General features: G+C 47.0%; 3 protein-coding genes across 3 annotated transcripts in view; all 3 read right to left on the minus strand.

Annotated features, from left to right (window-relative positions):
* Positions 1 to 486: 486 nt before the first annotated feature.
* LOC149328930 (uncharacterized) lies at positions 487 to 52,731 on the minus strand. Its single transcript, XM_089559939.1, has 3 exons — positions 52,090 to 52,731; positions 7,749 to 8,016; positions 487 to 5,666 (listed from the first exon to the last, which is right to left on the minus strand). Exons 2-3 carry the CDS (start codon positions 8,005 to 8,007, stop codon positions 4,525 to 4,527), a joined length of 1,401 nt encoding a protein of 466 aa, XP_089416065.1. The 5' UTR covers positions 8,008 to 8,016; positions 52,090 to 52,731; the 3' UTR covers positions 487 to 4,524.
* On the minus strand, positions 49,252 to 79,558 carry LOC149328931 (uncharacterized). The gene is made up of 5 exons (XM_089559144.1): positions 79,474 to 79,558; positions 75,413 to 75,451; positions 72,112 to 72,285; positions 67,964 to 68,075; positions 49,252 to 49,333 (listed from the first exon to the last, which is right to left on the minus strand). The coding sequence occupies exons 1-5, from the start codon at positions 79,556 to 79,558 to the stop codon at positions 49,252 to 49,254; spliced, it is 492 nt and encodes a 163-aa protein (XP_089415270.1).
* A 23,866-nt stretch (positions 79,559 to 103,424) lies between these two features.
* Positions 103,425 to 144,179, minus strand: part of LOC149328932 (uncharacterized) — a 57,218-nt gene continuing 16,463 nt past the window's right edge. Inside the window, exons 2-7 of the mRNA XM_089562033.1 lie at positions 141,455 to 141,484; positions 138,283 to 138,414; positions 112,204 to 112,347; positions 109,230 to 109,390; positions 106,101 to 106,116; positions 103,425 to 103,585 (exon numbers count right to left, since the gene is read on the minus strand). Coding sequence (XP_089418159.1) covers positions 103,425 to 103,585; positions 106,101 to 106,116; positions 109,230 to 109,390; positions 112,204 to 112,347; positions 138,283 to 138,414; positions 141,455 to 141,484 — 644 coding nt within the window. The remainder of the gene's footprint in view (positions 103,586 to 106,100; positions 106,117 to 109,229; positions 109,391 to 112,203; positions 112,348 to 138,282; positions 138,415 to 141,454; positions 141,485 to 144,179) is intronic.

Consider the following 144,179-nt stretch of genomic DNA (forward strand, 5'->3'; position numbering starts at 1 on the left):
TTCATAACAGCGGGATAATATTACTATTCGGATTTCACCAGTATTTCTGCACTGGGGCGAAAGGATAACTCCATTGTGATAAGCTACAGACTGTTCTTTTTCATGTCTAAATTGCAGAAAATGCAAATTGTTAGGCTTTGCGAATATTTTTCATCTTTTTTGTACAGCTGCCATTCTAGCTAGTACTTTATAGTATAAATGGTAATTTATTTATCGTTAGGCAGCCGTAGGGCACGGCATGGCCCGACGTCGGCCAGCGGTGATCGGCCCGTGCAAGGCCAATGTCAATCCCCAACCACGGCCCGCGCTGGTTTGCCGAGCTCGAGCCGGGGACGGCCCATCGACGGGCCATGCAAGCTTTTTCCATTGGGTTGACACCAACCCGATAAGGGCTCCACTGCGTTGCTTATCTAAGCAGTGAAGACTGGCTGTTCAGAGTTCGTTACATGGCGTCAGGTACATAAAATAAGCCGACAAGTTTGTAGGTAGATTTTCATTTTACTTTATCAACACTTCGCGTCAAAGTCACATCACAGCAAATTCCTAAGTAGACAGGAACACTGTTTTCCATCACTCCATACAACCGGCAACCAAAACACTTCTCGGTTGACGTTCAAGAAGATGGAAGGGGCGTCATTGTGAGACATTAATAAAAAAAATATTCGGGAACAACAATGACTTTGCTTTCATCGTTCAAGTTGAAAAGGGAGAAGGAAGATGGAAGAGTTGAAGTAGAGTTAGCGTTTAAATCAAACCACCAAAAATTGTGACCACGATGCTGTGTGTTTAAGACAACGCACCTGACGTTGCATAGTACCGTATGAAATCAGAAAACACACGGATAAGAGTGCCGAAATGCAGCCAGCACACAGTAGGGGCACGGATGAAGACAACTCAAAGAAGGAATTGGTACAACACAAGCACTCTGTACACAAAGGAAGTTTAAGTGTAATTCTAAGCGATAAAACTGCAAAAAAGTCTCTCCTAGCTCCCCATGATACTTATTACTAAGCGTTACCAGGAAAAAATGAACACGTACAGTTGGCTGCAAAAGTTAACGCAACACCGTATATGAAAATTTTCTTCGAGGTCTAGACGCGCACTTTGGAATCGACAAAGTTCGCAGCACAGAAAAGTGCTGACTGGGCCATTCAGCTTTAGGTGACGTGCCTAGGCTGGAAGGCAAATCCCTTCTTCTGGCTCCAGCATTACGCCAGCTCCTGCAGCCGACTGTACGTCACCTTTCTTTCAAATTCTTCCAGGCTAATTGAGAAGGAGTACTCCGTGCACTGCAGACGCACGAATGTGGACGTATGACAAACTGTATGACCTCATGAAAGGACATCAGTTATCTAGAGGCGAAAAGAAGTGCTAAAATACACGGTGCCCCTTCTTTAACCCTTAACGTTGATAAACGTCTGCCCTAAACCTTGTCTCATTGAATATTTACGCAAACCCTGTCGTTAAGTATTGCGACCCCTGCCACAACCATAAAAAAATTAAGTAGAACATGTGAACGACACTGCAGCACTGGCTGTTTTTTTTTTTTCTGTACCGTCAAGAAACATGAAAGCCAGCCCTTGGGGGATTGAAAATAACCACCACATCAGCAAACCACCGAATGAAAAACTGTCCGTCAATGGCCACATACAAGTCCTTCCCAGTCATGACATATTGGTCTAAGCTGGCTAATGATGGTGAAACGTTTCGTACCATGGTTCCCACAATTCCGCATGTCATCCGTAAAGCTCGGAAACTATATGAGACATGTGAGTTTATACAGACAATATGGATTACACATATACAACAGTCAAATAAAATACGGATTCCGCATCGTGTCCGCATATAATAACCATATTCCTATTCTTTCATTTGCGCGCCTCATACTGGAGGTTTCAGAACGGTAGAAGCCGCTCAGAGCACACCCACACACAGGCCCGACAACAGCCAGACAAGTAAGATATGCACGTGTGAGGTCGCGAGAGCTCAGCACGTAGGTGTATATTATAGAGTCGAACAGTTGGCGCATACATAAAAGACGGGGGTAACAGACTTGAGAACCAAACTGAGAGCTACGAAAAATATATTGGACCCCATTAAAAACCATTTTTTTTACCTTTGTATCCTCGGGTGACAATAACAGGAAGACTGACGACCTAACCTACGTCCTCTAAATTATGCTTGCGTTTGACAATGAAGCAAAAAGGTGATGTCGGACTTTCGCTCAAAAGGCACTTCTGTTCCGCTGTTGATTCGTGCAGTCGTAGAACTTTAACAAACGAGGAATCATTCACACTGATTTACGAACAGACAGGCATTTTAAAAAAGGAAGCCTGGAATATTGCACATAACACAGAATCTATTATAGCTGCACAATGAATAGGGAAAGAGTCATGGCGTAGTGTGTTGCACAGACTAAAGTAAAGTAGTAACTTCCTAGTCAACGGAAACGAGGAATGACTTGCTAATGGGACACAAAGCACTGCGCATACATCATTTCAAGTATAATCAAAATCACAGAAAACAAAGAAAAGGGGGGAAAAGTTTTATCAAGAGATGCGCTAATTTATTATGCAAGTAGCAGCGTATTCATAAGGTTCGTGCTAACGTTTCGATAAAAAGGATGAGCGTGATGAACGGCTGTGATGTGATACTCTGATTATGCTGGTTCCATTCAAAACAAATAAAAAACAGTACCGATGTCGTTGATATTGTGGTTTGAACACACTATCACACATTGCTGTGTCTGCTCGTTCACGTCCAGTTGTTGAGCGATAAATTCGGAGGTGTACGTAAATTGCGTAGATGAATTTCAATTAATCTAAACACCCGCGTTTCGCATCAGCACTCAAGTTTATTAACGCTGAAAATTTTGCCCTTTTAGTATAAGTAGCTGGCTCTGACCGCAGCCTTGATTAAAGCAAAAATGTTCTTCAAACTTTCTTTGCTGCTGCAGTCTACAAGCATGTCGCCTCACATGCCCCCTCTACATATGAGGGCAACTTTGAGCGTGAAGCACTGCTTTACCAGCCGCGAGCGTGAAGCGCTGTCAAGAACTCTACAAAAGAGATAAGAATTGATGTTTTTATCTAACGTATATCACTGCTATATACCAACAGTCCGCTGATTTCGCGAAAATACTATGACTCCCAAACTAGCCAAAAATTTGCAGATACATCAACGTCAGCTATACCGCAATGTGATGCAGAAATATCTACGAGCGGCACGTTGCGGTCAAGAAACCTATCACGGCGACCGGTATATGACAGCTCGCAAAGTGCGTTGCCAGTTAATGAAATGACGTTGTTTCACTTCTGAAGTATGTGCAAGTGAGGTGTATTCGCGGACACACAAACCTTAAGGATCGCCCATTCCCGATACATTTAAGACGAAGCTCTTACAGTTCCGATGTGACCAGCAAACCGTCCCCTGTTCACGTTTACCCTGACAGTATCAGTTCCTGTTTGTGACCGCTGAGACATTAAAAGCCTGCTTCGCATAAACAGTTTTTCCGTATGGTTCAGGAGCTCGACTGCACCCGACTGAGCAATATACTTCAAAACTGGCTGAGCCTTAACTATGCCAGGATATGCTATTCAAACTATCTTTTCTCTCCGTTTTTCATCGCAGTCACCGAACCTATCACCACATATAGAGCTAGTCCACCAAGCTGACTATCTGCAGCCATCGAGCCATCACACAACCAACCAAAAATGGCAAGTTATGGACTTCATACTGCATACTTTGATAGGTTGTGCTGAGTAGTAATCAAGTTACTTAACTCTGCAGCATTTTCGAACGACTGCAACTAACTTTGCCTTGAATAATAAAGATGAAAAGAACGTGCGCCCATTAGGGTCACCTGTCCGCTGATGTAGACTCATCGTGCGCATGCGCAAGAGGTCTGGTCGGTAAAGAGGAGTTACGGAAACAACATGCAAGACATCGGTCCGTTCACTGACACACACACACGCACGCCATTTCACAAGCACCTGGTACCCGACAGTTCGTTTCTGTACAAAATTTGATCTCAAGCCTAGCTGACGTTCGCCACACGTCTTGAAGCCACAAAATTTCCCTCAGAACGTTACGAGGTCCTCAGAAACGCCTAATGCTATTGCTTCATTGAAACCACTGTAAAGGAATATAAACAGTCATAGCAGAGGAAGCCTCCGTACATTGAAAAGTACAATAAAAAATTAAATTTTGTAACGCGATCAACGTTCATATACACATCTACTTATACATGCATGAAAACTACAAAAAAAAAATAAGCACAGTGGGTGACAATCAGAATCCCACGTTAACAACATGTTTGCACTTTATCGTTGTGCTAAAAACGGGTACGCGTTTTGTGCATCCTCTCAGTCAACAAATAGTTGTGAGGATTTCGTAACTGTTCCCAACGTCACTTTACATTCCATCAGTTTCTGGACTTCAAATGCGGTGGCAACCATCAGCTAGCGCCTGCGTTAAAACACCGTAACTTGTTGTGACGAGGGAATAGGGCTACTCGTCCATGGCTCACGTCACGTGGTACATGCCATCGACGAGGAAGTCCATCTTGGAATAGTGCCTCCTCTGCCATACATCGAGGATTCTTCGGCCAATGAGACCCATGACGACGAATATCAGGAGCAGACCTAGGCAAAGGCCTATCACCAAGCTTATAGAAGGTGACGCTTTGGGTACTAGGTCCACGTTCAACGTCGTCGGGGCGAAGATCTGTATTGGCCTTCGGAGGTCGTTGCTTTTGTCTATATCGGTTGTCTTTTCTGTCGTGTTCGGGCGCTTGGTGACGCTAGTCGCATTCGTCGCCGGGTTGGAAGCTTTTAGTGGAACTGACATGCGCGACCACCATGCCTCGCCATCGAAACCATTCGTGGGAACGATCTTCTTCATAGAAGCCTCCAGAGCAGGCGACACCGTCGTAGATGTGGGCGTCGTGGTTTGCGTTGATGAAGACTGTTCCGGGATATCGGAAAACGCTGGGGGAGAAATATCAACGTCTGCCGTGGTAGAAGACGCGTTCAATGAATGAGCAGCCTCTGTCGTTGATGGAGTACTTGACATCGCCTGTGAAGTCCTGGACACGTGATCGTAACTTTCTGTGGATGAAGAAGCTTCCTCCTGGAGTGATGAGCGCGTCCGGGACTCCGCGACATGGTTCAAAAGGTCCAGTATTCCGCTGAGCCCCAGCGGTGGACGTGTTGTAGACGTAGTGGTCGAAGCGTCCAAAACGCTCGCCTTAGTTACGTCACCCGATGTTGCGACTGGGCTGTTTGCGTCACTGTCTTCTGTGCTTGTCCTGGGAGCAGACGTGGTAGACGTAGTTACCTTCTCTACGGCACCAGCCGTGGAACTAGCAACGGAGCCAGCAGTCGTCGCTTCCGCTATGAATGGTAGAGTGGTGTCGGCGGTAGGTGAAGCCGACGATGACGTTGACGTGACTTCAGCTGAAGACAGGTTTCCCGTGTGCACGTCAACGTTGCTGTACTTCGGCCAGCCAGCGACGACCCTTCTCAGAAAGGCGGTCGCTGTTCTGTCCAGGCTTAGAAGCCTGGCTGACTTTTTGAAGATGCACTTTTCGGGCGGGTCGCAGTTGAACAGGGCACAAAGAACAGTTCCTTTGTCCTGCACTTTGACCGTGGCCACGCTGCAGTCATCTGCGAAGCGTAAGAAAAATAAATAAACACAAAAATAAAAAGAAAGCTAACTAACGTACTCCATGGGCTCAAGAGTTGTCTTTATGAAGATTTAAAAAAAAAACGAACGACGAATAAACATACCCAACAATTCTGGACAAACGCGTTTTTGAACGGAAGGAGTTTATAATTTTTTTACATATATTTTTATATACTGAAAGATTTGACTGTAACAATCAATATATCTGCAGATCTCCCGTCGACAGGCTTGCATTTTTTTTGCTCTTAATGTTTTCGCCATCGTCAAAAGCATTCCCCATTGGTTCTCTATGGCGGTCTTGACTGCTCGATGTGAACGATGGACAAAATTTAAAAGAAAGATTTTGCTACACATAGGAAGAATGGGCCAATGTACCTTCAATGTTTCCATACCTTACAATTTTCCAATATTCAAAATTTTTGTACAAGAATGTTGGACATGAACAAACGCGGGCCAGTTTATGCAGCCTGGTTGGCTAACCATCGCCATCAAACTAATTATTTTGGATCAGTTATGGACTATTTAGCTTGTACAGTTAGCGCGAATCTTTATAACAAGACGTTAAACAACCGCACTCGGTCTGAATTAATCCTGGGCCTTGCGCTACATAAGGCGCCTGGCACAGCTCCAATGTACAGCTTCCAGACGTTATATTTCAATTATAATAAAAATTTAGAGGTGGTTCTATTCCAAGACTACTTCATTTCGTAGAATTGTTGTAGCACGAACGTGTAAAGAAGTATGCGCTAAGAAAGTTTCAAGTCAGTCCGAGTAATTACGCATGCAAGACCGTGAAGATCGCGCAAAGCTCTTCCGGTGTGAGACGCAGCTGTTCCACATCGCGTTTATTCACTTCGCTAGGGGAAGGTGAAAGTGGAACAGCTATTAGTTTCGCCTGCTGCTGTGCCCCATTGTCAGACGGAACTCCACAAGCAAGAGCAGCGCCACACACGGAAGATATCTTGCGCCGATCCACGCAGTCTCGCATGCGTAATTTGACAGAGAAATGCGGCAGTCTACGAAACTAATAAGCGGATACCCCGTGCTCTGAAGTATGAAAAGTGCAAAAGGACGAAAGGCTCCTACAGACGGCGAAAACAAAACAAAAAAATTTCCGCCTAAATAGTGTACCAGACCTAAAGACAGGCAGTTTGTTAGTTTTCTAGCGTAAGATATCGGTCCATTTTTTTAATGCAGAAGCAGTAATCCGGAGGTACAGAGACTAGCAAAATCATATAGCGTTTGTACGTCCGAGAGCAACCTGGATCGCACAAATTTCACCGGTGGCTGCACCTTCCATCGCATTGCAGTGGGGCACCGCTTGACCGCTGCACCACTGCGCCAGGAGTGGTATGAGGACTCCCAGGGATCTATGGATGCTAACTATCTCAATGAATATCGGCTATTTGGACTAGTTACGTGCACTGGAGAGGTTGCTTTGCCCGCAAGCTTCTCGAAAGCGCATGCATTTTGGCGCGATGTCGAAAATTCGTTGGGCCACAGTGCCGAGGGTAAGCTTGTTTTGGATATTCTAAGAACCGACGTGGATATTAATTACGGTAGACTACTCGCTTCTCAATAATTATGGCGCATAACAGTAATAGTTAAAAAGTTCACTACAGGCTAGGAGGGACGCACCGTAGCGAAGGGCTCCGGAAATTTCGACCACCTGGGGTTCTTTAACGTGCACTGACATCGCACAGCACACGGGCCTCTAGAATTTCGCCTTCAACGAAATTCAGCCGCCGTGGCCGGGATCGAGCCCGCGTCTTTCGGGCCAGCAGCCGAGCGCCGTAACCACTGAGCCACCGCGGCGGGGCTTATTCAATATTAGTTAACCAGACTGCTAGTTAGCCCGTCTTAGCTGTATTCTGACGCACTACACCGCTGACGATGCTATGGTGAAAAATGGGCTCATCCAACCAAAAAAACCTACTTTTAAAAACCGTGTACAGTACAAGGTGAAACACCACGCATACTCGATGCGAAGTTTTCATGGGGAGCGCTGACATCAACAACTTAGTGCATTACATGCTTAATACACGGTCTCAGCGTGCCGTTACCTCGCTTGCAGCATCGCTCGACGCACTCCTGTAGCTTCCCGGACCTCGTCGGCTCGATGAGGCTGACGTTGGCGCCGGAAGCCTTGGAGGCGGTCTCGTCCAGGGCCTGACCCGTCTGCCACACGCCCGGGGGGTCGCACTGGCTCTCGGGGCTCAGAGCCGTCACCGCGGGGGACCACGCCAGGAGCAACAGCACGACGACTGCAGTCGTCGTGGCGAGACGCAGGATCCGGCTCGATGACCTCCCGCCGTTCCCCATGTTCGGCAACTGAGAGAGAGAGGGAAAGAGAAATGATTTACGTGGCATATTTGACCTAAGAAAATTCACGGCACCAACAATATATACAGTCGGACACAACTCAAGAATGAAGCTGCTTTTCCCCGCCGTAGAACCCCCCTTCCAGCCAGTGGCGTCGGCTGATTCTTATGATCTTGCTGGCGTCACAATGCAGAGAGTGGCAGGTGAAAGGGGATAGTCCCTTTTCTCCATAGTCAGGGATAGTCCCCTCTCTGCATCGTCGACCCATGGGTATCCGCCAACAGGCAGTTGCCGCGCTTTTAATTCCTTCATAATCACCTGCTCCTTTTTTTTTACTACTTCTTTCCATGTCCGGTAAAAGAAGAACAGATGATGAGGCAGCGATAAAATATAGAGCGTTAACGCACCTAACAGAGGTTGCCAGTTCGAATCCCTGCCGCGAGCTAGACTAACTAGTAAGTTCGTGCTGGGCGAAACGCGAAATCGTATGCCACCACCCCGAACACTCCGCGACAAACGGTTGAGCCACAATGTTCGTGTGAAGATTCGTGAAGACGTGTAATTGGGGGTACATAGGTCGCCGGTTAGAGTCCCTGCCGCGGGCTAGGCTATACCTTAACTAGGAAGTTTATGCGGTAAAAAATAAAACGCTGTATTGTATTACACCATCCGGAACATTATACGGCATGCGGCTGGTCTACAAATTTTACACGAATGTCAGCACTAGGTGGCCCGACCTTGTCGCCCGCCAGACTCATCATCATCATTTATTGTACCCTTAAAGATCCCGCCTGGGACCTTACATAAGGCGGGGGGGGGGGGGGGGGTGGAAGACAGTGATGAGAAGCGGTCATACAAAAGCATGTGAAAGCATGTGAAAGGATGTGAAAGCACGTGACCAGGATACAAGGATCGACACAGTATAGACTAGGGTCGACATAGTATAGTTTCGATTTCTGGTGCTCCGGCGTCACTTTGCCGCCTGTTATTGTTGCATTCCGTTATGTAATCACCTCGGTTACCATGGCAACCAGTGGGTTACGATTTGCGTTATAACGCTGAGAACCGAAACGCGAGAAGTAGAGCTTAGCGCTCTAAAAAACCAACTGCAGGTAACTCACACAGGCGCCCTCAGCTTGCGCACGTCGGAGCACGTTCTAGTACTTACTTCCTAAGCACTTTCTGACGTCAAAAGTTTATAACTGCCGTAGGTGAAAACGCTTAGTTTGCCGGGTCTACTCGCTCCAGGAGTGCGCCGCTGAATAAAGAAAAAAAATCAACCACCTCGCATAATGATGACGGGTGCGGAGCACCGTTATTGCCCCATCAACCACGAGCGATTCCATCAGCTCGGTGTTCATCGGGGCCAAGCGAAGTGCCGCGGCATTAAAAGACCCTAACCGGAAACGGACCGCCCGAAATGAACTGAACGTGAGGGAAAGGAGCCGTACAGATATAAATAAATAAAGTAAGGCGCCATTAGCGACTAATGACAAAAAAAAAAGAGAAAGAGAGAGCAATAGGCTGAGGCAGCGTATGAGTGTCGAGCGTTAGCAATATCGAACGAATATTGCGTCATTAGCCATCTTCGCTATATCCAGTACAATATTTTGTTATATCCTTATATCTACATTTTTTATTCCAACGTATACAGCGCAAAAAGACAAATCGTGTGACACCACTTCAAATGCCATAAGGGAGTAATTACTCATTGACATACACCCGAGCGCAGCCATACGGCTACAGAGGAAATTTATACAGCTTTCTCAGAAACTTCGTAGTTAAAGACAAATTCGTCCTGGTCCGGGGTTCGAACCCGGGACCACAGCTTCACCGGAGCAGCCGCTCTACCAATTGAGCTAACCGGGACTTTTTTTTTTTTCTTTCATGGTATTTATTTACATGGTTTTGTATAGAAAGCACATACATACATATGTGTGTGTATACACACACACACACACACACACACACACACACACACACACACACACACACACGAACAACTATTTACAGAACACCTTGGTAGGCGCAACGGGGCAGAAACATAACAGTAACATCTTATAACTAAAAGGCCGGCAAGGGGGACGGCAAGCTCATGGTAGGGCGAGAGCGAATTGATCAATAACTCGAAGTGGGAACTGTGTTGGTCAATCAATCTACTCCACCTTGGGAGATTCCCCTAAATATTTCACCACCACTTCGAATGCCCTACGTCAAATAGTTTGGCCGTAATAAACGTGTAAACTTTCAAGAAGTCACAGCTTGGGGAACGAAAGGTCGTCGGTGCGAATCGGTATGGTACGCTACCCTTTCATTCGACTGGTAATCTTATGCTACGTAACGCTCTGAATCGTGTGGTACCACTCCGAACATTCTACGCCGATTAGGTGGTCCACAATCTCTGTACCAATGGTCCCACTTGAATGACCTTCTGTTTCGTACTAACGCGACCTTGAGTAATGCGAGTATTAGTAATAGGAAAAGAAAATGCTTGCGGACCAGCCTAACGCACGTGAGTTACTAGTCCAGTAAACGCAGACGCTTTGAAGGACTTCGTTATCTATGTCCACGCGCCCAAAATCGATCTATCGAGCAATCCACATTACAAGTTTAGTAACGTATGATTTTACACGTGCGCATGATATAGGCTTATTTGAATACCGTCAGCAATCTCAGTGCATTCTTGTAGAATTTGCGGTTTTCGAGACGACTCAAGAAAGTAAAATATAGGTGTACAGTTTTTTTTCCTGCGATGAATAAGGCTTAAGCAACATAGATGTTCAGAATAACATAAAACATGCCAAGGGGGCCGCCCAGAGAATAAATTTGATAACAAAAAAAAATACCAGTAACGCTATACATAGAAGCTCTCGCATTTGCCGCTGGGTGTAAGGCGTATTATTCTTTCTTTGTGTTCTGTTTTATCTTGCTCCTCTCGCTTTATTCTCCACGTTCTTCTTTTATTCTCCTTCATCTTTTATTCTCTTTATCTCTTCTTTCCTCTTCCTTCGCTCGATTTCCACCCATGGGACCCGCATACGCCCATTCATACACGGCAGGGCGCGACCACACTACGCCCTTTCGTAGCTCTGTCCTCTTTCCGCACTTCAAGATTTCCCTCCCAGTCGCCTCCTTTTCGTGCTCTTGTGTGCCACGCGTCTTCACGTAAAGAGTAAAACTCTAGAAAAACGTGAAAAAGAAAATTGAGGGCCACGGGGTCGCCGCTGTGCGCACACTGGTCACGATAAGGCAATAAAATGAACCCGGACCGCGGCCTCGCAAGAGGGCAGGTGATTTCACTCCTCCCCCCCCCCCCCCCCTTCCCCCGCCCTCGAAGCCTTTGCGAATCAGGGCAGAGGATTCCCCGCCCTGCATAGGCCGTCGAAAGGGCGGACGACATCGAAGGGTCGAGCAGCCGTAACGGTGCAAACGCAGTACCGGGGGACGGTATATTATATGTACTTGCATAACCTGACTATCTACCTAACTAGTGGTTTTCATGGATCGTTATGTAACTACCGGTGGCCCCTATCTGTTGGGTATTTTCTTTTGCGGAGCTTCGTCGTTTACTATGTCGGCCGGGTTCGATTTTACGAGCGCAGCAGACGGATGGAGGGAGCTATTAATGTGCAAGTTCGCTTCGTGATTGCGAAGCAAAAAGACAGCACGAATTTGCACTGGCCGATCGCGAACTGACGAACGAAGCGGTCATGCCTACGACACGTGGTCCCTAAAACAGGAAACTGTATGGTGGTTTAAATAGTATAGGACTATAATGCTTTCGCATTAATAAAAGTTATCTCCATTCAAGGTACAGTTCTGTGTCCTAAACGTATTAGGAATCCCTTAAGCTTTCAGTAACTTCAGTCGTTCGTTAGGAAGAAACTAGCGTGTAATACCTGACTTCCGGTTGCCTATTGGCCATAACGCCACACATCTAGGCCAGCACAGTGACAACACTTGAGTCTTATACTCCGTTTCATACATAGCAGTCAACGCAGCCAAGGCTGCGGCGCCTGTTCGCGCTCCTCGTCCGCATCGTAATGTAGTGCGTCGAAAGTGAAAAGAGTAATGAACTTAAAAATAAAGTAAATGTTGGTCGATATTGTAGTATAATAATAAGTGTTTTATTTAGCAAAAAGATTGCTTTTTCTTTTATGTTCTTCAAAACTGAATGCCTTAGTTTCCTGGGTTTTTTCCGGCTCCTCCTGTATCAGGTTTTCGCAGCTAGGCCGGCCGGTGATGTCGTCTGCTTTCGTCTTTCGGTCTGAGTCTGCGAAAATGGCACCGCAATCTCCTACTCGCTTGTTTTCTTCGCCCACTGCGGCTTCAAAAACATCTCCTACTCGCCTGTTCTCCAAGCTGAAGTCTCCGAAAATTTCGAAAGACTGCAAGCAGGAGATTGTCAACGTTTACTCTAGCGTAAGGAAGCGCTTCCCGGAGAAGACTGTGCGTGAGGTTCTCGAAACTGTGGGCGAGATGACCGGGGTGAGCCCTCGGACAGTTGCGAGGTTCAAGAAAGAAGGTCTCTCTACTGGAATAAGATCACCGCAAAAACGACCTAACAAGGTGACAATATTTAGCTCTCGCAGTGTTAAATATGACAGCTTTGCACTCAACGCCATCCGACTCAAGTTATATCGCATGTATGCCTGCCTTTTCCCTTGGAAACAAGTAAACAGCGCTGTGTTTTTCAAAGTAGGTATTAGAGTTTGACAGTTTCGAGTTTCTATCTAATGAATATTTTAAGAAAAATAAAAAATAAATAAATAAAAAAGACCAGCCGAGCCGGGAGTCGAACCTTGGCCCCTTATAAAATGAACATACAGGCTTGCGCTTCGTACCACATAGCCACGACGCGAGGCGGAAGGATATTTTTTCTTTATTGCATGGAAGAACTTCCGTAGAAAGGAGGAAAACTTCAATCAGACTGGCGGAAGGATACATATCGCTTGTTTTTTGCAGCGGACTACTTTCGTACCTTTGGCAGCGTTTACTGCTATGTATGAAACCGAGCATAGACAGCCAAGAGTGGCTGCGCCCATACGGGCACAATACAATGCTCTTCAGTTTGCCACGCGATGTTTGACATTAGCACGCACACGTAGGCAGCTAAACGCAACTGCTTCTGTACAGACTGCTTTGATTCGTGAAAATAGCTGCGCTTTTTTTATAACGTTCCATATCAGATCTCGTGACGGTGTCTGAACTCGAATCCAATCGAACCCCGTTTTGTACACCCTAAGCGCGAATAAGCCTATGCGGGAATAACAAGGGAGTAAGTGGTCTTCTAGCTTACACCCTATATACTCCTTTATGTTTAGAGTGCAAAGGGACATGCTGGGTTTGATTCCGGAAACAAGTGCCACACTTAGCTGTCCATACGTACAAAGACTAGAGTTTTAAACAAAAACACAAAAAAACCAGCGCAGTCGTTGCTGGTCTTTTCGGCAAGACTTTCGCTTGCGGGAAATGTATTCTGCAATCTCGCTAATTTGTCGCTGGTTATCAAAATATAAGCCAAAGATATAACGAAGCAAAAAAAAAACACATCGGAACATACCCGGTTAAAACATGAAAGATGCTTTCAACCTGAGAACGGTGGGTAGGGACGCTGGAGCAGTCTATGATAGATCGCGGGCAGTCTCAGCCTGACAGCTACAAAACGTTGGGAAAAGTATAGCACACGCGGGAAGACGCTTCAGTGAACCATTGATTTCCACGTAACGCACCTAGCTTGACTACCATCGTCCGTCGTACCACGTGATTCCACTGGCGTTTCTATTTGTTGGAAGTGGCGGTTAGGAACGATCTTTTTTTTTGGCCTCACGAACAACAAAGATAAATCATATCTCCAAACCAATTAGTATTAGGCTTAATACTTCCACTGTGCGTGTACTGAATTTGTATTCAGCGGCTGTAGACTCGACGGCCTCCGACGTGTGAGTTAACCCGTCGGCAAGCAATCTACGATGGGTGTAAACGGTTGGGTGTCACGTCACAACACGCACTTTCCATCACCGGTGAGGTTGCGAAACAGGCGTCAAAAAAATCGCGTGCCGGAATCGTACGCCCGAAAGCAAAGAGAAGAACAAAGTACATGAATCGCACGGTGCGACCGGCGACGTACAACGATCGCACAGAGGAACAGAATATTGAAAAAAAAAAGACCCGCTAATATGTAGTTGACATGCGTAAGAAAGAACAAAAGCAAGAAAAATAAACCTGGCACACCGCCCTTGTGATTGGTCCGTAAGGGATGTTGACGGGCTAGTTGATTTTTCATCTTGAAACTTGGGAAAAAAACCACCTAGGCGCAAATGATTTCACGACACAAAAAGAGACGAGGAGACAACGGACAGGCGCCAACTTCCAACTATTTATTGCTCGAAAAAACACGAAAAAAAGAGAAAAAGGCAGCCTTGTGCGTTAGTGACACTTCAGTTAGGTTGTATGCGGCGGAATACGATTTTCTGAGCAATAATGTTCGTGCTAGGTGATAAGTCAGGGCTGCGATAAGACACGTGGTGTGTAAATGTGGGCGTTGCCTGAGACTATAAATGTATGTGTTTTTTCGAGCAATAAATAGTTGGAAGTTGGCGCCTGTCCGTTGTCTCCTCGTCTCTTTTTGTGTCGTGAAATCATTTGCGCCTAGGTGGGTTTTTCCCAAGTTTCAAGATGTGATTGGTCGTTTCCTTCCAGGCCCCCTGGTTCTTTCGTCACGATTTACGTCACGATGGAAAGAAACGGAAAACGAATCTTTACAAAACAATGTCCCCGGGAGAAGGCAAGAAGTCTGGGTATTTCTTAATATTGTTTCGCTCACGTGTTTATACCGCCCACGAGCTCCTCTGAGAAGGGAAGGTGCTGGGAAATGAGATGCAAAAAAAAAACGTTAAATAAAAGGGGCTGAAATAAAAGAAAAATCTGGAGAGCGCCTTAACGGTGCACTGAAGAGGAATGTGAACTCGTCTTTTTGCGGCGGTAACTCGATCGACACGTTCCGAGCATTCTTAGAAACTTCGAATTATTGCCCTGTGCGACCGATTTCCTTAATTTAAATCGGATTAACGTCCGGCTCCCGCCTTTCTTTAAATTCCCCCCAGAGGGTGGAAGGAGTCAGCCAACGCATGGAGTGCCTTTCAGGCAGTCGCGTGGTAGCCTTGCTTTTGCTTTTATTTAGCTTTCCGTGAATACATAGATCTAATCAGAGACTACATAGCAGCAAATTAGGCCTATGGAAATAAAAATTCGCGTGGACTCTGCTTTAGCCCATCACTACGTATTCCTCCACCGATGGCAGAGCGGCAAGCCGCTACGGGACTGTTGAAAGGTTGGTTTACTCCTCCCATCGTCTGCAGGGAATTAAAAAAAAAAGGCGGGAGCCGGGATGTTTAATGAGATTTAAATTAGGGAAATCTCCCGCACAGGGCAATAATTCCAAGTTTCTAGGAACGCTCGGAACGTGTAGATCGAGTTCCAGGGGTAAAAAGACGAGTTCAGATTCCTCTTCAGTGCACCTTTAACGGTATGACGAGATAGCGCAATGGGCTAATTCCCATATATGCAGAAGGTCATTCTTTATTTTAGACTGATGGATCCCTGGGAGTCCTCATACTGCTCCTGGCGCAGTGGTGCAGCGGTTAAGCGATGCGCCACTGCCCTTCTATGGCAGGTGCTGCCACGGGTGGGACTTGTTCCACCCGGGTTGCTCTTCCCGAGCGACCAAACATTAATTTAACTGTCACCTGTCACGTTGGGCGCTTTGATCACTATCCGGTGGGCAGATTTTGATGACGTCACAAGGTCACGTGACCTAAGTGGCCCACATGCCTCCTATGTTGCTCTCTGGGGACCACCTGCCAGAGTTCTCGCTCACAAGACCGATGCCTACAAAGCCGACACCGGATTCAATGGGGAACGGGGCCTTTAACTCTCTCCGGTTAAAACACTGCGACCGTAAAATTCGTGCGCAGACGCTTCGAGACATGATACAAAATGACTAACGGTTGTCAAGGGCGCCAAATTCTTGCAGACACGCAGTAAAATTTTCAGTGTAGCACTGCACGAGGACCCAGAGCATCCCGCTCAGTTATTCGCAGCCCAAGGCTAAGTTTTATTTCATTTTAAAGACCTCTTAGGCTCATAATTACACCTGTGCTTCCAAGAAAGGCAATTGGGCGCTCACAAGAAACGTTAAAGATGCACTGAAGAGGAATGTGAACTCGCATTTTTACAGCTGGAATTCGATCGACACGTTCCGAGCGTTCTTAGAATGCTAGAATTATTGCCCTGGGCGGCCAGTTTCCCTAATTTAAATCCGATTAAACGTCCCGGCGCACGTCTTTTTTTTTTTTAATTCCTCACAGACGGTGGGAGGAGTCGACCTACCTTTCAACCAGTCCCTTAGCGGCTTGCCGCTCTGCCATCGGCGGAGGGATACGTAGTGCTCGGCGAAAACGAAGCGTCAACGCGTATTTTTATTTCCGTGGGCCTAATTTGCAGCCACGTAGTGACTGATTAGATCTATTTATCCATGGAAACCTAAAAAAAAACATAAAAGCGAAAGCAAAGCCGCCACGCGACTGCCTGAAAGGCACTCCATGTGTTGGTCGACTTCTCCCACAGTCTGCGAGGAATGAAAAAAAAAACTAAAAAACAGGCGGGAGCTGGGACGTTTAATCGGATTTAAATTAGGAAAATCGGCCGCACAGGGCAATAATTCGAACTTTCCAAGAGCGCTCGGAACGTGTAGATCGAGTTCCCGCGGCAAAAAGAAGAGTTCAGATTCCTCTTCAGTGCACCTTTAAAGCCTTCTTTCAAAGTTCCACGTGCAACTTGAGAACCAACAAGCGAAACAGTATGGGAAGGAACACGTTATAGAATTAAAATATCGCTTGTGAAAAAAAGCTTGTGAAAGAGCGACGCAAAAAATGGCCTTGCTTAGCTTATGGTTAAGCCTAGGATGCGAAGCATACCGCCGGTGGAGGCTGCGCGTCCGCAAGCGAGCGCACGAGTTGAGCCCCAGCTTTCACAGCTGTTGTGACGTCAGCGCCCCTAGCGGAAGGAGCGGGAGTTAGGCCGCCGGTGGAGGCTGCGCGTCCGCAAGCGAGCGCACGAGTTGAGCCCCAGCTTTCACAGCTGTTGTGACGTCAGCGCCCCTAGCGGAAGGAGCGGGAGTTAGGCCGCCGGTGGAGGCTGCGCGTCCGCAAGCGAGCGCACGAGTTGAGCCCCAGCTTTCACAGCTGTTGTGACGTCACATCACGTGGTGCGCCGATGTAGGTCAAGTGGTAGCTACGCGGCCGCGCGCGGCGTAGCAAGGAAGAGCTCGGTTGTGCGGCTAGTATGCTTCGCATAAAAGATGCATCACTCTCAACGAAGCATCCGCTCCGTTGAGCTCCCGACACCCCCGGGAGAAATAAACTCGAGCTCAGGGTCGGCGAGGCAATGAGTATAAGACGGGCCGGAAACTGGGAGCCCCAACGAAGTTAAGAGATGAGGGCCCTGAAATACGGGGAGATGATGACTGCAGCGTGAGAGGAATGCCATAACCTAGTAAGCAGAAAACTCAGACGCGAGCACTACAAAACGAAGAAAAAAAAAATCTGTAATTTAAAAGAAGTGGAGCGCGTCTTTTTCTGTACACAAAAAAAAGTAAAGAAGTTAGACGACCAGGAAGTAGTCGAAACTCTTCAAAACTCTGTAATGTCAGGCGAGACTGCGATAAGTTTGGTTGAGAGGCTTACGATGGAGGGCGCGTTCGCCATCGTCAGATGGAGTGAAATATGGCGCGTGAAAAACGTGTGCCGACTACGAGCGCTGGCCGGCTTCCGAAATTGAGACGGCTTTAAGCCCATTTCTAATTTTCTAGGCGCTGTATGAAACCTCCCACCGATCACGCACTAATGGGATGCCCCGGTTTCGAGGCTGAGTAACTTTCTTGCCCTGAATTTAAACTCTATAGGCAAGACGCAGATTTAAAACTGCATGCGCATTTTGCGCGCCATACCAGCCGCAACAGCTACTTCCGGTATGTGAAGCTACTTCCGGTATGTATGTATGTTCGATAAAGAGCATCCGCGGTGGCTGAGTGGTTATGGCGCTCGGTTTTGACCCGAAAGATAGGAGTTCGATCCCGGCCGTGGCGATCGCATTTCGATGGAGGCGAAATGCTAGACACCCGTGTACTGTGCGATTTCATTGCACATTTATGAACCCCAGGTGGTCGAAGTTGCCCGCAGCCCTCCACTACGGCGTCCCTCATAGCCTGAATTGCTTTCACTCAGCCAGTTTTTATTTGCAGGATATTTGCATCTTCCTGCGGGTGGCAGAGACTGAAGGCATTATTGCCTGATGAGGTCTCAGCCCCCGTTGGGACGTTGAACCCCACAACCCTAAACCCAACCCTTTGATCAAGAGAAATTATCGGAATTCGCTTTCTTTGAAATATTCGGCCAAATAAAAAGCGAGTGCACAGACATCTTATTCTTTAAAGACATCTTTTAAAGACCCTTAAAAGACATCTTATGTTGAGGACGTGAGGAAAGCGAAGACAAACGTTATATGTCTACACTAACTTTGACTATTAGACGAGCAATTGTCGGCTGGTAATGGTGTGCAGTACTCTAAAGAAAAACAAGCAAAATGTCAGCGCGCTCCTTGGTTGAGCTGAATGTGCTGAATTACATAATAATAATAACCATCGGAAGCAGCCTAACCACGCCCACCGAAAGAGAAATACCACTTAGACTGACCGCAAAATAACCCCGTCCTGTGGCAGCTGCAGCCACCATATCCCCTCAAGCTTCAAATCTCAGCTGCCCACTTACTCGCTGCTACGCTTGCTTTCGCTCGGAAAACACTCCTTTACCATCCGGGACCTAACGGGCTTTCGGTTTTCATTGCATGCACTGCACATTGCCATTCTTCTTGATTTCGGCTAGGATATTATTAATTCGCTTTTCTTCCCCAAGCTGCTCCGGTCTCTTCCTGCCTTTTGACGTCACCCTTATCATTCTCCGTTCCACAGCTTGGTGCGTTCATTGCATATTAATTTTATGCCTTCTTCTTAACCTTCGAGGTTTCTGCCCAAAAGGTAGGCGTTAGCTAGATACACCCCCTTTATAACTTCCTCCTGAAAGATACTGGTAAGCTGCTAGCTGTTCATGACCCGAAACAGCCTACCGAATTCACCCCACCCCATTCTTTCCCAAGTGTCGCTAGGTACCTACCGGTAATAAATGGGAAAAAGCTTCCCCCTGGCCTCTTGTTCCGCTTATCTGGGGTGATTTGCTTCGCAAATGGGTCTTTGACCCTGCATGGTACAGAAGTAGAATACCTCGTGCCTTCATGCTTTTCGACAAATCTGTCCATGCGCCATTAAAATTCACAATCATCATCACTCCACTCCGTTACTAATCTCTCAGTTATTTAACTCCATCGATTTAGAATCACGTTGCATCGGCGATTACTCTCCCTGTGAAGTCGAAGCCGAAACGTTCGCTTGCGAGTTGAGCAACGGCACGGTCTGTCACCACTGCTGCAAATGTCAGATGCCGAAGCGGGTAGCAAGAGCTGTGCTACGAACCCCCCCCCCCCCCCCCCTTACCAAAAACGAAAGAAAGAAGGAACAAAGAAAACGCAAAGAGAAAGGAAGCCCCCAGAGCGGCCCACATTTTTCTTTCCGCTCGTTGTCTCTCTTTCGTTCCGCGACGTGTGCATTTGTCTCTCTCTCTTTCTCTGCTTTTCATTTCCGTCGCCACCGAAACGGCCGACACCGTTTTTCGCTGCTCATCCGCACCGCACTCGCTGTTTCTCATTCGTTCAACCCGCCCAGTCGGCCGAGGCCATTCCCGGCGAGGTAGTTGCGTGCAGCGAGCAAATGTAGGCGTGGAGCGGCTGCCCGTTGAAACGGATTGCGTTTGGTGAGCCATTTCGGCGTTCAGAGTAGCCGTGTGTGTCCGGTTTGCGTATTGCGCTGTGAAGATAAGGAGGTGCAACCTATCTCGGCTGCTCCGTACCTGCCAGCAAGTGTCAGCTCTATTGAAAATAAGAAAACAAATAATGAGATGACAGGTAAAGAAATGAACTGGTTTATTCCATTTTATAAGTATGTATTCAAACTTGTAATATATATGATATTATGTACTATATACAGGGTGTTTCCCGTAAGACTTTAAACAATTTTTTTTAAAAATAGGCTTTTTCAGTTATAAGCGCGCTTTTTTGCGCAACAAACTTTCGCTATATCACTCCAAAATGGTTTGGTTTATTGGGGTTTAACGTCCCAAAGTGACTCAGGCTATGAGGGACGCCGTAGTGGAGGACTCCGGAAATTTCGACCACCTGGGGTTCTTTAACGTGCACTGACATTGCACAGCACACGGGCCTCTAGAATTTCGCCTTCACCGAAATTCGACCGCCGCGGCCGGGATAGAACCCGCGTCTTTCGGGTCAGCAGCCGAGCGCCGTAACCACTGAGCCACCGCGGCGGGGCTATTGCAAATAAGAAAAAAAGATGAGAAGACAGGTAAAGAAATGAATTGGTTTATTCCCTTTTATAAGTATGTATTCAAACTCGTAATATCAAACTTGTAATATATATGATATTATGGACTGTATACGGGGTGTTTTAAAGAAGACTTTACAAAATTTTTAAAAATAGGCTTTTTCAGTTATAAGCGCGCTTTTTTTGCGCAGTAGACTTTGGCTATATCATTCCAAAATGCACGAGCTTTCGAGAAGCTTGCAGGCAAAGCAACACCTACAGTTCACGCAACTCATCGAAATAGCCAATATTTGTTAGGCCACAGCGCCGAGGGTAACCACGCTTTAAAAATTCTAAAAGCTGATTTGGATATTGCTTACCGTGCGCTACACGCCTCTCAATAATTAAGGAGCCTAAGAGTAATAGTTAAAAGTTTACCTTTTCAGTATTACTTAGTAAGCCAGCTAGTTAGTATGTATCGGCTGTATTCTGATGTACTACGCCGCTGACAATGAAATGCAAAAAAAAAGCACTCTTCTAACTGAAAAAGCAGTTTTAAAAATTGTGCAATGTGTTAGGTGAAACACAGTGTAACACGGAATTACCGGAATCACCTGCTCGGAACTAGGCTGTAAGCTTCTCAGCGCGGTTATGGCACCAACACCAGCGATCATCATCATCATCATCAGCCTGACTACGCCCACTGCAGGGCAAAGGCCTCTGCCATGTCTCTCCAATTAACCCTGTCCTTTGCCAGCAGCGGCCACCGTATACTCGCAAACTTCTTAATCTCATCCGCCCACCTAACTTTCTGCCGCCCCAATCGACTCAGGCTATGATAGACGCCGTAGTGGAGGGCTCCGGAAATTTCGACCACCTGGGGTTCTTTAACGTGCACTGACATCGCACAGTACACAGGCCTCTAGAATTTCGCCTTCATTGAAATTCGGCCGCCACGGCCGGGATCGAAACCCGTCTTTCGGGTCAGCAGCCGAACGCCGTAACCACTGAGCCACCGCGGCTGGGCGAAAATTGGAATCTGTATTGTTAGAAGCTTTTTTTTGTCCAATTTTTATCCTCGAACTTTACGAAAGTCTTTCTCTCGTATGATAAGTTGATTTGCAAGTGTTGCGTCGTCTTTTACCCAAATTTTTGGACATCGTGAATCTTGTTTGTTTATGACCATTACCTCACTACTATGTAAGAGTTTGAGAAATGCTCACAGTAAAGTAAAATAAACAAAAAAATTAAGGTTAGGAATATATAACCGCGGTTATGTACAACAAAATAAAACAGATAAGAGAGAAGAGGCATGAGGTGAAAGGACGAAGAGCACCAGAAAAAAACACGAGATGAGGAAAACGCTCTCAATGGCGGTGCTTTCGAACCCGAAGGCACGCGTAAAGTGGATGCACTACGTGCGTGGAATTACGGGTCCTCCGTATGGCGTTATGGGAGCAATCTGTCACCGACACGTGCCACTGCATCGCGCTTATTTTTAAACGCGTCTGCAGCGCTCCATCTCATCACGCTGGGGCCGACCAAACTAAACTTACCCTGAAAGCACCGTTCGGGGAATGCGAAATGCTTGCAGTTGATAAACTTTGTGGCACAATGCGCGCACCATATATCAGGCTGAGCTGACGTGTTGTGTTTCCTTTGCAGTGTCATGCTCGTCATCTCTAAGACTCAATCTTTCAGGCTCTAGTGGGTTCAAGAAAGCACTAGGATAGAAATAAAAATTGCGAGGACACTTTTGCAACTAAAGTGGTGAGAGGCGAAAGCCGAGGACGCTATGCTGTGACGACTTCCGGTGGATGTGACGCCACACCGTTCCCGTGCCTATATCGATACCCAAATTATACATCTTTCGGGGATCTTAAGTGTTAATCACGCTTAATTACACAGTTTTTTTATCTAATTTGACACAAACCCGACGTTTTCCCGACCATTCTGTGGCAATTTTCACTATTCCGTGTCGACTTCCGGTGGATGTGACGTCACATCGTTCCCGTGGCTATATCGACGTCCGCGCTTTTTCGACGCAATTTCGATATGCTTGACTGTAATTAATTAACTAATTACTCTACAGTCATCAAACGTGGCTTCTAGGTTCATTTTTTCCTCCTCTATCTGAAGCAACCATGGGTTTTCTCTTATCTTTTTTAGTTCCCGAGTTAACACGCTGCCAAATGTGTGACGCCCTCTGCTAACGGACGACAGTATGTGCCGTTAAAGGATTTCGCCTTAAAAGAAAGATCCATGTATTGCGCTCATTTTGTTTATTTTCAAGGGGATGTAGGGGGGGGGGGGGGGGGGCGAGGCCGGCAGTGTGGTAGCTTGTTTTGTTGTGCGAGTGCTAGATTTCAGCTTTTAGTTTTTATTTTTGCAAGTCGTGGAGCGCAGACCGTTATCGTAGACTGATGGAAGGTTGCCCTTTGAGGTATTTACGCTGTTTGGGGTGTTCTGTACGCACCACGACTCAAGCAGGGGCCTCATTGGATGGTTCGTGGTTACTCTCCTATTTCAGCATGATGCATTTACAGCCCAACCGCAGTAAATTAAGAACAAGGCAGTCAATAAGTGCGCACACATATGTACTCGCCCGAACGACAGGCGAATGTTCTATCGCGAACGAGTCTAGAGGACACGCCAAAGCGATCAAGGCGCATAAAACCTGCGTTCCCCGACGATCATCTCGTTCGACTACGCCATGCATGTTACAACACGTAAGATTTCCACCTCCACAAGTGTTTATTTATTTATTTATTTATTTATTTATTTATTTATTTATTTATTTATTTATTTTTGAGTGCCCGAGGGCATTACGGACGGGAATGGGTACAATAGACAAAATGAGTAAAGAACAGCAGTCACTAGTTACAACAAATGTGAACAAAAATATGACTCGCGCAAATTAGTAGGTTACAGCAAATACAATCAAACAAATTAACAGTCATTAACACAAAATTATGAGCGGAGAATAAAAGTAAAGCATACCACGGAAAAAAACAAACACAAGGAGCAAGTTGTTGAAAATGGCAGGAAAACACTGGTGCACACATTACGTCATGCCCTTAAACAGCAGAATTTCAGAAGGAAAAAAAATTGTTCTTTCCCAGTCACAGGATAATAAAACAGCAACCGACTTCGGTTGCCGATCAAGGCATTTTGGAAACTTCTGTCCCAATAGTGAGTCAAGTTCACCGCACAATGCATCCGATCGCATGTTCACAGCATTTCAGGAAACAAAATGATGAAAGGTAGATAACTATGCAGAGCCCCAGTGCCGACTTTCCCACAACCAACACATACGTTCCTTCTCAAGACCATTTTGAATGCTAAACTCGATCACCATCGCGAAAAATGAAACGACAACACCTGCGCAATCAGTAGAGGTGTACATAATTCGCGTAAAACTAGACGCGAGTAGCTCGAACTCATTCCATAGGCAGAGCAAGTCTGAAGACGCTGTTCAATTACCTTTAGTTCCGTCAATGCAAACGATGACAGGCGAACCTAGTGACAGCGACAACACACACATTACAGCAAAGACGCCAAGGCAGAAAACACCATTGACAACCGGGCTGGCGCCTTAATCTGACGGGCGCCCGCTTGACGAGGTGCCTAGTTTTCTCCATTACTGCGCTACCAATACTAAGATGAGGAATGCCCAAGGAGAAATAGCACCCGTAGCTTTCGGTTCAGCGTGGCCCGTTACCAGCGTCAGTTATTAGGACAGGCATGCCGACCCATTCAGGCAATCAAGAACGTACAAAAGTGCAATACGTCTTGCTGGAATGCCATCGTACTGGGACGCCATCCATGGGAACCGAGACGGCGTGTCGGAATGCAGATGCCAGGAGCTAAGTGCATTGAGGGGCGCATTACAGTGTAACGCGTGGCGGGCTGAGACGTGGCTACTCACACGTATACGTATGGGATGGGACAGCGGTGACAGAGATGAGAGATAACAGCCTCTCCGTCCTGTATTCGCTACTACCCTGTTTTTTTGTTGTTTTTTTTGCAAGCACATCTGCTTCTTGCACTCGCCGCGGTGGCTAAGTGTTTATGGCGCTCGGCTGCTGACCCAAAAGACGCGGGTTCGATCCCGGCCGCGGCGGTCGAATTTCGATGGAGGCGAAATTCTAGAGGCCTGTGTGCTGTGCGATGTCAATGCACGTTAAAGAACCCAGTGCACGTTAAAGAAAGGTGGTCAAAATTTCCGGAGCCTTCCACTACGGCGTCCCTCATAGTCTTAGTCGCTTGGGACGTTAAACCCCATAAACCAAACCAAACCAAACATCTGCTTCTTGCGTCTAACCGACCTCGCGGGATAGGCCTTGACAACGCATCCAGATTGTACCCGTCTATTCGGCGATTTTTATTCGTTCCTCAATTAATATCCTTGTCAGTTTTACTCGGTGCATTTTATCGCTTCCTTAGAGGCTGCCAAATTTCGTGTTGACAGAGTTTGGCGCCTCGGATGTCAGCGAACATACTTGCTACCCAAAGCGCAACTCACGTCTTTGACTGTATGTTTGCTTTCAATGAAGGAACCAAGACCGTTACTGCTTCCATCAACAAGTACAGGCCTTACCCTCGCTTCTCACATTTGCTCGTTTAACAACAAGAAATATTTTCAGGACTATGAATATACATTTCTTGATTAAAATATCAAAAGATCTACTCAAGTATTATACTATCTCATGGCGTTGGTAACTGCGAAAGCGACTCTCCTGCGAGTTTGCAGCATAGAGTATCAGAAAAAAAAAAAAACATTCCAGCGCATAACAAATAACGACTAAGATCTATCTGCTCCAGGCAGTCTCCCTTTCTTCTCTCTCGATTCCACTTTCTGCGCGTGTGACCTCGTGCGTATGACTTTCACGCGAATTTTTCAGCGCCAAAACACATCTCTCCCCATCGCGCGAGGTCATCACCCAAGTGCACATTAATGCAGCCGTTTTCCTACTGGGTTAGAGCAGAAGCATTCACGCCGATCGCCCAATGCCTCGAAAGCTCGAAATCGATTAGGATATGCACTCGCATTTTAAAGCCTCTGTTTTCAAGCGACCTCTTAGATACACTGGGTCTCGCGAAGCTCCAACATTGGTACTACAGTTTCTCCCGCGCGACACAGCGGACGGGCGTTCTTTCGCATAAACTTCCGGAATAAACAGACATAACTAAAAAAAGCAGCGTAGTAGTGCTACGCCCTTCAATCCGAAACATTAAGAAATCGCTTGAAAAGTTTATTTGGCGTCTTCACCCTGTTTCTTTTACGTCCTTGAGGTCGTAAGCGTTCTTGACGTCTAAAAATCGTTAAGAAACCTGTTAAAGCGCTTTTTCCCAAAAATGTTTTTAGACACTTTACAGACTGTCCATACACATTTGTCTATAAAGTCCACAAACTTTCTACTGACAAATCCCATAGACAGTGTGTAGACAATCTATATATTCATGGTCGCATGCTATTAGTAGATTTTATCAATATAAAGTATATAGACTATGAATAGACAAAAGCAAATATATAGGAAGGCAATAGAGTTCATTAGAAATCTACAGAAAGTCTATTGAGCATTTTTATAAGGGTTGCCACTTATTTAGCTCTCCCTAAGGTGTTCTTATAGTTTTAACGCTTCTTACGGTATTAAACTATTCTTTAAACGTTAAGAAAGGTTTCACTGGTTTCCTTACCAGCTACTGACCTTTCTTAAACGCGCACAAATATGCGGATTATTTACGCTATAACGTGCAGCAGTCTAGCTACACTGAACCGTTTTTACACTTCACCCGAATAAAAATACTGGACACGGCGATAAGGTACTGAACGTGAAACACAGTAGTCGCTACCAGAACATCATTAAGCGCTGTTATAGCCACCTCGGCGGGTGGCTACAACAACGCTTAATGCGCTGAACGCGGATTTGCGCTCAACGAGGGTTTGACAAAGGAAAAAAGATCAGCCCACATTTTTCGCCCTCATCAGGGAGAATAAGTTACCGCGATAGTTACTGGTGATAGTTACCGTTAATTGCATTTAATCTTTTATAGTTACTGATCAAATTCCGAAACAATAAGTTAAAAAATAAATTGAAAGTTAAAGCAATCCCTGCGCCTAACGGAAGGTCTCGGAGTTCTCGTTCACTGCGTCCTGAGGGTAGCTACGCCGTTAATAAAGAAGAAAACATAATAAATCTGTCTATGCAAAACAAAGGGCAGATAAATAATTAAACCAAGGCACGTATAGTTGTCGTTAAATATACTATCACTGTCACTTAGGAGAAAAGTTAAAGCGCAAATCGAGCTCGATGAGATTACGTGACCTGTGATGATGCTCGACGAGGCAGTTTCTTACAAAAAATTTCTTCAGACAACCGACAAGAAAGGCTGGAGAAATTGTGTAGACTGTCTATTTACACACAAAACAGAAAGGGGAAAAAAGGGAGAAAGTTGTCCTTAACGCGTCCCTTCTTAAGCTGCAAGATTTATTTTCCGCCGCTACGACTTTCATTTTTCACCCTCATCTGCGATGTCTTCCCTAAACTTAAGCCCGCTCGCATCCCGCCGAAAAACTGAGTCCTTAAAACTTCTTCAATCCATAGTCCATTCTGCTAATTTCCTTTCAGAGGGTAAGCATATCTCGTTTTCAAAACCATCTGCAACCAGGAGCCATCACGATCTTAATATCCAGCCTTTTTTTGCCCGCACTAACGTTTTCAAATACACCTTTTTTTTTCGCGCACTGTGGAGAGCTGGAATTCTTTGCATGGCAACATTCGTGCATTATCAATTTCTCATTTTGCGTCGGCAATTGAGTCGCAGCATTGTGTGGTGTTGTTTTCAGCGTTTATATTTGTAATGCTTGTTATGTACCCTTGTGTGCGTGGAATTGTTCTACATTTTATGTACCAGCCGCCGCGGTGGCTCAGTGGTTATGGTGCTCGGCTGCTGACCCAAAAGACGCGGGTTCGATCCCGGCTGCAGCGGCTAGAATTTCTTTGGAGGAGAAATTCTAGAGGCCCGTGTCCTGTGCGATGTCAGTGCACGTTAAAGAACCCCAGGTGGTCCAAATTTCCGGAGCCCTTCACTATGGCGTCTCTCATAGCCTGGGTCGCTTTGGGGCGTTAAACCCCATAAACCAAACCAAACATTTTATGTACCCACTACTGCTATAGCCCTTAGAATGGGGCTGCAGTATTTTCAAACAAACAAAAAAATAAATAAATAAATAAATAAATAAATAAATAAATAAAAACATAAATAAATAAATAAATAAATAAATGAAAGGAAGGGCGCTAGAGAACAGAATACTCCCTTTTCACTCCCATACAGGCGTACTCGTGTTTACCGAAAGGGAGGGCCTTAATTGCTTCGCGGAGAAGCCAACTTTAGCCCCGCTTCACCTCGCCCGACAATGCCGTGGCGGGGCTCCGTCACACAAGCGGCCAGCTGTGACTCGCTGCACCATATTATCGGGAGCGAACGTATTAGGCGAGCAGCGGTGAAGAGGGCTTGCATTTTTAAAGCGCGACAATGAACGTACGACGTGACAGGCATCTGGCTTCAAGGGCCGCGGACAGCGAAGGACAGCCAAGGAGAGACGAAGTGATAAAAAAAAAAGAAAAAAAATGTGGGGAAGCGAAAAAGCGAAAAGGGGAAAAAAAGCAGGGAACGTAGCGCGGCGTTGGGGAAAAGGGTAAAAGGTTACGGGCACTGGAGTGGCTTATAACCTAATTTCTATCCAGCCGTGTTACGCGACGGCGCCGGACTTTTTCGCGCCGATCGATATTTTGCAGGGAAGAGGCGAAAAAAAAAGTAATGACAAAACAAAGGTCGTCGGCAGGTGGGCACATACGCTGACCCTGCGAGCGGCCGCGCCTATAGAGCGTCGCCAAGCGGCGGACCACGGCCGAGAATGTGTACGCGGGGCACTGAAAAGCCCGCGGATTTCAACACCGGAAAACTAAGAAATAAAGGATAGGAAGCCGGTTAATTCGAACTTTCGCTTTATTCGAACTGAAGCTTCCGTTCAATCAACGTCACATGCACTAAGGAGGCTACCCCGAAGCTTTATATAAGTGAAAACCGTGGAATCGATTAAGTTCAACACGCTTAATTCGAACTTCCGGTTCATTAGAACTAAGGCTGCTGTGCTGTCAACACCGAATGAATTATAAGTGTGTGTGTGTGTGTGTGTGTGTGTGTGTGTGTGTGTGTGTGTGTGTGTGTGTGTGTGTGTGTGTGTGTGTGTGTGTGTGTGTGTGTGTGTGTGTGTGTGTGTGTGTGTGTGTGTGTGTGTGTGTGTGTGTGTGTGTGTGTGTGTGTGTGTGTGTGTGTGTGTGTGTGTGTGTGTGTGTGTGTGTGTGTGTGTGTGTGTGTGTGTGTGTGTGTGTGTGTGTGTGTGTGTGTGTGTGTGTGTGTGTGTGTGTGTGTGTGTGTGTGTGTGTGTGTGTGTGTGTGTGTGTGTGTGTGTGTGTGTGTGTGTGTGTGTGTGTGTGTGTGTGTGTGTGTGTGTGTGTGTGTGTGTGTGTGTGTGTGTGTGTGTGTGTGTGTGTGTGTGTGTGTGTGTGTGTGTGTGTGTGTGTGTGTGTGTGTGTGTGTGTGTGTGTGTGTGTGTGTGTGTGTGTGTGTGTGTGTGTGTGTGTGTGTGTGTGTGTGTGTGTGTGTGTGTGTGTGTGTGTGTGTGTGTGTGTGTGTGTGTGTGTGTGTGTGTGTGTGTGTGTGTGTGTGTGTGTGTGTGTGTGTGTGTGTGTGTGTGTGTGTGTGTGTGTGTGTGTGTGTGTGTGTGTGTGTGTGTGTGTGTGTGTGTGTGTGTGTGTGTGTGTGTGTGTGTGTGTGTGTGTGTGTGTGTGTGTGTGTGTGTGTGTGTGTGTGTGTGTGTGTGTGTGTGTGTGTGTGTGTGTGTGTGTGTGTGTGTGTGATTGCGCACGCGCGTGCGTGCGTGCGTGCACGAGTTCTAGTTATCGTGATTTGGCTGCAATAGTACAGAAGGAGTAGTTAGGGCTACACCGTTCCCCCTGCGTCCATGGAAGTCAACTAGGAATACGTTCCGAGTTTGAGCATAGTGTTTAAACGTCGTTAAGCTTCCGAGTACTATTCGTTCATCTCGCTTTTCAAAAAGATGTGACCTAAAACTACCAGTTGCTCGCTTGCACTTCCGTGAACCAGGAAACAGATAAGCCAGCAGATTCTTGTGCACTCAGAAGCTAGCGGGAAACCGGCACACGTTTTCGTTGCAATTTCGCCCACGGAAATGCCACTGTACTCATATCGCTAGGACATAATAGACAACAACGTGGGCTTCTTTACGGCCGTCTAACACGCATTTGCAGATTGCGCGAAGCCATATCGTCAGAGAAGTAATTTGCTGAAGAAGAGAACAACCAGAAGGCTCACAAAACAAACGAAATAAAAATAACAACAATAATAATAATAAAAACAAAAGGCAGGGCGCTTTCGCTCTATGACGCGGTCAGACAACAGTCTGCGTGTCCGGAAGCAATTTGGACATCCGTTACGAGCACCGCTAGACGCTCACGCGTCTGCATTAAGATGTAAAACACTTCCTTACACAGCTTGCTTCGCGTGTCGACAACAGCGGCGTCGGGAACACTTGCACACAATCGTCGTCCGCAGAAGCGACCTTTTGCGGCTCTCGCAGTTCCTCCAGGTCATGTGTTGTGCGTGGTCAAGAGTCGTCTGCGCGCAGACGCAGACGGGGCGAAAGAAATAAAAAAATAAAAAAGCAAAGTAGACAGCTGCCTCGCACGGCAAAGAACTCGGGCGCAGTCGATAAGATACGAGCTGGCTTCAACTTTCTCCGAGACCAAAAGTGGAACGGCGATGGGGTGAGGAAGTAACAGAGGTAGGTATGGTGCGCCCCCTACCTCGAAAAGCGTCACTTAAATGACCGCAGAGGGTACGTACGTTGTCGAAACTCCGCCTTAGTGAGGATGTGAACGCGGCAGAATTCGATAACAATCACCGCGACGTTGGCGATGGTATAACTACCTCGAAAAAAGCGCAATATACAGCTATCGAGGAAAAAAAATAATAATAAAGGTAGTGCGAAGCGTCCTGGAGTTGGTGTTCTGCGCGTCATTTTCGAAAAGCATTGTACATCATTTCTCCATCAAACAGCTTTGACGATCATCACCTCTTTTCATCATTCTGGACACAACCTTTTTTCGCGGTACAAAAAGACGCGACGATTCCGCTGTGGGGGAAAAAAAAGAAACAAACGGAGAGATACATGCCTGATTCGCGACAGCTGCTCAGTTCAGTGTAGACGATAGGCCGTTGTCGATGGCGGTATTTTTGAGCAGGTGCCGCCCTGCTCCCCAGACGTGTCATGAAAGGCGCAATTGTTTGTTTCCCATTGTGCTGTTACCCCATTTTCCCCAAACTGGGGAAACAGCAGTTGTTTTCCTCAATTTAGTCAAGCAGCATTTATCATTTCTGCGAAAGAAGATATTAACGTGCCCCTCTTAAGCCGTTCTACGATCGCCCTAGCAGGGCTACATTGCAATTTCTTTGATTCACTGGTTGATTCAGTGATTCTCTGGATTGTCTGAACTAATAAGTGTGAATCACTCAACTGCAGAGATCAATTCATGGACTGATGAATCAACCAATCAGTCACTGAATTCAGTGATTGGCAGGCAACTCGCCAAACGGGCTAGCAAAGCAACGTCGAGTCCAGCAGAGTCCTGAAATCCGGTCCAAAGTTCACGGACTGAACAAATAAAAGATAAGAGAAAGCTGCACGCAAATAACAATTAATTTGAGTTGTAAACCACGTGAACGCCACAAGCGCGAAGACAATGGGAGCAGAAACAATGAGGACGCTACACACTGACAACTCGACAGTCATAATTTGCAGGATGAGCGATTGTCCTCAACACTTGCGCTTTCATTTTGTTCACGGCGCTGATACAAATATGAAAGATTGTCTATGGGGCCGCTACAACGTGATTCATTTCTGGAAGCGAACAAAGGCAGTGCTTTTGCCAGCTATCCTGTAGGAAATAAACAACGAAGCCAATTATTCCGGGCAAAAAAATAAAGATCGCGCTCCAGTTACGTTTTTCTACAGCCCTCCACTAAAAGCCCAAGTCACGAACAGCCACCCAAAATTCTAAAAAAGAAAAAAGAAAAATCGAGTCATTAGAAGTTTTCCCGCGATTGAGAGCAAGGCCTTGAAAACTAACAGTAATTCCAAACAGCTTTCAGTTCCAAACTACAAAAATGCCATGCTCGCCGAATCAAAAAAAAAAGAGAAAGAGAATCAAGTCTGCCTTCGCTTTGCCAGTTTTCGGCCCCATTAACAAGCCGAAAACTAGCGCACAACTCTTTTCCACGCTAGAGACAACCACATAGAATAACCACAACTGTTGCCAGGACAGGCAACGTGACGTGACTGGAACACTTCTCCAATTTTACAACAGCCCCGCTACACGGAAATCCTTCAGGTTCATTCTTGTCTCGCCACTCCGAGTCTTTCGAGTTGAGAGCTCTTCGAAAGGACTCCACTTGAACAAAAAAGGAAGCGCCGAGAACCGGCAAAGCGAGCAGGGTCGTCTTCGTCACCAGCTCCAACGGGGACACCAACGAGGACAGAAGAGCACTTGGAAGGGTTCTTTCTACTTCTCCCTTTCCTCCCTTCCCCTCACCCTCTTTCCTCTCCTCCTTACCCGCGACGCAATCTGATTAGGGCCTGTTTGCACGAAGCCGGTGGAGTCGCTGTTGCTATCATCTCGTCATTTCGTTGCTGCGATTCGCACGAAGCAGCTATAGGCAGTCTAGGCCTTGAGAGAAGAAGCAGTGCACGAAGTCTCCTGCTGCTTCCACCAGGCACGGCAGCGGGGGGTCCCGACAATCGCGCAATCTATTACGTTTAGAACGCCGCGCGGGAGTCTGAGTGGACGCCGCAGTCAATACGCTCTCACGGCCTGGTATGTAGCGTGTACACGACGCCCCAGTCTTCTTCTTCCTTCTCGTTCATTTGATTCGTTCGCTGAGTGGTAAGATCGGAGTAGATGAAGAGACGCGCCTAATGGAACGTTTTTTTTTAATACTCCGCTTTTCATTTGTATAATAAAGGTTTGATGACATGCGCATTAACTATTGGATTCTGAAATCCCATCTTCAATCGCTTCTTGGGTTTACGGAGTTTGGTTTGGTTTAAAGAAGTGCGCTTAGTCGGGCTGGTTGAAACCTGCTGAACAACGCTAACAGACAGGACGGAAGACAAGAACACAGACACAAGGTAGAAGCAAGGTGCACGCAAATAACAATTAATTTGTGCTGTAAACCGCGCTAACGCCACGAGCACCACAACTCCATAGTCAGTGTGGTTCACGGGGTTTCGTTTATTGGGGTTTAACGTCCCGAAGATGATGATGATGAATTCATATGGCGCAAGGGCATCTGCGGCCAAAGAGTGCCGTCTACTCAGTGAGGTCAAGACCCATTTCCCAAGCATTTCACCTTAACTAAAGAAGCCAAGCACCAGACTAGGGGAAAGCTCGTACCCACTGCATCACAGGTGGGTACCCGGCGGCACTGGGGATCGAACCCCCCCTCCCGCATGCGAGGCGGATGCTCAGACCACTCGACCACCGCTGCGGTGGCTAACGTCCCATCGCGACTCAGGCTATGAGGGACGCCGTAGTGGAGGGCTCTTGGTAGTTTTGACCACCTGGGGTTCTTTAACGTGCACTGACGTCGCACTGCTGGCAGATGAACAAGAATACGGAGGAGACACGACGGCTTTAACTACTAACAACCTAATTATCGGAAACGATTATCCTAATTATAGAATTCTTTAATTTTTAGCAATTTATTTAGAATGTCCGGGACTCTTTCCCGATTTTAGCGCCACGCATATAGCCGTGTTCATCGTTGGCACTCATGGGCTTTGGCTACGTCATCCACCCTCTTTCGTGTAATTTATATTTTATAATAAGGGAGTAATTACTCATTGGCGTCCATCCAAGCGCAGCCATACGGCTACAAAGGAAAGCTATACAGCTTTCTCGGAAACTTCGTAGTTAAAGAAAAATTCGTCCTGGTCCTAGTCCCCTAAACATTTGACCAATTTATATTTTATTTTCTTGTTTTTCCTCTGGGCGTGTCAGTCAAGTATTGCCACCTTCAACGGTTGTTCCGTCTTAGCTATTCTAGATGTACACCTCGGCCGTGCAAGTTACAAGCCTGTGTATCACGAGCCACTTGTTTCTTTTGAAAACTTTGTGTCCCACAAGAAAAGGTGCTGACCGATAGCCTTGGGAAAAGGAAGTTGCTATAGATACAAGTCAAGAACAAAGCGGCTTTTCCCCATCAAAGGATTCCCATTCCAGCTAATGGCGTCGGCCGCTTCTCATGAATATGCAAGCGTGCAAGGAAGCGGCAATCAATGCAGGGAAGGAATTATCCGCGACCATGGAAGGAGGGTACTATCCCCTTTCACCTGCTACTCCCTGCACTGTCACGCTAGCACGCTTATGGGAACCAGCCGTCGCCATTGGCTGGAAGGAGGTCCTTTGACGGGGAAAACCCGATTCGTTCTTGAGTTGCATCAGACTAGTAAGCGCAGTTGTGTCGCCTGCTTGCTCTTGTCCGTCGTCTCCCAATGCTACACACCGTAAAACGAGTGAAGTAATTCCCAGGGACAACTAATTACCCTATGTGTCAGCAACGCGATAGCATTAGAAGCTGTTGACGCCTTTACCGGAAGTGACGTCGCTTACGGTCTGGTAGCGCCACTTCCCTCCATTCAATGGCAACTATCCAGTCTGGTAACGTCACATCCGTCCAGACAATAGGCGAATTTGCTGACCGACGACGAACTTTGGTCTGTCAGCAACGCGACAGCATTAGAAGCTGTTGACGCATTTGCCGGAAGTGACGTCGCTTACGGTCTGGTAGCGCCACTTCCCTCCATTCAATGGGAACTATCCAGTCTTGTGACGTCACATCCGTCCAGACAATAGGCGAATTTTCTGACGGACAACGAACATTGTTCTGTCAGCAACGCGATAGCATTAGAAGCTCTTGACTCCTTTACCGGAAGTGACGTCGCTTGAGGCCTGGTAGCGCCACTTCCCTCCAGCCAATGGGAACTATCCAGCGTTGTGACGTCACATCCGTCCAGCCAATAGGCTAATTTTCTCACCGACGACGAACTATGGTCTGTCAGCAACGCGATAGCATTAGAAGCTGTTGACGCCTTTACCAGAAGTGACGTCGCTTGCGGCCTGGTAGCGCCACTTCCCTCCAGCCAATGGGAACTATCTAGTACAATGACGTCACTTCCGTCCAGCCAATATGCGAATTTTCAGAGCGACGACAAACTTTGGCCTAATGGGGCTGTTAATGATATCGCACGAAAACCGACTAGCCCTGCAATATACTTTAGTCATGACTTGCGTTAGTATTTCATTGAACCCGTTCAAGTTTCTGCGTATTCTCCAGAAAAAAAAAACTTCAAGATTTATGAGTAGTGCATGCAGACGCTTGGAAGATTACCTCAGGTATGCCAGATGCTTACATCGTGGCCAGAACAAATATCACAGGGACACCTGATTAATTAAACTACGTGTTGGCAATCTTGCTGATGCCTTTACACCGAGGTTTGTGTCATTATTTCAAGATTGTGTTTACGGGCCTCTACACGTCTGTCTGCACATAACCAGACATCTCTTCGGGTCATCTAGCTGGTGATTAGATTGTTAAAATTTATGAGCACTGCACACAGGCGTTCGGAAGGTTACCTCAATTTCGCTGGAAGAATATGAACAGATCATGAACAAAACTACGTGAAGACAGTGATTACATACAATGAGCGTGTACCCTAATGGCGCGAGACGCAAGTATCAGGTAGCTGTCGTCTCAACAGCACGAGACAAAATACGGCCCATGGCGATATAGCAGAAGAAATATGAAGGAAAAAAATCTACACAAAACTCGTGCTCTGATCATTACATATTTCCGCTCCCGCCCGTACTGGTTGGAAGTACTTTCATTGCATTATGAAGAAGGCTGACAGAAACACAGACAAGCCAGGGATAACATATCGACTAGAAAAAGAGTGTTCACGACCTAAAGCTGGTTTTCTGCTCCCTAGCTGTAACCTACAATAATCTGGCATTCAGAGCGATACTGCGCGGCTTCAATTTTAAATGCGCTAAGGCCTTTATGTATTCTAGTCACGCGAGAGCTCTCCCGACTATATATTATTAACGTGAGGCACGCAACGATGTACTCGAGCTTTTCTAAGGCCAAACCATAAAAGACTATAACTATTGGGTGCAACTATACGGCCAACTCTCGCGAAAGAGATGGCCGCGGAATTCATTACCACTGAGACTAATCCTGTTTCGCTCATAAAACCCCGCACCATGCCGGTTACCGGTAATACAATGTCTCGCAATCGCGCAAGTACTCGTAACAGAAGAGAGCCTCTTTAGAGGCCTCCTATCCTGCTGTAACCTCCTTTGGCCCGTAGGCCTGTATAAAACCAGTATCCTGCTCCTTTTTTTAGTTTTTAATTCGTCGTAAATCTCATTTGCTGGGAAGCAAGTGCTTACTATCGTCACAGGCCACGCGACTCCGTAGGGCCCGGATGTGCGAAATCTGGCAGCGACCCCTCGCGGCGCGTCCTCGAAGCTCAGGGCCGGGAAGCGCTTACTGATCGAACTATAGCGCCGTCACGCCGTAAATTATACTTAGGGGGCTCGGGAGACAGATCGCTGTTGGTGAAAGTCAATATCCTCCGCAGGAACGCTTAGGCTGGCTACTGTGTAATGCCTCTTCCTGCCACTAGGTTTTTTTATATATTATTTTCCTTCATTAAACAGTCGCCATGTGAACGACCACGCTATCCAAACATTGTACAAACAATCGGGTATAATATATCAGCTAAGCCAGGCTACACACGGTTCAGCGACCGCTGCGGTTCGATTCGACCCTTACCAGGAAAATCGATGCTGAGTTATAATAGTGTATAGAACCTGACTGACGGTCCGTGGTTACGGCTATTCTATACGGGCTGGGCGCTGCATGCAATGCGCATGAGCCGACGGCAGGGGAAAGGCGTGTGCGCATGCGCACTGGGTGGCGACGCCTTACTACGAACCGCGTAAGGCGGATCTAGTTCTTGCAACTAATTCCGCACTATGCACCAGGTAGGGTTCACAGAATTCTTGTAAATATGGTTACAAAAATTTTCCGCGCTTTGGAACAGGTAGGGTTTAGAGATTTGCTGTAAATACGCTCAGAAACATCTGATTAGCTAATTACAATGCTGTGCTTAATTACCTCACTTCATTAACCACAGCGCATAAACGGGAACCTACACTGACTAAGTGCAACTGTAGGCTAAGAAATTACAACGCAGACGATGAAAGAGCGTTCGATAGCCACGCAAAAGGAACGTCGTTTAATTAAATAGGCACAGTTAGGTGCTGGAAAAAAGCATATCTCTAATTAAAAGTACTGACAGCAGATAACCCTTACAAAATCTTCTTTAGACAGTCTACAGACTCTCCATACTCTTCTGTCTATAAAATGACTTTCTATACACAAATCTTATAGACTACTGTGTAGGCAACCCTTATCCTATAGACAGTCCATAGACAATCTATAGACATACACTTTTAGTAGACTTTTTTTATAAATAGTCTATAGACTATGAATTGACAAAAGTAAATATCTACAGGAAGGCAACAGACTGTATAAGAAGGCTATAGACAGTATATATAGACTTTTCCTAAGCTTTAATTAGTGAATGTCACCATTCTAGGAAAACGTGACGGCCTTGTGAAGAATGAACATATGTTCCGGGGCAGCAGCCTTAGAGCCTAGTTCCGGGCATTCTTTGCAGGATAGAAAAGGAACAGAACCCATATTTTTTGCCACTTCGCCCTGTGGTGAGTGGAAAATCCTGTCTGCTTTCATTTCCATCTTTCTCATTTTGTCTTTCGTATTTTTGGGTAGCAACCCTGGTCCCGCTCTAGCAATCCCATTCGACCAGGAATAGATAGATGCAAGAACACGCTGTGCTTGTCCACTTACTAGTTAGCTACTTTTCAGTAAATAAACACCTGGGCCACTCGAAGTTGTTCCAGAGACTGTAGGTGCCAAACAATGTCTATTTAGTTACTCCGTCTTGCATTTCCACAGCAAAAGAAAAAAAGTGCTGGGAAAGGGGGGGGGGGGGGGGGGGTGAGATTCACTAAAGTCTTAACTCGCCGTGGTGGCTAAATGCTTATGACGTTCAGCGGTCAATCACGAGACTGTAGGTCGGATATCTGACATTTTACCGGCGACCTCTACGCGGAGGCGGGGTATACAGATATTTCGAGGTACATTATAGAACCTAATGTGGTCGCAATTAGCCTGAAGCTTTAGTCTACGGCGTGCCTCGCAGCTCGCGTGCTGCCTTGGGACTCATTAGTACGCATTCCGGGTCTTGCTTCGCGTTTTGTGCAGCAAGAAACTTGGCTGCTTGCTACGAACGAATAAGCGAATAGCAGCGTGCATAATGACTCGCAACCATACTCCTTATCCTTATTGATCTACCTGTAGTGATCCCTATTCTATTATAGGCCTTTCTGTCCCACTTGCATAGGGAAGGAAAAAATAAAGAACAATATACCATGGACATGCTTACGTCCTATGGTCACGACAAACCATACTCTTCTTATCCCTTCTCTCCCCCTCAATCTCTTTCACTTTACTTTCCCCTTTCCCATAGAAAGCTTCACAAGTGAGCATCGCGAGCTTCCTTTCCCCCTCTCTTCCCTTTTAGTTCCCTTTCCACCGTGCTAAAAATAGCACACCAGAGCCGGGTGCGGTCAGGTCAACATGTCTGCCTTAATCCCCTTTCAAAAGTGTGCAGTAATTCTCGCCCTCCCTCTCACGAAGAGAACTTCCTTAGATCAAACATCCCGTTCAAATGCCCGTAGCTACACCAACGCTCCAGCCGCACCAATCACGTTCCTCGCTCGTATGCCTGAGCGAAACTGCTCCCATATCTCACCACGAAAGCTTTAGCCGCAAGGCGTAGCCAGCAGTCCCTCGGTCGTGGAAGCAGGCAATACTAGACTGCAATCACCTTGTCCGGGGAGGCGCAATTATTTTTAGGGAGCACCCTTCGTAGAGAGGACAGCGCGGCGCAATACCTCCGAGTCCTCGTCATGAAACGACAGTAATCACTCCGGTTAGGCCAGAGCGCTCGTTCGTGTGCGCTGCAAACAACGGCTAGGCCTGATAGTAGATAAGAGCCGGGTGTCGCAGCCAAGACATCCTGTGCAGATTTTCGGAGAGCGCTGCATACTTTGCACGGCTACATGCAGCAGTTCTCGAGATGATCTTAGTGATAGTTAAAGGTGGTGTGCTCTTGGATGATCTGCTATCATCACATTGATCGAAAGAAAAGAAAAAAACTGAACGCAGAACGACCTACAGGGATAATGTACAGATAGGTGCATAAGAGGAAAACCTGTGGACTGAACGAACGTCAATAAAATTTAGTTGAAAGCCGGCGCTGTGTACTGTGTCTCTCTCATGTTCCCGTCTTCTTATCTTAGCTACGTTATGTTACGTTATGTTAGCTTATGTGCTCGTCAAAAATTCTGAGGAGGAGAGGCAACAATTGCATTATTATGCATTGCAAGTTTAAAGATGCACTGGAAGTTTAACAAAGCTGTTCGCCCTTTAAGGTTAGAGGAGAAAACCTCAGAAATAATCGATCTGCTGATTGCACTGCCATGCGAAGTAACTGGGGAGGTACTGCAGCGAATCATTCAGGAACAAAACATGTTTAGAGCAGCGGTAAGGCTCAGACATTAATAGGGCCACAACATCGCAGATACATTCGAACTTTCTTCACGAAATCTGGCGAGTCCGAAATAGCTAAAAGATTTGCTTCCGAAGAAACGTAACGGCTCTGGAGTTTGCCGACACATCGCTACCAATTTCCTTACGCAGCCGACCCACATCTCAGGTCAAGACTCCCACCCAAAGAATTACTAGGAATGCATTCTATGCTCTGAAACTGCTGTGCTCACAAATCATAAAGTCACATTAGCGATATGCCCGGAACGAAAAAGAACATGTCCGATATAACCTGCCTGTGCTCATCAGCGAATGAAACTGGCGAAAATGCTGGAAATTAGATTAGGAACCGCGATGTAACATGCAAAGAAAAAATGTAGGCGAGAGCAGAGCGTGGATTAGAAAACGAACTCGTGTTAATGACATTACAGCTGAAACAAAACCGAACCACGGCAGCGAACCCCCTACCCCCCCCCCCCCCCCCCCCTCAACGCCGAGTAGCATGAAGGCGCTGTTTCAACGCCGGCAAAATAAAAATTGGTAAATTGGTTTTTGAGGAAAGGAAGTGGGAGGGAAGGGAAGGGAAGGGAAGGGAGGAAGGTAGGAGTGAAAGAATTTGCCTGCCTTTCGTTAAAAACCTTCTCTCTCTTTCGCTCTCTCTCTCGCAACGCGAGAAGAAACAACCGGTGGGCTGTTTAACGAAGCGGATTACCAGGGAAGGAAATCCGTACGGGGGCGGTGAAGATTAAAATGGAGAGGTTAGATTACAAAGTTCATTGGGTCGAAGATTGGACAGCCGTTGCCGTAGTTTAGTTGGTAAAGCACCGGATGCAGCGGACGCGTAATTCACAGGTCGTAGGTTCGGATACGACCGGCGGCACATGTGGTTGTTTTTTCGTCTGCATTGTAACCAATTAGCTTTCAGCGATAAGATATTTACAATAACTTCCCCTTTACCAACACTACAAATTTGATTGATTGATTGATTGATTGATTGATTGATTGATTGATTGATTGATTGATTGATTGATTGATTGATTGATTGATTGATTGATTGAAGTCTTTATTCAGACAAGCTTGGAGAAGGTGACGGAGCAGAAGGCAATTCACTTCTTCCTGACATTAATAGAAAATGAAACATTCCCTTGTGCTCCTTGGTTTCTGAGACTGTTGGCTTTCTTCATATGTGTGTTATAACAAACTTCTCATTTGCCTTCCCTTGTCTGCCCAAACGCATATGACGAAGGTATACATATGCAGGCATTTACTTTTTTTTTTTTCGATAGACATTCCTCAGCACGTATGACTGGATCGAGGACCTACTTCTGTGTGTCGTTTTGTGCGATGCGCACTGCAAGGCTGGGCGTTCAACATTGGTCAGCAGCAGTGGGGGAGGAAGGAGGTAAAAAAAAAGAAAGAAAGAAAGAAAGAAAGAAAGAGAGGAAAAAAAAGAAAGAAAGAAAGAAAGAGAGGGAAAAGAAAGAAAGAAAGAAAGAGAGGGAAAAGAAAGAAAGTAAGAAAGAAAGAGAGGAAAAAGAAAGAAAGAAAGCAAGAAAGAAAGAAAGAAAGAAAGAAAGAAAGAAAGAAAGAAAGAAAGAGAGAGAGAAAGAAAGAAAGAAAGAAAGAAAGAAAGAAAGAAAGAAAGAAAGAAAGAAAGAAAGAAAGAAAGAAAGAAAGAAAGAAAGAAAGAAAGAAAGAAAGAAAGAAAGAAAGAAAGAAAGAAAGAGGCAGGGAAAAGATACATCACGGCAGCTCCAGATGAGGTAACAGTCCACCATGAGCAATGCGTTCAGCTTTAAACGAGAGAGTATGCAAATCAACCCCTTATGAACCCGACATAATTAAGAACCTGAAGAACCGAATCAGGGCATAGGAACTAAAAAAAGCAATTTTAAGAAAACAAAGCGGTATTTAACACTCTGGGAAGAGAACACAATTTATACTAAGCAGCGAAGCACTGTGCGTGTTCAGAAAACACTTTATCTACTTCAAGTGGTGGCCGCAGATCCTGACTATGAGAGAATAGTAACTACCACAACATGAATCGAGTAGAATGGCAGGTTATCAGCAGAATCTCTCAAGACGAAAGTATATAACAGGTCTATCTCGCTAGCACACATCTATGGGGTAGAAACTTAGAGCCGAACGAAATGGGTTCAGATTTAAATTGAGGACATGGCAGCGGTATATGGGAAGGATATTGTCAATGTTTTGGCAACAAACGTAAGTTACCAATCCCTCGCTGAAATCATTTCCGGGTACAGAGTACCACAGATGGGTTAATAGCATATCAATGGTAGAAGCCTTCGAGTACGACGTGGACGCGGTTAGACTGACGATGATTCATATTTGAATAGGTTTTAGGCGCAAGAAACAGACGAGACACATAGGAAGGTAACAGGACGAAGCGCCATTTTTTTTTTGTCGTCACATGCGCAGGAGGGTCACCTAAAGTTCAAGAACGACATGATAAGGCGCGCACCAGGAATTTCTTTTCACAGTTAAACAATACAACTGATGAGTCGCTTACGCACATGTCGCCTTTCTTTTCGATAAAAAACGCTTCTATCAATTCCCTAGCCGTAGTGTCATGGCTTTTGCCCAGAATGCGCACATCAGTGAAGCATGGCTCACAATTGCGGGACGGGCACTTACTCATATGCTTAGTTAGATGTGTGCCTTCCTTTTAGAGCGCAGCTCTTTGGCGTCCGTTCCTGGGTTTCGCGTCGGCGTCGGCGTCGGCCTCGTAACCAGCTCCGCCCCCAATGTCACGCTTTTCAATTGGTCGAAATGCTCGTGACGTCACAGTGCGCGATTTTCAAATGGGGCCAATTGTACTTCGGCTAGTAACCATGCAACCAATCAAAGGGATCGTATAGTGATGCTGCAACTAAGTTGGACTGAGTTTAGTTAATTGCTTAATTAATCAATTATCCTAATTAATATAGAGGAGAATGAAGAGGTCAGAAGAAAAGAAAGACGCGCGCCGCAGCGACAACAGCGTCCGCGGAAGGAGACGCTGCTGAAAAAAAAACAGATAAGTACGAAGCCGCGTTCCCTCCACCACCACGCACTTCCCCACTCAGTAACAAGTTGCTCGTTTCATATACGTTGTGTCGAACATTCTAGACAGTTCCAACAATTGACAGGTTAATGACAGAACACGATGGATAGAAATACAAGAATATAAATATGAAATAGCCTAATTAACCTTTCTAGTTAGACCGCATAAATCAATAAACCCGAGAACGAAATTGGTCGAGTTGGGGAATCGAACCAGGGTCTCCGGAGTGCGATACGAGCACGCTAGCCACTCCGTAATGCCAGCTGAATGGTTTGGAATGAACAAAGGCGCGTCTAGCTAATACGGCGTCTTCGTTCACTCCCATCTTCCCCCTTTCCCTTACGGCGAGGTGCAGGTGTCCACCCAGATATGCGAGAGAGATACATTTCCTTTCGTCAAAAAATAAATTTACCGTCCAGCAGGGCGTACAGCCGAATTAGCGATGGCGTTCTGTGGACTCCCTGGCAGCGTTGCAAGACGCTGTCGCGTTCCACTCTTACAGGCGAAGCTTAACATGTTAACCACACATCAGTAACACACGCAGACAGCCAATGGACGCGTCATTCGCTGGCAGCACTTGATTCATCATTCACAACCACATTCTTAACGTACGCTCCTTTGCCGCACATGCCAAGGACGTACACCACGATCACATTCTGCGCCATTCCTCTGTACTTTGCTTTGCTGAAACCTGGATGGATCCCGAAGAGCCTCTCGAAATCATAGATTTCCTATACTGCTGTGGTGCTCGCAGAGACCACAACAGAGCGGCGGGAGTCGCTATCTACTTGAGCACAGGTCTCTCTGCAATACCAGTCGAAATGTTTGGCACGTCACATGAAGTTGGCGAACTGTGCGCCGCAAAGTTGCCCAACGGCTTGCTGGTAGTAGCTGCCTACTTCGCCCCTACCGCACTCACGAAAGACGTCGTGCACTTCCTGCAACTCGCATTAACCGTCCATCGATCCACACCGATGTTAGTAGTGGGGGACTTTAATGTTGACATAAAGACAAACAGCAATTTCCTAACACTTATGCGGGAGAACATCCCGTTCCTCTCGCTCGTAACGCGTCCCACGGCTGTGACAACCTCGCGAGGCACTTGTATACATCTCGTCTTTGAGAATCAAGCATTGGTGTACCAAGTCGAACATATATCAGTCTATTTCTCCGACCACAAAGCTTCCTTCATGACTGTCAAGAACTGTTAGTGGAGTCTTTGTTAAAGGAATACGTGTGAAAAATAAAAAAAAAATTCTGTGATAGCGCATACATGTGTTGCTCGATTTCTTTGCCTCAATCTATCGAAAAGGTGAAACAGCTTATTTGCTGCGCTCAAATTTCGCATTAGGAGGTAACGTAATCGTCGGTAATTTTTTCTGCTCTACATTTCTCTCATGTTCCCTCGTTCGCTCATTCAGGCACCTGCCTGTCTGACCTATGTAGGAGTGCCCGCAAGACATGTGTCTCCTATGTGTCCTGTCTGTTTTTTTTGCGCCTAAAACCTATTCAAATATGAACCAAAACCAAATAGCCCAGCAGCAAGTGCTCTTAGACTGACGCTGATGATGACGACTCTGACAGTAATCTTGGAAAAGTATCGCAGCTATGTGGAGAAGCAGGCGGCAAGTTTGGACTATTCAGAATATGCGCTGCGCTAAAGAAGCCCGCTTCTTGGATAAGTCAACCGGATTCGCGCGGCCACTGCAGCGTCCACACTTCCTTCACCCCCCCTCCCCTAGCGTCCACTTCCAACCAAGTATCCCAAGCCTCAAGAAGTCGGCAATGGGGCGGAACGCGCGATAGGAGTGTGGCAACGCCTAACCGCAGCATCAGCGCTTCCGATATTGTGCCGTCGCGTCAAAAGCCTGACGCCGCGAGTCTGAGGCGAGTTTTGCACGTACAGCGCTTGCGCGCGCGATGGTAATCCGTTCATCCCACGCGATGCTTTCCATATCACTCATTACAGCTTAAGCAGGTGGAATACTAAACTTGCTCGGTACGCTGAGCTTCAGAAGGAACAGCAGGAGGTTAGGGGGAAATAAATGTCAGATTAGGTAAAATGCTTTCGCTCAGTACTTGCTAACGTCACAAGTTCCTGGCACGCTGTAACAAGCACTCGTTATTCCACGAACTTGTTGAATTATGATTTCTTTCCGTTCTTTGCTAATTAAAAATGCCTAGTTATTTTCTTGTAACATAGTGTATATTGTGCATCCTGTGCGTGTACAATATTGCAAGCATCAGTGGAGTGTATAGTTTCATTGATTTTTTCCCTCTTTCTTCATATGTGTAATAATTGTTATCGTATACACTCTGCAACTCCTGTCTTGACTCAGGCTGACGAAATAAATAAAAATAAATAAATAAAACACTTACTCTGGGCGGACACTGCAACCGCGCAGAAGGAATGGCGGAGCGCTACGGTTCTAAGTGGCTCAGATTCAACCCGCACCCACAAAGGGCTCGAATCGTACTACACTGGGATATGACAATTCAAAGTAAACAGAAAATTTCCCGGCATTACGCAGTACTTCGAATTAACGCGAGCCGGTTTGATACACGTGATGCTGACGGACCCAGAGTATCGGCAGATACTCGCACAAGGCGGAAGTTCGAATTGAGCGGGTATGGTACCAAGCCAAGCGGGTATTCCGCTTTACTTTCAAAATACTTTCTTGCTTCCAGTCAGGTAAGGTTACGCAAAAGGTTTTTCCCACCTAAACAAGTAGACCCCATCACGGTGGCTCAGTGGTTACAGCGCTCGGCTGCTGACCCGAAAGACGCGGGTTCGATCCCGGCCGCGGCGGCCGAATTTCGATGAAGGCGAAATTCTAGAGGCCCGTGTGCTGTGCGATGTGAGTGCACGTTAAAGAACCCCCGGTGGTCGAAATTTCCGGAGACCTCCACTACGGCGTCTCTCATAGCCTGAGCCGGTTTGGGACGTTAAACCCCAATAAACCAAACCAAAACTAAGCAAGTAGGAACAACTGGCGCCTGCGGCTCACATCGTGCTACTCTAAATTATTTTCATGCATAACCCTCCGCTATATGCACCACAGCGAAGTTTCTATGACACATCGTAGCCGACTCATGCGTTGATTGCTAGCATTTTGGGAACTAATTAGGTTTTACCTCTGGCCGCAACGACCCTGATTATATCATAATCAGTTAATCAGTCGTTAATTCGCATGTGGAACGGCTGCGCGCATTACAATGTGGAGTATATAACTATGGTTTGCCGCTCATAAAGCCCTACGATAATGCCTACGTGCTGTAGGCGGGTATGTGAGGACTTACGGCTCGAAAGCAGGCGCATAAAAAAAAATGAGGATTAAAGCTCGCCAAGCACTTTCGGAACCACGACTGCAGCTCCGATAGGCACAATACAGCATGCGCTTTATCTATTATTTTATGTTTTTTCCTCAAAGGCAAAAAAATTTGCTGAAGAATCACGCGCACAAGTTACGAAGCCGGCGCTCCAGAGTTCTCTCTTCACTCCAATCAGCAGCCACTGAAAACAATCTGTTAATTACAAGAAAGAGAAGAGTTAATCGTTTAGTGCTATTAGTCTCTAAATAATTAACTTCATCATGGTTGCGGAGCATTATCCTTCAAGCCCATGGAGAAATGTTCGTCGAAGAAAAAAAGCGTTAAATGTATTAGACAATAAGCGCCACACAAACAACAGGAAAAAGGCTTAAAAATAGATTCAGAAACCTATGCCAGCCCGACGAGCTTAGAAAATGACCTATAGTTAGGCACACTCTGCTAGCTTGTGTTTCCCTGATGTTCCCATAACGATCACGGTCAGCGTAGCAGTGAGATGTGATTGTAGCTAAACTACGCTTAACGGGTTTTCGCTCTGGTAAAAAAAACAACAGAACTTGCAGGAAAGAAAGACGACGCGAAAGCCAAAAGGAACGAATAGGACTAACGCACGAAAATCGGAATAGCTGGCGTCCCGCTGTTGCTAGTTTACTGCTGCAGGCGTTTTTCGCTGGGCAAAGTTCCTTCAGCGAAAAGTTGCGCCTGCCCAGTAGATACCTCTAAGAGTGCATTTTCTTCGGAAACTCAGATGAGCGTTAAGTGCAGACTGAAAAATCCTCGGCTTAACTTTCAGGTTCTTCGCTTCCAGAAAAAGAGGAGCTCTAAACATCACCTCAAGTTTGAAAGCGTTTGCACTGAAGCCGAAAGAAAAGTTGCAGAAATATATGTAGAAGAATAACATTGCGAGGAATTCGAGACAAGCGCTTCTAGTTCCCCTAGCTGCCACAACATGCCGCAAACACTCTACACGTTGTGCTATTTACATGTTTTTGTTGTTGTTTTTTTTTTTGCAGTCACGATTAAAGCCGTAGTTCTACTATATCCGCCCTGCATAGATCCACAGAGCATGTTCGAAACGCCGAAAGACGCGCTTTGCAGCTGCAGCCTAGCCGTATCTTGTCCACTGCGTTAAAACATGCACGATTTATCGAAAACATAAAAAAATTTGTTCGCGAGGCAGTGTTGACTCACCGTCTGGCGTAATCAGTGGCTTTGTCAGGCTTTCTAAACTGGGCAAACAACTTCGCCGTCGCACCACCGAACGTAAGCCCGCGTTTCGCCCGTCGCTATCCAAACACCGGTGAACGAGCAGGCCTTTCGCTCTTTGATAAACGCTACTAACGGGTTTTGAGAACTACGTATTGCCATCGAAAAGTTTGAGGATATTTTTTTTTTTCTACTATAGCGCGAAGGATAGCTTTCTCGTTTGTTTTTTCACTGCTAGCTTAAAAACTAGGCTTGATACGGGCTACGCCGTTGCTCTACAATTCGACAACATATCAATGCGTCCTTTTACCGTCTGCAGGATATTCTAGCTTTCGCAGCCGCAATTGCAAGTTTGATTAGTATATCTTTAGTCCTATACCTGTAGTCCTCGGACGGAGTTACATGAAAACGCGTTCAAACCTACTGAATGCCAGTGAATGAAATTGCAAGCACCCCGTAATGAGTAATCAGGCTTATTTTCTTTATCGCAAGGTCAAACGATGAGCTCAAAGCAGAGAGATAAAATGAAAGACTGAAAAACAACATGCACTAGTAAACTGTACTCATTAATTTCATGAGAGACAACAGAAAACGAATCTAAGTATACCTAAGGCAATATTCACTCGCTGCATGGTCACGTCTCCCTGAACTTAACAAAATTAAAAACTATCCCACTCTAACCGGCTGGAGCCCGTTGCCAATCGATGGCATGCCAAACATCTTTATTAAAAGTGTGAATTTAGCGTGAAAACGGTATGGTGTGGTATGACACGGTACAGTACGGTATCGTATGTGGGGTTTAACGACCCAAAACTGCCCATGGAATATAGTCATAGTGAAGGGCTCCGGGTTAAGTTCGACCACCTAGGCCTCTTTAATGTGCGTCGATATCGTATTTTACACGGGCATTTTCCATCTCCCTCCATCGAAATGTGGCCGCCGCGGGCATGATTGGACCCCGCGTCCTTGGGATCAGCAGCCGAACTCCATGGCCGCTAGACGCGGGCGAGCACGGATGCCATGGTGTCAAGTTCACTACACTTCTCAAGCGGTTTCTGACTGGCCGTAGCCTCTATCGCTTGTTCCCGTTACATTCTCGTCCTCAGGTGGGCCTTTCTAATGGCGCTCGTACACTGACCAATCACGTGACACTTTTTTGTGAGAAAGAAGCTCTGAGGAAAGGAAGAGGGGTGCGGCCGGAAGAATATGCCGCTGGCAATTATTGCCTCCACACTGTGGTAACGGAACGGGGACGTAAGAGCGGCTTTGTGAATAATGACGTCAGTCTGCTTCACAGCTTACTTTGATACGTTTATACACTATACAAAACGGCATCTAAAAAGCCAACTATGAGTGTAAGCAGCGCTAAAAGACAGGAAGAGTTTGTGCAACCCGCACGACTAAACTGCGATTAATGGTTTGTAAGGAAACAACTGTAGATACAACACAGTTAAATAACTGCGATTCATTCGTGGACTTGAGAATCTGTGCGCAATGTGCATCCTGCAGTCCAACACGGAATGCATAACGTGCTCACTAGAAGAGCCTCACTTACTTCAGCATCTACATCCATGTCTGTTTGACGTTAATACTTTCACAGTGTTTTATTTCTTAAACTGAGTTTATGCACAGCATTAAAAACACTTAGAAGAGTTACAACAAGAACAACTCGCAGTGCGCAATGCTCGAAAAGACTCGTTGATTTTGCGAGTCTGCGCTCCTCAGTTGAGTTTCATACAAAAAATAATCATAGAATCTGTGAGTAATGTGCGTTGAATTTTATAGGAACTGCAGAGTAATTTTGTAATTCGCAAGAAAATTTGTTATCTCGGTGTAATTTCTGAAGTATAAGGCAAATTTCTTAAGAATCGCACTGCCAACGTTTAATTCAGTCTTAAGTTTACAAAAACTCCAGAAGCCAAGAAGGAAGTAGGTATGTAAACAGTATGACGCCCATTGCAACACTTATGTCCGAGCCGTAGCGGTATAGCAAATCTCGTCGATAAAACTACAGTGGGGCCATCGATTTAACCCGGACGTCCGAGTCAGTGCCATCGAAACAGCAAAACAAATCGTGCACCAAATATAAAAAAAAACATCACAGCACGCCTCTACATATAAAGCACGCTCACAGTTCCTCCATTTGCCACAACCTATCTTTAGTCCGTAAAACAAACAAAAAAAACTGCAAAACAGAGACACTCGAACTTTCCACTCCAACCTTGCATCAGCCCAGTGAAACATAGCGAGTTCTTCTTCGCGCAGGAATTTTCCGTCCGGCAATTCGCTCAGCCTCCGCGAGCGTTTCGGTTCACGACAGCAGGGTTGCAGACGCGGGGGTCTTGTAAATAAACACCACCCGGCCCTCGAACGGATAGCCTTCGAACAGCGTCCTGGTAGTAAAAGGGCAACGCATCTAAACGACCACGGCCAGCAAGACGATATTTTTGAACGGCCTCGAGTCGTGATGTGAGTCATTTCAGCGCCGACTACAAGAGAATGCTCGCCGCGCTTACTAAATACCGCAGTTATGCGCGTCTTCGTTCCAAAATCAGGCTCTGATTCAGAGGCTTCGCAGTCAGTCGCCGCAAATTTCATTGCTAGTAAGTCATCGTTGCGCTTAGTTGACTTCCTCAGTAGGAGTTTTGATCGTGCTTCGTCGTTTGGTGTATTTTCAGCAGTCAAAACTTCTTCCGTAACAGACAGCCTTGTACAGAGGGCAAAGCACATGTCTGGAACAGCCGAACTGTGCGTTCCGCAGCTCCCAAAGCTGCTCCGGCCAGGAAGGCAAAATGTGACGATGAAATCCTATGAGTTAATCGTGGGCACCAGTCATCGTTACCACCAGGCACCAGGCACGCTACAAGTTTAACTGCACATGCTTTTATCCAGATCATTTTTAACCAAATCACTAGATATCGCGTGTTCATCCCGAAACACGCTCGGAACGTGTTCTAGACAAGCGTTTTGCCCTCTGTACAGTGTGACACAGGTTTTAAAGCTCTGAGCCTTTTTGCACCAAAGGCTCTTTCTTCAATGACGCTTCACTATTGTCTTTTGACGCCAGTATGATGTACAGGCAAAAAAATATCGGTATTACTGCTGCCAAAGGCGATCGAAAGAGACTGCTCGGTTGAAATGCTCACGCACATCCACGTGCTTAAATAAACAATACGGAAGCGGCGAGATAACTACGTTCAAAAGAAAGAAAGCCAAACGTTGCCCAGAGCAGAACGCAAAACAGGAAGCGCATTGTTTACAAAAAGAATGACGATTACTGACCACGCAATGAAAATGATTGACGTTTCGCCAATGTTTACACGTCTCCTCCATTGTTGCTGTTTTAGTTCAGAGAACGGCAGTCGTTCTGTTTGTTCAAACACTACAGTGCTAGCTGCCAGGTGCTGCGCGCGTTGACAGCAGATTGACAAGCACCGTAAGGCATTCCAGAAAACAAGCCAACTTCTGGGTTTTCCCAGTTTAGCAAACAAGTCACATGTCACAGTGTGGGCAATGAAACGAATGCGTCGGTAGTTGCACACAATGCCTTCACTACTGCCTATCAGACATCGGTGATCACGGCAAAGCTAAAAACGAGTGAAAACAACGGATGACTGAACAAATTATTGGCAGCACTATTGCAGCAGCCCATTAAGTACAATTCCTTCTGAGCAAGGTACGTACAGTCGCCCTGATTTTTAATAATATAGCGCGAGCGTCGACTGAACTGCTGGTCAGCGTCTTATAACGGCGATAAGCGTGCAACAAGGCGAGAGTTCGCGCACGCGCACGAAGGCAGAGCGTCGTCTGCTGCGCTGTTCCGAGCACGAGGACACACGCCCTGCCACAATATCAGTTCGGGAGATCCCGCCAAGTCGTAGAGCGCATGCGCATGATTAATATGTGAGACTTTCTTCCCTTTTATTATTTCTTATCATAACTTTGCATCGCCAGGCTGGCCTCCCGTAATAGGAAAAAAAAAAAAAGAGAAAGAAATCACGTCTCATGCAGTCTCACATATTAATCATGCGCATGCGCTCTACGACTTGGCGGGGTCTTGCGAACTGATATTGTGGCAGGGCGTGTGTCCTCGTGCTCGGAACAGCGCAGCAGACAACGCTCTGGCTTCGTGCGCGTGCGCGAACTCTCGCCTTTTTGCACGCTTATCGCCGTTATAAGGCGCTGACCAGCAGTTCGGTCGACGCTCGCGCTATATTATTAAAAATCAGGGCGACTGTACATTTCTACATTATTAATGCAGCTTACCTCTGGTACTGACAGAGCTCTCCACAAAGACTCAAGTAGTGTTGGGTGCGCAAGCTCATATTCTAGGTGGGACGCGTGCGTTCGTTCAAGATATACACTACTAACAAAAGCAGGGCATCAAGTTCGCATCATCTCACGGGAATGTGCAGCGCGGTGTTTTTGCCGTACTGAAACCAGGTGTCCGCCAGATCAGTGAATGCTAACTGTGCACGACATGTGCACTAAATGTATAGGTTGCTCGTGCTAAGTTTTGAACCCAAGGCATAGCATGAGCTCTTGCGCATACGCCTTAAAAACAACTCAACCTGCACAAAGAACAATGGAATGCGATGGAGCCTTCAGGTATTGGATGTTTAGAGACCGAAGTAACCTATTGACGCCACAGCATACAGGCTAGTTGAAAGAAAATCTCGTGAAGTTATCAAGCGGGCGCCAAGCAATAACTCAGCGGATCTACGGGACCCCAGCGATATCGGCATACCAGTGCCATCGTACGAAGCCAGTATACAAGGCGCGAGAGGTGACCGATGAAAGCTTAGGTCCCCGTGTTAGAATTTAGTAACGACGCCTTTAGCTCGTACCGCAAAAAATAGTACGCTCTGCTCAGACAAGTTCACACATGAGCCACGAAGAATTGCTGCTTTTGCGGCCTATAGGAGTCGCTTATCCTTTCCGCAAACAGAACTTCGGCGTAGATGGTCGGCCGCGACGCGACGTGGTCGAGTTACGGCGGGCGCTTATCACCAGCGGCAGCGGCGTCCAAGGTTCGCGACACCCACTGCCACATTCGTTAGCGTGTGTATACGTGGCAAGAAATCACTTCGATCACTGCGCACGGATTCCACTCACGAGCACAAAAGTATACAAAGAACACCAAGCTCACCTTTCAGTCTAAACTCCTCAACGTCGAAACAACAGGCCACGGAAGAACGAAGCTACCAGCGCCGACGACGTATCCGTGGCTGCCGAGTCGCTCGGCACAACCAGTTTTCGCGGGACAGTAAACAACAAGAAAAGCTGATCCGGCGAAAGGAGGAGGTGCACGATTCCGAGAGGGCGACGGTGGTGGGGCGAGCGCGAACGTGCGTTCCTCTTTCGTTGGCTCACACTCTCGACTAGCTCGAAGAAGCCACCATCACAACTCCCGGAGTTTGGAGCAGTAACCACTTTGCAACACCGCACACAGGGAGCGGGACGCACGCACCAACAGACGGCGAAGCGGCGAGGAGCGAAGAAAAATTATCTCCGCGGGTGTTTCCCAGAGAGCGGCACCGTCGGATTGCCGCCCGCGCGCGCACTGCAAACTTGCCGAACGATGACTGCTGTCGCTTGATGTCTGCACGCAGCGTAATCCCGCAATTGGGTTGGTCGTTCGACGCGGCCGCAGCGGCGACGTGATCGCCTTACGACGACGAGCGCAGCTTTTGCTTTTGCTCGACGAACAGTACTGCGCTCGCGGTCAGGACGTGGGACGGTGCTGTACGCAGAGTAGCGGAAAACCACGGCGGCGGGCCGACAGGCAACCCCCGTTCTCTCGCCACGCGCCGCTTTCTTTTTTTTTTTTTTTTCACTCTCTTTCTTTCTCTCTCTTTTTCGCACTCTCGTAACCTCACCCTTACGGCTTCTCGTGCTCTAAGCACCCTCCTCCTCCGCTGTCCCGGGATTCACGACGGCGCTTGGTGTCCTTGCCCTTTCGTTCTCGCTCTCTCATCCTTCGCTTTTCCGTAGAGTTGGTCCATTCGTTCAACAAAAAATAAAGACAAAATCTTCAACGTTGCGAGTTGTGGCGCGCCCTGTCGGAAGTATAAAGAAGCACATGAGCTCATTTTGAGCCTCCGAGATTGCAGTTTCAGCGACGAACTTCGGCTCGGTCACGTTCTTGGAGAGTGACCTCCAAGATAACGATTTCGCTAGGTGCCAATCTCGGAGGCAAGGCTTTCGTAAGGCATTTGCATTAGCACCGCTTCGCGATGCGCGCCACCCCAGCGCGCTTCTCTGTGGCGCCGAATTCAAATTTGGGTCTAGCTATCTAGCGAAACAGAATGCCTTTTCAGCACCTGGAGTTTTACAATGATCGCAGAAATTAAAATAAAAAAGATACGGGGTACCTTACACGTAGATTTGCTGAAGCTTGTAGCACCTCCACGGTGCTACAAGCGCGAATATTCGTATCAAGCCGAATATTCATTGTGAGCACCGGCATTCATTTCGGTCCGCAAGCCCTATTGACAGAGACATAACAACAAGGCGGCGCCCAGAGCAATGCGCATTCCTTCCTCCAAGGGCCATGCCGTAGCTGACTGCGCTGGTGAGCTTCTTTGTGGCTATACCTGCGAAGCTGGTATAGTCAGAGCTGTGCACAAAATACCTCGCAATACGAGCCAGTTCAGTGCCAGTTGAGAGGGCATTTTCCGTGGCTGGAGAAGTCGTTTCAGCTAGAAGGGAACTACTTCTGCCTGACCATGTGGAGCAGCCGGTTTTCCTTCACGACAACCCTTTATGTTCATCCCAGCAACGCGTTTTTGTGCTTATGGCAAGCCAGCCTTGATCAATGCCGTGTACCAGCCATCTTCTATGATATTTCCACTCTTCTAAAAACAATGTTCGAGACTTTGATACTTTTTGTGCAGCCACACACACCTTTTGTGCTCATTTCATCACTGATAGTTGAACTGTGATGTTCTTGGGTGCTCAAAAAAAGGTTTTGTAGTGGTTAAATGCGTCTATCCTTGATTATTTGATATTCGATTCGATATTCGGAGCCAAGTATTCGTATTCGATTCGTATTCAAAGAATTTGATATTCGCACACCCCTAGTAATTATCGTTCTCATTGGCTGGAGGATTGAAGAAATTAGATGCTGGAGAAGGCATTGTTGGCTAACTCAGCACTGTTAGTGTCAAAAGTGATTTGTCAGTAGCATATGGAATTGTTCGTATTGCTAAAATATGAATAAAATGAGCAAATTCTGCCGCGCCTCAAATATAGCAATAAGGCTTATCATCGTGATTAGGACATCTTCGTTTTAAAAAAAAAAGTGCCCTCACTGCCTGTTTATTCATTGTTACAAAACTGCTTTTTTTTTATAAACGCAACCAGTTGGAAAGGATGTGGAATTCTACCTACGTGTGGAATTCTACCTGACTGCGGATGTGGAATTCTACCGGCAATACCGTAGAAAGATGCTGCGTTGTCAGTGCAGAAAAACCATACACTCTATAGAGAAATAAATAAAAAGGGAGGTAGCTATCCTTTAGCGCAGGAGTGTGCTAGAAGACAGCTTGCCCTCTTTTTACTCCAATAGAGGCGTATTCTTGTTTACAGTGTAGAGCGGAGTAGCCATGGCCGCTGGCCGGGGCCTTTGTAGAATAAGCACAACATGGAGACAAGTAGAGGGATAACGGGGTAAAGGTAAACTCGAGTTCACGGAAACAGCGAAGATTTTATTTATTTATTAAGGAACCCACAGCGCCGTGGCATTACAGTTGGGGGGGGGGGGGGGGGGGGGAGTAGGAAATGTACAAAAAAGAAGCACACATGCGTTCGCCATGTACAGCCTTTGTCAAAAGTAACCAGGCTGCAGGGTTTGCTTCCAGCTTGTACAGTGGAGCCCTTACAGCTTCCCTGAAGCTGAAATGGTCGTTAAAGGTGAAGGCTGGGGGTCTTCTTAACTTTCAACACCTTTCGATCTTTAGGTAAGCCACAAGGGCTCCACAATACAAGCTAGAAGCAAACAGTGCAGCCTGGTTACTTTTGACAAAGACGGTGCATCTCACTTCAAAAGAACACATCACAATCGTATCACACCATTAAAGAACGAAAGAACGCATCATTTGATGTCACACTCACAACATCGCTCGGTAGTCTGTTCTATTCTCTATTGGTTTTCGGAAAAAAAGACATTTTGAACAATTCAGTTTTTGCCGCGAATTCGCGGACTTTAAAAACATGGTCAACACGGTTGGATCTATAAAAAGGCTCCTGCACATACTTTTCGCGTTCAACCCGAACAGTTGAATAATAAACAGCATGAAATAGCTTCAGACGCAACTTCTTTCGGCGCGTGTCAAGCAATTCCCAGTTGAGTGCATCCTTCGTACGCGATGCACTGTAACGAGCCCCGGGCGTGCCAGACATGAAACGAGAGGCAATGATCTGCACCCTCTCCAACTTATCTTTATCTCTAGCTGTAGGCGGGTCCCAGACAGTGCACGCGTAGTCCAGAACAGACCTGACATAAGTCTTGAATAAAATGTCACGACATGACCGTGGAAAAGTGTTTGCATTTCGGCGAAGAAATCCCAAGTTTCTGCATGCTTTAGCAGAGATATAATCGACGTGACGGCGCCAGCTCAAATCAGGAGTAAAATAAACGCCTAGATATTTAAATTCGAATACCTGTTCTAACATTGTGTTCCTAATAACATATGAATACACATCAGGGTTTTTCTTTCTTGTAGATTCTCCCACTCGTCGCTGTGCTCTTGTGAATAAAAAATGGCCTGGCTTAGCTTATGGTCAAGCCTAGGATGCGAAGCATACCGCCGGCGGAGGCTGCGCGTCCGCAAGCGAGCGCATGAGTTGAGCCCCAGCTTTCACAGCTGTTGTGACGTCAGCGCCCCTAGCGGAAGGAGCGGGAGTTAGGCCGCCGGCGGAGGCTGCGCGTCCGCAAGCGAGCGCACGAGTTGAGCCCCAGCTTTCACAGCTGTTGTGACGTCATATCACGTGATGCGCCGATGTAGGTCAAGTGGTAGCTGCGCGGCCGCGCGCGGCGCAGCAAGGAAGAGCTCGGTTGTGCGGCTAGTATGCTTCGCATAAAATAAAGAATTCCGGGACGACGTTCTGCACTGAGTAGCTCTGCAGCCTCACACGCCTTTCCCCGTCACCCAGAAACGTGTGGCTTATAAGGTTTTTCCAACGCAACAAACAGGTCGTCGCGCTCCTAAGAACAGTAAAGAGGCAAGTCTGGAGGAAAGTCTTTTAATGTTTCTCTCGTGTTCTGCAGAGCCCGGAAGTTGGTGAAGGTGCCCGTCCCGGCGCTGTTGCCATCGTCACCGCCTGCAGCAAAGGGTGAATAAGATAACAGTAATTATCGGTGTACTGCATGGGAAACAGTGGAATAGTCAGCTATGAGCCAACGGTGCTCTTATCAAATGCGGATACTTAGGGAGCGAGCGCCGGTGGTGCATACGGTGCCAGCCGCCGCGGTGGCTCAGTGGCTATGGTGCTCGGCTGCTGACCCAAAAGACGCGGGTTCGATCCCGGCCGCGGCGGCTAGAATTTCTTTGGAGGAGAAATTCTAGAGGCCCGTGTACTGTGCGATGTCAGTGCACGTTAAAGAACCCCAGGTGGTCGAAATTTCCGGAGCCCTTCACTACGGCGTCTCTCATAGCCTTAGTCGCTTTGGGACGTTAAACCCCAAAAACCAACCAAACCATACGGTGCCCTTTTGGTGCATATGCCGAACGTATCAAAAAGAGAGAATCAAAGGATAGAGACCGATAAAGTAACTCTAGCGTCACCGCTATGAAAACTATAGACCTCGTGATTAGCACTTCTTTCAGCGGAGGAAAATTTCCCCACTCCATTTAATTCAGAAGATCTACTACAAGGATTCTTCCCTTAAGAGCAGGCTACTAACAACCTCTACTTATGTCTCAGCCGGCATTGATATTCTTGACAAAGCAGGTGCTTCTTTATGTCAACCGAAACATTTGGTCACTCATTCATTACAAGCACTTCTGCATGTTGGAACCACCTTCTTCGGTATGTACAGTAGGCACAATTGACTTCAGTGGTTTTAAAAATGGCACATATAAACTTTTTTTTAGCAATTTTCGTCAGTTTTTAATTTGCATTTCTCTTTACTGTGTTTTTTCTTATTTTCCAACACTGTTATCAAGTGTCTTTGCTGTGTTTTCATGTTTCTTATTGGGCGCCTCAAACCTCGCAGTATTTCCTGCTGCTTCCTCATCAACATTGCGTGTAACCCACTGCACTCTTTAATGACCTTTGGCCCCAAGGGCAATAAAATAAATACGTAAATAAAAAGAAAAAAAAAAACGCCTGCCTGGAGGTATCTCGGTCAACTGGGCAACGGCCTGACAGGCTCCCCATCAGGACGTGAAAAAAGGTGGATCCCTAACCAACGCGTTTCCACCCAGCTCAGCCAGCTCCTCCGCAATTTTTCTTCGGTTGTAGCCAAGAAATGTGTTATTTCGTAGTGTCACGATGAGCCGATGACATTTAAACACATAATTAATGTGCTTCCTCGACTATCGGGTTTACATAATTGTGAGTGTTCACTGTTTTCATTATTTATTTATTTGTTTATTTATTCATTTATTTATGTATTTATTTATTTAGTTAGTTAGTTAGTTAGTTAATTAGTTAGTTAGTTAGTTAGTTAGTTAGTTAGTTAGTTAGTTAGTTAGTTAGTTAGTTAGTTAGTTAGTTAGTTAGTTAGTTAGTTAGTTCTGTACCCACAGCCCCGGAACACATTGCAGTGGGGGACTTCATGAAAGTAGAAAAATTACGCGGGCCGGAGTACATTTAGCCATTCATTGTCTCGATTAGCCTTACTTGGTCTTGAACAACTCTAGCAAAACACTTGACCGCTTTCAGGTGCTCCAAACATGGCCTACGAGGTCTGTTAGAAAAGTATCCGACTTTATTTTTTTTTTGCGAACACCTGATGGATATGAAACAAGCGCGCTTGCATCAGCCGACCTTGAACCTTCGTGCGCATGCACGAATTTTTTCCCGCCTGCCGATAGCGTCAGTCGCTGGGACGCAGCGTTTGAGTGAGGCAGTGCGCAGTGCTCTCGTCGGTTTTTTATTCCAAAGAAAATGGCGGAGCGACAGGAGCAGCGTTACTGCATCAAATTTTGCCAGAAACTGGACGACAGCCAAGTGGAAACCGTTCGGAATATTCAGTACGGCTTTCGGTGAAGATGCTATGAGCAGTACAGAGATTAAGCAGTGGTACAATTGGTTTAAAGACGGCCGCACATCGGTGGAGAGCGATCCACGCTCCGGCCGGCCATCAACATGCCGAAATGACCAGGTCATTGCCGAAGTGCACTCTGTGGTGATGCGGGACCGTCGTGTGACTATCCGAGAAATTTCGGAAGAGATGGACATCAGCAATTTTTCTGTACATTCCATTATCACCGAAGATTTGGCCATGGAGAGAGTTGCGGCGAAATTCGTGCCGAAGCTGCTCACGGTGGACCAAAAGCAGCTTAAGCAGCTTCGTGTTGAAGTCTCACAGAACATGCTGAATTCCACAAACAGTGACCCCGACTTCATGAACACCATATTCACTGGTGACGAGTCTTGGGTGTACAGGTACGACCCGAAAACCAAATCCCAGTCGTCGTAGTGGAAGCATTCCACGTCGCCAAGACCAAAGAAGGCCCGCCAAGACCGCAGCAATGTCAAAGTGATGTTGACTGCTTTCTTTGACTGCGTCTGTGTGGCACACCACGAGTACGCACTCTACAGGGTCAAACAATGACCAAAGAGTACAACAGGGATGTCCTCCGTCGCCTACATGGTGCTGCGTGGCGCAAGAGACCGGCGTTGAGGTCAACAGGACACTGGCGCATTCATCACGGCATTGCTCCTGCACATTCCTCGCACTTGATTCGGACTTTTTCGCGAAAAACAAGACTCCTGTAGTTCAACAGACTTCTTGCTCTCCTGATATGGCCCCCTGCGGCTTCTGGTGTTTCCCAAAATCAAGAGACCATTGAAAGGAGCGAGATTTCAGACAAGAGATGACATTATGGCTGCAACGACAGCTGAGCTAAACTTCATTCCGAAAAGGGCCTTTTCGGAATACTTCCAACAATGGCAGCACAGCTGGGAGAAGTACGTTGGGTTCCAAAGGGACTACTTTAAAGGTTATTAGGTTCCCAACGCTCCAGTTATGCCAGTTTTTTTCTTCGGCCAAAGGTCGGATACTTTTCTAACAGACCTCGTACATTGTAAGCCTAAGCTTTTCTGGAGATAGAATTTTATCGCAACTTCGCTCTTAACCCACAGCAGCTGCATGACGCTGACTCCGCACGACATCAGATCCACGTGGGTCTCATGTGTCTTTAGAGAGTCAACGACCACTTAGAAGACCGTTTCATGTCCTATCGAAGAAAGTGGTGTTTAAAAAAAAAAAACGACTTCCGCCAGAACAACTGTGTGGTTAAAGGGACCCTGAAATGGTTTCTTCAATCATATTTTATTGCAACAACTCTGTAGAGGTGGTCTCTGCGAGTATTCTAGTCTGATCCAGAAAGCTGCGCGTGAAACCAATAATTTACAAACAATTTTTCAAACTTGCCGCTCACAGCCGATTAGGGCGACACCTCACCGCGCGTTTTTACCCGCCCCTACCACTTGACGTAAACTGGGCAGCCTTGGCCATGGACTGGGCGACCCTTCTCATTGGCTCTGCCCATTGACGTCACGCGCAATTTTTGCAACATTTCATTTGAAACTGAGCACTGATGCTCCTTGAAATATTATTTTATTGATTGCTTATTATTTTTAAAGAACATACGTATACAGAGGAAAGAATCCAGAGCATTTCTTGAAATTAATGTGGTACTTCCGGTAAAGAAAGAAATCCGTCTGCTCACAAAAGCATGTGTTTTCGTCAAATCTCGGCGCCCGCCTTTGCGAGTTTCCTAGCTGCGCCGACGAGTCGCTGCTATAGTGTACTAGAATTATATATATCGCTGCTGTCGTCGCCCTGTGGGTCTCGGTATGGCGTGTACTGAAAGGCTCGAAGCCCATCTCAGCGGTGGCTGCACGCAGCCGCGCTTCGAGCTCCGGATCCATGCTGTTCGAGCAGCAATCAGGAGACAGATGTGCGAAAACTTGGACGGCGCGGCACCGATCGTCATCAGAAAGACTGCCAGCTATACTCGAGCAGCGACAAAGCATGCCTGCTTATGTTGGGAGCTTTCGGCAACGGCACCGCTCGCGGGCTCTCCGAGCGACGAGCTCTGCTGCTGCCTGGCTGTCGTGGTCGTCGCTAGGCCTATAGCTCGTTTCGCGTCGAAGAGGCAGCGGCCGGCGCTTCGGAAGTCGCCTGAGCTATAATAAAAGGCTTACTCTACACATCGCTTTACAGTCAACAGCATCATCTCACAATAAAGTAATAGTATGGTCACTTTCCGCGACGCCTTCAGCCGCGAAGCGAGCGGGCGGCAGGCGAGCCGGACCCCAACGTCAGGCCAGCGGCAGCTGCAAGGCGGTTGTGGCCAGAAATTTGCTCGTATCACAGTTGTTACCTTTACCAGCAGCTCAGTACTGGTCAGCGATCCTCAAAAATGACAAATTTTTCACATTTCTTGGCCTAGGGTTTATTATTTACGTCAAGAACACTCTTTAGCTCATTTTTTATGACGCCGGCAGACCTGATCCAGGCCGGTCGGCCGGCCGGCATGCTCGGCGTACTTGACATTCGCACAAGGAAATACAAAACAGCCATTCTACCAGAGATGATGCTTTCTAGATTCGAGCAACGACAACATGTCTGTTAAAAAGTGGATCTTTCGGCGACGACACCGACTGCGGCAACGCCGGGCGACGAACTGCGCGCTGGTCCCAGGCTGCCCTAGTCGTCGCTAGGCCTAATGGTTTCGCATCGCTGACGGCGCTTCGGAAGTCGCTTGCGCTATATCAAAAGGCCTACTCTTCACATCGCTTTACTGCGAACTCGTCCCATAATAGAATATATATTCGATTTCCACGACGCCTTCAGCAACGGAGCTAGCAGGCGGCAGGCGAAGCGCCGCAGCAGCGCCAAAGCGGCTATGGGATGAAATTTGCTAGTATCGCATTCATCACTTGTACGATCAGCTCGGTATTGGCCAACGACCGTCAGAAGTGATGCATTTTTGACATGCATCTATCCCAGGGCTTGCTATAAACGTGAACAAACAATACTAGCGCGTTTTTCACTCGCCGGCGGCCGGCGTCAAGGCTGGCAGGCCGGCCCGGTGTGGCTCGGCCCCGAGCGCCCTGAGGAGCGCGCTGTACGTCATCACGACGCTGCCGCTCTCCGTGCTCGCTTTGGCTCCCGCTTCCCGTCGTTGCGTCTGCCGCGCGCGGCTCGTCGTTGACATCTAGCAAGTTGCACGCAGGCGACGAGCTGCGATCGGACGTTGCGACGCCGTTCGCAACAGCGCACCGCAGTGAATCGCACTCACTTTCGCACATGTGTCTGCGACCACCGGAAGTAAACAAGCAGAGCGCCATTGCCTGACGTATGCATGGGCGGAGCATCGGCCCGTCTTTTCTTTTTTTTTTTCGGAGCGAGCCCCGCGTGTATGAGTTGAGGGTGGTATGTGGGGGAGAGGAGGAACATCATTTTTAATCGGCGATATCTTCGGTGTTGATGGAGTTCGCTTAACAATTTTTGCGGTGCGGCGCCAAGTGATGGAATACCGATCTCTCGTGGGCTTTTGCTAACCTTGGCAAAGAGCTTTTCAGGGTCCCTTTAAGCAAGCGACCGTGGTTTTTGATCGCACAGCTGGAAATTTGGGTAAAACGATGCGTAAATCAATGGATTAGTTTATGGTGTTCAACATCCCAAATCGACTCGGGCTCTGAGAGACGCGATATTGGAGGGCTGTGGATAATTTCGACCACCTGGGATTCTTTAGCGTGCACTCACATCGCACATTACACGGACCTCTAGCATTTCGCCTCCATCGGAATGCGATCGCCGCGACCGGTATCAAAACCCGCATCTTTCGGATCAGCTGCCGAGCACCATAACCGCTTAGTTTTTATGTCTGCCGTTTCTTCGAGCCAGTAAATATTAAGCTCAAGTTCCCAGTTATAGCTCAAGTTTTTGACTTTTACGTCGGTGCTGTCTCTGATGTGAAGCTCCGCAATTCTAATTTTGGTTTATTGTAACTTTAAGACAAACCGCATAACGCTTGACGGCAGCAAAATATCTTACTACCATACGAAATGCTATTCGGTGCGTTAAAGAAAAAAATTCAAGGGGCACTTTGGCTCTCTAAAGTGCTGCAAGGCGAAAGCGTTTCCTGGGGCACCGTTTGTTTTTATTCATTTTCTGCATTTCGTATTTTATTTTCTCATTTTATTTTTATTTTTGTTTCTTTTCATATTGTTATTGTTCTTTTTTTTCCTTTTTTAATTTATTCATATCATATTTGTTTCATTTTATTTTCATTTTTGTTTCTTTTCTTATTTTATTGTTTTTGGGTTTTTATTTTCTAATTTTAATTTCTTATTCTTTTTATTTTATTACTTGATGCGCATTTATCCATGCTCAAGCCATGAGCCTTCGTGGCGGAGTGGTAGCGTCTCCGCGGACAAATCTGCCGCCACGGCTGCTAACGACAGTATGAGGCCTTAAAGGTGCATTGAAGAGGAATCTGAACTCGTCTTTTTGCCGCGGGTACTCGATCTAAATGTTCCGAGCATTCTTAGAAACTTCGATTTATTGCCCTGTGTGGCCGATTCCCTAATTAAATCGAATTAACGTCCGGCTCCCGCCTTTTTTTTTTTTTAATTCTCCCTCGTACGGTGGGAGGAGGCGACCAACGCGGGTAGTGCCTTTCACCCAGTCCCGTGGCGGCTTGCCGCTCTGCCATCGGCGGAGTAATACGTAGTAGTCCGTAGAAGCAAATAGTCCGCGCGTATTTTTATTTCTGCGTGCTTATTTTGCGGTTATATTATCTGCAAATGAAACTATTTATTCACGGAAACTTAAAAAACAAAATGAAGCGAAAGCAAAGCCTCCACGGAGCTGGCTAAAGGGCACTCCACGCGTTGGTCGACTCCGCCCACCGTACGAGGGAGAATTAAAAAAGAAAAGGCGGGAGCCGGTCGTTAATTCGATTTAATTAGGGAAATCGGCCACACAGGGCAATAAGTCGCAGTTCCTAAGAACGCTCGGAACGTGCAGATCGAGTTCCCGCGGCAAAAAGACGAGTTCATATTCCTCTTCAGTGCACCTTTAAGGGTTCCGCCAGTATTCATAACCGGTACCCACATTTCCTTATTTTCTTGGTACCTAAACAAAAATTATTTCAGACCACGAAATTACAGCCTCACGGATTCTGAAGCTCCCGAACTTCAAAATTCATAATCAAATTTCATAATCTGTTACTACACTTATTTACCCCGGTAACTGCAGGAGCGCCGAAGCGGAGTGGTCTTTGGACATCGTTTTCTTTTATATATTAAAGAGACCGTGAGCCCAGCTACATTCATTTGTTCTGAGAAAAAAAGATTTCTTTCCCTTTTTTTTCTGGCTATGTTCACGTTTGCCTGAAAGCAAAAGGCCCATTTATTGTCGAGGAAATTTGATCAAGAACCTTCATGTCAGTTCATTTAAACTAGTGACGTCCATACTGATTTGGAGTGAAAGGTAAAGTAGTGTAGCCTCCGGGATCCGCCCCCAAAAGTTGTTGTTGAATGCATTTTACTTGCAAAATCAGACGGTGATGACGGCACTTGTTTTTCACATTTTTTTATTGTTTCCTGCTTATAAAATTAAAGTTTTCGGTACTAGTATTCCCTTTGTGATTAAAACGCGGTGCAGTGCAATAACCGATCCAAATAAAATTATTTTGTAAGATTAATAGCCATGGTGATCAATTACTCATAAACTCGAATTTTAATAGCATTCATGCGTGGTGCCGTCAATGGGACAGCAAATTGTACACTGATAACACAGTTTTCACGAGAATAACAAGCAAATGACTATCCGTTTCAGAGCAGACATCCCTCGCAGCCTTTAACTGAAGCTTCCTTCGGTCACTGTAACTGATAACCTTATCTGGAATAGACGTGTGTTTGGCATATGTGCGCCTTCCTTTTAAAAGCTTTTTCTTTTATGACAAAAATTAAAGTGCGCTAATCAAGACGTAAAGCTGTAAGCGCACTCGTTAATCATAAGATCTAAAGCCTCGATACGCTTCCACCGCATGGGACGCCTACACAAAGCTTAACATTAACGAACATGAAATCATCTAACGCGAACCCGTTCGTTTCATTTTTCTAAATAAAATGCAATGAACGCGCCAACTAATAACATGAAGAAAAATAACATTCCAACACTACAACAACAATGAAAGCTTCGTATACTGAACGTTTTTGCTAAAACGCGAAAATTGCTAACTTCTCACTATATCTGAAGTCACTTGTTATGAGTTTGACAAAACATGGTCACGAGAAACGACAGACCACCTACAATGCTAGAATAGGCGCTGCTAATTAAATATTCCCTTTTTCCTCCCGAAATCGAAGAGTTAACCGATTGCTACTATTCAACAAGATGCATCGATTTCACTAAATTCATTTATTAATTTGCACGTACTGCAGTCGTTACCCGATGATTTTAGCAGAGTGGTACACATGTAATTAATAATACAGTGGCCTTTTTGGTTTCTGCTCTCTACAACATAACATCACTGAAGAGATCAGAAGCAAACATATAATAACGAACTCGCTTAGTTTGTTCATAGTTATTTATTGTGACGTCAGCAGTGTTGTGTTGTAGCCTGTATTAATCAAGATGCAGAATAAAACTGGCCCCTGCTTTAGCACCTAAAACAATATTATAAAAATTACAGTGGATGCAAATTATTGCAATTGAAATTTTAAAAATATGTGCAGGATTTAGTTCGGGCTTCAGATGACCTCAGATAAGAAAGCGCCGCCGCGGTGGCTCAGTGGTTATGGTGCTCGGCTGCTGACCCAAAAGACGCGGGTTCGATCCCGGCCGTGACGGCTGAATTTCTTTGGAGGAGAAATTCTAGAGGCCCGTGTACTGTGCGATGTCAGTGCACGTTAAAGAACCCCAGGTGGTCTAAATTTCCGGAGCCCTTCACTACGGCGTCCCTCATAGCCTGAGTCGCTTTGGGACGTTAAATCCCATAAACCAAACCAAACCATCAGATAAGAAAGCATCAGTAATATATGAGTCGAAATAAAAATGCTTATCTGCATGTGTTAGACTCATCAAAACAGTTTTTTCGACGTTAATAACCACTTGCGGTTCACACCTCGAAGAAACCATTCGAAGTGCACTGTTCAATAATAATTGGTCTGATTTCTTGTCATTTTCAGAGCACAAAGATATCGGCATGAAGCCTAACTTTAACTTTAATATATTGGACAATATAATTTCTATGTTATGTGAATAATTAAATATTTGAAACTTGACTACTGAAGGCTAATGCGGAGCCTTCTGACTGCTCTGAGTAATATTTCCCTCGCATTTTAAGTTATTAAATGTTTCCTACTGGCTGTTGCCCACCCTCCCAGTGCTTGCCTGATTAATGCATTCTGTTTGCTTATTTTATTATGTCTTCAGGACTTTTTATCCTTACCTCTCCTGCTAGGGCCCGTCTAAGGGCCTGCAGTATATTGTGGAAAATATGGTAATACTGTTAAAGATTAAGACCTAGCGGAGTGATGGGATGCTTGTGCACCATGGGTTCCGGGTGAGAACTGTGTTTTTTCTTAATTTCTTTCATAGCTTGAGTCGCCTTGGGACGTTAAACCCCCATAAACCAAACTAAACCAATCTTCATTTCTCTCTTCTTACAGTCGTGCTTCACAGACTTTCCTTAAAGAAAACAGATCAAGCTATCATTCACTGTGAGCAGGATTTGCGCATTTGAAGCAACACATACTTCTCATTACTGGAGCAGCCTTCGGATATATACCGCCGAATTTTTTCCTGTTCTTATTTAATGAAGCGCCCAGCTAACTGCGCTTCTTACCGATTTAATTATATCTTCTTATTAATATAATGACCTAATTATCTTTTATTATTATGAACTAAAATCACATTTCAATGTTTCAAGAACATGTCTACATCAACAGCAATAATGTCATTGTCTCAAGAGTTGTGTTCATCCTTGCGCAATAATCAAATAGCTGCAGCGTTGCTTCTAGAATTGTAGCATTTGACACTGTTAATAATTCAATCTTAATACAACATTCAGGACGCTATTGTTTTAGGAATTCCACTTGTTTTTTTTACAATCTACGTTACTAACAGAAACGAAATGTCTGCATGAAACAATTAAAATCATCTCAAAAAACTGTTTTTTCTGGAGTTAAACCAGGATCAGTTTTAGGACACGTGCTATTATCCCGTTACGTTAATGACTTCCCTCACTGTTGACGAAATTAGGGAAGGGAATGGAAGGGAATAAGGGAATGATGGTGATATATGATGATGGCAATGCAATAGTTTTTACGGGATACACTCCACTTGAAATTAGGCTAAGATAAACGAGTTATCTCACATATACGCATGGTTTCAAACTAACAAATTAACAATAAATGCTGCTCAAACAAAGTACATTCTGTTTAGGTCAAGGCACAAACGTATCATTTATATTCAGTTACATATTTTCCCTGAAACCATTTTGATTGAGCAAGTTGACACCATTAAATACCTCGGCGTAACATTAGACATCAATCTTAACTGGCAGGAACATATTGATACCTTGTGTTCTAAGCTTGCTTCAGCTTGCTACACCCTACTCAGAACAAGCGGGTTACTGGACATATCTCTACTGAAAATAATTTGTCTTTTTTTTTCATTGTTACACGACTTACTGCTGTGATTCGTAGGCTAGTGCATACAGATTCTGCATTGATTCAAACATTTCTTTGCAGAAAAGAGCACTGCGTATAATAACCTACCCGGACAGGTATCAGTCCAGAGTTCCCTTGTTCAACAGGTAACATATTTTGCCATTACCTTTGGTATACTAAATGATAATCGCAATGGCAGTAAATAACAACATACGCGATATTTACCGCCTTTAATTAACGTTTTTGTGATGCCTAACAGGAATACTTAAAATTCAAGTACTATTAATTACCCCGTAACTCGAAACATCTAAGGACAGTGCCATTGAAGAACTATGGCAGTGCCTAATTCAGTATGACGGGGAGAGAGTATGGCATACAGTACCACTTAAAATCAAAATGGCTAGCAACTTCCTGTTCTCTATTAAGTGTTTATACTTTATCAAGACTGAGGGTTATGTTTTTTGATCTTTTATATGTCGGCTCCTGAGTGTCGACCGCCATTGCTTTGTTTACTGATCATGTATAACCAAGCTCTCTGCGTATTCTGTTGCTGTATCAACAATTGTATACAATGGGTCCGCATTTGCTCCGGCTTATTGGTCGAGCCAATTTTGCAAATGTTTTTGTATTCAACTTTAAAGATAGAATAAAGAAAAAATCTGTCAGCCACTAGAATGTTTCGCGCTACGCACGTCGATTTACTTTCTAGTACAGTACCCGCATTTTACCCGTCTGCTTTTATAATGACATGGAATAATAAAGTAAAAAAATAAGAACAAAACAAAATAGAAATAAAACAAAAATAAAAACTACATAAATAAAAAAGAATTGAAGACAGAATTTCAGAATAAATACGTAAACAACTGCAAAAACAATTGACAAAAGAAAAGAATTTCAGAAAAGCAGCTTTCGCTCCGCATTAAGGTTGGGCAGAATTGCGACGAATCTGCGTCAGTTTTTTTTAGTACACTTCAGGTATATTCTCTTCAATATTTTCTACACTGTACCTTTGGTGTCGCTATGTTTTATCGCATTATTGGTCAAGTCAAGGTAGGCCCAGGGTTACTTTGGCGCAGTCGTTTGCCGTAAGAAGTGGGGGTTTGTGGGTACGCATACATTCGCTCATGTCACGCGAAAATAAAAAGCTCCCGTACCTGTTGAAGGCGGCACACTTGCAAGCCTGTCCGTGGCACTGACCGCCGTAACCGGTGTGCTGTATGCAGAACTGGTTGCACCTGCCGTTGCCCGTCATGCACGGAACCTCCCCTGCACACACAAGGCGAAAACGGGCTGAGAGGAAGGGGGTCACACTAAATACAGGTAGAGATTTTTATTGCGACAGCAATACTACTCGCACTTTCAAGCCTTCGCGTGACCCGGCCGCAGTTACGTTTGACCTTTAGCGGAGTGAATATGGGCGACCAACTCGCTCCTTCAGATAGCCCGGCTGCAGTTACGCCGCGCATCTGTGGCGCTACTGCCGCTGTGACTTCATAATAGCTGTAGATTATGTTTTCTTTCTCTCAGTCGCAACAACATCAAAAACAAAATATAAAAAAAAATTGCCGAAGACGCTTTGAGTCGTCGCGCAGCGGCGGCCGGTAGCCACGCGTGACCTGTAGACGCGCCGCACTGCGTTCCTTCAGCTGGAGGCGCTGCGCTTTTGCTTTCGCAACCTACCAGGCTTAACCAAAGCTAAGCCCCCGCCAATTTTTATATTTGTGTTTTGCCACGGTTAAGGGTTTGACATATTGTGAGCTTCGCACACAATATGCCAAGCGCTTTTCACGCGAGCGTCACACACTGTGTGGCAGCACTGTAGTCTGCCACTCAGTTTGATGCTAAAATATTCCCAGTACCCAGCGCTTTCCGGTAAAAAATTGGCAGTGGCTTAGCTCTGTTTAAACCTGGAGGATTGCGAAAGCAACGAGGAGAGAGAGAGAGAGGCGATGGAGAGCGCGCGGCAGCGGCCCCGGCACGCTAGTCTTGATGACGCCAGATGGCGCGAAGTGCCCGGCAGCTGGGAGGGCGCTTGCAGCTTCCGGACCAATCAGCGCGTGCTCACCGGTGGTGGGCGGGCCCCCGATACTCGGGTAACGGCAACGGTAATTACTGGCGGCCCCATTAGCGAGGCACGAACTGCCTTGTACCTGCGGGCATCCCTCGCCACCTTTGAAACCTCGCACGTGCAGGAGCACCGCAGAGCGCATCTGTCGTTATCAGGCTAGAAGAGCAGGACGCGAGGCAACTTTTGTTTTTCTAGGCCCCAGTGGTGCACCACCATTTTATTCCCGAATGTGCAGTAGCCAATTCGTTTAATTCTAACACGCATAACGCGCTATTAGTGACCTGGACGGTGTAACATGCGTGCGTTTTACTAACAACGATTGTTAATACGTCTGGGAAACGGCTAACAAATAAAGGCGCGTAAACTTTTTATTTCTTATGAAGGAACAAAAGGCGCTTATAACGGCTGTTTCAGCGCCTTGAAAAAGATTAAAAATTGGGAGTTCATGATAGAATGAAAAATTGGAGTGAACACTTAAGCCTTCTCCTTAAGATCATGATGCGATATCATAATGGGTTAATACCCATATATGTGGAAGGTGCATTGTAAAACAGGGCAAAAAACGAGGGACCAGAGAAAGAATTACAGAGGACAAGCGCTGACTCTCAACTAAAGGCTTTATTTGCTAAAACCTTTGTATGTAGAGGAACAATCAAAGGCATCAAAAGTGATGATAGATAAATCACGAGAACACAAGAATAAAAATCGCCGAGAGATACGCGCGACCCTCAAGCATTCTGAAGAAAAGTAATCTCGCTATCGGTTCGCTTAGAAAAACTGGTTTTGCTTTGAACCGATCTCTTGGTGGTGTTTATTGTTTTTTCATAGTTTATCTGCATCATTACTATTGCGTAATATACGTACATTATGTACATTCAGTAATGTTACTATTACAGTATATGTTCTGTTCGATGTCAGTGCACGTTAGAGAACCCCAGGTGGTCGAAATTTGCGGAGTCCTTCACTACGGCACCCCTCATAGCCTGAGTCACTTTGGGACGTTAAACTCCCCCAAATCGATAAACTATTACAGTATATACGTACATTATGTACATTATATACGAAGGTTTGCCACCGCTGGGGCTCAGTGGTTATGACGCTCGACTGTTGAGGACCATGTACTGTGCGATGTCAGTGTACGTTAAAGAACCCTGGGCGGTCGAAATTTGCAGAGTCCTTAACTACGGCGTCCCTCATAGCCTGAGTCGATTTGCGACGTTAAAACTTCATAAACCAAAAATGCGAAGGTTTTAGCAAATAAGGCCTTTAATTACGAGTCAGCGCTTCTCGTGTGTCTTTCTTTCCCTAGTCCCTCGTTTTATGAGCCGTTGTACAATTAACCTATACCAAACGGCCAAAATAAACGTTTTGCATGCGGAGGGTAATCCTGTACTTTACATTCACAGATCCCTAGGAGTCCTCATACCCCTCCTGGCGCAGTGGTACAGCGGTTAAGAGGTGCGCCACAGCCCTGCGATGGCAGGTGCTCCCAGCGGTGGGTCTTGTTCCACCCGGGTTGCTCTTCCCGAGCGACCAATCATTAATTTAACTATACCACCTGCCACGGTGGGCAGTTTGCTCACGATCCGAGGGGCATGTTGTGATGGCGCCACAAGGTCACATGACCAAGGCTGCCCACCTGCCTCCTAGGTTGCTCTCTGGGGACCACCTGCCACAGCCATGACCGTCAGTTTTCGCTCACATCGCCGACAACACCGACACCTGATTTCCTGGAGAACGCAGCCTTTAGCGCGTTAGGGTTAAAATCTTTTCAGGAACAAACTGTGAACTACGGTGGACGTGGGTTACTATGAAAGCCACCCTAATTCTGCAGTTAACTAACCAAAATTTGCTCACTAACTTTTAAATTAGCGCAGTCTGTTAGTGCTAGTGGCGAGTAGTTCGAATCCTTGAAGAAGGCGATGTTACGTCACCTTATGAAAAGAGGGAAAAGGCGTCCTCTAAATCTCTCTAGCGCGATGAAATGCGGCACTTTTCATGCTCAAAACCGAAACTGCGCGCATGAGGCGTGCAGGAAGCCATGCGCCAGCCGTTGAGCTGCCTGTGATAAGGCTTCAACGCTAGTTTTCTGCGGCGGTTATTTGTTGCCACTGGCACCCCTGGCGCCAGGTCAACATACAAGAACAACTCATTAGACCCGTCGCGTGAATCGACCCTGACAGCATAGTGCCCCGAATGCTACCATCCCTGCACTCTGAACACAAATCAGCCTATATGGGAGTAAAAAAGGAATAAGCTCTCTTCTGGCGCATTTCCTTTTAGGGGCAGTGTATTTCGGTCACTGAATATATGTAATGCTTAATCTTGGCAACGGAGACATATTCCTACTTCAAAGCATATTAATCTAATAGAGTTAGCAATGAGAGGCGGCTATTAATCGCGGTACCGGAGGTCTTGAATGTAGCAAAAAGAGAGGAGATCGAAACCTCGATTGAAATCTTCGTAACTGCTCGAACTTCGATGTTTCGAAGAGGGAACTTGTTTCCGTTGCCAACCGTAAGTATTCCACATTTTCAGTGATGGAAATCTACCTCAAATACTCGGGCAGAATACCCCAAAAGAGTGTGCCTTAGAGGACAGCTTACTCCATTTTTACCCCCTTATCGGTTAATTCGTGTACGGAAGAGCAAAAAAAAATGGCTGTCGTTTAGGTCTGGTTAATCGTGGAGTGACGTGATAGCTACAGCTGGCCGAGTAAAACTCGCTCAAAGTCAGTCTGTCGCCGCTGCGTTTCGCTGGGCGTTCCCTCTTCATCTTCGTCCCTGGACGTGGATTCACTCTCTCCCCCCTCTCCACTCGTCCCCCACTGAGTTTCGCCGGCGCGCCGCGCAGCCGGCAGCTGCCCTACACCACGTGACCAACCACGTGACCAGCCACGGTGCCGCCAAGGTAGCCACGGCGCCGCCACACTGAAGGCTCGAAATGCTGGTGTAATGTAGGCGTGCGGCGCGCACACCAGCTGCGTGCTCTGACGTCACTCCGCGCATGCGCACAACTGACAAAGTGGGTGGTGTCTGCTTCGCCGTCGGCGCAGCGACGAGGCGCGCGGCACGCACACCAGCTGTGGGCTATGACGTCACTCAGTGCATGAGCACAGCTGGCGGAGCGGTGGTGCCACGGATCAGCGCGCAGCCACGCTGACATCGCGAAGCGGCTGGCGTAGTGTAGCTATCGCTACAAAAGAACTTGATCTTAGCGAGCTACAACCCTCACTCGGTTCCTCGCTCATTCGCCTTCCCGTAGATCCCATTGGCGGAGGGGCACCCGGAAAGTTGGGAATCGGGTTGCACATGCACTTGAATCCTTGGCAGCGCCCTCCGGTGCCGAAGATCTGCCAGCAGCCCGTCTGGCACGCCAAGAAGTCGCCGAACCAGCACGGGTCCCCTCCTGAGCCAAACACGTATACATGCCAGCTGCAGATGCTGAAGCTGAACTGCCACAGTGTATAACTGTATATCCACACAGGCTTAAGCGCAGACCTCTACAATGATGCGCGCTGCTACATTCGGCTGAGAAAATGTGACCTGGCCATTATCGGTTGTCATCATTCAGGAAACCGCACGCAAGTTATCAGCTGCTCTTTGATAAAGGGATATAATTTCATTACTTGGATGAGTATTGGTCGGTGATGCATCTATAAATATGGGCTTCAACTTCCGGTGAACGAACGGAAGAAGACGTACGGTAAGGACAACATAACTCCATTTCAACCACTCATTATGCAATTTGTAGCTTTATTATTTTGTTTCCTTGCTTGCTTTCACATATTATCACATTTTATGAATTACTTCCTTATTTATCGTTCTTTAACACCTATATATATATATATATATATATATATATATATATATAAGGAAGGGGAATGAGGGGCTCGTTGTAAATGTGACAGAAGCCAACAGCCACAGAAACCAAGGGGCACAGGGGATTTTTTTATTTTTTAATTAATTTATTTATTTTGTGGTGTTGATCAATTTAGAATATGTCATCGCTTCAAGCTAATTGATTAGAAAAGCAGAAGAAAAAACAACCACATGCCGCCGGTGGGATCTTCAAGCTAATTGATTAGAAAACAGAAGAAAAAACAACCAATGCCGCCGGTGGGATCCCACCGGCGGCATGTGGTTGTTTTTTCTTCTGCTTTTCTAATCAATTAGCTTGAAGCGATGACATATTCTAAATTGATCAACACCACAAAATAAATAAATTAATCTAAAAAAAATAAAAAAAAATCCCCTGTGCCCATTGGTTTCTGTGGCTGTTGGCTTCTGTCATATATATATATAAGAAGGGGGTGAAGGTCGGATGGATCCGGTAGTACATAAACGTAAATCGGTTGACACACTGTAGAAAAACAACAACTTTATTCTAACGTTTCGACCAGGGTCTGGCCTTCGTCAGAGTGTGATCACTCTGGTCGAAACGTTAGAATAAAGTTGTTTTTCTACCGTGTGTGAACTGATTTACGTTTATATATATATATATATATATATATATATATATATATATATATATATGTATATATGTGTGTATATATATATATATATATATATATATATATATATATATATATATATATATATATATATATATATATATATGTTGCGAGAGCATGAAGTGCTTGACTGGCTAGAGTATATGGCGAAGTATACTTTTCGTTAAAGGAACCATATTTATTTCACTCGACGTTTGGATTGGAGGTCCAAGTGGCTCTTCTTCGCTGGTTTTCCCCTTTTATAAAGGAAACACCGGTGAAGACGAATCACTCTTGAAAAAGATGGTCCTCCGATCGAAACTTCGGGTCAAATAAATATGTTTCCTTTAACGAAGGGTATACACGCACAATGTGTTTCACCTACGGCTTTACACAATTTTTAAAAATGGGCTTTTTGATTTAGAAGAGCGTTTTTTTCGGCATCGCACTATCAGCGGTGTAATACATCAGAATTCAGCTAATGCGTGATAAATATCAGGCTGGTTAACAATTTTAAATACTTAACTGTTTAACTATCACCGTTGGGCTCCTTCATTATTGAAAATCGTATACCCACCGTAAGTACACATATAAGTTTTTAGAATTTCGAAAACCCGGTTATCTTCGGCACTGTGGCCCAACAAATTTTACCAATTTCGACCAGTTACGTGCCCTGGAGAAGTTGCTTTGCCTGCAAGCTTCTCGAAAGCGTATGCATTTTGGCACGATGTTGCCAAAATTTGTGAGGTCACAGCACTATTGGTAACCGCGTTTCTGAAATTCTAAAAGCTGATGTGGATATTATTTATGGTGGGGTACACGCTTTCCAGTAATTAAGGAGTTTTATATTTATAGCTAGAAAGGTAGCTATTCCTTATTAGTTAACCAACCTGCTAGTTAGCACGTCTTAGCTGTATTCTTATGTACTATACCACTGACAATGTTTTGCAGAAAAAAAGCACTCTTATAACTCAATACGCCTATTTTTAAAAATTGTATGAGGTCTTAGATAAAGCACCCTGGATATGTATATTGTGACGACCAGGGGTTTATTAAAGGTACACTGAAGAGGTATCTGAACTCTTTTCACCGCTGGAACTCGATCTACACGTTCCGAGCGTTCTTAGAAACTACGAACCATTGCCCTGTATGGCCGATTTCCTTAATTTAAATCAGATTAAACGTCCCGGCTCCCGCCTTTCTTTTTTTAATTCCCCGCAGACGGTGGGAGGAGTAAACCATCCTCTCAACCAGTCTCGTGGCTGCTTGCCGCTCTGCCATCGGCGGAGTGATACGAAGCGATTTGCTAAAGGAAAGAGTCCACGCGTGTTTTTATTTCCGTGGGCCTAATTTGCAGCTTTGTAGTCTCTGACTGGACCTATTTATTCACGGAAACCTAAAAGAAGCAAAATAAAAGCGAAAGCAAAGCCGCCATGCGACTGCCTGAAAGGCACTCCATGCATTGGTTGACTCCTCTCAACGTGTGAGGGGAATTGGAAAAAAAAAGGGCGGGAGCCGGAGGTTAATACGGGCGTCTCTCATAGCCTTAGTCGCTTTGGGACGTTAAACCCCATAAAACCTAAAACCAACCGATTTAAATTAGGGAAGTCGGCCGCTCAGGGCAACAGTTCAAAGTTTCTAAGAATGCTCGGAACGTGTATATCGAGTTACCGCGGCAAAAAGACGAGTTCAGATTCCTCTTCAGTGCACCTTTAGGACCAGGACGAGTGATTGAAAGCAGCTGGGTCCGCTTGCCGAAACACGAGGTGCCACCAACCTCGTTCTCCACATCTTCGGCTTATCGACGCCGACCACGAAGAATAGGTATCGTCTTTTCATGGGCGTCACAATATATTTGTATATTTTCCCGCATTACAGAGGGCTTGTGAGCTAGGCTGGTATCATCAGATGTTAGCAACCAACTGGGCCCAGTGCCCTACGTTGGTTTGCTACAATCGCTGTTAAACGGCAGCGACGGAAAGAAATGAGCACATAAGGCACGAAGTTGAGAAGCGGAAAGAATGGTGTTCAAGTACTGCGTACCTGCTCCTGGCGGTTGCTGTCCCTGGACTACCGTGATCGCTGTGTACGAAAGGTGGAAAACAGAAACAACATGGTTTCGCGTACGTTAGGAAGAAGCAGTACAAGAGGGAATTTTTTTGCCCTGGTCCCCAAAGCCAGTGCAGCAATATTTACATGTACACACAAAAAAATAATTTATTTATTTATTTATTTATTTATTTACAATACTGCCAGTCCCATCAGGGACCATAGCAGGTGGGCGAACAAAAATGACAAACATGATAAAAATTTGAGCAGTGCACTCTGGAATTCAAAAAAAAAAGTGAATACAAATCAAACACAGGTGAACAGAAAGGAACAAGCAAAATAAAATAAAAGGTAAACATTAGCAACGAAAAAGAAAAATACATGTCTAGGAGTCGGTTGGAGCATTGCCATAAGGAATTCAATGAGAGCACATGGGAACACAGCAGCGGGAAAAATAAGAGAGGCTTTCTTCACGATTAATTAACAATCTAATGAAGTGATGAGAGGCGGTTGAGTATATCAGCGAAACTGCTTTATTCGTTAATTGATAAGGATTCTATCCGTGACGTCAACTGAGATAATGTGGTTGCAGTTATGATTGAGGGATCAAGGCGATTCCATTCTCTGATCACGAGGGGAAAGTACGAATACATGAACGTGTCGTTATGGCATGAGTATTCTGTTATCACGCGCGCGTGTTTATGCCTCGACGGGCGTGATTGCGAGAAATATATGTATTTTGATACGTCTATCTTGTAGTAGTAATGCATCAGGTGAAATAAAAATTTTAGCCGTGCTTGTTGCGCTCTTGATGATAGCGTCGCTAAACACGAAATAGCCGCGAGGTTAGTTGGTGAATGTGTGCGCTTATATTTGTTGTGTGTAAATCGCAATGCTTTACGCTGTACTTTTTCTAGTTTTGTTACATTAGTCACTGAATGGGGGAACCAAACTGTGTTAGCGTATTCTAAAACTGGTCGAATGAAAGTAGTATATGCGAGAACTCATGGTGCTAGCTCAGCTTTAGCTATCCATGGAGCTATCCATGGCCCAAAAATTGGTGCCTCAAAAAATCTCTGGCATACATTTGAAAACGGCTATATTGAACTGTTTCATCTGACATTAACTATAATCTTAAAGTAGCGTAGATACCAAAATTTTGCTTGTGTGTTTTTTTCTTTCAAACGGTGCGTTAGACAGTGGTATACATTGAGCACCCTCTGGTATTCGTGTGCGACAGCTAAAGAGTTTATAATTAACTTTCTTCTTGACGCTGTTTCGGTTTCAACGGCAGAACGATAGCTGTGACGTGTAGTTGATGTTTATTTATTTATTTATTTATTTATTTATTTATTTATTTATTTATTTATTTATTTATTTATTTATTTATTTATTTATTTATTTCACCATACTGCACAAACAATGCAAAGTAAGAAGGCTACAAAAACAAAAGAAAAATGTCCAGAAATTCAACACTAGTAAGTCTGGCAACAAATGAATACAACGTAAAGGGGCATTAATATAGAAAGAGTGAGAAAATGACATGGTACAGTGCAAGAATACAGTGCAAATCAAGGCGCCTCTACTTGGGAACAAAAAGACATTCCAGTTCTGATAGAAAGTTGTTCGATTCAAAAATGCTCGGTGGTAGTTTGTTCCATTCATTCACTGTTTTGGGGAAAAAACTGTTCTGGTAAGAATTGGTTTTTGCAAAATCGGAGCCAGTGTGTATTGTGTAGTGTGCCGTGTTCGCCTGGTGGTAGCTTTCTGAATGCAGTCTGGAAGTTTAAACGGGACTTTACTTGTCAAAAATTTATGAAGGAGCAGAACTCGATTTATTTTCCGGCGTATTGCTAATGTTGGAATTTTATGTTCTTGCATGAGTCACGCGAGGAATGAAAAATGGGCTGTACGATTGCGTATGGGTCGTTTGGTGTCATTCCGAGTCTTGAAAGAGGCTGTCTTAGTGTTGCACTGAATTAAAACTGCGTATCGCAGATTATATTACAGTTTTCTAGTGTATCACGTGACCTAAACATCAACTACACGTCACAGCCATCGTTCAGTTGATGGAACCGAAACCGAAACAGCACGAGAGAAAAAATTAAATTAAAAATTATTTAGCAGTCGTATACTAATACCACTGGGTAATACATGTATTCTAATGTCTAACGGATCATTTGAAAGAAGAAAACACGCAATAAAATTAGGTGTCTATAGTCCTTTAACAAATAAAGTTGAGTAGGATAATCTAGTAACTCATGAAAATCATGCCTTAATGGCCTGGAAAAGTAGCTTGAACAAGTGGTCTCGAATTCCAAAAGCCGCAGAATATTTTATAACGGACATTCATAGGGTGGGGCATGGACGACATCCCAACTCTATATTTTTGTACTCTTTCGGCGGGTTTTTCTCGCCAGTGCGCCTTACACGAAAACTATACTCCTGCAATGGCGCGCACGGAAAGTCTTAGTATTCTAATACACTTAATTTCTTATAACTGGACAGGCTGCTATGTCTCCAAAACTGCCAACTCCAGTCGCATGTGCGTAAGGACAATGCGAGAAATAATGCACTTGTACTGTAGGTCTGAACCTCCGAGGTGAGGCGGAAAAGAGTTAGCATTAAGGCAAACTACTAATGGCTATACACGGCAATATTACAACCATTTATTCACGTGCACTGCGAGAACAGTTCCGTGCTTTCGATTTTGATGCAAGTAGTACTCTGTCTCAGCACCGACAGCTCTTGGCTGTAGTAGTTTCGGCAGGCGTAGCTCATATTTTTGACAATAAACTTACTTGTTGACACATTTTTAGAACTACCGCATGAATCCCAAATGACTTCAGGGAAGGTTAGGCAAGGTTTGATGATATTAATGCCCATCAATACCTTTCAGAACACTTCATGATGTAATCAGGAACTTTTGAGAGTTTCTTGTGACACAAGAAGAAACAGATTTTTTGTTTCAACTTCAACTTTGTTCTGGAAGTTTAGGATTTTTGCGTTCCTGTTTGTTTTACGCCTTTGTTTTTTTCTGGAAGGCACGTAACTGGAGCTAATTTTTGACACCAATATTCACAGAAGGCATGGGGACGTGGGGTGATGCGAATTCATCCTTTTTGGTTACTGTGAAGTTTAGCTAACCGCGAGGTGCATCAGGTCGTCTAAGAGCACACGTAGCCTAAGTGCCGCATCTTAAAGTCCTCTAGCTAATTCTGAATAAGCAATATATCGTACAAAACCAAAAAAAATTAAAAACAGCTTCCTGCGCCTCTATATTCACATTCACTGAGCAGGGTGTGAATAAGTTTATGATTAATAATGCACACACACGTTGTCAAAAGTTTACGGAACACGACAGTGGCGAATAAAACTCAGCACTCTGCATCCAAGGAACATTAGTTGTTTTTTGGTTGAGTGATATACTGTATGAACCCCGCGCCAAGACTTTTAAGCATAGTTCTGATTCCAAGCTTCTTGCAAAGAAAAACTATTAAGTAAATAATTTTTTGTCGGTATTGTCCTCCATGAACTCTCCTCTGTATGGCGTACGCATCGATTGCTACCAACAAGAAGCTATAGACCGTTTCATTGGGAGAGGAGGATGTCGAAACGCCTTCTCTCTGGGCTGTTGCAAACCGTTTCTGCTACCGCTTCCACCGTGCTAGCGCCAAGTGCACACAACAGTCCACCGAGCAATGTGGCGACATCCAGGGAGCCCTGAACGGAAAGGTGGCACAGCAGGACCTGAATGCAACCTTTAACTGCATTTTGTCATCAGGCTAATAGACCTTTCCTTGGCGCTCTAGCTGAAATGTGTCTGTTCAGCAACAATCAGCGCAGATCGAGCCTGGACATCGTCGGAGCTCACCTAATCCCGTCACCAGTAGCTCTCCCTGAACAGAAAGGTCTATGGGCACAGCACGACCTGAATGCAACCTTTAACTGCATTTTGTCATCAGGCTAATAGGCCTTTCCCTGGCGTTCTAACTGAAATGTGTCTGTTCAGCAACGCTGAGTGCAGGTCGAGCCTGGACATCGTCGGAGCTCACCTAATCCCGTCACCAGTAGCAGCACTGCAAAGCTCCTTCGACAAAGCGGAACAATCCGCTGTGTCCAGGCCGTCTCCTTCGCCATTGTGAACTGGACGCAGGTGACAGGCAGGAGAGCCCGCCTGTCCGGGTGACAGGTATATTGCCTGCGGTCCTCGAGCGACGTCCGAAGCGGTCCTTCCGACGATGCGGTGTGGGGGGGGGGGGGGGGGGGGGGGTCGTAAATCACTGAGGTCGCGGTCCCCTCGCAGACAGCCTCCCGCAATCTGCAAGCGCCCGTGAAGGGCTGTCAGTCACGGCAAGTCGTGTGCTGTCCGTGCCGCCCGTAGACACGGACAGCGACAACGCGGGTTGAATTTGCACGCTGCACGGGCCATTCGCCTTGTTGTTTATGCTCCCCGCGACAATGGGAACGCTGTTAGGAGACGTACGCATCGAGATGGATGCCTTCACGCGTAACCCCTCCCCACTTGTTCACAAGCAGAAGCGGTTTAAGATGCCGGTCTTAATGGTAGTTTAAGGCATGCCTAACAGCTCGCTACAGACTTTCGTCGTTCGCAGGGACACGAAAGCGTGGAGCCTCCAATGCTGTGAAAGAAAGAGCTGGTCACAGTACTTGGCGTCAGAAAATAAAAATAAAAAACAGAAAAGGCCGTCTTTCACATTGTATGACACTAAAAGGAACTGTAAATTCTGAGCCTGTAGAGTACTCCAGAGAGTCTCAGGGTAGGTTTAAACAGGAAAAGAACCAGACAATGTCCATAGTTCTGCAAGTGGATGGCATGCAGGAATCCGCGTCTGTTAGATTCTAGTCGCTACACTAAACGCCTACAACTGGTTAGGAGCGTTTATTAACATAATCATAAAATAATTTGGGGCTGAAGAATTACAGCTACCTGCTATTAGAACGCTGACCAATCAGAAAATGTTGTGGATATAAAAAAAACTCCCATTAATATTAATAAAAACGGAAAGCGGGCTCAATACTGCAAAGCAATGTTGTCCCCAACCGATATCTATGAATGCTTATACGCTGAACCAGATTAGAAGAATACAGCGCAGGCGTTACTTTTCGGCTTGTAGATCCGCGATAATGCAAAATCACCGCGATTAACTGCGCCCTTAAGTTGTAATCCTGGGATTTTTTCGTAGACTTTATCCCCCCCTCCTCCACTTCTCTTTGTAAGTTGTGTCTTCGCCAAGATACTTCTGCGTAAATTCCTCACCGTACTTGATTCCGTGCCAATCAGGCTGCGGTTCTTTTACATCGGCATCCGCTGCGCTGATTTAGCCTTCGAACGCTTGTTGATAGCTGTAGCAGGATACAACTTATAAAAAAACAGTAGTTGTTAGCACTCTGTCTTAATCAATCGGGAGTAAAATTATCAAGAGACAAAAGAAACAACATTTTGAATTAATCCACATTGTCACCTCCTTCAATACTTGAAGTTTAGAGGCCTGAGGCCCGCTTATTATCAGTTAGTCTAAAACTCAAGAAGTCAGCATCGTAATGAATTAACCAGGAGTTCGCTAAACAGAGCAAGAGATCAGTTCTAACAATAAAACAGTAAAACAGCTCGCTTGACGACTCGACATCTCCGTTTATCGACAGTGCCAACATAATTGTCCAACAGTTAGGGTATTCAAGGGTTTGTACCCGCTGGGTTTTTCGAAGCCATTATGGAAAAAGGAGGAACATCTATGCCGAAGTTGCGTGCTTGTTATGATGATTTCGCCACAAAAACTGCCACAGATTATTAAACATGGCTTCGTAACTTCGAGCCTAAAACATAACAGCAATCCATGAAGCTTCTCCACGGAGCAATCCATGGAGAAGTTAAAAAAAAAACTCTTCTGGTGAGAAAAATTTTTAACGGGTTATTATGATTGACGTACTCCCTCATGATGAAACGATAAACTCCGAACCTTACTCTAATTTTCTTCGAAAATTGATGAAATGATTCGGCCACGTTGGTTGACACAAATATGACAGGGATCTTTTCTTCTCCCTGACAACGCAAGACCACCTAAGAGGAGATCTCATAAATAACCTCGGTTGACCCCTTTACAGCATCCACCCTAGAGCCTAGATCTCGAACCTTCTGACTTCCATCTCTATGACCCCCTGGAGGTTGCAGTGCACAGAAAACACTACAGCAGTGATGATGGAGTTAAGTAAGATCATACCCAACAATTCTAAACAAAAGAATTTTTCAAAGGGAAAGAATTTATGAGCGCAATTTTTTCATATATTGTAAGATTTCACTACAAAAATCAATACATCCACAGATCTCCCATCGGCAGGCTTGTATTTTTTTCCTATTAACGTTTTTACTATCATGAAAAGAGCTCCTCATTGGTTTTTGGCAGTCTTTACTTCTCAATGCGAGCGATGTAAAAACTATAAAAGAAAGATTTTACTATTTATCGGAAGAATGGACCATTACCTTCAATATTTTCAGTCCAGTAACTTAGTTTCGCAATAATCCAAATTTTTGTCCAAAAATGTTGGACAGAAACAGGCTAGTTGAGTAATACTTCCTAGGCAAACCGGCCCTTCCACTGAGGGGGCGTAAGGCCATAGACTTAAATGGAGATATGTTGAAGAACATCGTTTTGTACCCCAAAAATTGCGGTATGACTGGGTGCATTTAAACCCAAAATAAAACGATCCTGCTTGTAGAAAAAAAATGCCTCGCATTACTTATTGCATGACCTAAATATAATAAGATACCCGCTCCTGCTATCATGTACTACAAAGCTGAAACACAAGAGGTACACTTTTCACCCTAGCACTGCCTGAACATTGCCCAGTTTTCTACAGAACAACAGGAGCGGCACAAATTTTGCCTACACCACGCCAAAATACACGTGCTCTCCGAAACTTGCAGGCAAAGCAACCCTTCCAGTGCGCTTAACTCGCCCAAATAGCCGAAAGTTATCGCGCCACAGCGCCGATGGTAACTGCGCGTTCGAAATCCTAAAATCTGATATGGTTATTACTTACGAACAACACGCCTCTCAACAAATAGATCAACAGTAACAGTTTAAAAATTGACTACAACAGTGACAATACTTTGCCCCGAAAAAGCACTCTTCTAACTCAAAAATTCCACATATCCAGGATTCTCGGACAAAAGTTGTTGAAATTGGGAAAAATGTCAGCTATTGTTATAGAAATCTTGTACATAGTTGTCCATCCTTCTCATATGCAGCAAAGTTTTCCTTTGAAAGGGTTTCCATCGATCGCATCGAACAGTTAGGACTGCCATAGAAAACCAATGGGGGACGCTTTTGACGATGGCAAAAAACATTATTAGAAAACAATGCTACACTTCCATCTGGTGATCTGTGGATGTATTGATTGTTATAGCGAAATCTTACATTATACGAAAAAAATGGCGTTCATAAATGGTTTCCTGTTCAAAAATTCTTTTGTAAAGAATTTCTGGGTACGTTTTTTAAAATTTCAGAACATCTTTGGATCACCCGGTACGTTTTTCCAAGGTCTCGATACATTTACAAAAAATCCATCATTACCCACCGGAGAAAACTGTCACTGACCGAACAGGCGAGGCCCAACTCCCGAGCTAAACTCCACAGCTACGCCTCGGTCCTTTCATGTGGCGCGGGGTTTTCGAAACGGCCTTCCAAAATGGGACATATTCCATTATACAGCTTATATCAAACCCAGGGCGAAATAAGCGTAAAATGCACCCCGACAAAGCGCACATTTGGGCTTCTTGTAAGCCTCCCCTTCCAAGAAGAGTGAGCAACTTCAACCACTCAAACAAACTCTCACGAAAAAAGAGGGAAAGCTGCCCCTCTGTTGCAACTGTCCGAACATGAGGCCATAGTATCTTGCCTCTGCGTTTCTGAGGAACCAAACACACACAGTGCCTTACCAAGAAGCTCCTCAGGCAAGACGGACGATCCTCACTTGAATCCGAGGCCTGCTAGCCTGAATCTTCGCACAGTCCAAGAGGCATGTAGCAGTCCTTTAAGGAACTGGACGTCTCACTAGCGTATTAAGAGAAGAAAAAGAGAAGAAGTGGCGAGGAGGTCTAAAGGAAAAAGTCAAAGGAGAAAGCATCACAGAGCACGTACCAAAGCCTTTGGGAGAGGAGTAAGTAACCCTGAGAGCGGGTCGCAGCCCTAAGATGGTAGAGGGAACAGTCAGACTGTGCTTTCACTGGCATCGTGCCCCGTCTCAGACGTCGGGTGACCCTGAGCGGATTACCATTGCTACGCCTCAGAAAGTAGTTCCGAAGGAGGCACCCGGACTTATGCTTGCATAATCACTTAACTACTAAAACTGGGCTGGTTTAGAAAACAAACGACAAAATGGTGATGGTTAACGCGAGAAAGCCTTGCGGAGAGTGCACATCTAAGGGACGATTTAGCATGCCAGCCCTTGAGGGTCTTTCGCGCAAGCTTGTTGTTGTGAGCTGAAGAGGCCCTTGCTTGACGCCTACTGCACGGAAGTTCTTAGTGGAGGTTAGAGAGCTTCTGTACTCGCCTTTAACGTATACCCTACTGCACAGAACAGCGAAAAACGGCGAGTAAGCTTTCCGCGTTCCCGGTATCCTGGGAACCTGCGGTAGTTAAAAGCAAACAGGCTCTAAAGAGCGAGTGCAAAGGAGGGTAAGCAGAACGCCCTAAATAGAGAAGAACGTTAAAACCATATAAAGAACACAACTAAAGAATCACGACAGCTCCAAGCGCGGGCGTGACGCTTGTAATATATCCTCCTGTGCTGCGCGCTCCTTTTTTCGCCTGGAGGTTGCGCTTTTAAGCCCGTCTTGTCGTTCCAAGGTGACATTCACACAGGACGAGACGAGTGATTACTGGCACTCACGACCCGAGCTCACGAGGCGGATAAGCTGCTTTTAACTGTATTTTTATCTTGGTTGTTCAGAATAGCCGGGAATTAAAATAACCACAATGCTCACTGAATAGGAACCAGCTTTCGTAATGGAGGATATCTCCGCGGTAGACCTTTTTCGAGGATTAACGTCGTCGCATTTCCTTTTAGCTTGTGTGTAAGGGAAGGCATTCGAGGCAATGAAGGGTGAAAAAAAAGAAAAAGAAGCCCAGTTGACGTATTAAATCTGGCGCCTAATTCAATTTTGCAGCCATGGAAACCCAAGTTAGAGATGGTAATACCAGAGCAAATATTTTCATACCAATTCTGGGCAAAAGCTTTTTTCAATGGGAAAGAGTTTATGAACACAATTTTTTCATATATTTCAAGAGTTTTCTATAATAATCAATATACCCGCAGATCTTTTTACTGTTAACGTTTCTGTTAACGATTTTGCTGTTAACGTTTGTGCGGTCGTCAAAAGCGTTCCCCATTGTTTTTTTATGGCAGTCTTAAATTCTCTATGCGAGTGATGAAAACACTATAAAAGAAAGATTTTGCTACATGTCGGAAGAATGGACCATTGCCTTCCGTATTTCCATGCGACTACCTTACAGTTCTGCAATATTCAAAATTTTCTCCAAGAATGCTGGACGTAATATCTTATAAGATGTACATTTTTATTTCTTTCACCGTCCGACTAACTCCAGAGATTGTTAGATTTTGTTTCGCACGTTTTTAAAGTGCCCTTATGTTCCTATAAAGTTCCTTTTCGTGCCATTCTTTGTCAGCTGTCATTCTTATCTGTAGATGATTGGTTTACGAGAGTTTAACGTCCCAAAGCGACTCAGGCTATGAGGGACGCCGTAGTGAAGGGCTCCGGAAATTTCGACCACCTGGGGTTCTTTAACGTCCACTGACATCGCACAGTACACGGGCCTCTGAAATTTCGCCTCCATCGAAATTCGGCTTATTTGTAGATTAATAAAATACCCCTCTTGATGAGTTTTTGGTGTCCTACTTAACGAGTTATTTTTGTCAAAATTAAAAAAAAATGTTTTGCTGTATTATGTTCGCCTTTTTTGTGTTGCTTAGATTGTGCTAAGGTAGTTTGTCGCATGACCCACTTTTCTTTGTATTCAGGGCGAGGTCCAGACAGGCTGCAAAATGCGGCTTTTTACCTCGTCCCCAACCTTTCTCATAGAAATAAATTCATGTCTCATGAAAATACATTCAATTGAAATCTTCGGTCAGTTACGCTCAATACGTAGCTCTTAAGTAGTTAAAGCTACCATGAGCCAAGGACAAGGCCAGCCAGGCTATCTCAGATCTTCATGTGGTGTGAGCGGTGATGTTGAACATTATCTTATGAGTCGCCCAGATTAAATGCGGAGGGGTGTCTCCTAATCGCTTCCCTCAGATGCTCAGAAGCGTGTTAGCCAGCACGAAATCGGTCCTATAGGAAGGTGGCTTCTCGCCTCCTCCTAAAATGGCTTCAAGACAATGACCGGGACAACAAATGGCCCCAGCAGTTTGCTGGCTGTTGTAGGTGTTTGTGTGCGAGGCGGTGCATATCTGCTAATACCTCGAACATCTATCTTCCTTTTAATTTATATCAAGTCTCGCTACAGTGCAGCAATTGCAGGCAGAATAATTGCTAACTTCACCACTAGCCAACACCAAGCCCAGCCTCAACTTCTCGGACTTCAGAAATGCTCCACAGACTGCGCCGCCGATTTTAGCGCTTCAGAGATCGAGTGGAGGTATGTGGACGCTATATTTGTTCGTAAATAAGTTTTCGCTCATTTTTGCTCTTGTCTGCATCTTCACAAAGCAGTTCCCTTCTAACGTGATCGCGTTAAGAAGCTCGTGTCGCTGGAAACCAGACGTCGTGGTCGGTGTCCTCGACCGTGAGCGAACAATCCACGAGAAATACCCAGAGAGGCTACCCAGGGGGCAGATGGGCTACCTACGTCACGTGCCCATGTGGCGTGATCACAAGCTGCCCATCGGATTGCGAGCAAACTTACCACCATAGCAGGTGGCAGTTAAATTAATGGTGAGTTGTACCATACCCCTCACCCAAGGTAGGGACTACTCTTAGTACTTCGTGGGGCAGCTACATTCTGATTGCACCTTTCCAATTCTACAGGGTGTAGTTCTTCAGGTATTGATTGCATTACCACAACCACTACTCCCTCCTGGAGCAAGGATTAGTACTCCCTTAGAAACAAACTACAAAACTACCATCGCCCACACGCGGTTTCCCTAAGGAGTAACCGTTTGTCGCGAGGACTAAGTGGTGCAGTTAGACCCATTTTACACCTTTCTACCGCAGAGTGTTCTCTAGAGAAATTACTCCCCATCCCCGCCTGGTTACTTTCCCAGTGGCTAGCAGGTGAATGCCGGACTTTTCGATTACGGCACACTACGACGGGGCTGCCTTCATGTGCACATGTCGCTGCAAAATCGACAATAACAGGTTAGCTGTCCTGAGATACAAGCGGCGAACAAAACGTGTATGAAGTTCCGTATCACCGTGTAACCGCAAGACGGTTTCTGATTGTCGCTTTACGGCTGTGGCGGTGGCTAACGTGGCAAACGAAACAACAAAACAAAAATAAATAAACGACATAGCGTCTCCATTTAGGTCGTTTGCGCGAGCCGCCAATGTGGCCTTTACAGGTTCCCTTCACACTATAGCTGACTCTCCGTGACTAAATCTGGTCATGCTCACTTAAGCTAAGCCACCAGAAAGAGACAATCCACACGCTTTGAAACGACGACGATCTGATAACCACGGGCACATGTGCTTACTTGGGCGCGAGCAAGTCACCCTTCAATGGCTGCATGCTCTACTCACGGTTATAGTGATAACCCTGTGTTCCGGTGGCGTTGTAGACGGAACTCGGACTTGACGCCTTTTCCGGGTGTGTATATATAACGAGGGAACCTGAACTCCCATTCCGCTCCGTAATTTGCCCGCCATTGTCCCATTGTTCGGATAGGCCTCGCGGAGAGCCGAGGCTCTAACAATAGCAAAATTAGCGACTTCGATACATTCTTGTTTTTTATCCGGATGTTTGAGTAAGGAGAAAAAGGTCTGGCGACATTCAATCCGGAGGAGCTATGTATGGCGCTTTGCCATGTTGTCAGATGTTGCGTTGGGTTGTCATCGGTTTGATGTTGACGTCACGAGCGATGGCGTTTGCTGTTCATGCAGTCATTCATATGCATATGAATCACTTTGCACACAAATACGCCTATATGGGAGCAAAAAAAAAAAGAGTAATACCCCTGTCAAGTACGCAAGTTAAGCGCACTTACTGGGCGAGCGCTTCGGCATCTCGAGTGACACTTTAGGCTACGCGGTGCTAAACGGGAAAGCGAAGTGCACTCGTAGTAAAAAAAAAAAATGGCGACAGGAAATGAGCGGAATTTCTGGAGAGGTCGACGGAAAAGAAAAAGTACTCATAATATTTGAGTGCTTAACGCGATAGCGAACCCGAAAGACGCGGGTTCGATCCCGGACTCAGCGATTGAATTTCTTTGGAGGAGAAATTCTAGAGGCCCGTGTACTGTGCCATCTCAGTGCACGCTAATGAACCCCAGGTGGTCGAAATTTCCGGAGCCCTCCACTACGGCGTCTCTCATAGCCTTAGTTGCTTTGGGACGTTAAACCCCATAAACCAAACCAAACCAAAAAATGGAAATAGAAGGAAAGCCAAGACCAGCCAAGAAGGCGGCGGGCAGCGATGTTGCATCTGATCTCGTTCTTTTATTTTATTGCTTCGCTAGTAGATATAACGAACAATCTTTTTTCTAAAAACAGTGCTATAGCATATAATATAAACTTTTAAGTATTTTTTATGCCCTATCCATATTGTGCCTTTGAAGTCGCTGCTGCCGAGGCTACGCACTCAGCCCTCAAAGTGTGTTCTGTGAACGCACTCCGACGTGAGTGCGCACTTTGGCGAGTGCACTTATGCTACGCCGTTTAGCTGTGCTACAGTGCACTTTTAGCAAGTCACACTCTTCGTAAGTGCACTTTATTTTGCGCTCTTGACTGGGATATAAGAATGCACTCTAGAGCACTTCTGTAAAAGGAAGTGTGGCAGAGGATAGCTAAAGCTCTTTTTACTCCTTTCTTCCTCTTTAGTGCCGAAATGTACTCAAGGTCATATATGCCTCATTTTTGCGGACCCAAATTGATGTCCGAACTTCGCGGCAACGATTTTTGCGTTCACTCTGCGGACCTCACCTGGGCAATAATAGGTATTGCCCATGTCTTTGTAAGCGCACGCCGTGCACAGTCATGAGAATTATAAAAGGGAACACGCGAGCACGCGGAACCCTACTATTGGCGATACGTGGTGACCGTTTTCAGAAACAAATTGGAAAGAGAGGTGCAGTCCTCTGTGGCCAGCAGCTGGCAAGGACAGCAGAACTTTTTCCAACACGTTGCGGGAACTTGCCGCCGCGTAGCGCCACAAGTAGGATTCAAGGCTATCTGCTACGGGCTCCCATGTTCCCTTTTATAAAGCTTATGACTGTATACATGGACACATACTGCCTACTCTGAGTACGTGGCCGCGCTAGTAGGAGCATGCGTTTTCGGGTTGTTCAGGTAACCTTAGAAGCATATGAACATAGAAAAGATGTAGTTTCCGAAGAGTACTGCCTCGATCGAAAATACACGAGCTGTTTTGGGAAATTTGTGGGGCGACATTTTTGCGGTAGCAGCAAGCAGCGCTTTGCGTTCGTATCAGCATTTTTTTTTTTTTGCCTAAAACATTCGTGGAATGGCCCCGTCTACCCAAAGCAGGAATTACTATAACCGATGCATCAAATTCTAAAGCGCATCCCACTGACTTGCTTGGAGTGTGTGATCGTTTTTTAATCGTTACTTCTTACCTTTGCATGCCTGTTTCGTCGGAACCTTTTTTTATTTTCAAGGGACCAAAAATTGCACTACTGAAGCTTTGCTGTTCCCTTCCAGTTGGTTATGCTCGGTTCCAGAGTGTAAACCAAGAACCCTCAGTAGTTGCTGTCACTTGTCCGCATTGCGAATAAAGATCGCTCTCGCGAAAATTCGCAACTTGTTAGTACGAACAAATTAACGCAGTCGTTTCGGCAAAAGACCTCAGCGATACTCGCCCGCGCACCGGTGTGATGGCGGTGAACTTTAGGCGCTAGGAGTTCCTAAATTGCTTGCTTATGCACCACAAGTTCATCAGACATAACTGATGACTGAGCAAATCACTGGAGTATTAACATGGTGCAGCCATTTGTTGGCACTAATCGGTATCGCTAACAGCCTCGTGTGAATATACATAAGTTTTTCAGGCTCTTTCTCACTCGTTTTCTTCCTATATACCTACTTGACGCCTGTCTCTTGGCTTTAATTATACGTGCTTTAACGGAGTATATGGCTCGCCGCGAGCAATTTGGATTCGTTTTGAACGAGCGAAAAGCTTTTAGTGTTCCCTTTTAGAGCTCGTGTAGCTTTTTCAATTAGGAGCATTTTGAATATTTTAAAAACCTGTCATGGTATCTTTCAGCGGTTTTCTGAGCCTAAGATTAAGTACGAGTTAGTTGCTCTCAGCTATTTAAAGACTAATTTGGAACGTGGCGCAAGGTTACAATTTTTTTAATTTATAACTCGTCAGCCAGAAAAACTAATTTGGCGCTAGTCATTTTCGCTCTCGTAGTAGGTATAAAGCAAGTAGAGATACTTCCAACCCATTGCTTTGAATAATGACCGCAGTAAAGGCGACCCATATCTGCCTAAATACGCTTAACAAAGCTGCGACATATGTTCTCTTCCCGCATTTGAGCAAGATATATTAGTTCCTCATGGAAACGCAATTTACACAGCTGAAAGAGAAAAAAAGAATTGCGCATCGTCATGCTTTGTAGCCTAAAGCAAACACAAAGAAAAAGGAATCTACGTGCCTTTAGCAACGTGCCACCTGGAGCAACTTAGCAAGTTTTCACAGAACGCTATACTTTGATCAAACCTGCATCTGCGCTACAGGAACCAAAGAAAACGAAGAATACTAACGCAGTACTCCGCGGGAACGTCTTTTTAACTGCGCTCAGAACTATCACAAGGAAGCACGCAATGTAATACCAAGGAAGACTGTTTCTTGCAAGAGGCTGATCCAAATTAAAGCACACACAAACAGGGGGAGTTATACAGCGTCTGTTCTGAAAGTAGTAGGACTGGTTTTTTGCTGGGCGAACGGGCGGACGAGAGGTGGTCGGCGCGTGCAGGGTCCTTGAAGGGGGATATTGGGAATGCTGGGGAAAATCGGCAGTCGGCTCTCGGCCGTTGAAGAGAGGAGGTCGCTTGTACTGTGAACCCCTGTCGAAACGTCTCGTCACGCAGAATCGTCGAGCGTTTACTGGATCAGCGATACACGATCAAATTTCGAGTAAATCTAGGTAAAACGGGCAAAGGGACTCACAACATGATTAAGGAGGCCTGACGCTTCCATGGGTAGATCAGGTGTTTTTTGAGCGGCACAAGCTTTTCCAAGAAGGTAAGGAAAGAGTGGAGGAAGACGACCGCTTCAGTCGCCCTTCGAGCAGCAAGACCAACGAAAATGTGTAGCGAGGGAAACATTTACTTAACATTGATCGTAGAATGAGTATCAGAATGATTGCTGATGACTTGAGCATTCCTCAAACCCAAGTTTTTGAGATCGTGACAGAAAACTTATCCATGAGGAAAGCGTGCGCGAAGTTGGTGCCGGGAGTGTTGTCAGAGGAGGAAATGGTCAACCGGTAGGATCTTCTTCATCATGGGAATGAGGACCCCGAATTTTTGCCCAGCAGAAGGCGGCAACGCTGCCTCAGGACCCCTACAGCCTCGACTTGGCCCCGCCAGACTTTTTTCTATTCCCGAGAATAAAATCGACGCTCGAGGGGAAACATCACAGATCGGTAGAGGTGGTTCAACCGGCCGTGACGAGGGACCTAAACAGCATTCCGGTCCAGGCGTTCCTGGAGGCGTACGAAAACTGTAAAACTCATTGGCAGCAGCGTGTAGGTGCGGAAGGGTGCTACCTTGAAAAATTGTAATCATTTGCACTATTCTCTTGAATAAATTTTGTTTAAAAAATGAGTCCTACTACTTTCAGAACAGACCATGTAGTGAGAGAGTAGTAGACACTCACTTCATACACCAATGAACACTTCTTTAACCAGTTTAACTGTATTACAAACAAAAATCGGGAGCGCGACAACTAAGACATATGCTCTAACAGCAGTTTTAGGTTTGCTCCTGGTAATTACTGCATCCAATTGTTACACGGCTTTCATTAGAAAGCGAATTCTAATAAAGTCTAAAGAACTCCAACAGCGTCGTCTATCTGCACACCAAGTAAGATACGAAGAAGAGAAAAAAACCGGAAGCGCATAAGTGTTTTTGGTATATTTTTTATTATTGCGACAGCGTGTCTTCTGACATAAAGAATTAATTTACACGTAAAGATACACACCCGACTGTCCAGCAAGAACTGGTGGTGCGGCCCAAAAATCCAGCTGTCTACACCCAGCGGTCGACCTGGGGGCGGTCCGCATCTGAGCAGGTGCTTCTGCTGGATGGAGTGCTAAGATGGCCAGGTACAGAGCAGTTGCACAGTGTCCGCCTCGCAGAGAGGAGTGGGACAGAAGGGGCAGGAGTCACCGAAGCGGGCATGGTACTGTGCCAGCCACGATCAGATTACCGCTGGGGTGAGGGCAACACGGAGGCGTAACCTTCGAAGTAAGACCCGCTCCCAACGTGCAAGGCCGCCAAGGAGGTCTGTACCACACGGTGGGAGAAGTGCTCGCGTGTTACACCGCAGGCTTTGTTTTAATGCAAACGCATTACTAGCCCCATTAGACGAAATTGCATCAGAGACCAACGTTGAGGCCGAGAGATGGTCCGAGAAAGGTGACGTCGTCAAGCCGTCTCCGAGCGAGGCACAAGCGTTGCGTCAAGGCCAAGCGCGCTACAGGGGGAGCAGATGGCGTCGCCTGGGGAGAGCCGCGGAAACTATCCTTCAAGACCAAGTACGCTGCAGCGCGCTGCATAGATGAGAGGCCGTGGCGAGGAAGCGTCGCCGCTAAGGCAATGTGCAGCTCGAAGATCCGAACATGTGCCCGTCTTCGTGCACAACAAACCACACCAACGAACCATCTCACATAAAGAACTTTAATTAAACAAACTTGGCAGTGCAAAAACTAATGTTTTCGTATACACACGCGTAAGCAGTCTTAAGCGTCTCTACCGAACTTTTTCAAGGAGGATTCTTGTTTCCGAAGAGGTTGGGGAAATTGTAGGGGACGTGTAGGTATTGAGCCATGACTTGCTCCATCCACCAAGACGTGTCCGAGGTGTACATTTCGATGAATCCACAGTATATACATACTGTGAGGGAGAATTTTACAAGTACGTCCTGAATTTCCAGTGCCAAAAGTCGGAGTTAAGAAAGTGACGCAGACCACGGATGGCGCTTCTGGAGTTTATGACGATGTCAGTGTGGCTTCTAGAGCAGGCACGCAGCCAGGATTTTTTTTTGAAGCAATAGCTTCACTCTGCTAGGCAAAGCCGGGTATCGCCGTGTGTGCAACACCACGAGCATGACTGGCAGGTGGCGCCAAGAGAGCAACCTAGGAGGCAGGTTGGCCTCCTAGGTCACGTGACCTTGCAGCGCCATCACAACCTGCCCACCGGACAGTGAGCAAACTGCCCGCCGTAGCAGGTGACCATTAAATTAATGATTGGTCGCTCGTAAACAGCAACATAGGCCACACAACGCACACCGCTATAAGCGCCTGTCATCCCAGGGCAGTGGCGCATCGCGTAACCGCTGCACCACTGCACCATGAGTGATATGAGGACTCCAAGAGATCTATGAATGTAAAGGAGAGAATGGCCTTCTGGATATATGGGAATGACTCCAGTACGCTATCGTGGCATGCGCTTAAAGAGGAGCCTAAGTGCCCCCTCTTTTTTCGGTAGGGGCCCAAAGTAATTTTCGAGCTAGCGAAGGGTGTGGGGGGGGGGGGGGGGTTAGTGGCTGGCTCATCACTGTCAAGAGAACATCGGCAGGAGGTGAACTTGATTTCGAGGGGGGGGGGGGGGGGGGGTGCGAGCCTCCCTCTCTTGGATACGGGCCTGTTCTAGAGGACAAAGGGCGTGGACAGAGGGTGCCTAATGCGTCCTGAATGGAGCTCCCTATGTGTCGACGGTCAGGCAGGGGAGCAAGCGTGTGAGCAGGTTGCTATTTCTATTAATACTTGTTTCTGATCACGTAACTTCCAACGACGTCGTCCGAACTGTACGAAGGGAAGGCAACTGCTTCTGACAGGTCTTGCACTTCTTATTGGCCTCGTGAAACGTAGCACGCGCGTTGTCGCAACTTTCACGCGAAGGAGTCGAGGAGGAAAAGTTTTACGGCTAACCGCAGCGATCTGCTACACCCGCAGTATGTAGGTGTCCTGTTATCACCTTCTAAACGTCACCACCAATGAAGCGTGCTACTCATTCATTACGTCGCGTGAATAGTACGCAGAAACGGTCGTTAGCGAAACGAGAGTGACCCATACGTTTCTTGCTCAGAGGACGTGACCCATCTGCCAACTCGTCAACACTATACGTGAAGTAGCCATTCGTTCTTTTCTTGACTGGTCACACTATGTAGCATAACGCCTTTATTATTTGTGTATCACTTTCGATGCCGTCATGGCGACACAGAGAGGAGCGTTTTTTTTTTTAGATTACTCTCCGGCCTGGTGGGAGCTGTGGACAGTCGACTTGTTAAGCCTTCGAAGGTAGCTGCTTTCCGCTCAGCCAGCGCCCCTGTTTCTTTCACGTTATTCTCGTGAGGCGCCTACCTTCGACGGCCTACACTGCGAAGATACCGGAGGATGGCTGGAAGTGTACAAATCTGTGTCAACGCTATCTCCCGGGACAGCCTTGCGAAGCTGAGAAATGCCGTCGCTTTAGGAGGCCCAAAGCCCACAGGGTAAGAAAACCATGAACTTTGTTCACTTAAGAAAGAGTGTAGCGAAACGCGATAGGGGCTAGTTGGTGATGCAAGTGTTTTGTTAAAAAAAAAAGAAATCCAGCGCTACTTTTTAAGATGGGGGCACAGAAAGAACTTGACAGGACGGGCGATGGCTGTCAAAACAAGACAGTTTGTTGTTAGCGCCCTCTAACTTCTGAATGAACAATCGTATTAGTTTGATATCTAGGTGGTAGTGTCCCCGACCGTGGAACTAAAACAGAAAAAAAGTTGCGAAAAACGGAGGAAATTACAAAACTTCGCCTACCCAGGCTACACGCAGATCCCGGCGGTAGAACTGTGTAGGCTGTAGTGGGCCACGTACGGAACGAAGCAGTTCCGCTTTCGGTGAGTACACTGGCTGGCATTCGAAGCATCACTCAGGTATTGTCTAGATATCTATGGAACCAACTTCGGGTCGATTTATTGCAAGGATGAGAAATATTTTGATCTTGAAGGGCGCCCCATTTTGGTCGTTCACTGCTTCATTTTGCCCCATGGGCTGGAGCAAAACGCGACAATCTGCAGTTTTAAATTTCGATTTCCATTACATTTTACTGTGTTCCTATCAAGATGGCCTTTTCATATATGGTGATCGTGGTGCCACGACTACAGAGAACGATTCCGCAATATTTGGTGATATCTGCGAATAAAAACAATGGCGACGACTTGCAAATTCCTGTTGCATTTTGCCCTGCTCTACCCTACTTGGGAATACTGAAGGAATAAACAATTGCAGATGTTCAAAAGCATCATTCTGAAAGAAAGAGCCAAGCTGCTGCTTCAGACGCGCATGCAGCATCTAAATAATACTCGTTTGTACAACGAAGGGATTTTTTTTTCCTGTGTGCTGCTAACTCCGAAAAGATCGAGGAAAGTGTGAGCTTTCTTTTTATTAGGAATGTCAAGGAGTGCTTTTTCGGCACGGTACCCAATCCACGAAGTACGATGGTGGAGTTCACTGCACAAGCGTTTACCCGTAATGAGACCCTCGACTTCAGGACCTGCCAAAGCGGCCGACAAGCAGGTCTCCGCTATCCATCTGGACACGACGACTGCAACCTACGACGACTTGCAGGACGTTTACCCCTACGTCATCTGTGAAGCTCCAACACTGTCTTACCTTGCAACATCCACGGAGACTGATCATTGGGAAGTACAGCAGATACAGCAGAAACTCTCTGGCAGACCGAAAACTTCTTCAGCGCTTGTGTGGCGGCTACTTTACTTTCTTTCGTGTGTCCTGTCTTCCCGCGCTGTTTAGCAATGAATCAGCACCACATGGCCAAAATCGTAGCCTTAAGTACCGCAGACAATGGGTGTACTGGAGGCTGCAGTCACAACCGATGAATTACGCTTCCACCATACGCAGCCAGTAGCGTCTCTTCAGCTTGCGTCGCCGTGTCCTTATGGGCCTCAACCGGGACCATGCAACTTCTGTTAAAACCACAGCAGCCTTTCCAACTACCCCTGCTTTAGTGAGATGTTCGAAAAAAAAAAGTCGGCATATCAAGTACCCTATAGACGACCGCACCGTGTGCTTCCACTGCGATGAGGCACCAACTTCTACTCAGTACATGAAAACATATTTACCTCCTCGCCTTCTCCATCAAACCAATGCGACCTCGCCCCGGACAACTTCCGCGGGAGATCGAATACTTCCGGCGGAATACGTGGCGACCCGCTACGAAGTTCGTGTTTCTCGTCATCAACCAGCACCTACGAACATGCCATGCACTAGAGAACGTTTTCCGGCTGCAAGAAGCAACACTTGGAGGTATGTATAATCTCGCTATCTGCCAAATTAAATGCCTCTTTGGTTACCATTATGTCCTTGTGCCATGATAATCACCTAAATATAAACCCTGTTAAAACTAATTTTATGCTGTTTCGAAAACACAACAAGAAATCACAGCACACTTGCCTTCATTATCGCTTGGTCACACTTCTATTTCCCCTTGCAACAACGTGACTTTCCTGGGTATTCAAATCGATTCTCAACTGAAATTTCATCATCACTTGGACCATGTGAAGAAAAAAACTGCATTTGGAATTCGTGCGTTAATAAAGGCTCGTAATTTTTTTCCCATCATCAGCACTCTTATCACTTTACTTTGATTTTATTCACGCTCAGATTAATTACGGCATTGTGGTATGGGGGAACACTTACAATTGTCATTTGAACTCTATCCAGCACATTCAAAATCAGCCTATTCGTATCATTACCCGCAGTTCATACCTTGTTACTGCTATCCCTTTGCTTCGTCAATATAATATCATATCCGTTAGAAATTTATTTGATTACAACAGAGTCACCATGTTTTTTAGATTAATAAACAACGCACTTTCTTTTGAATTTATTGACAAATGTTTTTTCAGAAATTGTAACCCTACGAGATTTGCAGCTCAAAAAAATTTCTTGCTTCCCCAAGTTTTTACTAATTATGGAAAACGTCATTCTCATTTTGCATGCATTTCCTTGTGGAATAATTTACCCCTGAGTTTAAAATCGCCTATGTCTTTGTCTATGTTTAAATCTTATTTAAAAAGTTTCCTTTTGCAGCAAAATGTAGAGTGAACTGCTTCTATTCACTTTAGAAAATTCTTGTCCTTAATTATTTGCTAGAAATTTCTACTTTGTTTTTTGTTTTTTGACAACTGTATCCTTGTATTCTCGATTGTTTCTTTATTTGTCTTTTCACAACGCTGTATTTTGTACACTATTATTTATAGTGGGTTGTTATTCTTGTTTTGCTTGTCTGTTTGTTTTTGCCCTGCTAATATATTTCATTCCCATTATATAAATGCTACTTATTTAAATTACCATTGTTATTCTGCTAATTGTACCTGTCTGTGTTGCTTCTTGTTTTTTATTCAAGATGGTATTAATCTACCGGGGGTCCCGTGACAGTCGCTTGACTTTGGGACCCTCACCTGTATACTGAATTTATGTAACCAATATGTACTCAATAAATTCTTATCTTATCTAATGTAAATAAAAAAAATGTTGCTTTGAAACGAAGCCACGAATATCCTCCACCGATGGCAACGCATGACAGTTATGAGTTAACGATATCGTGAAGGCTATGCCAGGCACAAAGATAAACTCTGCAACTATCTCAGACACTACTCTAAAGAGGAATACGCCTATATGGGAGTAAAAAGAGAGTATTCTGTCCTCTAGCCTACTCTCTTTTATAAAGGGGGCTAGAGGACGGCCCTTTTTATCCCTTTCTGTTCAGAGTGCGGCAGACCCGATGACAGAACGGAACCCCGATGCGAAAACGTGATGAAACTTTATCCGACTCATCTGCGAAGTTTAAGTTTGAGGAAGCGAGCCACCTACCTAAAAGCGGCAATCTACATTGGCGACTTTCACAACCTAGAGGGGACGCCTCAATTAATCCGATAGGACGACGCTACGGAGGACTGTTTTTGGCACTGCCTACTTAGAATCGTGCTTGTTTTAAAATTTTGCCGTAACTTCGTGCTTTTTTTGTCGATGTTAACGACAAAGCGCGAGTCACGAAACCAATCTTTCTTTGCTCGCCGGTGGAAAATGATTATCGAGAGACATGGATGAAATCGCTCTATAGCGTGTGAAAACGGCTGGCACGAATTGGGAGCGACGTACGGTGGACGCAAGAATTGGAATCAATAATATCGACGTCGGAGACTTATACAAGGGGTGAATGACAGAAATAGAAGCGCAATTTTTAGCATTTAGCACTACAGGGAAGCCAGACTAAGGGACTGTTACGTGACTTGCGCTGAGAACATTGCAGGGTTATTATCATAGTCGCGTGAGTTGTGAATGATAAAGTTGCTCCTGCTCCGCGTTTTTTTTCGTTCTCATGAATTTTAATGGCCACGTGCTAATTTAGGAATTACCATAGATTTTCATGTGTGCACAGTGGTGGGTGGAGTGGAGCGCATTTGGCATGTTCTCTTAGATTATAAATGACGGTTTCACGGTATCCCTCAGAAGGAAAGTATACAACAGCTGTATCCTACCGGTACTCACCTATGGGGCAGAAACGTGGAGGCTAACAAAGGGGGTTCAGCTTAAGTTAAGGACAACGCAGCCAGCTATGGAAAGAAAAATGGTAGGTGCAACGCTAAGTGACCGGAAGCGGGCGGAGTGGGTGAGAGAACAAACGCGGGTCAGTGACAACATCGTCGAAATCAAGAGGAAGAAATAGGCTTGGGCAAGGCATGTAATGCGAAGGCAAGATAACCAGTAGTCCTTAAGGGTAACGGAGTGGATTCAAAGAGAAGGCAAGCGTAGCAGGGTGCGGCAGAGAGTTAGGTGAGCGGAAGAGATTAAGAAGTCTGCGGCGATACGGAGGCCGGAGCTAACAAAGGACAGGGTTAATTGGTGAGATTATGAGACGCGTTTGTCCTGCAGTGGGTGTAGTTAGTCGAATGATGATGCTGATGACTGAGGGAAAGCGAGAACAATATTTGATCGACGCCCTGCTCTCGACGTTAATAACCGTGTAGATAGAAGGCGCTTAATTTTATCGTTCTTTCAGTGGAAGCCTTCCAAATTATTGTATTTATTAATTTAAAGGACGTATGTATACACCGGCTTAAAATAAAGGCTGACCGATTGATCGATTGTTGGCTGATGAAGATGGCCTAAGGCCTATTGGATAAAGGTGTGGATGAGGGTTACAGTCTGCTCAGGAGACCCGTATAAATGCACGTGCTAGGAAAGAGTCTAAACTTGGCAAATGCTAACGGGAACCAATCGAGTTAATCAATGCCTTGCAATATGGCCGTTCCGATCGTAGCTATAGCAGATGGAGCGTCCACTTCATTAATTGCACTGTGCACTTTCAGATCAGGTGCAAGGCGCTGTGCAGGACGGGCTGGCGCCAGTAGAGATACACATACGTGTCCTGAGATGTGCCGTCGTTGTACCAACCAACGGTACAGCACCAAATCTGCCGTTGTTGGGGTGAGTACCTCAGGCACTTGAGCAGCCGGTGTGGCAGCGTTAAAGGGGACCCGTGTAACGGCGACGGCATGCTCGCGCTCCTGTTGGGACATCATTTTTCTAACAAAACGAACTGCCCGCCCTCACAGAACCATCACCGAGACCGGTGGCCTCTTTTAATGCGTTAGAATTGGAGGGTATTTGCAAGAGTAAAGGGCAACCGCCGTCGTGCGTTGCTCGTGGTAAAACGAACATTAGTACATATGCCATCTCGAAAATAAGGAACTTTAGTGTGTTAACCTCAGATATAACGCACCCAAGTATGCCATTTGGGATAAAACGAACTCCCGTGCGTTGACCTCAGATGTGACGAACTTTCCTGCGTTAACCGCGGATATAACGAACTTCTTGAGTTGATCTTGGATATGACGAACATAAGCGTACCACCTCGCTTATAACAAACTTTAGTGTGTCAAACTCGCATATGCTAACAAATTAGAATGCACCAACGAGGATAGCCAAATAGTTGTTTATTTCTTCCGTCTTTGAATGACCGAGTTCGAACAGTTGAGGCGCGTTTAAGGGTGCCGACATCGCGGCGAAGAAGCGCATAGAAACGTGATAATTTGTAAATCTCGCTGGCGTCATTAGTAAGATGAAGAAAGGGGACACACTAAAGTTAATTTGAATAAAACAAGTGAACTAGAAATTTTCGATCGTGGTCTAGAACCTTCACACTGCGAATGTTGCAGCGCATTTAATAACAAAAAAATTTATCTTGTTTACTTAGCTTATCCGGGGCATTAAAATAGGTGCTGACCCAAGAGGACTGCCAAGAAGCCAACACAAGTAAGTTTTAGGTCCTTTTTGAAAGCCTGTGTAAATGCTTTCTGCATTGAACTCTCAAGCTAAGTTATAGGCTGCAATATATCAGTCTTTCAGACAACACTGATTCGTTCATGTTTTGTACATACTTCCACTTGTCTCGCTGTTTACTACACGTTAGCAAACCCAGCCAAACACATAATTATGTCGAAATGTTCAATTTTCATTCCACTTGTGTATGTGTTACTTTGTACTCGTACTCGTGTACACTTTGTGGATAGCTTACTTTTCACTTCCACCCTTACTCCTTCTTCTATTTCCTTCCTTTGTTTTATACCCCGTCAGCTCCCTGTTACTCCCAACCGAGCGCTGCTGAAGTGTCTGCCCGGAATTATTGGTTTATGGTGTCCAATAAAGCGGGCCGAGCCCTGTCTCAGTAAAGGAAAAACGTTAGAGATCGCTGCGGCAACCAGCATTGGGAGAGTGCGAAAGCATCGATGCCTCCTTTACATTCGTCGCCTCTCTTTGCTTCACTTTAGACTTTTTGCCACTCTTTGCTCCACATGGGACTCCTTGCCTTTTTTTCGCTTTTTAACCGCCTCTAATTACTCCACATCAACCAAAGCTTTTTGTTTCATTCATTAACGTTAATTAATCACTTTTAAATCGATTTCAAGCCATCTTCATCCGGCTTGGTTGCTTATGTTCCCACCATTTCGACGTCCACAACTGTTCTGACGTCCACCCACTATATTGACGTCCGTGACTATTTTGACGCCCAATCAACCTTTTCGCCTCTAATTAATTAGTTACTCCACATTCACCAAATTTGATGCGCATCGACATTTTATCACCCACTGCCACACTCAATAATTAATTTACTCCTAACTCTTCCGCGAACAACGTATGGGCAGCCGACACGCTTTTTCGTCCACTTTCTGCAGACACGAAACCGCGAACATAGCCAAGTAATGTTTTCGCATTAACAATGTGGCGGGCCGGGCTCGGGCTTTGAATCTCAGGATCGCGACAGACTTGGGCCTCAGAAAGCAATCCGCGCAATGCTCTAGAAACAAGTCAAACAAAAATAGCGCAGGGGCAAAACAGGGACAAGCAAGGACGCAAACATCTCCTATGTAAGTCACGGTCGGCTCACTGGTAAAGGTCCTTGGAACAAAGTCCTTTTTCTCTTCACCTGGATCTGTCGCAACAATTAGTGTTTCTGATCATGAACAGCAGAACAAGGCTTGATGTTTTATTTTGTTTAAAAAAGTTGCATTCGCTCCCCTCAGCAGCGTCTAAATATCCTGATCTGGTCGACATCTTCATTCCGTGTCTTCTTACATGTGTCTGTGGCCAAAATCCCCCGAACCTGAAAGGGGCGATCAAAGAAAAGACAATCAGTCCACGCGTTATACAAGTAACTTATAAATATAAGCTTGTTTATTCATAGGGAGATTTGCATTCCTTAGGTAAAAATGTTAGGTCCAGTATTTTTCTGCCTTTGTTTATCATCAACAAGATGTCACTCCGCATCGCGCACTGACTGATAACAAACCAGGTAACTGAGGAGTTTTGAAGTTTACAACCTCACTGCGTCGCTGCCTTGCTGTCAACTATGAGAATGACGGCCTCCACACGGGCTCAGAATATGTCAGCCCAAGATCGCAAAGCCTTTTCTTGAGACTGCTGGGCGTAGCGTTCCTTACAGCTGATAAATGCTATTTGTACGAACAAGAGCTGGGGAATGGGAACGTTCCTTATCACCAAAAATAAACTAAACAAGATGATATCGTCAGCAGTTGTAAGCGCGCTCTCACCGGAACGGCGGCTAGGCTGTTTTCCTTCAAAAGCACGGCGCATAACGCTTCCGCCTAAATGCAAGTTTAAAGCGCTCTTGCTTAACGGTAATAATGAACTGAGCGTCATTATTGGTAATAGCGATTTCCCTTATAAAGCCTCGCTAAAGCGGGCAGAGTAAGAAAATGAGAGCCACGCTGGGGTATTTGAAAGGTTTCATTTCCTGGTGGCGTTTGCGCTCCCCAATATTGAAATAAAGGCCTTTCTTTTTAACAGGCCCGAATGCTAAACCAGGTCTGTTGAGTGCTCAGTGATACATATATCAAAGCATGCATGACACAATACCGGAGCAATAAGTTTTTGATCGTGTAAGCAACAACATATATAAGAGGTACTCGCACTTAGGAGAAAACTTACTGAATGCAATGAGATAGTAAGATAAAACAGCGACATTGAAACGCCGGCTAAACTCTCTGTATTTCATTAAAGAGTCTCTCTCTCTCTCTCTCTCTCTCTCTCTCTCTCTCTCACACAAATCTGCGTCTTTCAAAGTACGCGTTAAATGCATGCCTTGACATCAACAGCTGGAAAACCTCCTTAATATACTGCGCACAATACTACATACGCCACTAAAGGCTTATACAACGGAAGCCATCAGCTCGGTTATTCAATCTTAGAGGTAGATGGGAGGCAAAGTATGGAAGTACTTTATCGGTGAGCGAGACTACTTTCGAACTGCGGACATACAACTGTAAGCGCTCTTCAGGTTCTATGGTAACCGATTTAGAAAAGTAAACAGAACACCATCTGGCAGTCATTATGACAGTGAATACACCAGTTTTTCCTTACTGCTTCCTGTTCGGCGGCAAATTTCGGTGGCATATAGTGCGGAAAGTCTGCCAGGTCTGAACTCTACGATCTGACGTCAAATGGCACGTGGCATCGAATGGTTAATTGTGCGCCTTTGACAATTGAGCATAGTTTGCTTACATAATGCTCGTGTAGGATTACGGCGTTTCTTCCTCCCTATCTTGTGTTATCCTTGTCCTTTCCTTCCTTCCTTTCTATCCGCTTTTCCCAGAGCAGAGTAGTACACGATTGTTAAAATATACGTAGCCTCTCTGCTTGTCCCCTCGCTATTCTCTATCCCACCTAAAAATCTTCCTCCTAGATTACAGCCACTCTCCTAGATTAAAAACATACCTAGATTACAAATGACTAATGAATAAACTGTACTGGCCGCTAATCCTTCGACGAATAAGGATCCCAAAATCAAATGCTTAACTAGAATCTAACATCCGCCACCTCAACCACCCCCTCCGGGAGTTGCCTGTCTACCAACTCTTGGTTGGCTTAAGCTCCACCTTTTGCAGAATAGCTGCGTAGGCACGGAAAGTCTACTCTCTCTCTATGTATATACCCTCACCTACAATCTGTTCGCCTTAGCGAATAATCTCGCCGACTAGCGCCTCAGGGACGTCTCCATGAGCATTCTGCTCATGCTTGTGGAGCCGCATCTGCACACGTTGGAGAGGCAGGTCGCCTGGTCGAAGTGAAGACGGCCACACTCGTTGGCACACCTCGTGCGCAGCCCTCTCCTGCACGGGTCTAGGTAGCGTCGGTCTGCGCGCGACAACAGAAAACACAGGGATCAGGGTATCTGTTTCAACCGGCGTCGTCGCTTCGGCGGACGCGGTTGTTGTGGCGCGCGTCTGTGCTTTCAATCTTTCCTCGCACAACTTTCAACTCGCTTCTGTCTGCACGTGGCAGCGATTGTGGCTCAGCTAAAGCCAGTGGGCAGGCCCATGCACTTTCCTTTTCATCCTTCCTACAGTCACAACAACAACAAGAGAAAACACACGCCCGCACATGCGAATCAATACAGTGGCATGCATTTGCCCCTGCAGAAGCCACCAGTAAAAGCCTAGCCTGTACAACTCCCGAAAAAACTTAAGCCCTCAAGTATATAATACGTGTAAAGATATGCTACTAAATTAATGTTGCTAAGTAAAATAAATGCAACTGAACGCCAATAAGGTACAATCAAAGAAAAAAAAAACATGGAATGGGCTTCTTAACCCTGTTTTAAACCGCAGGAACAGACGCCCTAAAACTCACCAAGAGAAGGCGTCGGAGTCAAGAATTAATGTCTTATCGTTATAGGCGCTGAATTTGACTAATAAGGCCTGTTCGTTTCCTTTTTTCTTTTCCTACCGCTTATTAATTATCTTCATTTTTTTTTTTTTACACTATGCGGTATACTCAGGTGTAGCTGGAGTTCATAAATTATACATCATAGCGATAAACAACTAAACAACTTCAATTCTATATGCATATATATATGTCCTGTCTTTAATCGTTTCCTTCACAGGTGTGGTCGAGGTGATCACCCAATATAACATGCACTGCTACCGCGTGTCTGCTTACATGTCCCATACACATACGCTCACAGAGCATTCGAGGGGTGTTTCAAAGCGCTTGGTGGAGTCTTACGACCTTGCATTTCAGCCGATGACAACGACTGCGGCAAAGAACAAAAAACGGACCACTTTCAGATAAAGTCACCAGAAATCGAAAAACATAACAAGATTTACTACACGACGTTTCGGCAGGAGGACCAGCCTTTTTCGAGTGTTGTAAAAGGCTGGCCCTCCAGCCGAAACATCGTGAATTAAATCCTATGTTTTTCACTTTCTGGTTACTTTATCTGATATTGGTCAATCACCTGCCAAGAGATCACTTTTGATATATATATATATATATATATATATATATATATATATATATATATATATATATATATATATATATATATATATAGGCAACGTTTCCGCTCACTGCCGCCAAGTTTCGCGGCTTACGCAGCATAGCGTAAGCCTGTTAAATTATCCTCTTTACGTAATCTTGAGCAAGATGTCTCCGAACACATTTCTGCGCCGCTAGGATTCAGCACAGCGAAGCCCCGCTGAAATTTTTCTTTAGCAGGACATTTTCGGAAGTAATTCAAACGCCCTACCGAATTCTACAGGCTCATCCAGGACCTATTCATGAATTTTCTTCGTAATCTCACTCGTACATGCGGCGAATGTAGATCCTTTCTGGCAAAAACCGCGGAAAATTCTGACGACATTCGCGCGTCGTCGCTGGTTTCTGACATTTTATGGAGAGCAAAGGGTGTCGGCGTCAGATAGCAAGAGAAAATATAAAAGGAACCGTCAGAATTTCGCGTGACAGGTTGCGAAGATCACCTTTGAAACGTTTGCTTCTCAGCGCCCAGCAGTGAGATATACAGAAAGATGTTTCTAGCGAAACTACGGCATATCCTCTTTGCTAAGAGAAGCCGCCAGTGTAAAGTACCGCCCCCCCCCCCCCCAAAAAAAAAAAAAAAAAACTCCCACACCTTTCACTTGTAGTTGCAAATTGGTACAACATGCTGATCTCTTCTTTTTTTTTTTGCCGGAATACAAGTCGACACTTTGCCTGAATTATTCGCAGGACCTGGTATTTCTTGCACGCTGCATGCGATTCGCGAAAAACGTGGAAATTAGATCCTCCAGGAAATGAAGCTTTTTGCAGTACCTTTGATAAACCTGAATGGCGTATATTTTATATTGCTTATTTTGCTCCAGAAATCCGCGAGATTGGGAACACTTCAGATTTTTTTGTGTTTGTTTTTACCGCTATTTTATTTTCTTACAGAATTTAAAGCATGACACAAATGCGAAGCGCTATCGACCTTTTTGGATTATACGGCTCAGTTATCGAATAATGAAGTGGGTTGTGAAGAGTGGTGGACACAAAACACGAGTTTCTCTAGCGAACAGACAAAGCCACAAAACCTGAGCATGCAAGAAGAACAAGATCGTATTAATTTTTTTTTCGTTATGTCCCTCTGGCATATATCATGCGGCGTGTGTTCATCATTAGGCACGTGAATACATTCGGAGCAGTGGAAGAGCTCAAACATTCACATGCAATTCAAAATTGTAGTTCTGCTTTAAAGCGAGTAGCAAGCATAGTCTTGTCTCTTTTCGTTAGCGGCGCGTGCGCGACAGTTGCATATGGACTGCTTTCGAATTTTCACCTGCATCAAAGAACGTTATTCAGAAGTCACCAGAAGAAGCGTAAATTCACTCACCCTTAGGGACTTCGAGCTGAAAAATGAAAAGCAAGAAGAAAAGTATTTTTCTTCGTTACAAATATTTGAGATCAATCATAGTATCATGCCCAACAATTGTATACAAAAACATTTTTGAACAGGAAAGAGTTTATAAGTGCAATTTTTTCATACATTTTAAGATTTCTCTATAACAATCAATGTATCCGTATACCTCCCTGCATTTTTTTTTTGTTGCTATTAACGCTTTCGCTATCGTCAAAAGCGTTCCCCATTGCTTCTCTACGGCAGTCTCAACTGCTCGATGCGAGTGATGGAAACATTATTAAAGAAAAATTTTTCTACATATCGAAAGAATGGACCATTACCTTCAATATTTTCGTGCCCGTTTCTTACAGTTTTCGAATTTTCGAAATTTTTATCCAAGAATGTTGGACATGATTTAAAATAGTGGTACCGCTTAAGCCGGCTGGGAACTCTCACTCTAACTTTTCCCTTGCGTCTACGGGCCTCAGAACAATCTGGTTGAAAAAGATTTATCCATTCAATCACTTCAGCCCAGCATGACTAGCATTATTACGGAAATGCGCAAGAATTTTAAACGGAGAAATTAGAAGTTAGTAGCGCTACGGAAAGGGTAGCAGCGTCCGCCAACCCCTTGGAAAAGAATTGTAAAGAAAGATAAAGCACACTTAATAAGAACTGCCTGTTTTCACCAAACTTTTAAGAGGGGAATTGACAGTTGTAGAGGCACGAAGACGCGAGGATCACTCGAGCCATTTACGCCGCTAATCCGTCACCCGCCGTTATTTGCCCTAACCTGGACGAACTTGTTCTACAGCAATGCATACAAGCCGCAGTTACGTGAATGCGACAGAAGTCGATTCCGGTCCCCTTTTTGAGGGAAAGAGCAGGTTTTGAGTAGGAAAAGCGTGACCCGTTCTCTACTCTCTTCTTCGACGTTTTTGCACTTTTCCTAAAAAAAAATTGGCTGTGGTTTAGCTCTGGTTACACCTGGTTGGAAAGGATAGCTTCGTACCACTGGCTACGCCTAGTTTCGCTATGGCCAGGCTTTTAGTGGCTAGCTTTGTTTAACTTGGCTAACCCTGGCCTTTCTTAGTTTCTCTTGGCTGACCACGGCCTTTCTTAAGGGTTGGTATACTGATGAACAAACTGCGTCTATACATACGTACCCCCACCGGTCGGCTAGATAACGTCATACCAGATAGCGCACCGAACGCTCTTGCCGATGGGGAGCGCTACGGTTAGGTGACGCCTTACCAGATGGCGCGGCGGAGCGGCGAAGCGTAGAGTCACTGGAAAAAATTTCAGAGTACCGCAAAGGTCGGAATTCGACTGGCAACACTGAGCGGCCACTGCCATTTACCTTCCAAGCCGACTGCGTCGCAGGAAGGTAGCCGTGTTGGAAGAGCTTGATATTCGGTGACATATCGGGTTGAGTGTTCACTGAAGCGCAAATACTTCGTGCTCGGAGACAATGCTTACTCAGAAGAGAAAAAAATGTTGTTATTTTGTGCGAAGTAATGCAGCCGGCGGTTGTTTTACTCCGCGGTTGCGTTTACTGCAGGACCTGTGCTATGATTGTGAGCAGCATCTTAGAGCTGCTATCGGGAGCTTGTGCACGCCTTTTTCCCCTTTCCGCGGAGCAAGCTACGAAGGAAACATTCCGCCACTCCGAGCAGCAAAGAGAATCTCGTGCTTTTCGGCAGTGGGCATCGTGGACCGCCATGGGACTGCCGTCTCGTTCAAGCAGGACGAAACTACTTGACATTAGCTTCTTCTTCCCATCCACGCTAGGCTTCTCGAAGTCTTCAGCACAAAAGTGGTCCTGCAAATGTTTGTTGTACAGTTAGAAGAGTGATGCTGGTCACCCGGATGATGGGCTGCCCAAGGACGCTCCCTGGGCTTTTTCGAGTGAAGCCCTGTTTCAAATATGTGGAACAAGAAAAACATGGAATATAGCTGTAATAATAAGCTGAAACACCCAAATAAAGAGGCGAAGAAAAAGAATACGTTATAAAGGTTTCTAAGTTTACGCAGCGACACTTAAATTAGCTCATTTGGAATTTAAACACGCATGTCGCCGCAAACACGCAGCTTCAAGGATTGCTAACATTTGACCCATTTCTGTTTTTCTACCAGTCCCAACACAACTGAACAGAAAGCGGTCGTTATGTGAACGTAAGACGTGCTCGACCATGCTTTTATTGACTGCGATCGTCACGGTCCGCGAAAAACAAGTGCCACGGGTCGAATGACTCGAGGCGCGGAACGATCGTGCGAGTGCTTGGTGCACGTTAGGACGCGGAATTCTCGCGCGACAAATGTGCTTTCGCGTGCCACAAGCACGGAATAGTCGGAAGAGCCGCGTGTGTTGAGCAACAAGCGCGTACACATGTACCCGTGTCAAGCGGGCAAGCCGCGAACGATCCCTGCGCGACATGCGCGACGGTCTTGCTGTGAACTCCTATTTTCTTAGCATTCTATCGCTAACACCGCGTGCACTGCGCTAACAACAAGGTGCTTTTTGGTGCAACAGCACCAAAAAGCACAAGCAAGGTTCAGTTAGATCGCACAAGCGTGTGTTTTTTGAAGGCTTGAAGTTCTCCCGGCCGATTCTGTGCAACCACGCATAACGACGCTCTCGGTCATTTTTCCCGGTCGGAATCGAGAAAAAAGCCTTTCCGGACTCGGTTTGGTTGCTGCATCCGAAGGCGCAGCAGCCAGGCATGATTTCTTCAGTATCAAACACGAGAGTGACAATTGCAACACGAGAAACGTCGGGAACCTGCGCTCTTCTCAGCCGGCCCGACCGGCCCTTGGAAGGTATATGGCAACCCAAGATCACGTGGTACGGTTGGGCCAATGACCGCGTCGGCGGCGCGGGGAAAAGAAATGCGGTACTCTGAAATTTTTTCCAGTGACTCTAGCGAAGCGCAGGTGCGGCTGTTGCTAGGCAACGGCTCTTGCGGCGGCTCCGGCGCACAGCTGCAGCCACGGGCATACGGCCGAGGTGCGACCACGCTCGACGAGGCGTAGTGGCTGGCGTAGCGAAAGCTATCGCTTCAAAAGTAGGCTGGAGTCGACATCTGTCGCATTCATGTAAACGTGGCTACAGACCGCCCTTACCAGATCCACAAGCGGTACGAAGGTCTCCTGCGATGAGCTGATCGCTTGCTCCCTCTGGTGCGGCTGAATCGGCTCCGGTATGTCGGCCGCCAGCCTGTTCTGAGGCTGCGCCGCCGCATCGGACGGTGCCGGATTTTTCTTAGAGGCCGCTGCCTTAGCGTCTGCGAGCAAACGATGAGTATACAGTGATGGTCATCGTTAAAGTGAACATGGGAGCTCGTGTCGTTTGCGTGCACCATGTCGCGAGGGACGCACCCGCGCCGTCTGCTGTAGTACTGCGTCAACTGCCGCGTCTGCTTTCTCGACACGAGTAAAGTCCTCTAGAATCTCTCGAAATATTATCGCAATAGTGTCTGATGAAACGCAGTCGAGTGTTTCCGGTATTGGGGTCACCACTGTACAGTCCTTGCCAAAAGTAACCAGGTTGCACGGTTTGTTTCTCAGTCGTGTGTTAAAGCTATTATGCCGGCCCTCAATCTCTGAATCTGTATGGTAACGAGAACCCTTGTCCTCACCTTCAATTAACTTTTTCGCCTTTAGGGAAGCCGCGATGGCTCTACTGTATGAATAAGAAGAAAACCATGCAGCCTTGTTACTTTTGGCAAAGGCTTTATATCTGCTGTTCTATGTTCCAAGCTACCTAATCACCAGTTACGCTTGGTAAGATTAGGCACGAGGGGTATAACCCAAAACAACGTCTTATATTTTTATGACGTGTCCATGCGAGAAAAGAGTGGCTTCATCAGTACTTCCAAACTGGAACGAATGTCTACGCCATTTTTTTTTTGCATGCTATTTCTCAACGCTGTTGATTTTCTGCACTGGCTCAGTAATGCCCAGCAGTATGTTCCGGAGACTGTCGTATACCTGAAGACAAAATTCAGCGCAGAAGGACGAAGGACACAGCAAGAGTAGACACTACAAGCGCTGTTTCTTGAAAACAAAATTGCCCTGAAAGCCGCCGCGGTGGCTCAGTGGTTATGGTGCTCGGCTGCTGACTCGAAAGACGCGGGTTCGATCCCGGCCGCGGCGGCAGAATTTCTTTGGAGGAGAAATTCTAGAGGCCCGTGTGCTGTGCGATGTCAGTGCACGTTAAAGAACCCCAGGTGGTCTAAATTTCCGGAGCCCTCCACTACGGCGTCTCTCATAGCCTGAGTCGCTTTGGGACGTTAAACCCCATAAACCAAACCAAATTGTCCTGTGTCCTTAGTCCGTCTGCGGTGTCTACCGAGCCGGAGTACCCGGGTTCGAACCCGACCGCGGCGGCCGCGTTTCGGTGGAGGCGAAACGCAAGAGGCGCCCGTGCGCTGTGCGATGTCAGTGCACGTTGAAGATCCCCTGGTGGTCGAAATTATTCCGGATACCTCCACTACGCACCTCTTTCTCTCTTCCTTCTTTCACTCCTACCTTCCTCCCTTCCCTTACGGCGCGGTTCAGGTGTCCGCCGAGATATGCGAGACTGATAATGCGCCATTTCGTTTCCTCAAAAACCAGTTTACCAATTTACCTGAATATTCCATGTAGATCAGCTACATCCAACTAGCCGCTATGCACCCTGGTCAATCCCAATGGGTGACAAAGCATGAAGACTCGTTTGATAACATCCTCGGGCAGCTTTTTTGTTGTTACTTTTGTCTCGGGTAATGAAACCAAGCGGGTGGTTGTGCAAAACGACCAGGCGGTGCGTGGTTACGGTGACACTGCCGGAATAGATGTGGCGGAGGCAGGGTGAGTATAGGGGGCGCTGCGCCCATACCAGCCGCGCTTGTGATTAGTCGTTTGCTACCCTACCTTTTGTTGCTTTCATCACGAGTGACGTCAGGACAAAGCGAAACAAGCGAATAAAGGTTGCGAAATATTTTGGCAGGACCCCTTTTTTCTTGCCGTGCGACCTAGTAGCGAGCCCCTTTTTTTGAAACATCCGTCGAAGAAAACTACGGCGTGCACAATTCTAATCTTGTGTCTATTAGCTATAGTCGTAAACAATTCGAACAGCTGAGGCCGCATTCAATTCGTTTCAAACATTTTTGAATATGCCCTATTTGAATCGCACAACAAATCAAATAGGAGCATGCTCAATTTCGCATTAGAAAATTTCGAATATTGGCACCGCTAAAAATTGGCCACATTAAGTCTAATTAGGATGCATTTCTCCTCCGCAGAAAGCTTAAGTACCTTCCGGGCGTTTTGAATATAATCGCATTCGAAGACTGGGATCAGCCGCGAAATACAAAAGTCGGCTACATTTCACCGCAAGCTGACTGGCATCACGTACAGTCTTTGTCAAAAGTAACCAGGCTGCATGGTTTGCTTCTCATTCGTATAGTAGACCCCTCACGTCTTCCGTAAAGATCGAAAACTTCTTTTAAGGTGAGGGCAGGGGTTCTCCTTACCATACAGAGATTTACAGCTTGAGGACTGGCATAATAGCTTTACTATACGACTGAGAAGTAAACCGTGCAGCCCGGTTACTTTTGACAAAGACTGTACATGTTCAAAGCGACAATAGCGGATGTTCAAAATTCCGCAAGTGAGCTTTCCCACATAACTATGTTGCCAAAGACAAGATGGCCGACTTCTCTATAAAAAAAAAACTGCAAGGGTTCCAGGAGAGGCGCTAACGGTGTGGATAGAATGCAAAAAAACGTATTTCAGAAGAATCAAACAAAAAAACTAGTCCTTCTTGCTTAGTTTCAGCTGGATACGCATGGCCAGCTATCTTGTCTTGGACAGCATTGTTATGCGGCAAAGCGCACTTGCAGAATTTTGAATATCCCCTTTCACCAACAAGCTGCAGTTTTACCTTCCCCCGATGAGTCAATGAAATCAAAGACAAGCCATCCTTGGCAGTGGTGGCAAAAATGAAAATGATGAATTAAATGGATAGCGCACAGTGTTTCTGAGGGCTCACTGTGGGCTATGAGTCAAAGTCCACTATGATCATTCTCTTCAGAGCCCGACCACGTGGCCTCACCGCTGAGCCTGGTGCCGGGCTGCACGTCGTCCATGTTCAGGCAGTGGCATATCTTCTCCACGCACTGGCCCATCTCGAAGGACAGCTCCGTGCAGCCCACGATGCAGCTGCCCGTGTCCGACTGCCGGCACGGGTCCGGTTCGGCTGCGCACAAGGGCGAACCGCAATTCTCAAACGAACCCTACACCAAGAAACGTCATGCAGGGTGTCCAGGATTACTTTAGCCAAGGGTTGAAAGATAAGATATTTTTGAGGTAGGCCAGGGAAACCACTTGCATACAGCTACCAACCGGCTTGCGCATCATAGGCAATTTTTCGGTTTGCAACAGATTAATTAGCAATTAAGATAATTTTCCTAAAGGCGTAAATATTGACTTTAGACGGCAGATGGGAATAGCAAAGTTGGGGAGCACCTTCAGAAACCCCCATTCCATTTATTGGCGATAAAGAAAGCCTCACGTGTATCTTTTTTCCCGAGCTCCAAAGAAAGCCCGCGAAATACAACAAAGAAAAATCGCGATACTAGCGCATTCGCGCGCCACGATTGTGCTGCTCTCAATCCTGGCTTGAGTGAACGAAATCAGCTGCTGGCAAGGCGCGACGACCTCATTAAATGACTCCGGCAGGTTGGTATGTCGACGGTGGTTGCGACGCCCGCGCGAGCCAGTCTGCAAGCGGGACGGCGCAAGTTGCGCCGCAACCACCGTCGACATATCGGCCTGCCGGAGCAATGAGGTTGTCGCTCCTTGTCAGCAGCTGATTTCGTTCACTCAAGCCACGGTTGAGTGCAGCACAATCGTGGCGCGCGAATGCGCTAGTCACGTGATTTTCTTTTTGTATTTCGCGGGCTTTCTTTCGAGCTCGGAAAAAAGATACACGTGAGGCTCTCTTTATCGCCAATAAATGGAATGGGGGTTTCTGAAGGTGCTCCCCAACTTTGCTATTGACATTTGCTGTCTAAACTGAATATTTGCGCGTTTAGAAAAATTATATTTCTTGCTAATTAATTAATTGCAACAGAAAAAAAATTGCCTGCGATGCCCAAGCCGGTTGGTAGGTGTATGTAAGTGGTTTCCATGGCCTACCTCAAATATTTAACTTTTAGCCCTTGGCTAAAGTTAGCCTGGACACCCTGTAAAAAGTGAACGCAACGTTACGTGTGGGTGGTATCTTTTCGAACTGGACTTCAAGTCGTCTCTCTGGGATTGTACTTTAAGCCACGGCGAGATAAACACTATATATTCCTTGGTTTTCACAGTGTTCACTTTCGTGCATGCGCACTATTTTATCGTGAGAGTATTAGATGGCTTATCGACATGCAAATCCGGCGTGGCCCAGAAAGTGGCGACAATGCAAAACCCGCGATTGGTCGAAACAGCGTGACGTCATAATGGCGGGAAAATAAATGTTAACCAGCAAGATCATTTAGTTTATGGGGGTTTAACGTCCAAAAGCGACTCATTATATGAGAGACACCGTAGTGAAGGGTTCCGGAAATTACGACCACCTGGGGCTCCTTAATGTGTAGTGACATCGCACAGTACACGGGCCTCTAGAATTTCGAATCATTAAATTCCACCGCAGTGGCCGGAATCGAAACCGCGTCTTTCGGATCAGCAGCCGAACGGAATAACACTGGGCCACCGCGGCAGCTGTTAACCAGTAAGAGTCAGTACTTAAATTCTATTCCAATGCTATTCTATTCCTTTGTATTTGGTGCAGTTGTAAGTACTAGTTACCAGCAAGAGTCAGACAAGTACTTGCAACTGCACTAACTACAAAGAAATTGAATAACATTGGAACAGAGTTTAAATATAATTATAATTAAATCACAAGGAAATTTGAATAGAATTCGAACAGAATTCAATTCTCGGCATTACTTCCACGTAAGTTCCTTAAATTCCCCTCGTAATTTTTTAGAAAGAAAATGCGAACACCAAAAGTGCATCACACTTAAGGTAACCTGCAAGCACGGATTGAGCCCCCTTAATGTGGACTTGGTTTGTTGTTTCCTCATGCCAGGCTTTATCTCCAAGCAGCGACTGAGCCTTTTCCAGACTTCCAGATCTGCCATGTAGACCGCAGCACCAGCTAACCCTCACGGGCCTTCGGTTACGCCTGCATGGCACCTCGTTCTAGTTGACACTGCGTTTTGGTGCAAGCAAGAGAACTGCCGCGTTTAAACGGAGGCGAAACGCAAAAGGCGCCCGCGTGCTGTGCGATGTCAGGGCACGTTAAGGATCCCCAGGTGGTCGAAATTATTCCGGAGCCCTCCACTACGGCACCTCTTTCTCTCTTTTTTCACTCCCACCTTCCTCCCTTACCTTAAGGTCTGGTTCAGTGCATGTTAAAGGTCCCCAGGTGGTAGAAATAAACATTTCAACACATCCTTTGATGGCACGTGCCAGTTCTGTGGGGAGGTGGCTGACACCTTCCACATGGTTTGGCCGTGTCAATCAAACCCATCTATTCCCCCCACCCCAACCCCACCAGAGAGGACTGGGAGGCGTCCCTGCTCGGCTGTCAGGGCCTAAAGACCCAAAAGGCCTTGGTTCACCCGACGCGGTCGGCGTTGCTTGCCAATGGGGCCCCGGAATAGGGGCTCCACCTAGTATTGTTAGGGGAAAGGGCCAATAGGGCCTACCCCAATCACCTCTCTGTAAAAATTTATTGCACGATAAATGTTTTTCACCACCACCATTCCGGAGACCTCCACTACGGCACCACTTCCTTTCTTTCACTCCCTCCTTTGTCCCTTCCCTTAAGGCGTGGTTCAGGTGTCCACCTTGATGTGAGACAGACACCGCGCCCCTTCCTGTCCTCAAAAATAAATTTTGATTTTTCAGTATTCAAATGAGAAATCTGGCGTTCCTTTGGTAATGAGCAATCATACTGCTTCATTTTCTTTCCTCAAAACCAATTTTCAATTCAGTTTACCTGTCTATGAGCTCCTTGGCGAGGAAAATAACTGGCACGTGCTGCCAAAGGCTTTACGCGCGCTCAAATAACATCTCAGCCGCGGCAGCAGCTTAACAATTAAGAATACCTCTTAGCACGCTCCTTTGTTCCCAGGTCCCCTAAATTCTGCATTCGAGGCACATATAGCAATGCGAGCACCCGCAATATGATCCCCTTGGATTCAGTGCCTACACCCATCCCTCACTATCAAACAGTCGCCTGCAGATGCGCACGCTGCTTACACCAGCCCATCTTTCTAAATTTATGCCAGTACCCTCCCCCCCCCCCCCCTCAATATCCACCTTGTGCTCCCACCCCAAGGCCACCCTTAACCACATTCTCCTATCCTGTCCACCGCCCCCTTCTCCCGCGGGCCAGTGCCTCTCCGAACCTGGGAGGGCTGGGAGGGAGGTCAGCGGACCTGACCAGGCAGATTATTCGCCGTCAGTCGAGTCGCATATCTTCACCATGGTCACAACTGCCGTCCCCGCGGTGGTCTCAAAACATATCAGGCAACCTCCGCCTCCTCCGTCGAACGGGGTCCATTAGGGACGTATTCCGTCCTTCAAAATTCAACCGTCTGATCATTGATTCGGACAATGAGGACAACTGCCCCTCTCCTTCCGTCACCGACCCTTTGGTGGCGCAAGTAGCTTTCTCTGGGGCAGCCGCTCCCTCCTCCTCCCCCCTAAAAATTTTCAATCATGGCGAGACACCTTAATCAAAGGCGTTCTGCCATCTCCAATTCGGCCATGTCAACTTCAATAACAGAATGGAACTGTAGAGGCTTTAAGGACTGCACTAAGCGGGCCAATTTCTGCCTCTACCTTGAAGCCTTCGAGTACCTCCAGCCGTGGTTGCCCTCCAGGAGCCAGGCCTCAGCGCCACACTTACAAATTACACGACGTTCCAACAGGATCTCGAGTCTTGTCTTCTCGTTCACAAGGCCTACACAGCCAACTTAGTGGATGTCGACCTCCAGCTCGAGTATCCCTATGTAATAGTGACTATCCTACCACTCCGCCGGAGTGACCCACCGTTACATATATTCAACGTGTACTGCTCTCCCGAACTCAAGCGAGTGATTTTGCGGACCTCTTTAGCCGCGCGCTGAGAGTAGCGGGTCGCGATCCCCTGCTGAGTTCGGGCGTCTTTAACGCTCCCATTCAGTTGTGGGGCTATTGCAAGGAGGAGTCGCGCGGACGTAAGCTGACGGAGCTTGCGTCCACGTTGGGCCTCACCCTCCACACGGACCCCGTCCACCCAACCCGGATAGGGAACTCCGTGACACGGGATACGTGCCCGGACTGAACCTTCACTCGACCCGTAAGACGCGGGTTCAATCCCAGCAGCGGAGGCTGAATTTCGATGGAGGCGAAATTCTAGAGGCCCTTGTACTGTGCGATGTCAGTGCACGTTAAATAACCCCAGTTGGTCGAAATATCTGGAGCCCTTCACTACGGCGTCCCTCATATCCTTAGTCGCTTTGGGACGTTAAACCCCAAGAAACCAATCCCAACATACGACACGCAGACTGGCTCAACACCGAGGAGACCCTAGGTAGCGACCACTGCAACCCTTACACTACATTACGCACACGCCCCCTCAAGCGTCCCAGAACACATGCCTGTATGCCAGATTGGACGAAATTCAGGCAAACTTTTGGCTCACTTCCAAGCAAGGCTACCCAGCATGGTCACAGAAGCTGAGGCTGCAGAGGAAGCCGCCATCGCACTTGCTATCACCCGCACAGAAACCCGGTTCATTTTAAGTGACTCTAGAACTGCGATTCTAAATTTTGCTCGAGGCCGAGTCCATGTCCCTGCTTTTGGCATACTGGACTCACCCGATGCACCCCCACCCCGCCAAGTGGAGCTGATATGGGTGCCTGCGCACTCCGGTAATCCCGGAAACGAGGCCGCCAACCTTTTAACCCGAGGTTCTTTAAACCTGGCTCAGATGGCCTCGGATCGGGGATTCACGAAGGAGCGCATGCACTCATTCAACGATCTGACGCAAGCCTACAGAGCCTCACGCCAGCTCTACCCCCCGTCCCACTCCTCCCTAGATAACAAACAAGCAACACTTTCGCGCAGACTACAGACACACACTCTCCCCTCACCCCTTACCCCAGCCCACTATCATCCCTCCTTCCCCACTCCTGCTTGCGCCCTATGCCCAGAACCCTTCGCTTCTTCCCTCCACATCTTTTCTCTTTGCTCGGCGGACTCTCCCCCGCGGGGCCTAGAGAACCTCAAGACCTGGGAGGGGTGGGAGACCCTGCTCCGCTCGGAGGACCCGGGCGTGCAGATCATCGCCACCGGCCGGGCTGCCAGTGTTATGGACCTTAGGAACATAAACACATGAGTGCAGTGGGGTCGTGCGGGGACCCTGGGGCATGCCCCAAATTCCTGTTACAATAAAGTTTTTCTCTCTCTCTTACACTCTCGTTCTCGTGTAAGACTGATAACACAGCGATGCTTGGTTCGACTGAGTTAACCGTGATTATACTCGTCATTTCTTTCTGCTGACGTCATTTCTATCTGTTTGCGAGTGCGGCTGGAGGGGCTGTCGCTGCCGAGCGGGGGGATGGAGTCGTCCCGCAATAGGTTGTGGTCGCCGCGGTTGCGGTCTCGGGATCGGGACTGGCGTCCGAGGTTTGTCGAGTTGGAGTCGGTATCGGTGTCAGTGACCGATGGGGAAGACTTGGACCGGTTGGAGGATGTGAAACTGTATTTGCAGCTTCTGCTGCCAGTAGGCTGGGTGCCTTTGCAGACGACACACGAAGCTTGGCACGTGGGCAGTTGGTCAGCTGGGGAAGGGTCGTGTGCCGTGCCACAGCGTCGGCAGTTAGGTTGTCGTGGGTGTGCCGTGCCCGTCCCCAAAAGCTTTTGCACATTTTCCCGAACATCCGTTTTCGGGCTCTCATAGGGCGAGATGTATTTTTGACGTAGAGCTCTAAAGCTTTTTCCTCCGTGATGAGTGAAATAGTCCCCTACTTTGTACGTTCACCGTGTTAGCGGCTGTTTTATTTCACACAATTCCACGTTCTACACGTTGGTAGTTATACGAGCACAATTCATAGTGATTGTCGAGGTATCGTGGTCCTGCCGTGCCCCCACCGTTGTCTTGCCGTTGTCGCGGCGACGACGGTGGTGCCATTCACCTGCGGTGGCCAGCAACCTCGTCGGGGAGGCAAACAGCCACCCATTCATGTCTATCCACCATGGGACACAGCGATGCCAGCGAGGGGATCATCCCTTTTTGGCCTGACAAGGAGCGCTGACCAGCCGCCTTGAAGGAGGGTACTGAGGGCGGAACAAACCACTTCCCAGAACTGAGTAACGAAGGCCGCTAATCCCACTGGTGAAATGTCCGGGCAGGTGCTTTGACCTTCGTGGACATGCCGTGGCGGTATATCTCAGCCTTCGGCTTGTTTCCCCTGGTATCGAAATGAATATTGCTCGCGTAAACGTAATTCAAAGATTGAGTAACGGTATAACATCTATACCGTTCGCCACTTATTTTTCAACAACAAAGCGCAGAAATGTTTTGTGTAAATAAAATAAAAATCTTTGTTTTTATTTTTTTCTTTCGTGATATACGAAAATCTGCCCCCCCCCCCCCCCCCGCCCCTCCTAAAATCAGGCTCTGGGACCGCCACTGGCTGTGGGGTGCACAAATTCTTTATCTGTGACAACGGGCGTGATCTACCATAGGTTTCCTAGCGATAAGAACCTTCGCGACAAGTGGGTGAGAGCTGTCCGCCGTATCAACTGGTCTCGGAGGAAGCATTCCCGCTTGTGTTCGGAACATTTCGCGCCAGATGGCTACGAAGACAGCGTGTACCTAAGAGAGAGCTTTGGACTCGCTAAGGCTTCGTTCAACCGGCGCTTCAAGGCAGATTGTGTGCTAACGTTATTAGGGTACAACCGCACATCGCAGCAGCCAGCTGAACGAAGTGCGGCCGTCAAGAGGAAGCGGACCACAGTAACCGTGCTCAAAGTATGTTGGATTGTAGAACTGTAGCTGGCGTGATTTCACTTCCAAAAGCTCGCCGTCGAGACAAAGCTTCGCAAAGAGAGGACTGTTGGTGATGCATGCCCCTGTAAGGACGTTGTGCACCCCGGCAACGTTCCGGCAGCAGATTCATCAGGCTGGGTCGGCCGGCACTCGCCACACGAACAGCTATCAGCGGGAGCATCACATTAACTTTTGTTCTGACGATTGTGTCACAAATGCATACACGAGAAATGACTCAAGTGCTTATCCGAGTTCAGACCGTCTCCATGCTGCAAGTGACGCGGCCTGTGGTGTGACTCGGCTTGCTCGCGCGGCGGTGGATCATACCTGAAAGGCGACTCGTCCAGTCCAAAATCGTCGAATGAGTCGTCTTATAAAGTCTAGCTGGTCTCGGAAAAGCTGTTCTCCGCGATTTCAGTCATGTCGACAGCGCGGCTCAGGGTAGTTGCGATATCTTCGGGGACTTCACAGCGCGGCGAACAAACCAGTGACGTCACAGTCAATACAGCACGAAGACACCTCCCCGATTCCGGTTTTGCGGTTTCGGTTTCGAGTTTTGCGTTTTTCGCTGTTTAAAAATTATTTTAGGGTCGGTTTTGAAAACATTGTATCGTACACACTACAGGAGGTTCTTAGCAACACAAAACTGCCATTAACCTAAAATTGATGAAAAATCGCCGGAGTTGCCCTTTAACATTGCTCTAGCGCCATTGGCAAAGGCCCTTGCTGCTATCCCAGGGCTCCACACAGCCATATACGCAGATGATATAACCCTCTGGACAACGGACGGATCCCTTTGAACAGCCCGGGATATCCTGCAATCCGCCACAAACATCACCACTACCCATTTAGCAAACACAGGCCTCCATTGCTCTCCAACAAAATCGCAACTATTGCATCTGAAACCCCTTCCCAGTGACCCCTCACCCCACCCCCCGCCCCCCTTTGAACTAAACATGTACGGGTATCCAGTGCCCATTGTGTCTCAAATGAATGAATGAATGAATCAATGAATGAATGAATGAATGAATGAGCTGTTTATTTATAAAGGAAGGATGAATGAATGAATGAATGAATGAATGAATGAATGAATGAATGAATGAATGAATGAATGAATGAATGAATAAGCTGTTTATTGAGAAATGGAGGCTCAAGGCCGTTTTTGGGGAATTGGGTTGTTAAGGAAGGGAAACGTAGGGATCTATTGATACATGAAAGGACGGCATGAGTGGTCTGACCGCGCTTTACGCTGCTTTGTATAGGCCACTTAAGTGAAGATTCTCAGTTTTCTCATCAACACACTCGATGCAACCGACACCTATAGAAACTCAGGGGAGCGAAAATAACGACACGCACCACCATTGGAAGTGCACAGAAGACTAATGTTTATTGCATTGCGATTGCCCGATATGGGTTCGGAATGTCCATGGTTGCCCGTAGGCAAAATTACATCCGCTGAAGTTAGAGTTTCTAAATACTCCCCCCAAATGAGCCTTAGCTCATTCGTAGAGGGATTCGAGGGGGTACAACAGTTGCACTGGTCTTCGAACCACAGTTCCACTCGGTAGGCGCACCATGCAGGCCCGGGTCCGTCCGTCACGTCCGACTAACACCTCGATGACTTCTCCCATCTTCCAGAGTTGCCGTGGTAGAAGATGCTCGTATACTAGTACCAAGGTTCCTTGATGGCGTTCGATGCTGTCGGTATGTTGAAATGTGCAGTGCGCAGACTGCTCAAGTACTCCTTCTGCCACCTACGCCAGAAGTGGTCAGCCATCCTTTGACGATATCTCCAACTGCTGTCAAGGTTGTCTGACCGAGGCGGCTCAGATGCGGAACTAGAAATGGTGGGTAGGGAGATCAGACGCTTTCCCACCAGAAAATGCGACGGAGTGAGAGGTTCCGGTTCAGTTGCTTCTGCGTACACGCATGTGAGGGGTCTGGAGTTGATGACTGCCTCAATTTCTGTGAGGACTGTTGCAGGCTCCTCAACACTTTTTTGAGTGAAGACTTCACAGACCGTACCAATCTCTCCCAAAAGCCGCCCCACCAAGGAGCTCTTTCGGCGATGAAGTTCCATTGGAGCCGATGGTCCGCAAAATATCTTTGCAGCTCTTTTCTACGAATGGTTTTCCACATCTTTCTTAGATCCCGTGACGCACGTTGAAATGTTTTTGCGTTGTCCGAGAAAATAACTCGACGCACTCCTCTTCTTGCCACAAATCTTCTGAACGCCTTGAAGAAGTTGGAGGCAGACATGTCTGTCACCAATTCAAGATGTATCGCTCGTGTGACAGCAGCACATGTGAAAAGGAGAATGTAAGACTTCTTGTTTTTGCCTTGATCTTTGGTGTTGAGCGGACCGGCAAAATCTATGCCTGTCACCTCAAAAGGCAACGCTTGTGTTACCGTTTCAGGAGGTAAGGGAGCCACTGCTTCAGTGGCTGCTCGGCTGTTGAGGCGGTCGCAGGTCACGCATTTCTTCAGCACCCTTTTTACCACTTGTCTTCCCTTCATTATCCAGAACTGCTCTCTCAGTTCTGTGAGCGTTTCAAGTGGTCCAGCATGTAAAAGGCGCCTGTGCGTTCCGTCAACTAACAGCTCGATGAAGCGATGGCTCGCTGGGAGAACAATAGGATGCTTGGCATTGTAGGAAAGCTCGGCATACTTCAGGCGTCCCCCAACTCTTAATATTCCGTGATCGTCTAAGAAGACATTGAGGTCACGTATTGGAGACGCGTTCGGTATTCGCGCTGAGCGACGAATGCACTGGAGCTCTTCGGGAATAGCCTCGCGTTGTACATCTTTGATCAGGCAAATTTGAGCGTTTTTTCGTCTCTTCTGCTGTCAGATATCCGTTCCGTCTCTCGGTGGGATGTCTTGAGTTATACAGATATCGTTGCATCCAGGCGACAACTCTCACCAGCTTAAACACTGAACTGCAGCGTTTAAAAGGTAGAACAGATTCTTCCACTTCTTGTGTCACACTGTGAACATGAACAGGCTTCCTTTCTTCATCGCCAGTTGTATCTAGTTAGTTAGTTTAGTTTATGGGGTTTAACGTCCCAAAGTGACTAAGGCTATGAGAGACGCCGTAGTGGAGGGCTCCGGAAATTTCGACCACCTGGGGTTCTTTTACGTGCACTGACATCGCACAGTACATGGGCCTCTAGAATTTCTCCTACAAAGAAATTCAACCGCCGCGGCCGGGATCGAACCCGCGTCTTTCGGGTCAGCAGCCGAGCACCATAACCACTGAGCCACCGCGGCGGCGCCAGTTGTATCTCCAGAGATACAACTCCAGAGAGTTGTATCTCCAGAGACGATCTCGCTGCGTGGCCAGTTAGCGCGAGGTTCGGTGAGCCAAGAAGGTCCTTGCCACCAAATCCTGGTTGACGGGAGCACCTCAGGGGAAACTCCTCGGGTAAGGAGGTCAGCCGAGTTTTCTTCTCCTGGGCAGTAGTTCCAGATGTCTGGATCAGTCAGTTGCTGTATTTCCAGCATGCGGTTGGCGACGAATGGTTTCCACTGTTGAGCAGAACCCCTCACCCAGTGAAGCGCGATTGTCGAATCTGTCCACAGAAACCACTCTTCCACTTGGAGACTTAGCGATCGAGTCAGGTAGTCTTTTAGCTTGGCGCCCATTAGCATTCCCATCAGTTCAAGTCTTGGGAGAGAGAGCTTCTTCAGCGGGGCCACTCTCGATTTCGCCAAGAGCAAGGTTACTGTCGGCCTGCCTTGTCGACATGCGCGCAAGTAGGCAACGGCTCCGTATGCCTTGGGGCTTGCATCCGTAAAGATATGGATCTGCAATTCGTCATCGGCAGCACTGAGGCACCATCTTGGAACAGTTATTGCTGTTAAGTTATGCAGCGCTGTGTGCCACTGCGTCCACGATGTTTGTACCTCTTCAGGCAACGGTGCATCCCAGTCAACGCCTAGTTCCCAGAACGTCTGAAACATCAACTTAGCTGTCAAAGCGACCGGGGAGATCAACCCCAGGGGATCGTAAATGCGCGCCGATGCCTGAAGGATAAATCTTTTTGTGTTGCAGTTCCGGTCTAGAAATTCCAAGACAGGTTCCATTGAAAAGGCCAAGAGATCTTCTTTATCCCATACAAGTCCTAACACGCGCGTGGTGTTGGCTGTGGGACATTCAACTTGGCTTGTCGGACACCCAGTTTTTTCCTTCTCAAAAATCTCCTGTAGTCTTTTGGAATTTGAATTCCACTTTCGAAGAGTCATGCTTGCCTCTTTCATTATGCGCACTGCCTGTCGATAGAATTCTTCAGCTTCTTCTTCTGTGGCTGTGCCTGTGATGAGGTCGTCGACGTAGAAGCTCTCTTCAAGCGTGGTTGCTGTGCCAGAACAGTCGTTAATCGTATGTAAATGGTGGCGTATTGTCGCGGCAACCAGGAATGGACTGCTGGTTACTCCGAACGGGACCCTTGCCATTCTCCAGACTTCTAGCGGGGGGTTCGGGCTTTTCTTTGTGGGTACCTGCTCATACCAGAAGAAGCGTACAGCGTCACGATCGTCTTTTCTCAGTGAGATTTGCAGAAATGCCTTTTCGATATGTGCACTGAGTCCGATGCGGTGCGTTCTGAAATTCTGCACCATTTTCAAGAGGTCCGGGTTTAAGCTCGGTCCCGAATCTAGTGCTTCGTTGAGTGCCACGCAACCCGCATTCCTCGATGACGCATCGAACACGACTCTGACCTTAGTTGACAGGCTATCAGGTCGTAGCACCGCCCGGTGAGGCATATAATACACTCTATTCTCCGTCTGGCTGACTTCTTTCTTTGTAAGCTTCTCAGCGAATCCGTGTTCGAGGTACTGACGTATGGCCTCATCGTACTTATTCAGCATTGTCTCATCTTTCAATAGTTTCTTCGTGAGACTAGCCAAGCGTTTCCTCGCGACTGCTTCGTTGTCGGCAAGATGAAAATTCACTGGCTTCCATGGAAGAGCCACTTCGTACCTCCCATCGATATGTTTAATGGAGGATTCAAAAGCCTTATGAACTTCTTCATGTTCTTGCTTATGTGGAGGGGGTTCGAAAATACCCATGCTTTCCAGCTCCCAGAATGCCCTGAGCTCGGTGGCCAGTGCACTGGTATTTTCCCTTACACTGGCTCGAAGGACAGCTACGGTTGCACTGCCGTTGCTGTGGGGAATGGCTCCCTGAAGTGTCCACCCGAAGTGTGTCCTAATAGCCACGAGACCACCCTGCATCTTCTGTACTTCGCCGGTCACTAGAGTCCAATAATAGTCAGCACCGATCAGAATACCAATGCCATTGCTTGTTAATTGTGCAGGTGGCAAGGTAACATCAGCAAGCTCAGTCACTTTATTTCTGACTTCTTGTACCACATCCTCAGGGATCAGAAGCTCGTCAGTACAGATTTCAGGTATCTCCAAGGCTTCCAAACAATGATCCCTTCGGTCGTACTGGCTCCTTAACCAAATTCGCACTCGTCTGCGCTTTTCTTTGATAATATTGCCTGTTCCTCCGAAAGGATAGATGGTAATATTGCCACGTATCATTATAGCGTCCGTTCGTGCGCGCAAGCCCGCAGAAAAGGGGTGTTATCATTTTTGTTCGTGACGCGAGAAGCGACCGGACTAATCTCGATTGTTCATAGCCATGAACAGCTGCATCTCGACCTGTTATCTCGAAGTTTCCTTGCCGGCTTTAAATTGAACGGTGCCGCGAGCAGCGGGCATTCGTTGTTCGACGACCGACGAACACGTTTGTTGCTTACGCCGCCGCCGGGTGAGTCAGTTCTTTTGCGGGCGCAAGTCAGCCCAAATAAAGAGCTTCGTTTCCAAGTTCTGTTGCTGTCTTCCCGACTGCTGCATTGCCGTCACTACAACGTGACAATATCTTCCTCATCCAGTACCTCTAGATGTAGCTGGCGTGAAAGTTCCTCTGTTACAAAGGTTCTTTGACTTCCGCCATCAAAAAGTGCACGGCTGAGGACTCTTCGTTGGCTACCCTCCGCCCAGACCTGAGCTGTCCGGAGCAGCACGGCGGACGTCATTTGTGCCTTATTGTGCGTCGCAGAGTGCAACTCAGTCGCCGTGTTATATCTGAGCTCTTCCAGGCTGGGTCGCACATCGGAGTGATGTGTCTTCTTCCACAACTTTCACATTTCACTCTTTTGTTGCGACACTCCTTAGAAGTATGTCCTCTGATGGCGCACCGATAACACCGACCTGCTTTACGCAACTTGTTTCTCTTTTCTTCCAAAGACAGTGATGCCTGGCACTCCTGTGCAACGTGACCCTTCGAAGCACAAAATGCACAGGCCTCAGTCTGTTTGGGTTGGCTAGTTAAGAGAGATGCTGCTAAACCCCTGAGAGTGGCTGATCATTTGGGAGTTCTGGCCCTTTCCTTCTCTATTCTGGTTTTGTGACTGGCGTCATTGTTTTCCCATTGGCCAACTTGAAGTGCTTTCTCTCTACTCTCGACTTCCAACTTCAGGAACTCTAGCAATTTCTCTATCTTCAGATTGTCATTCGCTTTATCTGAAGAGCGGCACTTGTGATACTCCACGACGAAGGCAATTGGTAGCATCCTAAGCAGTGCAGAGCACAACATAGCTTCGTAACTGCTACTCTGCACGCCTAGAGTCGTTAGTGCGGCCATATTAGGCTGTAGGTGATCGCATAGTCGTCGTAAAGTGCTCACGTCGTTTGCATTTCGTACGGTGGTAAGTCGAGTAGCTGCGTCAGATGTTCTTGAATCAGGACATCAGGCCGACCGAAGCGTTCTTTGAGGAGGTCGATGGCGGCGTCGTAGTTTTCTCCTGTCGCCTGAATGCCTGCAACAGCTGACAATGCCTTGCCTGTAAGCGTTGATCGCAGGTAGAGAAACTTCTCGGAGTTGGTGAGTGCATCGTTGTCGTGAACGGCGTGCCGAAACTGTTGCCAGAACGGCTGCCATTCTGTTGTGGCACCACCATATCGTTGTAACTCCAATTTCGGTAGTTTCACTTCTGATGAAACGCCTATTCCTTCTTCCTTTTGGGGGCATGTCGATCTTTCGACCACCGATATCTTTTGTTGTGCCTCCTTCACTTCCTGGTCCAGCTCCGCCATGTATGTGACGATCTGGTCGTTTAACTCGACGGTGCGCATGTAGTCTTCTTCCGCGTCGCTGTCTGGTACGACCTTCTCTATGGCTGCATCCACTTCCGTTAGTTTTTTTCTGCAAGGCGTTTAACCTTGCCAAGTGAAGCTCTTCTCGTCTGCCTCGCTCTCGAGCGACGAGTCTATGGCAGCGAGCAGCGTCGTCACCTGCGTTCTCAGCGCTGCCCTCTTCGGGCTGAGCCGCTTCATAACTGCGCCTCAGGTTTCGTGGCGGAGAAGCGCCGCTGGGCCTCGCTACGCAGTTGCTGGGCGTGCGCTGTTTCGCACGTCTGCGGTGGCTGCCTCGTTGGTGATGCTGGTGGGTCGCGTTTCTTTGCGGTTCACAAGTCCATTGCTGATAAACTGGATCGACTCAACCCGGGTTTCGGCACCAAAATATAGAAACTCAGGGGAGCGAAAATAACGACACGCACCACCATTGAAAGTGAACAGAAGACTAATGTTTACTGCATTGCGATTGCCCGATATGGGTTCGGAATGTCCATGGTTGCCCGTAGGCAAAATTACATCCGCCGAAGTTAGAGTTTCTACAACACCCTATAGCTCTTGCAAAGGCAGACCAACAGGTCGCTGCACTAATCAGGCGCATGGCAGCACGCAATCATGGGTTGCCTGAACACGAGACCCTCAATATGACCAGTGCATTTGCATTTGCAGATCCATGCGATATTGAACCAAACAAGAAAAAAAGAATCACGCTTGCAGTGGATTGAACCTTCTTTAACAAAAAAATACCTTCTTTTCAGCCAAAACTCCAGTCATTTTAGCGATAATCTAGTACTGCATTGGTACATTGGTACATTTCCTTGTGCCCGATTGAGATACAATATGGCCTATAAAGCCGTAAGAACCTAGAAGAAAAAAACGCTCTCTCCGTCACAATGATGTGGTGCCCGTTTGGGAAACAACACGGCCTAAAAGCGGCCTAAAATAAACAACACTGAAGTGTGTGTGAGAAGCAGACTGTAGCGAGAGCTACATTGGCCGTATTGTCGCCGTTTCGCTGTGGCCGGTGGCCACACCGCAGGCTGAGCCGCTGCCTAGCAACCGCCGCAGCTGGAAGCGCCGCTCGCCGCGCCATCTGGCTTGACGTTAGAGGGGGAGCCGGTGAAACCGCGTTGCAACAGCAGAGGAGGAGCCGGCGTTGCATCGTATATATAGAAGGGGCGGCTTGGTGAGATTCGTCGAGGGACGAGGTCGAGCGAGCGCGGCTTCGGCCGCTTATCTGTTTTTCCAGCCAGCGTCTGTTTCGGCGGTCGCGGTTGTTGCTGCGACGCGCGTCTTTCCTTTTCTTTCACTCTTTCCTCTTATCTTTTGACTCTCCTCTATCTGCACGTGGCAGTGGTGGTGGCTCGGCTCGACCAAGTTGGCAGACCCGTGAAATTTCCTTTTCATCCTTCTCTCAGTCGCAAAACAACAACAGAGATTCGCCGGCAGACATGGAAAGTGAGTCGGAGAGACTGAAAGAAGCCAGGCTTCGTCGTCGGAATGAAACCAAGAGGAGGAACGAGCCGCACGCCTCGAGAATCGTCGCAAGTACGAAGCGGCCAGGCGAGTGGATTCAGATGAGGATGGTTCGTCGTCCAGTTCGCCATGTCGTGTAAGGGCCGACGCCAGTACTGTGTCGGAGCCATTGAGACGGCTGCTTGCTACTTCACCGACCATCGTGCCGTCTTTGTTTATGTTTATATCTATGGAGTTTAACGTCCCAAAGCAACTCGGGCTATGAGAGACGCCGTAGTGAAGGGCTCCGGAAATTTCGACCACCTGGGGTTCTTTAACGTGCACTGACATCGCACAGTACACGGGCCTCTAGAATTTCGCCTCCATCGAAATTCGACTGCCGCGGCCGGGATCGAACCCGCGTCTTTCGGGTCAGCAGCCCAGCACCACAACCACTGAGCGACAGCGGCGGCCCGTGGCGTCTTTGTGTCAATTGAGAAACAACAAGATGAAGACTTCAAAAATAAATGCGTTACACTTTAAAAATGTTTAGTCTTTATGGTAACCATAACTTAACGACAGGTAACAACAAAACCTAAACACTGAGACGTATCAAGCTAACCGATAAAGATGTAACCATAGAGAAAACCAACCTAAACAATAAGATTAACCGTACCTCTCGCTTCGCACATCCAGGCATAACTGAGTTTAGCCACAGCCAATTTTTTGCTGAGGCGGTGTTAAAGGAATGGGATGAATACTTCATACAATTAGCACCACAGAAATGAGCCGGATCGTGATAACTGTCCTTGGTGCATTGCTGTCCCTCGAGGCATTGTTCACACGCAATGTTTGTACATGCATTACAGTCCTTAGAATCGTACGACTGAATCATAGGTTCCTCCGAGAGGATTTGTGGACGCCGATTGCACTCGTTTGTGATACACGGAACCTAACGCGACATCGTTAAGGAGCTCCTGTCGCAGAAAAGCCAGTATCGGCGCAGTAACACGAGAATATACAAATGAAAAATATTGCGGAGATATGGGGAATTGAACCCAGGTGTTTCAGACTCTGAGGCGAGCACGCGCAGAACACGCTACGAAGGCTTTTTTTTTTTCTTTATAACACGCTACGAAGGCTTGTTGTTTCCAACAGAATAAAAGTGGACCTAGTGAATGCGCTACCGTCTGACTTCGTGCACGAAGTGTCTGCGTACTGATGCGTGCATGAGTAATTATGAGTATGCGAATTTTGAAACGGGACCCGATGACAGTCGCGTTCTACCCTATAAAGCATTTCAATTGCGTGCCATGAGGTGTGGCAAAGCAGCGCCATCTATGTTGTAATGATGAAATGATGTAATGATGATGTTGTAATGATGAGGTACGATAGGTGTATTATGATCGTGTTCGGTTTTAGTTTGGGTTTATGGAGTTCTACGTTCAAAAGCGACTCAGCCCCTACCTTCTTTCCCACCAGACCTTCCTCCTCTTCCCCCCTTAACGCTGTTCCGGGCCCAAAATGCTAAATTCCACGGCTCTCTCTCTCTCTTCTTTTACTCCCACGTTCCTCCCTTCAAGTCATTTTAGCGCGCCTTCCTCCCTTACGGCGCGGTTAAGGTGTCCGCCGAGACATGTGAGACATACTGGGCCATTTCCTTTCCTCAAAAACCAACCAGACAATGAAGAACGTCGTAGTGGAGGACTTCGGTAAATTCAGTGATACTTGGGTTTCTTAACGTGCACTGACACCGCACAGGGGTTGCGGATTTAAATTTGGAGTACCGGCACACGAAAACCTTTGAAGATCAACTGTTCCGAATGCAGAGGTCCGGTGATAACATGACGGTGTCGCCCCTGCGGGCGGCAACGTGGGTGCAACCTTCGCGACCGCTTTGGGCTTCCGGTACGGGCAGGCAGCGGTGACCGGACCAGTATGCGTCATGTTTTGTGCGGATGTCAACCACTGAGATGTCAGGGAACCCGTACCACCAGCACGCCTGTGATGTCCGCGTCTGTGTTCTGGTCAACGAATGAGACGCCAACGGCGATGCAGACCTCCCTTACGGCCTCTCTTCCTGTCTTTTAGGGGAAGGTCTTTATAGGCTCATGACTGGTCATGATTGCGGGTCCTCCCAAGATTCTCAAGCATATGACGTCATGCGAGGTCGTGCAAGCTGTCAATCAAACCTAGTTCAATAGCGCAGCACCACGAACCAACGTCCACACCTTCGTATATATATATGCTCCAGTGTGTGAGGAGTTGAAGTGGGACCAGTGGGTGGTACCATTGGTACACAGATTGTGGATCACCTAATTGGCTTAGAATGTTCCGAGTAGTAACAAACGATCCAGCACGTCACGGAGCATTACTAGTCGAATCAAAGCGGAGGTTATCATAGGGACTCGCATCGACGACCTTTAGTTCCCCAAACCGTGGCTTCTTTAAACTTGAAACGTCCATTACGGACAAGCGAATTGACGTAGCGCATTCGAAGTGGTGCCAAATGATTTTTCTTTTTGCGCTGTACACGCTGGCAACCAAAGTGTAATATGACGCAACTCGTAATCGGTTATAACGAACACACCGGATATAACGAAGCTGTAGTATGTCGTAACTCGAAATCGGTTATCTCGTAGCTAACGCTCTCAAGTCGAACACTGAGACAATGTTGGCGGAATTTTTTTGTGGGATGATATGGGGGTCGCCTTTTGCTTTGAGGTGGCACACACACGTGCGTCACCCCCCCTCCCCCCACCCCCCGGAACGCTGTACGAGGAACGATTGCATCACAATTTTGGTACGAGAGCCTGGGAAGGCCTATAATTGAATTTGTTTTCAGCTGTCGACAAGACAGTGTACAATGCCGACAATGTATAACATATTCGTTTAGAATGTTTTTTTTACGATATGATAAAGGACGCTAGTTATTCACTTAGGGTTAACACAAAATGCTGAAATGCTGTGTTCAGTTCTTACATGGCGGCCTCCTTCGATCTAGGCCTAATAGTACGCGTCGTACGGGATGTACAGCTTGCGGAAATAGGTACAGCACACTCGTGTTCGAGACCGCGGGGTCATAAATCCCCATACAGTTGCAAATCACCGTTGGTGCCAGTGAGCAATACTTGACAATAGTGGACAGTCACCTACGTTGCATCACCACACATTTTGTGTTGCTAGCCCACTCGGTCTCGTTGGCCCCACACTATACAAACTACCACGCTGTCTTTAGTGGTTGGCGCGAAGAAATCTCCATTGCTGGGCGCACGATTTCTCTGTACACTGAGTATACTGTGCTATCGTTCGTAAGACTAGCCATCCTCCGACAAAGAAGCAAAATATTGAAAATGATGACCTCCTAATACTCCGGCGATTATGTTGCAATGACACTAACCGTACCGTTCTGTACCTCACTTATGGCATCTGAACATGGCGAGTGTCGTTACGCGAGAGCTAAAAAAGAGCATCGATACTGCTGGTAACATGACCAACAAGAGAAGTACTCGCTAGGCGTTGTAGGGTCTGCTCGCGGGCAGGTCAAATCTCGCGCCGCTCACCGCGGGTAGCCTCGGACCCCTTCATCCCGAGTGGCGGGGCGGGGGGAGCGAGGCTAGGAGAAAGCCTTTATAAGGCGCGACCGGGAAGGCTCGCGCTCTCTCTCGCTCTTGGACCAGCTCTCCCGACACCTGACCCCGCTGCCCCAACGACGACCGACCTGCCATGTGAGAATAAACCGTTTTGTACAAAGACCTGCCTCGAGTGACTGCCTGTGCGTCCCCGCGCAGAGGAATCGCCCACAAATAATGGCGCCCAGCGTGCGGCTTTAATTAACACCTTGTGGACGATTTCTCTGCCGATTTTGGGACGTGCAGCCAGACTCGTGGCAGGCCCTCTTTGTTCGGGGCCACGCCGGACCGATAGGGTTAAGGAGCGGGTCAGGCGGAATATTCGCGGGGTAGCGACTTGTGTAGTGTTGTAAATTTGTTAGGGGTTTTGTGTTATTTATGTAGTTTTCGGGCGTTTTCTGTTGTGTATTTCCGCGTGTTTGTAGATAGATTGTTGTGTATGTGAATGTTCTTGTTGCCATGAGCAGTTAGCCGGTGCGGCCGGACAGTTGGCGCGAACTATGCCTCCCAGAAAGGATGTTTCAGCCACGGCTTTGGATGGCGGGGCAGCCGGTAGTGAGACGGCCGACGGGGCGGCCGTAATGGGGCAGGTGACTGAGATGTTTGCCGCATTAGCCCGTCAGCTCGGTTCGGTGGCTGGCGCCAACCAGGCCGCAGCATCGGTAGCATCGGCGACAGCATCGCGCCCGCGGATAAATATGGAGGTCCCCTCCTTTTCCGGGTACACGGACGCGAAATCAGTCCACGAGTTTCTACAACAACTCGAGGACTACCAGACGGCTCTGGGCGCCCCAGATGACGTAATGCTAGGGCAGGTCCTGCCTGTAGCACTCGTCGAGAGCGCGGCGCGATGGAGGCGCTGCCAGCCGACTTTCCAGTCGATGGCGGACTTCAAAGACCGTTTCCGCGCCGAGTTCTTGCCGCCTGATTATGAGCGCCGGATGCTGGAGGAGCTCGCGTTGCGCACTCAACACCCAGAGGAAAGCCTCCTCGAGTATGTACGCGCAATGCAAGAGCTGTACAAGAGGGCAGATCCGACGGCAACCGACCGAGATCAGGTTGCGCGTGTGATCAGGCAGTGCCATCCACGCTTCAAGCCGTATCTGCGGGGCCGCAGTTTTACAAACCTCGAGGCCCTAGCACAGGAGGCCAAGACCGTGCAGGCGGATTTACTGGCCGAACTGCGCTACCAGCCGCCCCCCAGGCCGGCCGAATCGCTAGAACCGGGATGCGCATGGGATGGAGGCCGAGAATGCGCGATGAGGGCTCGGCGCGCCGAGGTAATGGCCGTGGAAAGGCAGGCGGAACCCCCTGTTGTCCCTAGCGCGCTGGACCCGTACGCATTCGAGCAGCGGCGTCGTGCCGGCCTCACAGGCCGCGCGCCGAGCGAGCGTCAGGAAGGCGCGGAGAAAGGGGAGAGTCGTCCCCAACCGCTTCGTGGAACGAGGGGTCCTCCGTCCACGCGGCGGGTGAACGACCGGCTTTGCTGGAATTGCAACCAGCCCGGCCGCATGGCACGCGAGTGCCAAGCTAGGCGTATGCAGGGAAACGCCAGACGCTGGCGGTGATGTCTGGTGGCACCGGGCTTTCACCGTCAGCGGGAGAATTTCATGGTTGTCAAGGCGCTAGTCAGGAAAAGAACTCCCGCGCCGGCGACGGGGAGGCCTTTGTCCCGCTCGCCTGTAGAACTCAGGGAGTCGTTCCGTGCTCAAGCCCATTTATGCTAGTGCAGTTAGCGGGTCGACGCTACTCTGCACTCGTAGACACGGGCTCAACGCTGTCACTGGTCGGTGACGAGGTGTACGAGGCCTGCCGGATAGGTAACATCCGTGTCAGACCGGCCTAAACCTCGTTAAGCTTAGCAGCTGGGGCGGCAAAGGCAAAGGGAGCAGTGCGTCTTACGATGCGCTTTGACGGCAGAAAGCGGAGACATCGCTTCGTCTATCTGCCTGGCTTGTCGATACCAGTAATTCTGGGAAGGGATTTTCTCTCGAGCGAAGGCATTGTGCTCGACATGGGGGAGAATGGCTATCGTTACAGCCAGCTCGCCCCCCTCATTCCCTTCGAAAGCGCATCCTTGCCCGGCTGTCCTGCACAAAAGGTGGGTGTCCACACCTGTGCGACAGAAAGGCAGCGGAGCTCCCTCGAGATGCTGAGAGACGGTGGCCCGTTAGAAGCGATTATTGCGTCTTTCTCAGGACCCAGTAGTCAGCGCCGAAGGCTCGCGGAAACTTTACTCCCGTTTTCGGATTGCTTCACGGAGAAACCGGGCAGAACCGACCTGCTTCAGCACGAGATTCAGACGGGTGATACGCGCCCTTTCATGTGTAACCCGAGGCCGTTAAGTGCGCATAAGAGGCAGCTTCTCGACTGTGCCCTTGACGAGATGATTGACACCGGTGCGGTGAGACCCTCACAAAGTCCCTGGGCGTCACCAGTGGTTCTAGCACCGAAGAAAGATGGATCGGTCAGGCTGTGTGTTGATTATCGTAAGCTCAACTCACTGACGCCTACGGTTGCGTACCCTTTTCAGTCGATCGAGGCTGTGATGTACGCGTTAGGGAACGCGAGGTTCATCACAGTCCTAGATGCAAGCAGAGGGTACCTGCAGATTGAGGTGGCCGAAGGTGACATTGAGAAAACCGCATTCACCTGCCACCGCGGGCTCTTCGAATTTACTCGACTCCCGTTTGGTTTGTCTAATGCCCCGAGCACGTTCATGCGACTGATGGACATCGTGCTGGGCGATGCAAGGTTCAACTACGCCATGGCGTACCTCGACGACGTTGTGATATTCTCACAGTCGTTCGAGGAGCACCTCATTCACCTGAATTCCGTTCTCGATAGAATGAGACGTGCCGGTCTAACCATTAATCCAAAGAAAGTGCAGTTGGCATCGAAGAGAGTGAACCTCTTGGGCTTTGTCGTGGATGATGGCACACTGAGACCGAATGATGACAAACTGCAGGCAATTCTGAACTACCCCTGCCCCATGGATGTGAAAAGCTTGCAGAGGTTTTTGGGGATGGTTGCGTTCTACAGGCAATTCATCCCGCGCTGTTCGGAGCTTGCAAGGCCGCTGAACCTGCTGTTGCGTAAAGGCTCGAAGTGGGTCTGGGGCAAGGAACAGAGTGACGCATTTGTTGCCTTGGCTCGCGCGATAGCGAATACCGCTAGTCTGCGCCTCCCCGACCTGAACAAGCAGTTTGTCTTGCAGACAGACGCTAGTGACTACGGTGTTGGAGCTGTTTTGTTGCAGGAACACGAGGGCAAACTGCGCCCTGTCGCGTTCGCTAGTCGCACGCTCACATCGGCGGAGCGGAATTACTCCGTGACCGAAAAGGAATGCCTGGCGATCATGTTCGCACTGTCGAAGTTCGACATGTACCTAGACGGAGCGGTCTTCACCGTGCAGACAGATCATCAGGCATTGTCTTGGTTAAAGAGGCTCAAGAACCCCGCAGGCAGACTCGCGAGATGGGCGCTGACGTTGCAACTTTACGCGTACGCCATCGAGTACCGCCGGGGCAGCTTGAACAAGGTGGCCGATGCTTTATCGCGCGCACCGTGGAATGCTGGCGGAAGCGCTTCAGAGGCGCAGCCCAGCTTTGTAAAAAGCGGCGTCATCGCTGTTGGATAGGAGAAGAGGGCGGACGGAGGTGTCGCGCCCGGTTTGGAGAGAGAGGAGACGGACAAAGGTCCCGCACGGTGCTGTGACGGAAGGGAAACACAGCAGCTCGTGGCGGCGACCGCTCGCCTGCCTAGGAGCGAGGCAGAAAGAAATCTGTCTTGGGGAGTAGCGGTCAGTAGAGAAGAGCTGATCGAGGCCCAGAAAGCAGACGGTCTTTGCCAGCGGGTGCTGAAGGAGCTTGCGAGCAGCGCAGCTTGCACCGGGAACGCTGAGGGCAAGTACGACGCGTATCTGCTGGGCGATGATGGCTTGCTGCTTCGCTATATTCCCCAACTTGACGAGGAAGAGGCGATAGCATCCCCTTTCCGAGTCGTGGTCCCGAGAAGGTTGCGGAAACGGTTCCTGCAGTACTTCCATGACTCAGCGCTGGCAGGCCATGGCAGCGGCAGTAAGACTTACGACAAGTTATGCCGTGTCGCGACCTGGCCAGGCATGAGAAAGGATGTGCTGGGATACGCCCGTACCTGCCCGGTATGCCAGGTAGCCAAGCCTCGGGTGGGCAAGCCCGCTGGCATGATGAAGGCGGTAGTTAGCAACTACCCGTGGCAAGTGGTCGCGTGCGATATCATGGGACCCCTCCCTCGGTCCGCGCGCGGAAACCAATTCATCCTGGTAATAACGGACCACTATTCCAAGTGGGTTGAGGTTTTCCCCCTTAGGAAGCTTGTGTCGGAACGAATTTGGGAAAAACTGTTGGAGACTTTCACTCGTTTCGGTTTCCCTTCCGACCTGATTACAGACAATGGTTCTTATTTCACAAGCAAAGTCTTTGTAGACTCTTGTCGGGCGCTTCAAATCCGCCACAGGAGAACGAGTCCCTACCACGCTCAGAGTAACATAACCGAGCGGGTGAATCGAAATCTGAAGAGCATGCTGGTCGCGACGACCGAGCAGCACAGAGATTGGGACGCGCGGCTGTCCGAACTGGCGTTCGCTACAAGGACAACCGTGAACAGGTCAGTGGGTATTACACCCGCTTACTTGAATTTTGGGAGAGAGATCGCTTTTCTGCTAGAGAATGCCCTACTCGACGCGGCGGGGCCGGCGCCCCCTCCGCTTTCGCAGTACGCGGCAAGGCTCCGGAAGCGCCTGGAGGCAGCGCAGCGAGCAGCCCGCGAAAACCTCGATGTCGCGCGCATGGAGCAGGCGGATCAGTACAACAAAGGTCGCCGTCCCGTCGTTTTCAACACGGGCGACTTAGTACTCAAGAGAACGCACCCACTTAGTAACGCAGCGCGCGGTTTCGCCGCGTCGCTAGCGCACAAGTGGGCTGGGCCGTACGAAGTTACGGCACGGACTACGCCGCTCACCTACCAGCTGCGGTTGTTGACAAACGGCGAAACCGCCGGTCCGGTGCATGTCGCTGATTTGAAGGCTTTCCACCTTCGCAAGGACGATGGCTGCGAAGCGGTGGAAAATCAGCGCGATGCGGCGATCTCACCCCCGGGAGGACGAGCAGGTAGCGGTGCGGTTCGCAACCGACGCTACAACCTGAGGACCAGGTAGCACCCGTGTCTCTCGATCAATTATCACTCGCAATGCTCTCGCCCTCTCAATATGCCTTCTAGGAAGCTCCAGCGGACCGACACCCGGGGCTCGGACTCCGGAAGGGATGGCAGACCACCGTCGAACGGTGGCCGCCATCAAGGCGCGCCACCCGGCCGGCGGCAGGGTCCACGCGAGTGGCGCCGGTTCCACGGCCGCGGTGGCCCCCACCGCCAGTCTAACCGCGCGCCTGACCACTGGAGAGAACCTCCCAGTGGTGCAGGACAACGCAAGAGGGCCAGTGACGACCAGGCGCAGGGCCCCCCTCAGCACCCAGCCGGCGCTTCGGCCGCCGAGCAGCCGCAACCCAAGCGGCCCAGGGTCCTGCGGCACGTGGCCACCTGGACCACGGTCGCCAACGGAGCGGCCATCTCTTACTGCGCGCGGTCCAGGTGGCGGGACCAGGCGCAGCCCCTTCGCGGCGGTGACCTCCAGGAAGTGCCGCTGCCTTTCCGCGGCCTGACCCTGGAGGAGAGGGACCAGGAGCCCCCGGCCGTGTTTAGTGACGAGGAGCGGGCCGGCCTGTGTTCCCTCTGCGGCACACTTGTGCACCGGCCCCGCCACGAGGCCGGTGCGCTGCATAGAGCGCGCAGGGAGGCGGCGGAAAAGCGCTTGGCGGCTGCAGCACTTTCCCCCGCTGCGCCACTGCAGAGGGGCAGCCCGGAGGAGGCGGCCCTCCGCATCCTCCAGTCCAGCCGCCCAGACCTGCTGTCCCCGGCGGCTGAGGAGCTTTGGAGGGCGCTGCCGGCAGGGCCCCCAGCGGAGCCAGGCGCCTCGCTCCCCAGGCGGCTCGTGAGGAGCCCATCCAGCCAGCGGTGAGCGGCCCCCCGGCGAGCACCCCTCCCCCCTGCGACGACTCTATGGACCCGGACCCGGAGGTCATCGAACGCCTACTGGCGGACCCCGGGACGGACGTTTGAGGGGGGGGGGGGGGGAGATGTAGGGTCTGCTCGCGGGCAGGTCAAATCTCGCGCCGCTCACCGCGGGTAGCCTCGGACCCCTTCATCCCGAGTGGCGGGGCGGGGGGAGCGAGGCTAGGAGAAAGCATTTATAAGGCGCGACCGGGAAGGCTCGCGCTCTCTCTGCTCTTGGACCAGCTCTCCCGACACCTGACCCCGCTGCCCCTGCGACGACCGACCTGCCATGTGAGAATAAACCGTTTTGTACAAAGTCCTGCCTCGAGTGACTGCCTGTGCGTCCCCGCGCAGAGGAATTGCCCACAACGTACAAAGGATGCCCAGTATCTACCAAAAAGTATTAGGACCACTTATTAACTTACGTACGAGTAGAGCGAAAGCACTGCACTTCTGTACCAATTGTATTCAAATTGTATTATAATTGCAGTCCAATCGTATTATATTTCTTCGTAGCTGGGGCAGTTGTAAGTACTAGCACCGACTGTTACTGCTGACATTTCTAGTTTCCCACCTGTGACGATGTCGCACCTTTTCGAATCAATGGAAGTTTTGTAACGCAGACACTTTTTGAGCCATGTCGGACTTTCTTGCCAATAAACCATCTCATTCATGCTTTGGCATATGTGTTTTTAAGTAACACGAAGCAGTATAGATACATGTTCGAATTACAGCAGTAAGCAAACAAACAGAAAGCAAAGAATAGTCGCGCACTTACTCTCGACCACGGCTCGAGCCTGACTGGTGCACTCGCATCGGTCCCCCTTGCAGAAGCCGTGCGGGAGGTTTTTGATCTGGTTGCAGGCCGCGGTGCACTTGGCATCGTTGTGGTTCTTGCACGGGTTCTCCACTGCGCGCGGGACGCGAGACAGAATTGAGCTGTTTTCATAACCAGACCGTGCAGCGTCTATAGACATCTTCAGCATACCGTGTACCGTGTCACCGGTACCGTTACTGGAGTACCGAAAGTCCGCGCGCACCAAGTGCGCAAGCGCGAATCGGCTTGACGGCGCCAGATGGCGCCACGTACCCGGCAGCTGTGTGCGAGCCTGCAGCATCGGGACCAATCAGCGCGTGCTCACCGGCGGTGGGCGAGCTGTCTGTACTCCGTAACGGTAACACGGTACACGGTATGCTGAAGGCTTCTAATAAAACTGAAAACGGGATAAGCTCATAGCTCATCTTCATTCGCTTCTGAGATCGAGGCACCTTTAACGGCTGCATCAACGCTATTTTTGCACGGCAACATTTTGTGAGTAGCGGCGCACATCACGCTGAAAAAGTCATTCCTGCCGCACATTTCGTTCAATTATGCAGTGCACATTCACACCCAACACCCGTTCATAAATGAACCGCCGTTTGAGAGAGAGAAAGCGATTTTAATGAACACCCCAGTCGAAAAAAAAAAACGACAGGACCATGTCAAAAATACAAGAAATATTTTATAGTTCTGTCGCAATGACAGATATTTTTGTTGTTTAATAGTTATTTTCTGCAGTGCTGTAGTTTTCTTCGTGGTACTTTAACCAAGTAACTAAGCAAAATTCTGTTGGCATCACAAAAATTTTTGTTTCTACTACAAGTTTTCAGTCAAAAACAATACAGAAAATCTGTTGTGACGACAGAAACATCACTGTTGTGTTTCTGGACATGGGAAGAGGTGTGCCTGGTTGCTAACCTGGTGTAATTTAACAAACACCACGTGACTCAATGACGATATTTTAAATTTCTAATTTTCAGAAAACTAGAGAGTCCAGAGAGATGCTACGTGAACGTGGTGACTATCACAGCCGGCTCTTCCTACAAGTTGCAGAATTAGTTGTATAAATAGCTTCCTGCGTTAACACCAACTATTTAGGACGGCCATAGGTAATCACTTAGGTGTACATATCTTTCGAAATTATCGCGGTGATTTTGACCTTTCAGCGCCGCGCGGCTCGTGGTGGCAGCCGCGGAAACTAAAATCGTTTTTCCCACGCCTCGACTGGAGCGTGGCTAGTGCACCCAGATTTCCTGGGTTTGTCACTGCTAATTTGCTTAATCTTTCAGAAAACAACTGTGAGATTTTGTTTTTGCCACTGCATACAGACTGTACCATTTTCAGTGTACGCTAGTGTACTGAGCGTTACCAACGACCGACTGTTTCGTCAATAAAACAGCTTAACAGCTTTCTGAAGCAATTTTTTTTTTCATTCTATCCGAGGTCTCTTTAAAAACAGTAAACTAACACCTCTGTCACACTAGCAAGTTTAGTGTCATTTGAGTCGAATGACAGCACTTAATGTCATTGATATCGTTTGTCATTAGGTTCTAATGATGTTCGCCATCGAATAATTTCGGGAAACTCACTCCCATTCCATCTCTAACCGAACGTAAATGTGGACACCAGGAACGCAGCAGAAATAATCTACTCGAGAGAATAATGTGCGCACTGCCGAAGTCAAATTTTATTCAATGGGTTCTGCGGAAAACATATTAATTTTGGTGTGAAACTATTAGCGCTGGAGTCCTCTCGGACTCAGCAGCGACCGAGAGTGAAGCACGACTCTGGCCTCGACCGTCGATTATTTTGGGTTCTGTACGTCTGGTTGGTTGGCGTTCCACATGCGTTTAGCTTCACCTTTTGGATATCTGCTCCACGCTCCGCCGTGTGAGCCATACTGTTTGTTTTCATTTATCGGATTTGTAGTTTACTTTGTTCCTGGATAGGCTTTACATGTTTAAAGCGGGATATAATGTCAGGACATAATATTTGAAGCCTATAATACCACACAGCCGTGTTTCCACCTGCTTGAAAAATACTACACAGATTTTTCAAACAACTTTTGCGCCCACTGATGTTTTAATTCAGCTATTTTTTTTTTATTCGGTGATCGTGATTGCTTTCGTTTGTGAACTACATTTATGTTTTATTGTGTAGCACGAAAAGAGATCTAATGACATTCTATACATGGAATGCCGTTCTATTCGAATGACATTAAACTTTTGAGGGTTGGACATATTACAGCACTTTTCAGTTTCCTTGGTACTCCAGTGTCAGACATGTTCCTTATTGTGCACTCCCCCCCCCCCCCTCTAAAAATCTCACCTTCGGGGAAATGCATACTAGCTTGAAGTAACAAATAGCGAAGGAAATGCTGCTCTATGAATAGTTAAAATTACTACGGTTAGACAAAACTCGCAAACAAATCGGCGAATGCCACTAAGCGGCTCTTGTGTAAGTAATTGTGCGCAGTGGCCGCTCGCGCGCACTTATTTTCGGACAATGCTTGGACATTAGCGCGCGAGCGGCGCGAACTTGATTACTTTTGTATTTTGTAAATAGTGTACAAAGCTCTCCCCTGTCCTTTCTTGCTGTCGCTCCCCTCTATACTTCTCCTCACTATCCTCTCGCTTTCCCTTTCGTTTCCGCCGGCTGCAGCTCGGGTGCTTAAGATATTAGATAGCAATTGCCGCGGCCGGCAACACTCTTTTGCTTCACTTTTTATTTATTTATTTTTTTTAAATAAACCACTACCACCACTCTAAGCGGGTTTTCAAGTCATTGGCGTCGATCGGTTCTCACGACATCGTGGTCAATCGTGACATCGCAAGCGGCTGGCAGGTTCTAGATTAACCACTACGTCATGACAGTCGATCGGCGCCGTTGGTGGGAGGACCTTCATTGAGGGTAATGTCCTGCTTTGTTCTTCAGATATCTACCACTGCCCAAACATCTACCAATGCCCAGTAAGCACCCGATATAAATCCTAGGGGCAAGGTTAACATCGTGACACGGAGAGATAAACTGCTGAATACCCTCTGAGCAGAATTCTGAGCAGAATTTTTCTTCAGGTGCAAATAAGATTAAAAAAAAAGAAACACCAAGAAAATTGTGTCAGAATACTTACTAATGTACGAGTGAACGCTCCCGAAGAAAACTGGAACGGAAGATACGCACGCTTTCATTTCTGGGGAATCTTTTCGCAGTAATCACACAGTATAAATGAAAAAAGCCCCTCGAAACGTTTTTTCATTTAAATAGCTGCTAAAGCTACGTGAACTGTAATTACACGTTGTGCCACCAAAACTACATAGTCGAATACAACTCAAGTACGAAGCGGCTCTTCCCCTTCAAAGAATCCAGCCAATGGCGTCGGCCGATCCTCATGAGCTTACTAGCGTGACAATGCAGGGAATGTCAGATTAAAGTTGATATGCCCCCCCCCCCCCCCCCCCCCACCACATGCACTGTCACGCCGCTCCTGTATTGTCGCGCTAGAAGGTTCATGAGAATCGGCCGACGCCATTGGCTGGAAGTGGGTCCTTTGACGGGGAAAAGCCGCTTCTTTCTTGAGTTGTACCCGACTATAGCTTCTTCAGAAAGGTTCACCACAACTTTGGCATTGTAGTGAACCCCCCCCCCCCCCCCCCAATCATAGCTACGAAAAATTTAAGCTGTCGAACTCATTTCGGCAACGAGAGCTACCTGAAAACGAATTCCAGGAAAGAAAGCGCGAATGAAGAAATAAATAAAAAAGAACACTCAAAGAAAGAAAAATTTAAAAACGTAAGTCTTGGAACACCAAGAGAAACATCCAAGACTGCATGCGCTGATATTGAAAAAGTCCACACCGCAAAGTACGCATATCAAAAAAAAAAAAACTCCACCTGTCGCAAATACCGCGAGTTTCGCGCCGAGGCCAATCACTCAGCGCTTTTAGCCACCGACAACTAAACTGTTGTAGGCTACTTTCCGGTTACGCCACACTTTTCTTTTTTTTCTTCTTTTCTTCTTTTGTTTCTTGAATTTCTGTACTCTGAGGAGCTGGAAACTAGCCAAACTGAATTTTTAGCTTTTTTTCCCGCACTCCCTCACTTCATGAGTGGAATAAGGAATTTATTTATTATTATTATTATTCCCTACAAGTCGGCACGACGCTCTCCCTTCCACTCTTTCTCCTTCTCCCAGTTTCAGCTTTACCGCTGTTCCCAATCCTTGTCACCCCGCTTCTGATTGATTTTCTACAGTTGAGCCAAGAAGGCGTGGTCGTCATTTCTACAACCAGAGCGCCTGTCAGGGCTCCGTCCCCTTGACAGCTGTCACACGCGGTTGCGCGAACACTCCGCCCGCATTGCTTCGCTCCATTTGGCGCTTGTTTCCGTCGGCTTGTGTTCGGCGCCTGTTTCTGTGCCCATGAGTTTGGGTAGAACAAGCGACAGCGGATTTCAACACAAGGGCACAGCCATGATGATCACCTAACTTCGTGTCGTCAAGCTGATTTGGCTCTCTGGGTATTAACTCCGAGAACAGCTTGACTGAGTGAATAAATACAATTAACGTGGTACATGAAAGGTATCGGTGTAAGACGAAGTGGGTTAGCTGAGGTGATTCCGCATATTATTTATTTGTTTTATTTATTTTATTTACACATACTGCCGTCATGGAGACCAAGCAGGGGGGGGGGGGGTAACATTCAAAAAACAAAAATAATATCAAACACTACGCAAATCCAGCATTCCGGCAACAAACAAAGGAAACCAAACAGAGTGCAATGATATAGCTAAGTTTACACACACGGTAAGACACTCTTTTCCAAACCAGCGACATCATAAGCCGAAAAGACATTTGCTGGCAGTGACTTCCATGTTGTGATTGTTCGGGGAAAAAATGAATTTTTGAACATATTTCTGCGTGCAAAGTATGGGGTAAGGTTATGGTTGTGGCTATTGCGTGTCTGTCGCGTAGAACGGGAGGATATATAGGGAGCAGCATTAATATCAAATTGACTAGAGTAAAATGAGTACAGACATTTAAGCCTTGCAAGTGCTCTCCTTCTTTCTAAAGGGGATATGTTATTCGTAGACATCAGAACGGATGGCGAGATAGAGCTATGGTAAGCGTTAAAAATGACACGGACGGCTCTTCTTTGGATCATTTCAAGTTTCGTTATGTCTTTTTTAAAGAACGAATCTCATACGGCAGAAGCATACTCAAGTTTCGGACGAATTGAAGGCAAGTCTGTTGAAGGCAAGTTGTTTAAGTTCAGAGGGAGCGTGTTTTAATTTGTGTCTTAGAGGGCCAAGATTTCTTGAAGCAGACGAGCAAATGTTGTTAATGTGGCTGGACCATGAAAGGCGATTTATAATGGTGACTCCAAGATATTTGTATTCCCCAAACGTTAATCAATGTGGGCGATCAGGCAGCTTTGAAGCTCATGCATGCACCCTGGCGGTAAGTTTCTGTCTATCCGTATTTGCACATTCAAGTCTGTGGTGACTTTACTAATGTAGCCTTAGTATTTCCCTCCTATATAATAATGGTTGATTATCTCTGCGAGACGCACAATTCGGTGCTTCACTTGTTGAATAGCTTCAGTCCCTGCGTGACACTTATTTTATTTAAGCATTTTTTTTATCTAATGTCTTACGGTGCCTTGTACCTCCGGCTTCTTTAAATTAATCAGAGATCGAGACGCAGAAATGAGCACCTAAATCATGCCGAAGAGAAACAAAACAATTAGCTTCGATAATCGCACTCCTCTGTGAGGCGGAAGATCATGCCAGCAGACGCATGTCGTGCTCTTTGCGTACACCGTTATACTTTTGCAACTCATAGTTTCTTAGAAGGGGTTG

The sequence above is a fragment of the Amblyomma mixtum genome, chromosome 9 (assembly GCF_055824585.1).
Source record: "Amblyomma mixtum isolate Tamu chromosome 9, ASM5582458v1, whole genome shotgun sequence".
Taxonomy (NCBI): domain Eukaryota; kingdom Metazoa; phylum Arthropoda; class Arachnida; order Ixodida; family Ixodidae; genus Amblyomma; species Amblyomma mixtum.

Bases quoted from the DNA above. Each gene is read 5' to 3' on its own strand.
- LOC149328930 (XM_089559939.1), bottom strand. From the start codon at position 8,007: ATGGGGAACGGCGGGAGGTCATCGAGCCGGATCCTGCGTCTCGCCACG. The intron at 5,667-7,748 runs GTAACGGCACGC...TACGCTTCGCAG, and splicing joins CGAGCGATGCTGCAAGCGAG to ATGACTGCAGCGTGGCCACG.
- LOC149328931 (XM_089559144.1), bottom strand. From the start codon at position 79,558: ATGGCGAAGGAGACGGCCTGGACACAGCGGATTGTTCCGCTTTGTCGA. The intron at 72,286-75,412 runs GTACGCAGTACT...TGTTTGGCTCAG, and splicing joins ACAGCAACCGCCAGGAGCAG to GAGGGGACCCGTGCTGGTTC. The intron at 68,076-72,111 runs GTGAGGGTTGTA...TTGTGTGTGCAG, and splicing joins GCGAATGAGCGAGGAACCGA to GGGAGGTTCCGTGCATGACG.